Raw genomic sequence first — 144,179 nt, 5'->3', positions numbered from 1 at the left:
GCTTTAGTCTTTGACTAGGGCAATATTACTATTACTAGAGTAATGAACTTCAATACTTTTGTGGTCACTGAGCCAATAAGGCATGCAGTATGTTGTTTGACTGAGATCTAACGGTGCTCGAAGGTTACGACCAGAGATGGAGCTTATTCCTCAAAGGAGATGAGTCAGACCGGCTTAACACGTGTGCGTATGTGTTGTCTTTTATTCATCTATCTGTCTGTCCATCCATTTTCTACCACTTTATCCACCACATGAGGGTCGTGGGGGGACAGCTGACATAGGGCGATAGGCAGTATACACCCTGGACAGATTGCTAGTCCATCACAGGGCCAGTGTCCAATTTACCTAGCCCCAAGTCGAGAATATCAACATTTTAAAACTGCTAATATTGGTATTGAAAAAAAAAAAAAATGTGTTGTAATATTTTTAATCAATACCCAGTTGTGACGTCTTAGGTCAACTTGAAAACAGCTAATACTAACAAGCTGGGGGATATCACCACCTAGTTTAGCTTAGGTACCTCAACTAGTGTACAAGATAGTGCTTGTATACTGAGACAAGGACAGTGGTCCAATTAAACTGTGTGCGTGTCATGCTGACAGGTGAACCTTTAGCCCCCAGCCTCAGTTCACACAAGGTTTTCCCTCAATGGCATACATGATTCACCATAGACATGTCTGGTGTTTACTAAATATAGTTCTTGGAGGATTTATTGCTATGAACTAGGCAGAAAAGTTTTCTTCATGCTCTCAGAATCCACAGAGCCTGAGGGCATAGTGGCTCTACTCTCAAAGAGTCGCACATGCACCACAGGTCCATGAGTCTCATACCATATCGTTCATTGACAGTCTTAGAATACTACTTATTTTCTCCAAGTGCAAGTCATTTTCAGAGATTTTTGCTTGTGCCTGTTTACTTGTCACTGTGCATGAAAATCACCCCCAACTGAGTGAGATCCGTCACCAATGGCAACAACCTCTATCTACTTCCTGTGTACTCTTTTTTTTTTTTAATCAGCTAACACTCTTTACACATTTTATCTGTGAGGATTTCTCATTTGTTTCTCACCCTCTTCTTGTTGACTGTTTTGAGAATGCCAGTCATGCCATATGTGGGTATTCAGCTTTACTCGTCAGGTTGTTGACATTTTTTAATAGAGGATAAATTTCCCACAATGCCAGACTGCAGTGCCCTCATACAATAAACACTGTTTTCATCCAGCTCTACCTGCATATACTGCAAGCTGGTTTTTAAAACACTAGTTTAAATCCCTTCTCATATCATTGCATCCGTTAGTAAAATTGGGGGTATGAAGCCTTTGAAGCTTGTTTCTCATTGGCTGATCAAGTCCTCATTTAAAAGGCTGGGTGCCACACTGTGAAACTCAGCCTTACTTTTCATCAAAATCTAATCACGTTTATTTGTATAATGCCAAATCCCAACATACATCATCTAAAGGCACTTTTCATAGCCATGTCAAGACCCCACACTATAAAGATGGGAAAACAAAGCAAATACTGAGGCAAGCACTTGGCATCAGTGGAAAGAGAATAAACAACATTTTAACAGGAAGAAATCGAGGACAGAACCAGACTCGGAGATGAATATCCCTCTGCCTTAGTCGACTGAGGTGAAAGGGGACAAAAAAAGAAAAGTAACAACTCTTATGGCTCCAATACATGTGGATTGAAGTAGTAAAATACAGTCCACATATTCACTGATGGTTCACCTCCTGGTTTGTGTTATATGTCATATGAAACAATAATTGGCAATATTTATACAGAACCTGAAACCCACCACACAATGATCAGTGAAATATAGAGAAGCAAAAGTGACTTTTTGAATATTCGGGAAACAAAACAGCTGACATGATCCAAAGTGTATAAACAGTAGCTGCTGCAATTATCACCAAGATTTAAGTTTCACTATGCAGTGTGATTTTGGGAGAGAATCATTTCTGTCTGGTCCAGTTTTATTTTTATTTATTTTTTTTGTGCTGTATCTGTATTGATTGTTTATCTGCCAAAGGCCTCACTGCATGAGGATGTAATGAAGTTTGATTCCTGCCCCCGACCTCCTGGGAGTACACCTCTACACACACACACACACATACACAGAGTCTGGTTTCCATACTCTCAGAGGACTTTGTCTTGCATTTATTTCCAGGAGACTTACTCTAACCTTAACCATAACTACTACTGACCTAACCCGAACTCATCCTAAACCACACAACATGTCCTCCTTAAAATGTAATAATTGAATTTAATTTTGACTTTGTAAACAGATCTAGGTCCCCACAACATGTGTAATAGAACGCTAGAACACACACACACAGATAGAGAGAGCGAGACAGTAGGGAACAGAGACTCATTATTTCTTTTGTATACTGTGCCATAGACATGTCACTGTCACTTTTTCTCTCTTTGCTTTTTTTTTGGTTGGCGTTTAATCTTCATTTATCTTCTCTCACTCTTTTCTCTTTCCCCACTTTTGATTCTAACAGCTCTAATAACAGCCTTATCTCTGTTCCTCTGTGCAATTTGTCACCGTCTTACGAACCACCTCCCCCAAATCACACTGTCTGGCATAGCTCTCTGAGACACGTTAATGAAGGTCAGCGGGTCACTCCACACTCAGGGCTTCTTCCACTGGGCTCTCATCCACCTGATACCCTCTTCACTTCCCCTCAACCCCTCACACCTCAAACAGGCCTCCTTGAAAGCTGTGCAATGACACTCTGCCTCACATTATCCTCTCAGGTTCATGTGAGCTGCAGCTGGTGAGGAAGTCCTCAGCGTGATGCTGATGACTTATGACACTGTGATATGAATGAGACGTTTTTATGTCAGCTTTCACTTCACATTTTTCTTGGTCAAGATGTTGAGAGCGCAGATGATCACCGAGCTAATGCTGGAAGAAAAATGTAAAATGAAGGGCCAAAATTAAAAAAAAAGAAATCTCCCAAAATGTGAACATGCTGCAAATGAAACTGAAAGATTTACTTTCAGGAACTTGTAATAATAATTTCAGAAACTAGAAGATATGTCACAATTCTGGGGGAGGAAACAATTTAAAATCATCAAATATCAACATTCAAATAAATGCTGATTCATACTTTCTGTGAGTCTGCAGAGCTCCACTATGGTCTATGTGATGCAAACGTCATTCACCCACGTCAATATTGATGTTTGAGGACCCTAAGCAGTCCTGTGTAGCCAAGCAATTTGAGACCACACATACATTTGGAGCAACTGGAGTTTATACAACTTTGTGTTTTTTTGGAATTTATGTCACACTGTTGATTGTGCATTCTGCATAAGTTTGCAGTGCCTTTAATTTGACCTCTGACATTGATTTTGAAATATACAGTAATATAGAGTAATCTTTCCTTACACATGTCTTTGTCATATTGTGCATTTCTAATGGTGACTGCTCACAGAGCTGCATGACTTGGTTGTACGACTAATGGTTGGTGTTCATTTCATCGGAACCCTGACTATACATTTAGTGAAATGAGATTATCTCGATAGTGTTGTAGTGGCTTAGACGTGGCAGCTTCTCTTTGCTCCCCCAACTTAATGCAGATGCAAAGGGAGATAAGGGTAGTAATGAGTCATCGTGGATTAATGGTGTGTCACTGCTACTAATTTATTATTTTTAGGATTATTGAGTAGGCGATATTCTCTCTAACTGTGTCTGACCTGATAACATCACAATTCTGTCCACCAGCTGATTTAATTTCATTTTAAGGTTTTGAGACAGACATTTGTGAGCTATTAACACAGTCTCTCAAACATCTTTCCCACATTTCATCACCGCAGGGAGCAGGGGTTGACTGTGGTGGGTGTGATATAGCCATGCACTCTTTTGCATTTCTAAATGACTACAGATTGTTCCGAGTTATATCTGTAGCCCCAGGCTAAGGCATGATAGGTGATCCTGTAGCATCACCTCCCCCTCTTCAGCTCACTGGAGACTAAGGTCATATGACATGCTGTGCCTTGATACCTGAGTTACCAGCACCTAGCAGACTCTTATTATGTTGATTTTCACTAGCGCTTCATGTATTTGTCGAAGTGGTTTTGGTTGTTCCCAGGTGTGGCACGCGGCGTCGTCTCAAAAGAAGAAAGACGAGAAAGGAGAAGAATTATATTAGCTAAACAAATCAATAGTGCATTACAGCCTCCAGAAGGCATCCTTAAAAAGAGTAATACTTCGAGGCAGTAAGCGTAGAGTCCCCAGCCAACTCTAAATCGCTCGCAGAAACGCGCGTGGAGGCACAAAAGCAAACACACACACGCACACAAACATAGAAAATCATTCCTTGATGGTCCCACAGTAGCTGGCTGTGGAAGCTACTGGCACAGTAAATCGAATGAAGTAGGGTATGTGCGCATGTGAAATGGAGGTGATCTGTTATTCCAGTGATAGGAAATGTTATTACAAGATCAGGGAGGATGAGAAGCTGACGACTATGTTCAGTTTCCATATAGACTCTTTGCAAAAAAGGGGAGAAGAAAGAGCAGTTTGGAACAAAGATAACTGAACCCTCTGTGATTTCTAATCATATACGACTTATCATGCAGAATTACTGTTATTTGTCTTATTGATGATTGCTGCTGAGAGTGTTTCTTAATTTGAATGCGGCATGAATGTATTATTCATCCAATCATGCATTACAAAAAAAAATCACAAATAATCAGCCTTTAATCAGACAAGTGGAATATGTAACAAGTTCATTTGAATATATCATTTTGCCTCTCACATTTATGTGTTAGTTTTAATACTCCCTGTTCCTCTGTTGCATATTTGCAAAGAAATCCAACCACATGCAGCTGCTGTTGTCGATATACTGTAATGCACTTGCTGAATGTTTTTAAACCAGGCAATTAAAACATCAACAGAAGCAATACCGCATTCCCACATGATGAAACATCAGTGGTCCCCAAACAGGTGAGGATAAACAGTTCATTAGTCTTACTAATGGACTGAACTAATGAACAAATGAACTGTTTGTCCTCATCTTAAATGATTCTACATTTGAAGTGATGTTTTTTTTTTTTAGCTTGTCATGTTCTGATGTCAGCCTGAGGAGGCTGAAATTAACGAGAGTATTGATGTTGGAAGAATCAAATAAATTCAGGATAGCTTTGTCATTAAAATGGGACACTTTGGTAGCACTTTGTTAAGGGAAGTTAAGGGAAGACAGAGTGACTGTATGCAACTCAGTCAAGTGGAATCTGCTCCAGGTGTGTGTTTTTTGCTAAATGTAGATCTACATGGCAGTGCACTTTCGACACATCAGAATTTCTGTCACAGGAAGTTGAATGATGAAAACAAATTAAGAAGCTATTAAATTAAATTCTGTTTTTTGTATGTTGATTCAGTGCCCATGTTTACAGACCACACGGCAGCATAGTGATTAGAGTTTGCATGTTCTTCCTGTGTGTGCATGGGTTTTCTCTGGCTTCTCCGGTTTCCTCCTACAGTCCAAAAACATGCAGAGGTTAAGAGAACTCTCTAAATTGCCCCATAGGTGTGAATGTGTTAGAGTGTGTCAGCTGGGACTGGCTCCAGTGACCTGCGACCCTCATATGGAGGATGAAGCAGTGGGCAATGAATAAATGGATGTTTACAGATTAGAGTGACTTGTTGAAATCTGCACATGAAGATTCAATGACTTTTGGAGAACCGTGACCCAGATAAATGAGAATCTTCACTGTATTCCCTGACTCAGCCTTTAGTTTGTCCCAACATAATAACACAAACATTGTGGGTCCTGAAAATTAAACATTTGTTCCCCCTTTTTGACAAAAATATTCACAGTTTCTTGAAATCCTTATTTACACTACACCGAAAAGATCAGCTGAGTCCTGCCACTAAAAAACAGGACTATTTGTGATGCAGTGTCATGAGCATTGAAATAACAACACACTCATGAGTGGTTGCTTGTTGTTTACCGTGATATGACTCTGATGTTTTGGATGGATGGAATGAGTGGATGAGAGTCTTAAGTAGTGAGTGTTTTCTGTTGCTTTATTCTGCTTCTGTTTAGAGTAAATTTGAGTACTCCGGCACCAGGAATGAAGGCTGAGGATCTAAATTTAGAGCCCACGTTTTCTGGTTAAAACTTGGGTAAGGCTCCTGAGATCCTGGGCGTGCTTTGCTCCTGGAAAAAGTTGCTGCAGTGAGCTAATTGTGCTTTATGGTACATACCTCTGCCAGGCAACTGCATAGAATATTCAGTTTTTCATATCTGCTCTGTGGTTGCGCTCTCAACATAGTTCACCTGAGCCTTGTCATTCAACTTAACTCTGGTATTGTGTACAGTATCGAACCCTCGGGAACAGCAGCAGTATGTCTTCTCATCTAAAAATACCAAGCCCTTGAGTTGACCTCATGATTTGTGTTCAATAACAGTGTCAACACATTTCCACAACACATGATGTCGATGCATGAGTGGGGTTTGATTGTGACAAACAGGCTTAGTTTTTCTGGGCTGCTGCCACTCGTGATTTGCAACAGTCTCCTCAGCACTCCTTTATGTCAACACTTTAATTCTCTCCTGCTCTGCCTCAGGTCGACTCTCTCTATGGCCACTGAGATTCCCACTCCATAGAAAAGTGCTCTACACTTGTGTAATTACCCAGGACTTTTTTCTATGCTCCTCTGTCTCAAGAGGTCTCTTTCTGTAGCAAAAGGAACAATTAATTTTGGGTCACCGCTGTGGGGAATTTGGAAATTAAAACTGACGCGCTTGGATTATTCCTGCTATAATAAAGCAGCTTGATTATTCCCGAAAGATTTATTTTTGCCCTTCTCATTTCCCTCCTCTCTAGTAGCCTTGATAATGGATGACCAACCCTTTGATAAGTACCCTCTGTTTATCTTGGGAATGAACTACAAAAGCCTATAGCACTATTATTTCAAAATAACAACTGCGATTTTTAGGGTTATTCAACAATAAATCACTAACAGACAAGACTGTTGGTGGCTGCAAAGTCATGTGGTAATAAATAACTCCAATAAACTGATTTTTTTGTACACACTCTTATGTAGTACAAGATCTGAGATGCAAAAAAGACCTCACAGAGTTCTTCATTTGATTTTTTTTCAGAATGCACAACCAGAGATTTCACATTTTTATTCCATGCACTCGTTCATGTCAAAACCCAAGGCCTACTTAATGCATAATTGGCCATAGACACTCAAAACTCAGCGACAGTAGTAATGTTTAGTATTGTAAGCACCCTATTGTTGTCCTTCTTTGTTGAATAAATCCAACAAGTAAAGGTGAAATTAAAGTAAATAGGTGCAGGAAAATGTGCCGCCCTACAAAAAGCAAAACAATCTAAGCCATAACAAATTTGTTGGGTCACTTTAGTGCACAACAATACACTCTCTTGTATTTGGTGATGAAATACTCAAAATAGAGGCGCCTCACTTGTAGAATGTGTAATACAAAGCCAAAAGCAGGAGTAAAACTGTGTATGTTGCAGTGTTTTATTGCAGCATATAGATCACTGTCACGCACAAATCACTGCTCTCTCACAGCGCCACGATGAAAGTGATGAGCGACTCTTGGATCATCAATTGAACACAGACCTCAGTGCAGCTGTCTAATAGGTTGAGACACACTGAAAAAAGGATAGACACTTTTGTCCAAATGACCACACTGTGCCATTAGTTGAGGCGATCTTCTTTAACGATTTGCTCGGGGACAAAACAACCTTAAATCTATTTGGATCCTGTGTCCCATCAGTTATCAGACAGGCTCCTCTTTGTCTTTTCCCTTCATCATCTTTGGAAAGTATGTCACCAGGTGAGTGAGCAGAAGTGTACATTACCGCAAGCATCTTCCACCCCCGCCACCTTCTCCCCATTTAATTAGACGTATCCTGATGGAAAAGACATGCTCTGAATTCTATTAACCTCACCAGAGAAGTGGGGAGAAGCTCTGTACAACCCTGATGAAATATTTACTGGTGAGATTTACATGCAGGCGTCAGGAGAAGTGTGAGAGGTGGGAGGATCTGATGGGTTCTGGAGGATCATCTGGGTGGTCATCGTCTTTTGCACACTTCTGAATAATGACGATGGATGGACTGGTGATATGAGAAGGAAAGTTGAGATATGTTCAGATTTATCAGTGTCTTCCTCAGATGCAACACTTCAGTCAGGATCACTGTCATTAGAATTATTAAACCACTTTTTGCAACAAATGCAAACACAGTCAGACTCAGAGCTCATGTTTCCGCTCTTTCGATGCTCCCCGGAGTGTCCAAGTAGCATGCGAAGCCAATGCAAGAAACCCTCATACAAGAGAGAGCCTCAGCCAGACACTGAATAACATTTGAAACTTTTAGGCCTGTTAGACTCTGATCTATAAGGATGGAGGCTGGAGTGGAGGCGACAAAGCTTTGCCCATGGCAAATGTGTAAGGCTCCACTGGTGTAGCAAGAAATTGAAGGAAAGTGAGGATTTCTTTTTTTTGTCTTTCGGCTGCTCCCTCTCTAGGGGTCGCCACAGCGGATAATCCACACATTTGATTCAGCAGAGATTATTTTATGCTGGTTGCCCTCCCTGATGCAACCTTCCCATTTATTCGGGCTTGGGACAGGCACAAGGGTTAACCTAGATGTTGCTGCCTGTAGCCGGTGACATTTTATATTGTCCAATTAACAATTAGCAATGGGAATTGGGTACCTTGTTCAGGGGTACCCCAGCCCTTGACCTGGCATGTGTTTGGCTATGGGCGGATTATTTAAATGGAGATTGCGGTCAGCTGACTGGGACATATGTCACACAAGACCCTATTATTCAACAATACAGACCCCAGTGTGTAGCTATGCTAAAAAAATGTATGTGAAAATTTAAAAATGCTTAATTAAATTGATTTATAAAGGCTAAAGCTTATATCTTGTGATAAAATGAACTATTAAAGGTTATTTATGTTACTGTGATTGAGTCTGTCATCAATCAAGATAATGAGATAGTGGGAAGGTTAAAAAGTATTTTCAGAACAGTTGAGTAATTGTGTCATTATCGACTGAAAGCCAAATTATTCTTGTATGTACCGTCCCAAAAATTCTCAACAGGCATACAGTATATACTGTAGGCACCACATGTTGTGATTACATTGGGCATATTTGAGTGACAAATATGAAGACATATGTAGTTTACTGCACACTTTACACGTGAACATCACTAACATTATCCCCCCTTATTACTAATCGATTACCAAATATTGGAGAATTTGATTTGATTTGAGTAAAACAAGCTCCCTGAATTTTCAGCTTGTTAAATATGTCTATTTTCTGGTTTCTTTGCTCTGTATAACAAAGAAATCATTCAAACGGTTTGTTGTTTGTGGACAAAACAAGACATTGGAGAACATCATTTCAACGACTAATCAATGAATCAGTTATGAAAGGGTTAGGGTTATATAAAGGACAGATGTACAGTAAATAGACCTTGGACTGAACACCCAAATTACATCTTACCAAACGCAACAACATGGAGCCAAGCGTGGTAACATCGTGGAAAATGTTTTCTTTTTTTCTGGTTCGGTGATAACAAACAGTACCTCTTCAAGCACGGAGAGGTGCAGTTTATTTGACTCTTTTGGGATTACAGAGAGATGCTTTGAGCATTTAATTTCCTCATGGTAGCAGCAGGCATCCTCTCTGAAGAGAGTATTAAAGTGCTGTCGCATGAGGTGAAATCTTGATGCGTTGACAGTTGTTGAGACAAAGATAATGGAATTTGAGCTCAGAGGGGAAACTGAGAGAAACCCTGAGATAAGTATTCCAATTTAGCAATCACATTTTAATTAAAACTTCCCTTTTTGATCGTGCAGATGAATTTGTGGCTTAAATGAGGGTAAGGTGCTGAACAAGGTCACTCTCAATGTTGAAGACCCATCAGGAAAATCTCATTATAGAAGCATTCTTATTTGGGGAGGTTGTCTCTTACCCAAAGGAGGTGAACTACATGTTTTGAGTGATAATGATTAGATTCTCTGTGGGGGTTAAGGCTTCAAGTATGTGGATGTGTGTATGAGTGTATTGTCTGACCAGGGTGTTCTGGGATACTCATGTTTGTTTAAAGATTGCCTTATGATGGTTATTTAAACTTGTGACCCACAGTTTAGGACCACAGATATTCCAGGCGGAGTGTGTTTTCTGACTGCATATTTCTGTGACGTAGCTCTCGTAATAAAGTTAGCTGTGGTTGCACTCGTGACTGGGTGCTTTGCATTGACGTGGTATAGGCTAAACTTGAGCTGCATCGGTGGTAAGCAAACTCCTTCTTACACAGAAGGCTTACCACTGTACCTTTATTAATGGCGCCGTTTCATAAAAAAGCAACTCGTATACAGAAACAGTAAAGTTAGAGATTAAAAATGAGATTAACGCGATTAAAAAGCATTAACGCTGGTACTCAAACAAACTGCAAAAATCTGGCAGCATCATTTTTGCAAGGTTCTCCTCCCTGTCCCTATTTACTGAAGTGTCACCCCACTTGGAGACAAACAGATGTGGACGGGACTGTATACTGTGGGAGGGCAGAACTGCTGCACCACTTTCTGCCATCGGTGGGAAAACATCTGTCAACACTGACAGACATTTTGTTCATCCAGCTGTTGGTGTTTCCCTACATCCTCAAATCATTAAAGGGATAGTTAAGGTGTTTTTTTTTTCCAAGTGTGGTTGTTTAAAGTATTGACACATTATCAACACTGACCTTGATGTACATGCTGCTGTTTCTGTTGAGCCGCCCGGGATGTGGATACTCATTCTCACTGATAACCTTGCTGCTGACAGGGAGAGAGGGAAAAACTAATTTTAGCCTCTAGACGAAAGGCTCACCTAATAAAGTCCACACCTGTGTAAGTCTGCGATATTATAAGATTATGTTCACCACTTACTCCCTTCCTATTTCGACAGGAAACTCCTCAGACCAAACTTCACAGGTAGCACACTGCTGCCTCCATCACTATTTAAATACTAGTTCAAATATGTAAACTTTTAATATCCGTGTTTGAAATCCTTTGATTTAGTTAACATGAAGGCAGCAGTAGATCAGCAGCTCTTGTGTTCCTACAAACAAAAATGCTGATTTCATCTATGGATGTTGATGCAAAAAGCAGTCTAATGGTGGGATAAAGCAGCCAACAAATTATCATATCAATCAGATGAGCATTTCGTCAAGTGATTAAAATCAAATGTTCCTTCCATCCTTGTATGTTATCAGTCAAGAGTGTCCAGTTCATGTGGCAAGGACAGCGGTGATCTTCTTTGAATGCCTCATACAGCCACACTTCAAAGAACCTGAACTATCCCTTTAAATGTGTGTATGCGATATGCTCTGTGTTCTCTACTGACATGTGCACATAGATGACTTTAATAATACTTTAATAAAGCCATCATTTAAAAATAAACTGCAAAACACAGGTAAGTCATAAATGCTAATGTGCTGTTCTTTGTTTCCACCCACTGATCATCTGTTGTTCTTTTCAGACCTCAGTCTCGGTAGAAACTATCTGAAACATCTGAATCACCTAATTGTAAATTATATGGTTTCTGTCTTATGTGTCTATGCCCAGGTTAGAAACAACGTAGGCACTTAGACATCTTTGTCTTTGATGAAAAACAGTTGATTTGTATCAGGCAGGGTCAGTATGCAAAATGATTTTCACCAGCTACTACCTCATTTCCATTTGCAGTCCCCAGGAAGGTGAACAGACACAATAAAACACAGAGCATTTGGACACAAAAAATAACACACTGAATAAATGCAGTGTAGTTTCAAATATCACAATGTAAAATATATGTATCCAGAGTTATAAAAACATAGTGTCTAATTAATACTGACATTATTCAAAATCAACTTATTTCATGTCTCTGGAAAGGCTAATGAAGGTGTGAAGGCAGAGTAATTGTGGACAAAGTCATTTTCTGTTACACCGCGCAATCACTGAAACATCATGATGAAAAGTCGGTGAAATTGCATTTTCGCTTTGAATAAAGAACATTAATGGGTCACTGGTTGGCTTCTTGTGCTTTGCACCTGCTGATGCGGCTCACGCATCACAGAGCATTTAGACCCTCATTAGTTCAGAATGGTGAAACAAACAGCAACAAATCACTCCATATGTTGTCACAAAAACAAAGCTGTAATAGTTAAAAATTGATCTCATTATAGCCTCCACCTTCACATATTGCCGCTCTACTTTCTGGCATTCGTGTTACACCCTAATGATTCCTCTCCTCCCAGCAGGCACAGTCCCACTTGTTCAACCACTACTGTCTAATTGACACTGACTGGATGTTGTCACCCAGCAAGGGACCAATAATGAACAAACTGCTGTTAGGCCACTAACTATGCTAAGCTAGTTCACTACTTGGAAGCAGTGAAGGGCAGGCACCTCGAGCTGTTTTTCCCTCCCATCTCTCAGCTCTCCTGGGGCGGAAGCCAGGCCTTTCATCCCCGCCCAGGCCTCCTGCCAACAAAAGAGTGAATAATTCACCACCTTCTGGATGGATCTGCGGTAACATAGTCCCTGCTTTTATCTAGCAGTGATGGCAACATATACGTATATATATATAAAAAAAAAAAATCCAGATTTGTGTTTATTCACTATAAGGAGAAGATATGTCCTCAGAAAAGACTGTACCAATACATGTCAAGTCCAAACTGCATTTAAAGAGCAAATGAGATTTCCCGTGTGCAGCTTTAACCACAAACATGAGTCATCCTACATTCTATGTCACGCTTGAATTTATCACCTTTGCTCCCCAAATAATGTTTACAAGAAAACAAAACAACCCTATATTGAGAATTAGAAATGACAAAATTGTCTCTTGCCTTTTTTATAGGCTTTCTGGAATCAGATCAGTGTTTACTCGTCTCTATTGGCTGCAGCATTTCCTCAAGTCATGTGTCTGAAGGATTTGCAAGTTGTGTAAATGTTTCTGACTTACTTTCAACAGGAATGCCTGTCATGGTGTATTAAATACAAATCATTAGATTAAAAAAAGCCAGCGAGCTGACATAAAATATGGGGATGTAAATATGCATAATTACTATGTCAGCACATAGCCGTATGCTCCTTGGCAGCATAATGAAGACACTCCAGAGGGAGAGAGGGAGCGAGAGAGGGAGAGAGAGAGAGAGAGAGAAGACACCGGGGTAAACATGATGAGCCACAACAGTGTTAAGAATATGTGAGCAATAAAGTCAAGATGTCAGCGTCGCAATACCAACATAGTAATTGTAGAACATGGTGGAAAATGTATTGACTGGTTTCACTACAAATGACTAAACGGTGCAACATTCTGCCTCACAACATATTAGGAAATAAATGTCGTGTCTTGAGCAGGGAGCGACATCACAATCCTCCTTCGAGCCAGTATGGGTGTTGTGTTGAGTACCGCACCAATACAACCTGCTTTCTAATGGAGTTGGTTGCTGTGCTCACAGGATGACACTCCTTTACTCCTTTGGTTCTTTTGAAAGCTTCAGTGTTCAGAATGTCCTGTGACACACAGCAGCAAGGCGAGGTAATCAGGAGGAGCAGAAAGTGGGTCAGTGTGTCCAACAGAAGGTGACTCTCTGGATGAGGCTCAAATAAGAAGAGAAATAAGTGTGGTTAATATTGGTGTGTCATTTCTGCGATGATAACTCAATGAGCTGCAAAATGATTCAGCGCATGAGGCACTTGATGCATGCTTATGTTACATGTCTGTTCTCATTGGTGACGGGCGAGAGCAGGCACAATAGCTTACTGATGTGAAAACACTTGATTGTTGAGTCTCATCATCCCCAGGTCTTTTGGGATTGCAGCTCTCTGTTGTGAGCTCCTCCCACCAGATGAGCACGGACAGACTCATATGCTTCATATGCTCTAAATGATGTGAGGCAATCTCTCCATCTCGAAACTGAAACACTGCTCCGGATTTGATTTCATTCCCTTTATTCGTCCAGCTTTCTTTTAAGACACAGGACACACCGCCCATACGTTTGGCTGTCCATCCATAGCCCTCGTAGGTGTGGTGCATCACTGTTGGCCCTGGTCAGCTTTATAGTCCATTCTGCACGTTGAATCACTGTTACTGTGAGACAGATCATTGTGATTGGCTATTTAGCTCTGGCCAATCAAGGGAAAGAGACAAGGGAGTGATGAAGCAAGCAAAAGACGCCAGACCGACTCCTTATTTAAAGCAGACGTTTTCAAGTCTGGCTTCTCGTTCACCTGAGCTCCCCCTTCAGATTCAAAGTACATATTTTTTTTACAACACCACCATAAATATTTTATGTATATATTTTATATATATATATACATATATATTCATCCATCCACCGTCTGCCGCTTAATCCTCACCGCAACACTCCCCCTTCCTTTCCCTCTCACAAGCCGTGGAGCCATGTCCATGCCAGTCGGATGCCAGCTCCGCCTTGGTCATTGTCTAAAATAACGCTATCACTGCCCTGATCTTAAACCCCGTACCTGGCTATAGGGGTTTTGTGTGTGTATTGTCGAGAAGCAATTTGTGTTTCTCGTGAGACCCGAGACTGCAAGACCTCCTGGTTCTGAGGACTCCATCTTGGCATGCGGTTTTCCACTAACAGGCAGAAGGCGGAGTGGGGACCGCCTCCCAACTTCCCGCAACAAGACATTAATTAGGGTAAACATCCTGCATAGTTCTGCTTTAATGTGGACAACTGGACATGGAGCGTGAGCATCTGTGTGATGACCTCACTGTAGTTTACATATACGCTGCCACCAACAGCTGTAGTTGATGTGCTGTGTGCAACTGCAACTTTATTTCTCCAACACATGGAAGCTGAGGCAGCAACAGTGTGTCCTCAATCTAAGAGTCTTTCCATGTGTTATTTACAGTAGGTTGCTTTGCAGAGTAGCAGTTGCTACACATGTTTTAGTAACGAGTTTTCCACTGAAGGGATGTCTAAATGCCGCTGCGTCATAGAAAAGCCCGAAGAAGAGGCCTCTGTCTGAACTGGCGTATGATGCAAAGTGGATACATTTGTTGTGTAACTCCTGTGGGTGGCATCAGTTATTCAGGAATGCGGATCATTTTAATTATTAAAGAACAGCCACTCGTGTAAATTAGGGAACAATAGTGTAGTAATGTTTGGGTCAGGTCAAAGGAGTATGAGGGGGAGTGAACTTTTATTCAGACCCGCAGAAGGAGTGATTAATGACATACAAAATGAGTTTACGAGCGAGAGACAGTTTGCTCTATGAGAGCAGCTGTGTCTTATTGTGTTTTATTTATTATCCTTTCCCTCTCTGGGGGTCATCACAGCGGATCATCTGTCCACAAATTTCATTTGGCAGAAATTTGTATGGGATGCCCTTCCTGACACAACCCTCCCATTCTATCCGGGCTTGGGACCGGTTTTAGTAGGGAGTACACTGGATGTGGCCCCCCATGGCAGGGGTCACTTTAAAGTGTCCAATTAACTCACTCAATGGGGATTGCCCTTGACCTGTCGGGGGTTCCTGTTACAAGCCCAGTTCCCTTTCCACTAGGCCGTGGGCTTCCCCCTTTATCAAATTTAAAACTAATGAAACTCTTCCTTGCTGTGGAGGGTCTGTGGTCATTCGAGACATGAATCAGTCCTGGAGTTGATTTAAAATGCTTAGTTGATGCACGGTGCAGCAATGTGTGCCCCTTATACAGTATAGCACTTCTCACAGTGCTGCAGTAGGAAGGGTTCAGTGACGTCTCATTTGCCTGTGAACAGTGGTGAAGACCTCATAAACCAAGAGGCAAACTATCAGATGAATCAGCACCTAAATGTTAATATGGCCTTTGGGAGGTTCACTTCTGTGTATCACTCACCCGCACTCACTTTGTCTGTACCGCTCTCTGTCTGTAACTTCCCGCGACACATCATTTGAAATGTGCCCTTAATGCGAGGGCTTTTGGTTTCACAGGCTGCTTGGATTTTAATCCACATGTCCATACAGCTTTGCCTTTCTGTCCATTTTCTTTCTTACTCTTTTTTCCAAATTAAGTGACATTTCACTCTGTAGCTGTGGGTTCTTAAAAAAAAAAAAAAAAGTCAAATCAGTGCTTGTTGAATCTAATATTGCTCCAACTTGTTGAGTGGCAGGAGCACAAATGTATGGCTCCGTCTTCATTTCAAGTTAATATAAAAGATGCCGGCCTTAAGCAGCCTTATATCATTGCTCCATTCTTCAGCTTGGATTAACAATTTCTTGCTTCATCTTTTAGGTCATGGGCTTATACAGTATGTGTATTCAGGGAAGCTTTGACCTTTGCTGCTATATGTAGGTCTTTGCACAAGTTGGTGACACTTAGAGGTTCTTGATATACACTAATGCCCGAGAGCCACACGCTTAGATGTAGTTTTCTGTGGTGAAAGAATGTTTTAACATATTTAGCACAGCCGTCGTAGCTGTGTGATTAATGACATGACAAGCGTTACTTATGATTATGAAGCCTTGTAACATGATAGCTTGTGTTGTCTGCCCTCTTGGCTCATCTTGGGACGTGAATGTGACTTTGTTAATGTGTGGATGTGCCGATGGGATTGAACAGCTGGCTCTGCTCAGATCAGCCTACAGCGCTGGTCCCTTACTGCAAATATATGTAAAGGTTGGTAAAGGTCAGGTCCATGAGGAGCTTTTCTTTGCTGAAAACAAGTGATCTCTTAAAATGATGCCGTGGGTCTACTTTCTAGTTGTTGCTACTTCAAATAAAACCTGTAACGTGTTTGATCTGCGTGGGTACAAGCTTTGGCTGATATAGAAAAATGTAAATGATCAAAGGTGAAACTTGAGGAACCTAGTTTTGTGCACGTGAACGTGTGTTGCATGCAGTTCGAGGACATGGACCCTGTGGTTGTATCTGTGTGCTGGAGGAGTCCTGGCCCATTCAAACAGACTGTTCAGCCAACAGAAGTTTCCCCAGATGGGTTGCCTGAGGCTGGGAGAAGAAAGAGATGCAGCCTTGGCCCAGCTGACTGCAGAACTGAGTGAGGAGAATTTATCATGTTATCAACATGGTAAGTGTAGCAAAGTTGCTTCTAGCTCCTAAAAAGGTTTTTTTCTTCTTTTTTTTTCCATTATCGTATCTGCTTTTTATCTACATGGAACCTGCGTTTTGGGAGCCCTGAAAAGCTATTTATGGAAAAAGGCTGAAAAAGCTCTCTTGCATTATACAACCAATAGCACCAACTCTTTCTTGCGCTTGCATTTGCTGTCGCTATCTTCATCGTCGTCTTCTTCCTCTTGTGTTTGAAGATTGTTTGGTATTTTTAGCTTTATGATAAGTTTTCATTTATCTCCTTATATCGTCTGGCTTGGTTCATTCACTCTCTTTTCTGTGATTGTATACATCGTAATAGGGCTGCACAATTCTGGAGAAACTGTGAATCAGGCTTAGAATTGAGATCACGATTCTCTGGCATGATTTTTTCACAAATCAAAATGTTTATTGCACTCAGCGAAAGATTAGAAACAACAATAAGCTCTGCATAATGGGCGTATTGTTATTATTGTTGTTATTGTTATTGTAGTGGCTTAAGTGACATGACGTGTTTCCACTAGCTCAACTCGTGACGTCATAACCAGGGAAAATGTGTGACGTCATCAGACTGCCGTTCACCGATTGGTCACAGGAAGAGAAACAAGAATCAAATGTAAAAGTTGATGTAAAGGTTGCTTCATTATGAGAGAGAAGGCAGCCAAAGCTGCATTTGCGGGTGGAAAACTAGGATCAATTATTTGTGATGCAGAAGAATCGTTGTCATTTAGAAATTAGATTGGTGTGTGTCTGCAGCAGTGTTACAGGGCCATATACACTGCAGCATTATTGCATGAGGTAGGGGGTTCATGTGGATGCCGTGTTTACAGAAAACCTTTGAAAAATGAAAAAGGAAAGTTTCCTTTTCATGTGATAAGGCTTTAATCTAAATGAATATTCAGTAAAGTGTGTGAAATACTTTATTTTGGGTTCAGTTCTTAATAGAACTTTATTTTGGGTTCAGTTCTTAATAGAACAGTGCAAAAATATATCTTGAAATGTAATGTTAAGAAGGAAAATCATGAATTTTAGTTGAGTTAATGGGCTACAAAAGTCTCTCTGAGAATAATTCAGCCTTTTTTAAAGGAATAAATGAATGCAGAGGGACTTTTGTTGTCGGAGAAACAGTTGCAAATTGCACATGATGCAAAAATACAAAGCCAGAAATCAGTCCTGACCCAAATATGACTTACTTTATAAGCCGTGGACAGAAAAAATAGTCCGACTCATTCATAATGAGAGGAAGTTATACTGCAGTTGAAAAAGAGGATGTAGGATGAAAGAGCAAGTGAGACTTAGCAACAAGAGACACTGAGACAAGAGTGTAAACATTACAAAAAATACATTTCTTATTTTTATTGTCTGAGGACACTTCGTAATGTGATAAACCATTTAAATGCTTGCATTAGTATTCACACAAACAGAGGAGGTTTACTCCATAGTGAAATTGTATTAATATTCATACAAGTGAACGTCTCTGGAAGGAGCCATTTGTTTGTGTTGAAGCTCGGAGCATGTGGTGACACTGGCTCACCGGAGAAGACGCAGGGCGGAAAATTAGCTTTTGTCCAATGACCTGAAGTAATACTTGATGTAATAATGTAAGTGTAATTTATGTCACTTTGAGATTTAAACTGTAAATGAAGGAATTCAATGTCTAATCTTTGCACTTGAAGTGCAGTGGTCATAAATAAACAAGTGCTAAGATCTAATAATAATGATTCATGATACATCTATGTGATGTTGTGGAGGTTCTAATTTGAAACAGAGTTTGAATCAGAGCCCTCTGCACATTAGTATGTCATCACATTAATCACCTCACTTACACACTACTCATTACTGTACACATAAGTTCCTAACCAGCAGTGATTGCTGTTGGCTGTGAAGATTTCTGGAGAATTGAATCCTCCTCTGTGCCTTTCGTCACCCATCCCCCCCCGGTATTATTTGGCCTGCCATTCCTATCTGGCGGTGTTTGCTATTTTTCTCCTGTAATCAGACACACAGATTCATCTCTGTCGTCCTCAGACACCACCTAAATCAATTTCCCAGCACTCTCCCATCTCAGAGGGCCGCTGTCAGGGTTGGCACCTTGCAGTTTGGGCCACACCTCTATGCATGCACACAAACACGCAGACACTTACACGCGCGCGCACCCTCATACCTGTGATTCACCACATCACTGTTCTCTAATGTCTTACTTGCTTCATCTTTGCAACATCCATTTGTCACCGCTGACAGGTCGCGGCAGCAGCATCCATCCATCCTGCCTTTATCCTCACCACATCAGCCCACACTCTGTTTCTCTCAACCCCCGACCCTCTCCCCTCTCCTGCATGGTCTCTCTTTTCAAACTTAAGAGAAAGAAGGCACGATGGCATAGCACTGGTAACCACGCTGATGCGGGGTCATGTCTTGAGATGACACCGAGCCGGCGTTCTCTGTCCTAACATGAGTTTTTGGGTTTAGCAGCTGGACAAGCAGCCAGTCAGCTGTGATCAGTGGTGTCGAGGAGAGCATGTGATGCATTAGCAGCGAGGACACAGTTCAGTCTGACATCTCATGGAGAATCACTTAGACATGGTGTCATGGTTTGTGGCTGATATGGAGCCGTTGTGAAACCACGTTAAATGTGTTTATAGAAAACGTCAGCATGGACGAGTGGTATTAGCATATATTAAATATTAACATCCTCATGCTAACACTATCATAAGCTTGCATAGGTAGACTCTTGTGGTGTAGGGCAGTCATGCTTTAATCATTTATATATGACTTATATATTATTGTTTTTACAGAATTACTAGATCGCAACATATTTTTTGTTAGTCTTTCTGTTTTATGGTGATGTGTACATTTGACAGTCAGAGGGCAGAACTATACATATATATACATATGTATATATATATATATATTTATATATATATATATATATATACGTATATCACTTTTTGATTGTATTTCCAAAATAATAGTGATATAACAGTAATGTAACGTTAATTTTTTATACGAGGTAAAACATTTTTATTACTTTTATAGGCCAAATATAACTTCACATCTTGAGTCCACCAGTGTTTTGAGGAGAGTAAATTAAGAATTCATTCATAGAGTGCATTTACATGCTTCTGGCAGAGGAACTTGTTAAGTTTCTTGCCCTGGGATACATTGGCATCAGAGGTGGGGATTTGAACCCCGACCTCGAACCAAAGCTGCCCCGCGTGTTCTATTATTGTGAAGCTGTAGAAACGAGGACCCTGTGGCAAAAAAACAAGAGTCTCTTAATGAAAACTTACGAAGGTGAAATCACAGAAAAACCAGGCTAAGGCAGGGTAAAAATAAAACGGTCCCAAAAAACCAAAAACAAAAATGACTCAAGGGAAAAATATGTGGAACATGGAGAGACAAAGGACAGGAAACCAAAACAGACAAAGTGACAAAAGCGACAGCACACAGAGAGCACAGAGACAATGAGGAGACATGGATAATTGATAACTGAACACAAGTGAAACACATCAGGGAGGAGCAGGAGGAAAACTAGTTAAAACACACAAAGAAATGATCAATAAAGTAAAACACGAAAAGCAAAAAAAGTATAATGGAGAACACAACATCCCAAATTCATGCAAGTACAAAGTCTGAACCAACAATAGCAACAAAAACAACAGAACACAAAGTCCCAGGAGTCATTAAATGACAGATACATGGAGGTATGATTGTCCGATTAACCAAACCACTTCCACAGGTGGTCAGGAACACATCAGGGAAATGAAAGTGCCTTTTTTGTTCACATATACTCTACTACATTGGTGAAATTAACCATTCTACACAATTGTTCCAAAATGAATATGTAGCAGAAGCCATTAGCCAGTATACAAGACAACAAACACATTAACACTGTTTCACAGATGGCAACCATCACTTATTCATATTCTACATTTTTTTCTGTTTCTCTGCGCCGTGCAAATGAGAGGATGATGTGACAGAGCGTGGACATCCGTGTTTATACCAGAGAAATATTATAATACGAGTAATAAATGGGATCAGTTTTAAACGACACAACCTGGATGTGTTTTAATGGCAGGTGTAAATCAAGTCTAGATGGGATTTTTCAAGTATTATTCTTAGGCGGAGACCCTTCCCTCCCCTCCGCTGACCATGCCCTCTATATTAGTAGCACCTTGGTGAATACATTTGCATCTTAATGAGCATAAAATCATTCTCATAAAATGGCTTGCAGTGCTTTTACAGCGCTGAGTCCACAAGTTACATAAAGTCATTTAAGTTGTGCATTTCTTAATGTATTATATGGCTTTATGAATGATCTTATTAGCATAGCTGGTGAGGGGTCCTATTATACTCATTATACTATTATACTCATAAATTGGCTCACTACTCTACTACACTAATGATTAAATGTTTACATGAGGCACTTGGTCCTGGAGAAAATATCACACAGAGGGATTATGTAAAGTGTTTGATTAAAGCTGCAGTATGTACGTTTTTGATTGTGGCTGTTTGTGACATGATTTGTTTGCTGCACATCTGAAAAACAGGCTCTGTCAAGAAATACTGTCAGACTTGACTGACGGAACACACGTGTGTGTGTGTGTGTGTGCGCATCAGCAGTGCAGAGGTGGTTGGAGTGGAAGAAGCGTTTATCCTGTCAAACTGCTGAAACTTTCTGTGGCTGCCTCCTCCACCTGTTTGCAGCGCCTCACTTTAGCATGATGCTGCTGTTGTCTCCGTCTGTGTCAGCGTAAAGCAAATGACTTCCTGTGTGCAGCAGTAGGGTAATGTCGCGACACATGAACGGAACTGAGAACCACAGCGAGAGTTAAGACTGCTGAACAATGCCCAACTAATCCCCATTTTCTCTCCCTTATCATTAATAGTATTTACTTTTATCTGTCGTTTACACAAAAGATATATTTATCGTTTTTCTCATACTTGTATTATATACAAAAATGTATGTGAACTATATATTATACATTTATTATTGAGGTTTTTTTATATAAATAGTTTTTTTTGCATGCTGCCTCCTTTTTATTCCTGGTGTGCTGTGTGCCATTGCAAAGAAATGTCATTTTGATGTAAATCCAAATGACAAATAAAGTATGTCTAAGTCTAAGTCTGAGAGTTGTGTGGGGCTGATATACTGAATCAGCATTGTGTGAACTCATTGGTTTATATGTAACAGACATTTGTTTATATTTAAACGTCACACACTACAGTTTGGATAATGAAAGATGAATTATCAACAGGGTAAAAGTGCTACTGCTCTGAAAGCTTATCCACCTACCATCCTGGTTCTTCCTCTGTTTGCCCCAAACACTGTTATACAGTGTGAGTTTGTGTGTGTGTGTGTGTGTGAGTGTGTGTTTACCAATCTGGCAAGGCTACAGAAGGCTACTTTTAATCAAATATTGATCTACAAATCAAAGACAGGCATGGAGGTCTAGCTCCCTCTCCGTAGGTCAACAACAAACTATTATCCTTTTCTTTTGTGATTCTTGTTTTTCTTGCCACGGTGTGGCTGGATTGCACCAGTGTGCAGTGTGTGAGCCACATAGTAGTATCATGACCACAAACGTTGCTCCCTGACCGTTAAGTAACTGAGTTATACATGAGTGAGGGATGTGGTTACACCACTGGTCAGCCAGCAGACTCTTGGACGTTCCATGCTGACCTCTTTATGGCCAACTGAGCGTGCTGAATGATGCCAGCACATTTGTAGCTAGATCGATAAATGTTTCAGACGAAATCAGGGACAAGAGTCAACAACAGTCTACTTCTGTCCACTGTTCTTGTGTCTTCACATGTTTTGACCTACTTTTCCATTTGACTTGTTTGTTTCATTCTTTTTTATTTTGGGTTACATGTGCCTGGCTTTGTCATGTGTGCATGTGATGCCGCCTCCTCCCTGCTGTCTCACAGCTACACTAACAAGTGCGTTCACAGATTTGCTCATTAGTTTGTCACCTGGTTCAGATGTTTTGTGTTGTGACTGCTTGCTCATGAGGAAGGTTTGGTTTGTGTGGATCCTCCATTTTCACAGCAAAACGCATACGATACGAAATCAACGCCGGTTCTCTGTACAATAACGATATCACTGTCTTATTTTTCTGGCATTGAAAATGTAAGCAAGGTTAAATTGTGCTCCCAGTGCCTTCTGCTGGATCTTTCAGTAACTTCTTCAGATGGCGCTTCTATGCTTGAATTGGTTCTGACGTTCAAATTTGAATGAATATCCAAATTTCTCATAAAAATTGACAGCCCGAGTGTGCTGAAACTGTTTTTATGTTAAAACCTTTGCTCACACTTTGTTGCATGGGGGCACGCATGCATTTTTATATTGTATTGCTTGAAAATGTAATATTAAGCTATATTTATGCATCTTTTGCCCATGTGGCTAAAAGTAAGGAGCCATAAAAGCTAAGCCATAGCTACACTGAAGTTGTGGAGTAAACATTTGATTGTTGACAGTGAAGACATATTCAAAGATGTTCAAGTAGTACAGGATCTGATTATATAAGCCTGATTATATACATTAACTGTACACTGTTTAAGCATATACCCTTAAACATGGTCTCCTACTGATTTCTGTAATAATATTAACTTTCTAAAACCCTTTGCTGTTTTGTTTAGTACTATGTCAAAGCTCTTGGAAGATATTTTATACATGGGATCAGCGATGTAGTTTCATTTCCAACATCCTTCAAGTGTTCCAGGTATGTGGCGTCAGAATATCCTTCAGTGAGTCATCACTGTTTGCTCAGTGAAATCTGTCAGCTTGACTTTTCAGTTGTGCCCACAGTCACGTTGCATTTGACTCAGAGGCCCTGCTTTCTTCCATCAGCAGAAGAAACAGCATGATAGAATATTGTCTTTCTGAAATACATCACTTAAAAAAGAAAATACAGTGGGATTGTGTTGCTTTGCGATTGATTGTATACCTTTTTAATTTTAAAGAGACAGATTTGATATGAAGGGAGAGAAATGACATGGAAAGCAATGAGCAGTATTTTTATTGACAGTGATCGATAGTGACGTGTTAAAGCACAAAGGATCATAAATCACAAATGACAGCTGTCATGGAGCCATGTGTGCATGTATAAAACATGCACACATGGACACATCTTACATTCTCACATTCTGTTTGTAAAAAACATCACAAAAAAAAAAAGATCCTGTACTCCAGTGAAGCTTCACGTCACCATTCAGCTGGAGATTCATAGATTCCATCTTTGCTTGTGTTAAGTACTGAATGAATGTAATGAAGTCGACCTAATCACAGGCGTGTGCCTGTGTGCACATTGTGCTTTCCACAACACTGTAATACACAGTATAGTTTGTCAAACCACAGAAAAAGTGTTATTAGCTCATTTTAAATGAATAAAAATGAAAAAATGAAATCATCATCAGGTTTACTCTGTTAGGTTTACTGCTGAACAATAGAGCCTGATATACAGTAAGGTTTTAATGTACTATCCTGCCCTTTATGTGTTTTTTAACACATTTATTTTAATATTATTATAATATTAAGAGAGCCTTTGAGCACTTCAGGAGGCATATGGAAACATTTTGATTGGCATATTTACAACCACTGCAGTTCATACTATCAAAATACTAACATGAAAATAGAGTGTGGATGTGTGGATTTTCTCTCATGTCTTACTGTGTGGTTGCCTCGCGAAAGTCGCCCAGTGTGTCATGAGAGAACGACACTGAAAGTGAATTGAAAAAGTCCAAATCTATATTTCAAACAAGATTATTTAATTGACAGTTAGCCTTTAAATGTTAAGTAAATGTGAATTTTGAAACATGGCCTTGGCCAGTTTGAGAAATTGAGTGAAATAGCATGTCAGGTTCAATTTAATGGTTCTCGCTGGTACAAATGCATCTATATGTCCGTCATGCGCCGTCAGGCATGGTGATGTACGTATCTCCACACTCTGCTGGTTTCATTGGCAATTTAAAAAGCATATATTCACCCTTGTTGTTTATATCTGAAAGCTTCAGTTGGTTGAAAGGTGTATTCTTGTGTCTGTGTGTAGGGTGGGTGTGTCGGGCTTCTTGTGTGTAAGACAGATACACTTTTATCCCTGTTCTTAATGTAGCAACAAGATTAAGAAGCACTGTAGTGTACTTAAGGCTCAGCCTTCCAGTGCAGTCTATTTCCCCCTCCTGTGTTTGAAGATAAAAACCTTCACCAAACTACATTCTGGCTTGTGATACTCTCCTCCCCTGTAATGCAGAATTCTGGAACAGTGATCAAGATAAGTATGGCAATTTTACACAGCAACACTCCAGTTGAGCCACGAGGAAAATGCATTTTTACATACTGTTCTGTGGGCCCTGCATTATAGACGCTGTGACCGTGACTCTGCTCAGACCTGGTAACATCCGCCATGTCACAGGCAGATCATGCTAAGTCCAGGTCTGAACACTGTCATGTGTGAACGCTGTCCACACGGAAAGGGGTTTAGGTGAATATGCAAGAAAAAGATTGTTTACATTTCACGCCGTTTCCGTCCGTCAGTCCTGAATGCGAGACCACATTTAGATGTGTCCACATTCCTACATGAATTCACTCCCTCCTTGGAATACGTTAGAAACCTCCTCCGCAGGTTACGTCATCTGATTTCCTGCAGTTTGAGTTTGTTTTTTTACACTAATCAGAGATCGTATATTAATTTACATTCACATAAAATCTTTGTATTCCTTTAATCAGCATGAGTTTGAACTTTAATGTTGTCTCTTTGCTCTTTCTCTCTCTCTCTCTCTCTGTGTCACTTGAAAAACATGATTCTGTACTTGCAAACAGACATGGTGTCAGTGTGTATTTAATTAGGATCCGATCATTTATGGCCACAGGAGACATATCCAGGACACATTTTTATTGCCAGGTGTGACCAGTCCCACTTCGGCGCTATACCTGCATGAGATTGGATCACTGAACACAGATGTTAATACCAGGTCTGAACAAATGTCAGCTGTTGCTTTGATCCTCTTCCACCCTCAAATTGGGATGGATGGATGTTGTCAAGCCTGCTATCAAAGAGCTAATGTTTTATGAAAAAGTTGTCATTTATGAGCAGAACTGCTGTGATTTTGAAGTTTGTTACACCCAACAAAAGGACAGGATAGAGTCACACAGGATTTATTGGTAAAGATATTAAAATGTACAATCAACTTTAGTGGTGTGACTAGCATCTTTTGCAGCTTGTTACACGTTTTCAGAGGTGACCTTGATGGAAAAGTGATGCATCACTATTGTAGCCGCTGTCATTTAAAGGGCTACAAAATGTTTTACTGCCTCAACCTGCAACTGTCTCATGAGACCCCTCACTTCAAAACTGGATGATGTTGAAAAGCTGCTGTTGCTTGGCAATAGTTGTTCATGGGTAATTTCACACCATCATAAAAATGTTAATCTACTATAATAATACTGCAAATGCAGTTCAATAATTTGATGTGGCACAGTAAAATGTCTTTTTCTTTCTCTGTTGTACATTTGCTTCCCCTCTCTGTCTTTTTCCAGCCTTAACATGTGGACTACACATTCATAATAATATAAATTCAGGTGCAGAGACCAGTGTCATGCATGAAATTGCATTAGTTATGGCTTTACCTTACTGGCTGCAGCTACGCTTTAGAGGCTTTTAGGCAGGGAATCTTTCAGGTGGCTGGTTCAGGTCACAGGGTCTGTGGAATTGACTGCTCGGAGAAGCCATTCTCTCAGGTGGCCGAATATGCCCATGTAATCCAGCTTCCATCTGCATTAAATCTACTCAGGCAAGGTTGTTTGCAGGGCAGTCAAGATGTAACCAAGTTCAACATGGGGGTTGGGGTAATAGTCATATCAAGGTCAGTAAATGTGCCACTTAGAGATAAATAAAGGACTGTACTTCTGTTTGATGTTCATGATTATACACCTGTTCACATATTTACAGCACGTGCTCTAAGGCGGTGGTTCTGAAAATGTTTATACCAAGTACCACCAATATTGAGCTCTCGAAGTGACACCATTGTCACAGACGTTAAAATACAGTGGTGAAAATAGCTCGAGCAAAGTCAGCTACAGATTTAATCCCAATAAGATCATTTTCTCATCATCCTCGTCTTCCTCACATACACTTCACACACTGTTATAGTGAAATTAGATTAAGATGGAGCGAGAGATAAGGGTTTTTTTCATTTGTTTCAGGATTCCTCAGCTTCACTCAGTATTTCTGATTTTCCTCCAAGTACCACAAGAGGAACCTCATACCACAGTTTGAGAACCAAGGCTTTGAGGTGTGTCCATAATTCGCACATGTTGAATTCTGAGCCAAAATGAAAGACTGAGGTTGTAGGCTTCTACTTTTGTCGCAGTTTGTGTCTCTTGCGATCAAACTACTGCTCAATCTATGTTCATGACCCCAAGTCTCACCTGTTCACAGCCTTAATCCAAACACCTGTGCTTTGGTGTTTGAATACAAACACTGCGCAAGAGAAATAATTCAGTTTATTCAGCGAAGAAGTTGGTCCATTTGCTAATGTATGAGGTAAAATGCACTATTTTGGTTTGGCTTTGGAGACACAACGTTCACAGTGCATTAGTTGCGGCTTTGGCGAGTTAATTGAATGCGTCTCCCAGGGAGAGGCATCAAGAGAACAAAGTGAACAGCTCCTGTACTGATTTCCACTGGACAGCTTGACAAAACTAAGTTACTTAAGGGAATCAGTCCTCCCACTGCTAGGTATTAGTGAGGAGAGTTGTTTATGGTTAGTGCAGCAGCGGTACAAGCCAGCAACACATTATGTGGCCTAATAGTTATTCAATAGTATCACCAGCCATAGTCATTATTGGCTGCACATGTGTGTGTATGAGGGTCAACACAGTGCTGCAGGGTGGCAGAGAAAAGCCAGATGACCAAATAGAATATCCCATTAAAATCACATTGTTTCTGCTCCCTAAGCAACACAAGGACGCTGTGTTTCCTTAGAGTTACATACACAGCAGTAAAAACATGTTGCTCTTTATGCCACACATTTTCTTAACTTAAGCCTGAATGATAAGCTGTGCTAAACTCTGATGACAGCCGGTCATGGAAACCAGGGGGAGATTGCTCTGTGGTCCATACGTGATAAATGAGCATGCAAACATTCAGAGCTCGCCTCGAGATGAAAAGAAAAGCATCATTGACGAGTTTGACTGGTACATTAGAGCACTGATTCACACTCAGCTCCAGGAATTGTTCCAAGTCATTATCTCACTGACACGTTACCAGTCCTGTGTATTTAGTAATAAAAGACCTAGAGCACAATGTTCATCAATGTTTTCTACTTCTCAACTAAAACTGTACATTCATGTTTTCTCCGATGAAAAATTATGGGAGACACTTAAGATTTTGATTTATGTCGTACTCATAATGTTTGATCACAGAGGAAGATATGTGTTTTAATTAATGACTCTTTTCAGTTCTGGAATCGGAACAGACTGCGTTGAGTCGATTGAACAGAATTTATCATGAAGGAAACTAGAGCACTGCTAAGCAGCAGGTGAGTGGACCAGTGGTTCAGAACACAGAAGATGTTATTAGTGTTAGTAAAAGGCAAAGATGAAAAAAGGCCAATTTGTACCACATAGCTGAGGCTAGTTTGTATTCAGTAGCTCAACACTTTTCCTAACTGTCACCTAAGAATTTCAGTGTAGGGTTTGGTGAACATTTTCAGTAATCTCCATGGTCCCATCCTCCAGCAGCAGACTCCTTTAGTGATACTGTGTCTTCCTGATTGGTATGCCTCTCTGCCTCTTTATATTCATATATTTGGCCATTGAGTGAGGAATGAATGAGTTGAAATGAGTCCATTAAATGAGGAGGAAGTGATTTTAAAATAACTTCAACTGAGAGAACAACATGAGAAAAGGATTCACTTACTCTCACTCACCCTCACTCACCTTCCACCGCTTGATCCTCCCGCACGAGGGTGGCTCGTCAGAATCTCAAAGATTTCCTTGTGATTGTATATGGATTCAGCAAAATCATAATCAAGTGGTCAGTGCATCCATCAAACGATACAACTGCAGGGAGAAAATGCTTTGGACCAACTGTACATTCTGACCGTGTCGATCACACAAGAATATTCTGCAGGTGCATGACATGAGAAGATGTCACATCAAGGCCGACAGGTAAACAAAAACAATGATAAAGATACAGGGGAAACATGATGCCTAAAATCATGACATGCAAACAGTCATGCAGTTCCCTGTGGAACCATTACTTTTCAGAATGTTTTGCTCTACAGTAGGTGTTCAGTAGATTAAATACTGTGAGAAGCTTGGCCACAAAGATTTAGAGACTTGACCGTTGTAATTTTCTCAAAGTTCTCTGCTGTTGTGTGGGTGATTGACTGTAATTGACTGGACTGGAATCGTTCTGAGTGGCCAAAATACTCTATGACAGACTGGCGACGAGTCACCAAGCTGTCTCTCTACCTCAGTCATACTGTGGTCTCTTAATGAAAGCTTCTCCAGGAATCCAGCGGTTTGCGACACTTGAGTACAGAAGACTAATAACTTCTTCTCGATCCTATCGTATTGTCTTAAAGCCAACCTGGAGAAGGATAGAGACAAAGGCATGGGAAATGTTCTGCGTAATATGATTGATGACGGGGTGGGATGAAGGGCAGGACAGGATAAAGTTTGATTTTTCATTTTTTACTTGCAGCTAAATGCCAGAATCATAGAGAAGAGAAGTGAAGCTGCAGGGTTAAAGAGGTGAAAAGTCCCCCATAGTGACAGGAGTGTGGCCATTATCACGCAACAGCCAGTGGTATTAAATTGAGTTATTTCTGCCACATGCAGCTGCCACTTGGAGATAAGCACTGTTTGGCTAAACCTGTGAACTTACCAGCATCTCTTATAACATGTTAAGTTTGATTTAAATTTTAAATGTGTCAAATCACAAGGAATCAGGTTTGCCTTTGTTTGTTGTTGTATTTACGTGGAAAAATGTGAAGAACAACTTAAACTTAAACTGTATATGAACCTTGTTAACCCTAACCCTTAACCTCAGTTTGCATGCCGACAATTTTACCAGCTCTTCCTTTCCCCAAACCTGTCAGAGTGAAGAAAGATGCAATATGCATTATTCTGCCTCACAAGATATCAGGAAGCAAATAGGGTATTGATTTTTCTTAGTTTTCAGCACATGATGATGCCACACTTTTTCCTCTGTGTGTTGTTACTGCGTCCTCTGTTTTGGTTGCAGGACCAGGTGATACATTTGCCTACAGCAGGGAATCGAGACCCTGGATATAAATATGCTCGGGTTGTTTACGAGAAAAGCTTCTTCGAACACTTCCCTGTCATATTTAACACCTGTCAAAGTTTTCTGAAATCCTCCAGTTCAAGGTGTCCTGTACAACACGTGTGTATGTGAACACAGTGATAGAAACAGTGAGTAAGGAGCTGCACTGTGGTGGCAGAAAGTAGGTCAAGGTATTCAGCTGAAGGCGACTTTTTGGATTTACTTGCTAAAAAGGCCTCAGACGAGTGGAGAGCTGAGGCCAGGGTTAATATTATTCTGACATTTTACTACAAATATCTCTACAAGTCCATGAAAGGAACGAGGTCTTTTCCCCTGGACTCATAAGTAACCTGGCGCATGTGTTTCATGTCTGTTCTCACTGGTGATCCTTTAGAACAAGGACATTCAGTCACTGATATTAGCTGTCATGGTCACTTTTGGATTGGTGTGAGTTAAACAACTGTCATGACTAGTTGTACCTTGAAACAAAAACTGCTGATTGTGCTGCATAATTATTGTGATAAATTAAGTAGACTGTTTAAACCTAGCTATATTACAACTGAAGGTAAAACCCCAGCAATAACTGTACTCCCACAGGAGGCCCACGCCCCAGTCTGTAAACCACTGATTTAAGGCCCATTCACAGAACTAAAGCAGTGACAATCCTTCACCTTCCGTTCACCTCCATTCTGAGCCAGCAGGAGAGTGAATAAACATTAGCTTCCTGTAGTGAAGCGAAGCCACAGTGTGCTTTTGCATCATAGTCACTTCTGCTTAACTTTGACTGGTGAAGTCACAACCTCTGTTGGTGTCAATGACATTTGTGAGGTTGATTACACTTGGTTGTGATTGGCTGTTAATAGTGAGCCAAGATAAAGTTAACCTGTGACCCGCTCCGCCTTCACATCTGACCTGAGTGATTCAGTCATGTCCAGATCGTGCTAAGTACATATCTGAGTGCACCCAATATGTCCTATAAATGTGTCTTAAAATCTGCAATAACAAAAAATACATTCAGAAGTGGTTTAAGGACACATGTGGCCACATTGCTGCAATGTGTTCTCAGAATGAATTAAAAAAACACCTCCTCATCTGACGTCCTCTGACACGCTGTCACTGTTTTACACTAATCAGCGCTCAAACTTACATTTATCACTGCAATATTAACACTGATTTTCACATGATTTCAGTGTGAGATGAGCTTTGATTCACTTGATGTTTCTCTCTCTCACACACACCTGCTGACAGTGGACACATCTGTACAGTCAGACATTAACATAATTAATATCATATTTAAATGAAAACATAACTGTGGCTTTGCTCTTGCAAACAGTCCTGAAGTCAGTGTGTATCTGAATAAAGGGCAGGGACAAGCTTTCAGGACAAGTGATGATTCCTAATTTGCTCGGGCAGGTGATCGATAAACCCTCCTCTGAAACCGGAGCAGAAGTTGACGCTTCCTTTTTAGTTAATCCACCAATCTGTTCCTTCAACTGGATCTGCTAAACACACCATGTTTTCTTTGTCATGTAACCTGTCAGTCATTCTCACAATTCCCAGATCCGGTGACCCGAAACAAGCAATTTGGACTGACTCGACCCCGGCACTTTACAGAGATGAATCTATTGTAGACTCCCCACATGTAGGCCACATTAGCAACCAGGGTTTCTGCTGATCCATATGACACAGCCTCAGGGTACGAATGGGAGGAGAGAGATAAGGAAATACAATAGACCACTTAACAGTAATTATGCATGTAATGATATAAGTATTAAGGGGATGGCGACAGCAATAGCAATGATTTGGCTGATGCTGAATATGAAACAGAAATGTTCTGATGTGAACAAAGCATATCTCATAATCAATCACACCTGTTTCAGACTCTGACTCTGTCAAACAAATGCCTCTGGGCTTTGATTTCTTTAAAGGCTGTGCTGCTTCACGATGCAGTGAGGTATTAATCATTTCTGTCCTGGTTCCGTGCTGTAATTCACTGAGTTATGTTGCACTTGATTACAAAGGAGCCTCTTTATTACAAAACGAGGGTTTTTTTGTTTTAACCTTCATTCCTTGTTGTCAGGCTTAGAGGACAGACATCACAGAAACAGTTTTGTTTTTAATTTCCATTACATCAACCACCCCGCTGATAGTCTCTGTGAAACCCGCAATTATAGCCAAGGCTTCAAATGCCATTAACTGATTCATGCTCAGCAGCACAACCAGAGGGAGTGGTTGAGGAGAGGAAACATTTTGGCTTGAAAAATGAAAAATATGATTTGTCACCACAGACATTTTGTCTTTGTGTGCCTTTGAATTAATTCCTTTATTTAGTTTTCATTTCATGTGCTTTCAGTGTCTTAAAGGTGGGGCAAGGTTAGACCATGTGATATATGCCTTTGTAAAGATTGAGCATTTGCTTTGGCGCAGAGGGATGGAGGAGTGGGTGCCTAAAATGAGACTATAATGATCCACATGTTTGTGCAGTAAAAGCCTCAACACAAGCAATATTAAACGTACTCATGGCCTGTCATCAAAAACAGTGCAGGGCTTAATAAGATTCACCGGCGAATTCTAGCCCACAGGCCTCTTTCCTCATCTCCTTCCTCTGCACTCGGATAATATGCCGATAAAGGGCTGTAAGTGTTGCAAAGCACTCTGTTGACCTTGATAAGGCAACCAGCCATGATGGGGGGCGAGGAGGAACATCAACCTATCTTAACAGCAAAATGGCTGATGGTGTGAGGACAGAGGGAAAGAAAAACAATGAAGTAAAGAGATAGGAAAATGAGTAAGGTAGAGTGAGAACAAAGGGGTGGAAACTTGTTTGAGCGATTCTCAGTCATCAAAGCTACATCTTGAAAGGTATTCTCGGTTCTTTATAATAAACTGCACTTCTGTGGGCTTGTTCCGAGCACATTACAAATAACTGCCTTTGAGGAAGGAACCCATTTTAACTTTTTCAAGTGGAACAAATATCACTCGTGTTAATACAATCACACCACACACATTGATCATAATAAAGTGGCTGTACTCATGACCTCATGAACAAGGTGATGCTACAGCAGGGTCATGTCTGGGTTCATGATGGTCCATGCTGGTTTTACCCCCAATAGGTATTTACCCAACCTGGTGGTATATTTAGGAATCAAACCATTGTCGACCGCGCTCCGACTGCCGGTGCCGACATCAGCGAAGCTACTAGATACCGCGTGCAAGGCGGAAGTGGTTGCTGTTATGTATACAACCGCTAGGGGGCGCTGGTTTTGAAAACGTAAACATAGGTGGTAATTCCTGCATACGACCTATATGTACGTTTCAATGGAGGACAGTCTCTATTTACCATATGCCCAAACAGGGATTCTGTCTTACTGGGTCTGACCACACCAAAATGCTTCGAACATGCAATCACTATATGTGCCAACTACATAAACGCAGGGCATTGTGGGTAAAAACAAACTAAACATATGCGCGTGTAGAATGCTCATTGTTGCAGCGTATATGTAGTGTGTGTTCACATAAAACAAAATAAGACCGATTTGATGCAGCTCCATATTTTGCTCTTATGTGGCAGCAAACAGAAGTTATCCTGCATTAACCAACAGATGAGCAAATGTTCTTGTTCTTTGTTGTCTTGTCTTCTCCTTCAGTAATTCTTGATGCAGCGCCATCTCAGGCAAGTAGGGGAATATGTTATTCATATTCCACTATAGTGTTGTGTGACCGGCTGAATGTTGAAACCGCCCAATTGAACCGAGTCTAGCGGACTATTAGGAACACCCATAACCCATAACTGTCACTCCTGGTGCAGCAGTGGCTTGAGCATATAGTGTACATTTGCTGTGCAAGGCCCAGGGAAGTAGCCACATATTAAATGGTTTTACCCCTTAAAAATGAAAGAGGTGGAAAGTCCCTGTGCCTGGGAACCACTGATACACGATAAGAGTGATCTTCAAGTGTATCTGCCAGAGTCTTATGTTCTCCTGTTATTAAAGGGCAGTAGCGAATCATTGTCTCTTTGCAGCAGCACCTACTCAGAACGACAGCACAATGTCCTCATGAAAGTAAATAAAGGACTCCAGAAAGCTAATTTTGTGCTGGAAACAGTAAGGCAGTCAAGCAGTCTGCTTTAGGGGTGAGGCTGGAAGCCCCTGATTTCATTTCCTCCTTCACCATTATTCCCTGTGGATTAAATAATCTCAAGGGGGACTAGAATGAAATGAATTACTGCTGTGCAGTAACTGATGACCCTCTCAAACCAGAGTGGCCAAGTGGAGGAAGGCTGCAAGAAAGAGTGATTACGTCTGTAATACTCCATTCCCACTGGTCAAGAAACCTGTTTAATGACGGGTTTAAAAGGGCTTTTTCCTAAGGGAATGTGTTTAATCGGTATTCACTCACTGGTCAAATGAGTCTGCAATGCACACGTTTTTTTTTTCCGCATTGGCTACCATAGGCATCAGTGGAACCTAAAGTCCCAGGTGTACAAGCTCATTTCTTCTTAGCTGCTGTGTTTACCCAGAGATGCACCATTTCCCACACAATGCAACAACACACCCACAGCGTTCTGCTGTTAGCGTTAGCCATTAGTCTTAATGTTTGTTGCCATCCATCCATCCATCCATCTTCTCCCGCTTTATCCTCCACGTGAGGGTCGGGGCTGTGCCGATCTCAGCTGACATAGGGAGATAAGCATGGTCACAACCTGAACAGATCGCCAGTCCCTTACATTTGAAATCTTGGGACAGCATTCAGTATCATTTACTTCCTCAGTCAAATCATCTGCTGCAAATGATTCATTTAAGGAGAGACCAAATAAAAAGATATTGTTTTATTCCCCCAACTTTTTTTTCTGGTGTGTCCGCGACATCACAATTCATGCAGGGGTGACGCAACACCAAAGGGAAAAGCAACCAATGGCAATAGGAATGGTGTTAATCACCTTTTTAGGCGGCTTCCCTCAGGTTTGAAAATCCCACATTCACCTATGAAATGTGGATGCCACTGCAATTGTGTTTTGTTTTTTTTTACTCTGCATGCATTGTTTTGTGTCTGTTTGTTTAAATATACAATCACTAAACCCTTAACTTAATTACTTTCATACATTTTTCTTTAATAAAGATCATTGCAAGTGATAATGATTGACTCAATCAAAGTAGATACACTAAGGCTGCAGTATGTAATGACAGGATTCCCATTAAGAAATTAATATTCCTGCTTTCAGCCTCATTACTTTCTGTTAGCCAACAAATGATTTAGAGACGCATGCATAATTCATGGGGTTGGAATTTTAAACCATGAGAGCTGAAAACACATGATACAGATAAAATCATGTTTATCCAAAATCCACCAAGGATCCTTTTCACCTCTGCAAAGACCATATTCTGCAGCAACAGAAAACACAGCACTGTGAGATGAACGGAAAGACATTAATCCATGCCTGGATCACCACCAAATTATAATCATTTCTTCCTTGGATAGATGTATATATACAAAATACTGTTTTTCATTAGAATTAAATGCTTTACTTTTTGAGTTATGCTGTTTACAGACACACAGACAAAGATTGCCAAAAACATAACATCCTTTGTGGATGTAATACATTGAATGAATGTGATAGTAACTCTCCAATTCTGTACAATGCTGCAATTTACCTACCACTCTGACATTTTACACCCCACCTGGCATATTAATTTGATAAAAAGAAAAATTGCTTCAGGGCTTTGGGGAAGAAAAGTTGTAATTAAACCATGAATTGCTCAAAATGAATTTGTCACTTCCAAAGATGAACAAGGATAAGGGTATACTGTGTACTACTTAGGTAAATCTATGGGAAATATTTGACATTGCTGCAGCAAACGGCAAGAATCAAAGGCTTTGTAAAAGAAAACATGTGCTGCTGACAATAAATCTTCCCCTGAAAGAAAGCACGTTTTTATCAGTCAGGCCCAAATTACTAGTAAACATTCATCCATCACTGGAGGGGGTGGCCTGCATAATCGCAACACTTGTAGTGGAGGAATGAAAGGAACATAAAAGAATAAGTTTGCAGACAGGCAGTAATAGCAGCGGAATCTATAACATCTGCCCTCACAAACCCACAATAATAACACCTGCTGTGAATTATCATGCAACATACAATGAGATAAACAGTTTTACTGCAGCACAATTGTTCTTATAGCTTCAAGATATACAGTCTGAAACACTGTTGTTGCTGCATAAAGAAAACATGTTTTCTTCAACCACAGGGATTTTCCCCTTATGATTGTGCTTTTCTGTATGTTTGTTTTCATATCACACTCGCACACACTTGCACACACCAGTCAATGCATATTCATTATTCTGTTTTCTATTGTCTCATGTGACAGTGAGCTATGCATTAAATATTTCCATGGAAATATTTAATGTGGCGCTCTTTTTCCCACCCTCTGCTCTCATAACTTCCCCTGGATTATGATGCTTTTCCTCTGAGGCCCAGCTGAGCTTATCCATATCTAATGCTCATCCCAACCATACATGTAGCAGTGGCACCAACCCCCAAGAGAAAAGGTGATAAAACATCCCCACTCAGCAGCTTAAAAGAGAACTGCCGTTTCCATAGGAACAGGTCTGAAAGCAATTAGCTCTGACATGCAGGATGCTGCTTGATGAGCCATCATTCAGGAATGGCCCTCAAAATTCCATCTGTGACGTTCAGAATCCTCTAGACGACAACCTATCTTTAATTTCCCTCTTCTCATTGCTTGTGTTTCCTCTGTCTCTCCTTCCTGCTCTTCACCAGATGCTGGTTTAAAACATGCGTTCTGCAACAAATCTCATCTTTGCATCATGAGGGCCCTATTCATCTTCTGATCAGCCAGTATGTCTTAAGTGGAGATTGATGACACACTGCTGTTTTGTGAAAAGATGAAGGACATACTGAGGATGGGCTTAGGTATGAGGAGATAGGTTGGTCAGGTAAGACCTCAGCAAGATGATTAAAATCGAGAAGGGGAAGGTAAGGACAGACAAATTGGACAACAGGAAAGACAGAAAGAAGGCGGGGAGTGACAAAGAGACAAAAGAGACGGATATAGTGATTGGTGACCCTTCTTAGAAGCTGTTGTCCATGCTCCATTAAGGCTCATCTGCATAATGCTCCTCCTGGCCTCATTAAAGATGAACAGCGATGGCAGACACATCCTGCCAGGTAACACATGTGATAGCACCCCTCACCCCACCTTTCCCTGTTTTTTATCCATTACATGCCATCAGTCTTCACTCTTCAGTCCTCCCACCCTCCTCCTGTCCAACCTTCCCTCAGTCTGCGCATCAAAATCGCATAAGAGGGTTAAAGGGAACATCTGACAGTCTGCAACCTCTCCTCCTCTCATCCATCATACATAAACGCTTCCCTCCCTTCCATTGTCGAGCTGCCGCCCCCTACTCATTTGTTGGTGCATGTGCTGCCTCCCTTTCTCTCCCTCCCGGCACATCTCTGCTTGTTCTGAACTAAAGCATGACTATACGTCAGCAGCAGTTTACGATATTACACATCTTCCCAGGGAGAAATGAATGAATTTCATATCTATTTTTGCTCTATACGTAAGTATCAGACTAAACACAGAGTGACACCAGCTCTGGTGTCAGTGTTAGTCACTGGTAAAACGAAAACATTTGATCCATTTTGCAGTTTTATTTTGTTTAGTTGGTTTTTTTTAGTCCTGCAGAAATTAATATGAGTCATCAACGCGAGCACCAACCAATACAAATCAATAGCCCCCCGAGAAGAAATTCAAAAACAACAAATACAATCCATCACATCCCCCTTCTCTATTCTCTTGACATCGAGAATAATGCCTGCTGTGTCAATCAATAGATTTCCTCACAACTAATGTCACGCTCTGTTCTGCTGTCTCCCACACACCTCCTCACTTGTTGAGAGATAGCACAGTACGCTTTTTTTTCTCATTTTCTGCTCACACACTCCATTTGTTTTTACATCGCTGTACTTCTCTCCATTTCTGATCTCGCTCTGCTCTCCCTTGTTGCTCTCCTCTCCCCCCCATCTCTAACAGCTGTTGTTGCTGTGCTGTGTTTGCAGCCTACGCCTTATCTGGGTATGAATTCATTTAGCTGCCATTAGATGCCTCTCCACAGACCCTGCCCAGAGCTCTTCTACAGCAGTGGACCCATTTAAACAGCATAATTCATAACACAGAGAACAGTGATGCAGTACAGTACAGAGTAATGTGCTTTAATGTTATCAGCTATGAGGAAACAAATGACTGGTCATCAACAGCCATATCAGTGCACATGGGGGAAAAAAAAAGGTCAATCCTTCACTGTTATTATCATTTACACATGTTAACATGTTACAGTATAGCACTGTGTTTTTGACATCAAAGTATTCCCCCGGAAAAAATGAGTTAATTCCATGGGATTTAAGATGAAATGTAGGCTAATATTTTGCTCCCACTGCTGCACATTCTGCTCAACTTTTAAACCTTTTATCCAACTTCCCTGGATTCCCTAGCACCCGTGCTTGCCATCAGCATGTTTCAGCACCTAACCAGCTTTGTGGCACCATATGTCCACAACTCATGCCTCTTTCAGACTTAATCCCACCCCGTTTCTCTCCATACTACTAAACAGACAGAAAATCTAGTTAAAACTGTGGCTAAGTTATAAATAAAAGACAAGGACCACTGTGCACTAATTCTCAGTTTTACATTTGAGTGCACATAAACACAGAGGAGTACCTCAAGGCTCCATTATTGGACCTCTTATGTTCTGCATCCTCCTGTTGGCTAAGATGGTAGAAAACAAGAAATATATTGTATAATATAATTCTTTGGATGGAAAAGATTCAGGGTTATGAAGTTGTTGGCAGAGCTTTCTGCAGAGCTCGTCCTTTCTCCTTTTTCCACCTCTCACTTGCAGAGTGAATTGTGTGTAGTTTGTGTTCTTATAGTGACTCACACCAGCCAGTTTCAATTCGTCCACATGCTTGCCTTCTAATGCATCTCCTGCTCCCTAGTGCAGGAGGTGAGACAGTCAATTTTATTGAACTAATTCCAGTTCTCCTTGACACATATCCCTCTGTCCACGTTGACATTACGCCTCCACAGTTGAAAGCCTGGGGGATGAGGGTGTGTCCTGTCTGGGACCACTCGTACATTGGACATTATAGTTGAGTCGCCTGTGAATGCAACATTTTATTACTGCGATTAGACTTGGTTTTATTATTTATTTTGACTCCTTTTATACCAAGTGGGACCTGTTCCAATTGTGTGCATCTTTACAGGAGAGGAACAGGACGATTAGTTTAAAATCTTATTTATCTTGTTGCTTTTAGCTTTAAGTGATGGTTTTCCCATCTCTTAAAGTGTCCTATTGTCCAGCTTTCTCCTTACACCAAAGCCCTGTGTCAGACAGTGTGGATCTTGCTGCTGCTTCTTTTATTTGATGCATTTTCCACTTGTGTTTCCTCCACTGGTTCTCCTGATTATTAATTGACATGTAACTGGCACTGACATCTTGACACTCAGCTTTTTGTGGGTCATTATTGAACATTTAGAATAAAGCCAAAGTATGAGGACCACTCCAGGGACATTACTGTTTCTCCATACTGCATGATGCACAGAACTAGACTGACTCACTCTTAGAAACTCTCCTCCATTATTCCTATGAGTTTTATTACATTTATTGTCTCCTTTAGACTCCTTTAACAGCAAAGGCAGCAGTCTTTTTACCAAAGGGATGTGTTTAAGATCACTTCATTTATAGTAAGCTGAAAGGTTGTTGCGGAGTTATTGATCACTTATGCCAGTAATAGTCAACTGACTATAATTTGAGAATAACTAATAGTTAATTAATAACGTTGAGTCTTGGGTTATTATTTCTTATTTCATGGGGCAAATCGGAATTGATTGGCTACGGCATTTAACAATAGCCTTCAAATACTGATTTGGACATCAAACACGACAGAGTCTGGCTCAGTCTTATAACAAAACACACTCACATTCCACACAGAACATCAGCTCACACTTATCTGCTAAGATTAAATTATGGATTATACTTAACAATATTGAGTTTAGATTCAGCAAGTCTTTACTCGACAAAGGTTGTGGCCTTACAGTCATTCAATGAAATGATTTTTCACTGTTCCTCAGTCTCACTCGAGTGTTTGTCCTTCTTTGAGCATCAGCTTTAATTTATATAATACGTTTCTCATGTGTTTTAATTGATGGTCTCTACTGAACTCACTTCTGGATTTATTTAGTTTTAGTTTTAGTTTGTAGTTAGTCATTTAGTTTTGAACTTTTATCAATTCCTCTGCGTTAATGTGACCCTATCCATGGTTATTGGCCTTCTATCTCTTTTTTCTTTGGAATTCATCAAAATCCGTCAGATTCATTTAACCCAGTGTCACTCTCCAGGGTCCTTTTTTCACCTCTGATATATGTTTTAATTCCATCCATCCATCCATTTTCTACCACTTTATCCTCCACCAGAGGGTCACGGGGGGTGCTGTGCCAATCTCAGCAAGGGTGATAGGGCGATAGGCAGAGTCACACCCTAGACAAGCAACCATTCACTCTCACATTCACACCTATGGTCAATTTAGTGACCAATTTCCATAATCTCCATATTGCATGTTTTTGGACTGTGGGAGAAAGCCGGAGAAAACCCACGCACACCGGGGCGTGTTCCTTTGTTGAACCCTTGTTCCAACCGGGACTCAAATCCTGGTCTTCTTGCTGCAAAGGCAAGAGTACTAACCACTACACCAACCGTGTGGCCATGTTTTAATTCCAGTGGACAAAATGGCCTCTCTCAGAAGTCGTGCCAGCTTGTCGGTGGCTTCTGACTCTTTAGAGTCCAGCTTCAGTCAGCCCTTTGCAGTGACTGAATGATTATTTATGAAACATAAAAGGAGGATGTAGGACGGCAGGACACAGATACAAAAAGAACAAACACAGTGATTCTGTATAAAAACAAAATAAAATTAAATGCACTTATTAACGTCCAAAAAAGAAGGAAACAGCTATTATACCTGCTCATCTATATCACTGGTGAGATTATGGCCAGTATGACTTTTTATCATCTCCTTCACATAAATCCACTCATAAATATTAATTAGAATTCCCCCACCGCCATCACTTTTACAGAAGTATTAATGTTAATCCATTAACCTGTTAACGACCAGCATATTGTAATGACCAATTAACTCACATTATACATGCATTTATTCAAACGCTGCTGCAGAGTTCAGACATCACAAGAGCATAAAATCTGAGTTTTAAGACATGTAAATAATCACGATAGTGCATATAAAATATATTATTATGTATTTTTTTCACTGTGTGTACACAAATGTGTGTTGTGTTTGTCTGGGGCTTCCCGACATTAAACACTTGACTTTCCGTCCTGTGGGAAAGATAAAAATGATCCTGTTCTCTTGGCTTAGATCTGTCCCTGCTTGCTGTTGTAGTCGTCGCTTCCAACTGCCGGGTCATTACTGCACCACAAGCAGCTTGGCTTAATGTCTTTTGACTTAACACTAATGACTGACTCTGCATCTGTCCCTGCGGGGACGAGAGCGGGGACGAGAGCGCGGCGAGAAGTCACGCTAACTTTTATTTGCTACAATTAACGCAGGGGTTTTTATTTCATAGGTTTTCTTAAAACAATTTCCTGAAAGGATGTTTTTGGCTTTTCATGTTCATGTTTTCATAACACGGAAGAAAGGAAAGTGTAAAGAGGAGATCATCTTGAGGACAAGGCGATGCAAGCGAAACAGAGGAGAAAAACAATAAGAAGCAAAAGGAAACAAATTGAGTCAACATGGAGTGAAAATGAAGCATAGGAGAAGAGATGATGTGAGATGAAAGGAACGACAACCATATGTAGTAAAAGAAAAGGAGGAAATTAAGTGGTAGGAGATTCAGAGAACAAGGATTTCGATGTCTTTTCCTGCACCTCCTTCTTTTCTGTTTCCCTCCTCTTCCTTCCTCTTCCACCATTCTTTCCCCCACTCTGTGTACCATGTTGGATAACCCATGCATATTTAACATAGCTGCATCTTCAAAGCTATGAACTTAGTCATTAGCATTTAGAGTGCTAATGAAAGCACGGAGTGCTAGCACCCTCGCTGCTTGCCTACACCTCTTCTCAACTGCCCTCATCCAATCCCACACCACCCACTTGCACAGCGCGCTATATGCAGCACCTGCCCAAGTCCCCACTGTCTTCCTATCCCTCCACCTTTTAGTGTATTCAGCACAGAATCCAATTACACATGGATGGACTTAAAACTAAAAAGAGAGAAATGTGTGGGAGAGCTGAACCCCACAGGGTTTTTTCTGTCTGTCTTCATCCGCCACCACGACTTCCACTCGGTGTGGCTCTATTCATGTCTGACCCATCTCTATCATTCTCATTTCTCCCTCTCTCCCTGTTGTAGCCCGACTGGGATGGAGGATGAGTTCCCCATAGTCTCAAGGTAAGTTGTTCATTCCTGTAAGTCTAACTTTCTCTTAACCTCTTGCTGCACAGACACAAGGTACATTTACAAGACACCAAAAGTTTTAAAATACATGTAAATTGAATTTCTCAGAGATGGACAGTTATTATTGCGTGTGCATGCATAATCAGATTCAAAATGTCATGGGTGCTCTGCGCGTGCTCCACATTCACCACCCCCGGGCCTTAACCCAGAAGCCAGTACACAGAAGACGAAGACAACAGCGAAGAAAAACGTGGCACACATTTTTGAATATGTAAAAGTTCATGGACGGTAGGAAGACTCGGAATTGGGCTCGAAATGCTAACAATTAGCTGCCAACTAAACTATAAATAAACCTAATACTAACAAGCTGAAAGGGGACATATCATAACCTAGTAAAACAGAGGTGGACAAACTTCATTCAATAAATCAATTCCCTGCCTTGTGTTTGTGAACTGGGACAAGGGCAGCAGTCCAATTAAATGGCACAGCCAAGCTTCAGCCATAGCTCGACTTAACTGTGCATGTAAATGTATGATATTCTCCTCTCTCTCTCTCTCTCTCTCTCTTTCTCACACACATGCACATTGAATGGGCTGGAAGCAGCTGGAAGCCCAGCTAATTGGACAGGGAAGCTTCTCTCCTGTTTACTTCCACACAGTGAATTGCGTGAAAGGTTGCCGCCTTTTGTCACCGTGACCCAGGCTGAAAGAAGTCGACTTCTTTCTCTTTTCTTGTGGCCTCAGTTTCCCTCTGCCCTGTCAGTGTCTCCGTCACAATGGCACTTCCTGGGGAGAGAGAGAAGCCTTTGAAAGAGAAACAACGCACTGGAAAGGGAGGCTGGATCGCTGCACTGTCTCCACAACTACAGATTCATCCCTTCTCCCACACAAGCACACAAATGGACAGGAGCCCATGCAAGTAATCTGACTGACAGACAGCAAGTGAGCGTATATAGGAGGAATACAGAAGTATCTGGAGGGCATAATGAAGGAGGAGGAGGAGGAGGTGGAGGGGGAGGCAGAGGTGGAAGGGAAGAGAGACGATGGAGATAGTGGATGTTTTGGAGGAGCGAGGGGCCTGGAATGAGAGAGTTAATCTGCAGAGGAACAGATTGGCTTCCTATCCCTCCATCCCTGTCCTTCAAAGAAAGCACAACTTCAGCATTCTGACACACACACACACACACAGTTTATCACAGCTATCCTTTTGAGGACATGCAGTGAATTCCATGTATTTGGACAGATTAAGCGTAATCCCTAAACTCAACCATGAACAGTTAATACCTAACCTAACCTAACCTAACCACAATCTGAATCTTAGCCCTAAACTTAACCAGTTCCTCAGAAATAAGGTTCTGCCTCATTAGGGCCAGGTTTTGGTTTCCATGAGTAAGTCAGACCAACACAGCCAGAGAATGTGACTGGAAGTCACCATTACTACTGCATGTGTATATGTGTGTATCTGGCCTATAGGTGCTCTGTGCATCCTCCACAGCTCCCACTCCTGCTCTTTGACCCAGAAATACAAGTAGCACACAATAAGAAGACCACAGCCGGAAAATGGAATAATGCATGTTTGGACTGATGATGATAATCAATTTATGCTTTGGTAATTCTTTTACAAATGAATGGATGGAAGGGAAACTAGGAATAGTCCTTGACTTGCTACCAACTAGATGCCAGATAGTGAAATGAAGGCACATCGCCATCTACCACAGTAGAGTTGGCCACACTTCATTGAATCAATTGACAGTAGTCCAATTAAACTGCATATTCAAGCTACAATGTAGCTAAACCATAGCTTGACTCATCTGTGCATGGAAACATACGTGAATGTACACATGCAAAACCTTCAATGACACTAACAGCCAAAGGAGGTGTTTCAGGTCCACTGCACACACAAACAGGTGAATCCATGTGCAGGCTACACATGGAATGGCCCATTGTCTCTCTTCCATTTTTGGCACTAACACACATGGGGTGACCAGAGAATGGTGTTGGCAATTTAAAAGATATGGGTCAATAAAACACAAGGGACATTTTAGCTCAAAGGGAAATTGATTTCTCAGTGGCCAGAGCAAGCTGTGACCTTCACAAACCTTGGCCGGCCCTTTTCCCGTGACTTTATGAGCAATGAGTAACATTTTGGTGAAATCCCACAGCTGACGCCGCATTCCCCTCAGCACCGGCACATGGGAGCTCAATTCATTTCACTGTAGTTTAAACCATTTCATGAAACACGTTATTGCTGACAACACTTCATTATACTGATAAAATAGCTCAAAGTATCAGGTAATACCAGATTTCTTTTTATTATTTACTATCTTTCTTTTTTCCAATCGACAATCTTTCAATCTTTTATTTCACAAGGCACTCACGCTCAGTTAAAACCTCTTTTACAAGAGAGACCAAGACATGACTGAGTCAGTTAGCAGCATCAAAGATACAGGTGGACAGCCATATAAAGACATAATGCAACAGAAGTGAGGATGTCATTATAATATGTATGCATAGCTTTATTTGTTAATTAGTTGAGTATGGATTTGCACAGACAATTGATTCAGAACAAGGGACATTTTTTAAAAGAATGCATAGATGGGTAGATAAACTGCATATATGTGTGAGTGCGTATGGTTTGCATGCATGTGTGTGTGTGTGTGTGTAGTACTGTGTGCATGTTCTTTTAAACTTCTGCTATGCTGTGTTGAAACGTTTATTCTGCCTGCTGGAGAGTTTTTTGTGCTTTCGTTGTTAATGGACCAGACTGTTGAAAGCGTGTGAATGACTTTAGATTTCACACACGTCAAAATGTCTGTAATTCTCCTGTTGGACTTTCCTTTTGTCTCTTCTGCGTCACTTCCCAGCTCACCCCTCATACCCGCCCCTCCCCCCCATGCTTTTTAGGACTCACCGTCTTCTCTCTGTGGAACCACTGAGTCAGTCGGTCTGAATCAGGCAGCGATTGAGGTCATTAGATCTGCTGATTTAACGAGTTCCCAGCACTCCGTGCAGCTGCTACACTCAAGGTTTGCACTGCTGACATAAACACACACACACACACACACACACACACACACACACGTGCACGCTTAAATGTCTAAATTGATTGGGCCAGCACTGATTTCCCTGGGCAAATATGTGATGCGTGGTTGCGCTCATAGGAAGGAGCTGTCAGCTCCGTCACCTGCAATGAATACTGCAACACATGAGCCGTGATGAGCGCTGCATGTGAGTGTAAAAGAGAGAGAGAGAAAAAAAAAGAGGTTATTCAAACCAGCCACAAAAGGTTTCAGGGGGATTTTATGATTAGAAAATTAATTAATTTGCATTTTTCTTTTATTTTTTAATGATGTTTTTTTTTTACTGAATGGAGGCTTTCCCACTGTCTCAATAAGAATTTCAATACTTTACTTCTACTCTCCCTCCTTCTGGCTACCTGGCAGGATTAGTACGATCATAAGCAGCCAGTTTCACATTTATTTTAAAATGCTTCATGACTAAACACTGGCCAGTAAGATTGGCAGCTCGAGGTCCTGTTAATCATTAATTTTCCTTTGACTGTCTCTGTAAGTGTGTCTGATCTCATTTGGGCCGACCCTGTTAGCCAGGTAGAAAATTAATTAGTTTTGACTGATGCTAAATGCTTGTTAGCATAGGGCAGGACATACGTGACGAGAAATGGCAGCTTGATGTTCAAAATAATGAGATAGTGACACACCTCACAAATTTACCGTTGTCGTAACACATTCGCGTGAAGTATCTCCTCGCCATCATTCCCCCACATGCAAACAAATCTACAGATTTTTGCTTTCACGACTGAAGTGAGATTGAACTCGGAAAAATGTGTGGCCACTTGATGATGTGACAGTGATGATGGGCTGAGAAAGTGAGGTGATTTTAAGTCACCCTGAATATCATTGCACTGTATGATGCACTGGCAGGCGCTTGCATCCAGAGACATGGAACCAGACCTTCTCTTTGTTTTGAACACAGAACACATGGTGTTTTATGGCAGTTGGCATCTATGAGGTTACATTACTGCCTCCTCCTCCTCTTAGGAGGACAATGAAAGCAATTAACTTTGTCAGGTCAACACATTAAACTTGTTTGTTTGGACAACTTTACAGTTCCAGTGCTACACGGCTCGACTCTACTTGACTCTACTCATTTTTGGATTGTTTTGCTTTTCCATTAGGGACACTACATGGTATCTGTTGCTTTTTTGTGGTACTTGCTCTGGTGAGGTTCCAAGCCAGCTGAGCCCATACTAACATTTGACATCAACAGACTGATTGGTCAGAGAGTGTCGTCACTGGAAGGGTCATGAGTGTGACATCTGACACAAGAATCAAACTGAACAATGTGAAACTGTAGATCAGTTAGAAAGAATTAAAATCCTCCAACATTTAGCAAGGTCGTTTCTAAAATTTCAGTATTAACAGAAGAGTGTAGTGTATTTAGCGACCGCCATGCCGAAAGCCGTCGTTGCCCGCCAATAAGTTGTGAATTTGTGTGTTTCGCATAACAAATGACGTCGCCCCCTCTCTCCCTAGAGTAGAACTGAGTAGAGTAGAGCCAAGTAGTGCTAGAACTGTATAATGAAAAAGTCCTGGACATGATTCACTGCTGTATCATCTGAGGTGCAATGGTTCTCTTCTATTTATACATATTTATATATGAACTCAATATTTGGTGTGACCACCCTTTGCCTTTAATGCAGAACTTTTTACAGTATCCATCCATCCATCCATCCATCCATCCATCCCATTATCCTGTTGTAAAAACTCATCACTGACACTCCCCCTTCGCTTCCCCTCTCCTGGCCATGTGCATTTGTTTTCAACATAGCCGACGAACACAAGCTGTGGAGCCATTTGCCATTATTATTTGCCAGCTTTGCCATGATGAACGTCTAAAATTAAGCTATTGCTGTGTTGATCTTATAGCCAGTACCTGGCGTGTGTGTTTGCGAGACCTCCTGATTCTGAGGACTCCAGGTCAGCGGCCCCCTGATCAGCCCCCAATCTCCCCACAACGAGACATTTAACCATCACAATGACTCTGAAGCGGATCAATTTGGGAAAGTTCCACCATAACACAGCATCAATTCTTCTAGGTGCACTTGTACAATGTCAGGGATTGTGTAGGATTATAGTCAGGTGTGTGATTAACCAGTTATACCAAACAGGTGCTAATGATCATCATTTTCGTATGTAGGTTGAAACACAGTCATTAAATGAAAGAGAAACAGCTGTGTAGGAGGCTTAAACAGCTGTGAGGAAGCACCATGTACTGGAGGCCTAGTATTATATTCTTTCCTGGGGCCCAAAATTTTTAGCAGTGCCCCTGAGTGGGTGTTTGAGCTACACAGAGAGACACCAGTTATTGTGTAAAAGAGCTATTTTCCGAAGGGGTTTTTACGGCCAGACAATTTATGTTTAATCTGTGTTTGGATTATGAGACAGGTCTTTGGAAAATGTTCTTCTTGTAAGGTATCCCTCACCTCAATATAGTTTTCTCTCATTTGGTTATTGTAATTAAATTAAAGACCATACATTATGTGCAGTGAAAGCATTAAACTTCTACACACAAAACCTAAAATTACACATTTTAACATAATATTACATCGTCTGAACAGCATAGAAAGATTCACTTGTACTGTTTATGGTTTTAATTTTCACCATCCATGAGTATTTGCTTATGGGGTTGGTACTAATTCAGCCACAGTTGAGGCAAATACAGTCTCTTTGTGTTTTGAGTCTAAGGCAGATGCAGAATGTATCAAAGAACATATATTTAAGCACTGTGCTGTTGTTGGATGTTGTTATTTGGCATCTGCAGTATAGTAACTTGATGCTCATAAGATGTGATGCAGTGCTTCATATTAAATGCCAGCTGTATGAATACATAAGTCAATGGAGCATCATTAAGTGCTTCACAAAAAGAAACATGAATAGAGAATTCAGTGGTGTAAAAACATGAGATACCAACACAGAAAAGAACCCAAAAACACTTTACGAAAAAGTATAATTAAATAAATTATGATGGGAGGAAATTACCAACAGAAAACTAAAACAAGTAAAATCAAAGTTGAAAAGTAATAACAAAATATTATACTCTATGTTGTGACAAGGATGTGGTTTAAGAATGACTTACTGACAACAATAGTTTGCATTACAATAAGTACTTAGCTCGACCCACAACAGTCAGGTGATTGACGCCTGCAGTCTATTCTCATACAAACCTTGACGTCTTGTCACAAACTAGGCAGGAGAAAAATGAGCTGCTGGACGTCCTCCATTGTTGTCTGTTGTGTAGTTGTCTGTTGTGTCACGTTGGATGTTGTACTTTGTTGTTGTTCTCACTCTAAATGAAAGCCTGACCCAGGACTTTACTGCTCCAAAGGGGCTGAGGTACCACTGAGCAAGGTATCCAACCCCCATTGCTCCCTGGGCACTGCTCAGTGGCTGCCTGCTGCTCCTAATTCTAGGAGCGTTTCTAGTAGAGGATGGGTTAAATGCAGAGAAGGAATTTCCCCTGTGCGACTGATAAAGGACTAATTTATTATACAAACATACCTTACTTATACTTATTTTTTGTCTTTCGGCTTTTCCCTCATGGGTCGAATATTTGATCTTCAACACTTGGCTTGGGACCGGCACAAGGAGTACATTATGTGGCTTGGGCCAATTTAGAGTGTCCAATTAACAATGATTGGGTACCTTGCTCAGGGGTACCTCAACCCTTAAAGTGGTGGGGACTCAAACCAGCAACCTTCAATCAAGTTATCGTCCCGCTTGGCTATGAGCTGCCCATACAAACACACCTTACTTATGAGTAGTTCATTCACTTTCTGCCACTAACTGTTCCTTAATGTTACAAACTGTCCCTTTAACATCCATGGTTTTTATAGACCCATCGTTAACTGAGACCTCATCCATGCACAGAGGCACCTGACCTCCTCCTTTGTTCCCTTCAGCATCATGACCACAGCCACCACAGGGCTTTGTTTCTCCAGTATAAACATGTACCGTACTTCTGGGTCATTAAAGGAATGATGTTGTCCCACATGACCTCTATGTCACCGAGCCATAAAACGTGTATGGGTTCGTAATAAGCTGTTGGGGCCATTTGTTACAGGAAGACAAGTTCTTCTGCATTGTCCACACGCCTTTCGTCGTCAGGAAGAAAGTGCCACCTCTAAAGCACCATCTCCTGCAGTTTTAAGCCTGAAGAGAAGAAATGCAAACCCAGACCAGATGACTTCAGAGAACCGCTGATGATAAAGGTCAGCAGTGGCCGTCTGATGATCGTGCAGAGCTAACTGATCACAAGAACCTTGCATTGAATTTGAATTCAGTGAGATGCCATTGAAAGGAAGATCACTGTCCCATCAGCCTTTTGAAAAGACCTCATTAAAACCTCTGCATCTGCACTTTTTTATCGCTTCGAGCTACAGCCTAAAAAAATCCAGCTTAGACACATAAATAATTCATAATGTGTCACTTGGAAAGGGCCAGTTTTTATTGGGAGATTTTTCCTACATTTTAGATTGCAGCAAATTATACAGTGCTGATGTATAACCTGGTTTCATAGCGGTAGAAGTGTATTGTGTGCTTTTACTGAGTCACAAGGTAATACTGCTCCATCTCTGTCAACAGATAATTTAACCCCGTTGACCTAATTAGATTAATTTACCTCAGGTTAATTTATTTATAGTAGAGAAGTGATTGATGGCAGTTTAAATGTGACTCTTTATGTTTTGTCACAGAATGATTTCAAAACATTCCACATCCTGCCAAGTGTTTTGAGTTATCATCATAAAATATAATTGCATATAACCGCCTGTTATAAAAGGTGACCTTTAAGTCTCTCTCGTTCTCATTTCACGTGCTTCATGAGTAAACATGTGCTGCTGGTGACTGTTCCTTCACTCGTGACCAGTCCACCGTTTCCTCAGAGCTTAGAGATTTGTTTCTGTCTCCAAATTGAACGCATTTGAGAGACAGTCGGACAAAAAAAGTATTATTTTGTAACGGTAATTGACTTCCTTTTCATCCATGTAGTAAATCAACTACAGTTATGAATTTCTTCTTTGTCAACCTACGCTTGTGTCTCTACATCTAGACAATGGACACAAACCCCCCTGAGTTAGGTCTTATTGTACAGCTCTAAATCCTCCATGGGTTCATAGGTATTCACAATATTTCCATTTCCCCCACAGGGAATTAATCATGATGCGGCCATTATAATTTGTCCGCTGATATTGGTCATGTTTGTGTGCGGCGATGCTCGATGTTCTGGAACCACACGAGCATCGACTCCATCAATCAGTATTACCACTGTAACATTGTGAGAGCTCCACTTCTCCCGCGGCCAGTGGAGGGGAAAGGCAATTAGGTGATGCAGGTATAACATATGAGGGAGAAGGAGCTAGGAGATAGAGTCAGGAAGAGAAAGAGAGCGCGAGAGAGAGAGAGAGAGCATCTGAAGAGCAGTAAAAGCACATTATTCCCCAAGCCACCTAATGTTATTCTCTTCAAATGGTGTGCGTGTTTGATAATAAACATTGCCTGATTGACTTGTCTCTGAACATAAACAGCTTCCCTGGGTATGAGATGGTGAATGATGCAGATATTTAGTCAAACCATCTGTAACACCTTTTTCAGAATTTGACAACTTAAAAAATACCATATGGTAGGGCGTGGGCTAAAGTACTATATTATGTAATACTATATGTAATGTTTTTCTGAAATTTACATTGTGGCTTTTTGGCATCTTATACTATAGCTTTAAAAATAGATAGATAGATAGATAGATAGATAGATAGATAGATAGATAGACACCTTCTCTTTAAACACATGGAGAGTGAATGCTCAGAAAACTTTACGACTCTTTGCATTTCCGAAAGTACCAATCTCCTCCCACTTCTAAAAGGAGCACTCACTTCCTCTCTGAGCAGACCTGCTTAATCAATTGTGGGGGCATCTTATGAAGCTACATGTCAATACCTCATCCCAATTAAAGTAGACAGCAGAAATCAGGCATGTACTGAGTCCACGGCGGTCTGCTTCCTATCGATTCTATGCTAATGCCAGGCATTTGTCTAAGGCTGCGGCGGCTGCTGTGTCTTTCAGCAGTCAACAAGTGCTGTGATCAAGTCTGCAGACAAAGTGGGTAACAAGCCAAAACTGTCAGAATCCATTACTGATTTCTATGTATGACATTAAGATTGTGCAGTGCTGTACTGCTCGATCACATTGGGAAGGATGGAAGGACAATTTTCACTCTGCTGCTCTATGAATTGTATTTTGCTGTGCTTCTTGTCCTCTCTTGTGTGAGAGTGATGAGAAATAAGAGCTTACTTGATTGGTCTGGTCTGCCTTTTTTGTGAGAGTTTTATGCAGGTGGATTTTTAAGTAAAAATATGACGGGCTTTCGCTTTGTGTTTGACCTTAAATTAATTAAATCTCGGCTATTGTTTTTACTCTTTTTCACCTTTGAAACATTTACATTATAGGTGTAAATAAACTGTATTCTGTCACTCGCTTACTAAATGGTGGTAGTAACTTTGCATCAGGGCAGTATTCATATTAGCTTGCAGTCAGCTTTTGTGAAGGCTCATAAAATATTACGATGATCTCTTTTAAACTGTTAAAATTGAGATGCGTATACTTACTTACAGCTTCTACTGTATGTGGCAGTGTTGGTGCCGGCCAATCAAATCACATTTATGTTTTTAAGCTTAAACACTACACTTTCCACATGTCGCTTTTGCACACGGCTACTCAGGTGTCAGGCATGATGTATCCAGCAGTGGCAACACTGTCTCTTCAACTCTTGCGATGAAATCGGCCATGAGAGACACTGCCCTGTTAGCTGCTGTTAGCTGCCTCCAGCACCACACTTTTGGCCCAGCGTCAAATATTAGAGCGTTAGAGAGTTGATGAAACAGTGAGAATTAAAGGTGACATCGAATGCTTGTATCACACATATATGTTAGTTATGGAGGTCTACTTACATATATGAACTTGTTTTCATGGTTAAAAACCTCCTAGTCGCTGCAAACGAGCCGATCAAAATATCTCCTCACTGACGCTCTCGTCAGCCGCGCTGTTTCAGACCAAAACCACACCCCTAGAATGTGGACTGTGTTGTGATTGGCCAGTCAACGAGAGCTTTCCCACTGTCCTGTGATTGGCCAGGTACCTGGAAGTGACGTAATAGATAGGCCAGCTCTCAGATACACAGCTCCCCCTTCTGGCACGGTGGATGCTCTGCATCTCAGCAGCTACAACGAGAGTAGTTCTTCTTCTTCTGCGGTTGAATGTACGCAACCGGATGTGCCCGGACTAGTTACGGTGGTGAGAGGAGTGGTGAGGATTTTTTTGATGACGACATCAAATTAAGGAAGTGCCGATCCGCTTCGCAGAGCCCAGGAAAACAATACAACACTATTTTCTCAGCAGTGGCTGAACTGTTTGTTCTGAAACTTAAGGGTTTCATAAACGAGGTCATGACGCAGATACACACACAAACGCAGCGTTAATTGGAGCTTCCGGTCTATGCCGCCTTTAAAGCGGAAGTCTGGTTACTTTTTACACTTTTCTCTACAGAGCTCCATCTCCAGTTTAGGAGTACATATTTCTGGAGCTGGTGAACACAAGCCTTGTCAGCATCCTTTTTCCATGCTTCTATGTTTTTCAGTATCTCATGTCTGATGTTTACTGATGTGTGGTCCCGCGCTCAGTCACACAGTCGCTTCCTCCGACAATGTTTTTCTCTGCTTCTTTTTTGCCAGCTCTTCCATGATGAACGTAAATGACAGCATTGCTGCCTTGATCTTATACCTGGCTATAGGGGGTGTGTGTAGTGCCATGAAGCAATTTGAGTTTTGAGACATGAGACTTCGGAAAACCTCCTGATTCTTAGCACTCTGGGTCGGCGGCCCTGATCTTGCAAGGCTGGAAGATATTTAACCATCACACTCACTCCAAGGCTGTTAAATTAGGATGCAAATCCTGCATAGTCCTGCTTTCATGATGAAGATAAACATAGGGACTGTAAAACAAGCACAAGCTTAACAACAAACGCTGTAGAGCTTTACATTTGGTTGTTAGCCTATTAGTAAAATCAACTCTTTTGACATATTTCTGTTTTAATGCATTAAGAGCCAAAACATGACACATTTATTTGATTAAGGAACACAATCAAAAACAATTGGATTGTTAACGTTTTTTCTAACATTTTTTGCCCAACAATCTGAGTGTGTCCATTGTTTTTTCCGCCTCCAGCCAACAGTCTCTGTTGTCCACAGAGAGCACATTATTTTGCACAACCACCTCTGCTCCTATTCGACATGTTTTGTACCGTAGTCACCCCTGCAACAACATACTTTTTTATAGTTCTGCCTCCAGCAGTATGATGTACACAAGTATAATTGACAGCACATATGCGGTGGCCCAAGTACAGGAATAATATGCACGGGATATGTTTCTACCTTTTTTTCTCCTCCAGTCAAACTCAGAGTTAAACGACCAGATTTTGATGGATTAACCTCATTATACATTTCACATCGACTTCTATTAAAAACCTTTAGACAGACACTCACATTATAATCAATGACAGAGACATTTCTGTAACAAAACAACACTACCGCACAGTTCCTTCCCTCTGATACTAAGTCAGTCTGATGGCGATGATATTTTTGTCCTCCAACAACGAGCGATTGCCTGTGTGGTTGTTGTTCTGCACTATAGAATATTTAGCCGTTGTTAATAAGGCTATTCTCGGATCCATTTGCATTAATCATGGATGATTGCATTGTACTCATTACACATGTAACACTGCAGGCAAAGACCAAGCACACCTGAATCCAAACACTGAAATAAGGTGATAAATATCTTAAATCAAAGGTCAACTCACACACAAGAAATACAATGCATTATTGTAATGAGAGCCTGCATGAACTAACCTCTCATCATTTCTAACAAAGGTGTGATAAATTCTATACAATACAATTCTGCCTGTATACATCATTTATAAATTAGATAACCTTTTACCTCCTGCATTTCTATTGCTCAAGACAAACGCTGCAGTCTCAGGTAGTCAGTCTTTTTTTTTTCTATATCAGAAGTGTTTCTGTTTAATTTGAAAAACTGGAAATCTAATTCAGAATAAGCCTCTAATCTTATAAACGCCGTTCTCTTGGAGAAAAGTGTTAATTCCTGCCTTCATATGTTGGAAACAATGAGAGTGTGGAAAGTGATTTTAATGAAAGAAAGTACTCTGCCGTAGTCTGATAAATAAGCTCAACTCTAATCCTAATTGTGTCAAACACAGGATTTACCACTTCATTTTCTAAACAAGCACCGGGGCATCACACCGCAGTGTGGTTTGCTATCAATCTCATGTGAATATCGCCAGTGTTGGTTAATTTTGTAGCGTGTACAATAGCAGGTGTGTGTGTGTGTGTGTGTGTGTGTGTTGTACCGTTCTCTCCAGGAAATAATTGGATGTAGCTGCCAGTAAATACATGGTTTAAATCATAACCTCCCTTATCAGCTGCTCGCCAGTCCTGCCTTGTGTGTGAGGGAGGGAGGAGAGAACGCAAAAGCACTTTCACTTTCTGAATTCTTAAATTTCCTATTAAACTAAGGCAGTTTAAGAAATAAATGTTGGCATTATTAAGCCAATTTTTCACCGTGAGCTTTTTTGTTGCAGTTCCAATTGCTTTGTGCTTTCAGCTCTGTGTGATTGAGAAGAGATTTCTCAGGTGACAAACAAAGAACAGTGAAACCTGGTGAAGATGTTTCCATCCAGCCACTCATTCATCTATTGTGGTTATTTCTTGATGATTTAATACGGGCAAAGGCGAGAGTGACTTTATTTTATATTAAGACATCTAATCATGCTTTGTTGAAACTCCACGACTTAGAACTAAGTGCAGATTTCAAAAACAGGGCACACGTATTGGTTTGTGCTGAAGACTACCAGTACATAATAAATAAGTATTGGTAGTTATTTTCTTAATTGCTGAAAAAACATTGTACAATAACATAACCATCTATTGTGATACAGAGATTGGAGCTATTTCTAAATAGTATAATCAGTAAATGCATTTGTTTCACTGTTTTCAAAACCAAATCTTTTTCCATGATCTTCCATGAAATGACAAGATAGTTGTGTTCATGTTCCTAACATATTGTAGACTTAGGCAGACTATTATGTGAACATTTAGCCAACTTCATAAATATAACTTAGTGTGTAATCTTTAAATGTAAATAAATGTCTCTTACATTCAAGCCATTATCAAATAGGTACAAGGGACGCTGATGAAGCCACGCGACACCCTCCGTGTTTCTCAGCGTAGCAGTGTTTAGAAATCATCTTGCGACATTGCACTGCTGCACACAGGAAGTGATTCACTTTATGTCAAGACCGACAGAGGCAGCAGCAAAATCGCACTCGTAAAGTGAGACAGCTGCAAACGGGGAGTATGACTAAAAACACACAAACACAAGTTCCCACAAAGAAGTCTGGATGTGAATTCTGAGGCTGGCAAAAAAAGCTGGTTGTTCAGCAGTTTGACAGGATAAATGCTGCGCTGATGCTGTAAACACACAAACACTCCCTCAGTCAGGTCTTCATTTCTTTCATTCTCCATTAATCAGATTCCCATTTGCTGCCATTAAGGTTGCAGCTACTCTTCCTCGAGTCCACACACATCAAAACATAGAATAAAACAACAACATATTAAAAAAAAAACATTAAAACATGTCATCATAAAAATTGGTGCTTTTCCATAACAGAGTTTGAGCACTACTCGGCTTTAATCGAGTCTGTTTATGTCACATTTTGGTCTCGGCTCAGCTTGCACCAAACGTACCAGGTACTATCTATAAAAAAAAAAAAACACAAAAAATGAATTGTTGAGTTGAGCCAAATACTGTATTATGGAAAAGCCCATATATTTCTGTTGAAATCTTTTAAAACTTGGCTCACTTGTTGGTTCATTGATCTTAGTGGAGAAGTTATTCCACATTGTGATGCCTCTGTAATTACAGACCTGTACACTGCATCAGTTCTAGATTTTTGTTTGACTAAATATCCTCTTGTAGCCTGGTCTGTTAATATATTATGTCGGTCTAATGTGAGTGCAGACGGCTTGGGTGCTTACTACAACAGCAATTCTTTAAAAGAAAAAAATGAATTAGATTAATTAATGCTAATCTCAGCTCCACTCTGAGCCACGAGAGACTGGCATGCACAACCTCAGCACTCATCCTCACACCCGGCGGACCGGCCAATGCGATGCTTGCAGCTTTATTTTGAGCTAATTGAAACTGGGACAGATGTTCTTTAGCAGCACCAGACCAAATTAGTGAGCAGCGGTCAAGATGCGTCAATATTAGTGTCTAATAGTAGTGGGCAGAATAATGACATCACAACAAATTAAAAATGAATGTGATTCTCAGTTACACACTGCAGCTTTAATGAATGAATTATTATTACGTTATGTTTTCTTTACATAGACTTTAAGGTTAAGGACAACATTACAGTATTTATTAAAAAGTATTGGAAATTGAGAGGAGGACACCAAATCAACAGAAGTTACACACTGCAGCTTTAAATTCTTCTCTCCCTCTCTCTCACACTCACACACACCCACACAGGCACGCAACACACGCCCTTTCTCTTGTAATCACCTGGATCAAATACTTGTCTAAGTTCATAATTGAAGGTAAACTTGTTTTCCAAACATTTTTACCTTGGATTTTGGCAAACAGAAATGTTGTGCAAACATGTGTTCAATTACACGCGGGCGTGTGTGTGTGTGTTGTGTTTAAAATATACAGCACAAATATGTAGTGATGTAGGTTATTGTGCCAGCAGGGCTGTGAATGGGCTCCCATGAAATCCCGTGCGATTTGTGCGGGACCTGTGGGAACGCTGTGAGGGTGCACACTGCAAAAAATACATTTTGTTTGCGTAATGCAATGACTATTATAGTCCACTTCACAGTGTGCAAATGTTTAGTTTCATGTTGGAACAACACTTGTTGTGCAAACCAGTTTTTTTTCCTCCATTTTTCTTCCCTATGGAATATTATCCCTGTCTCAATTTGCCTCTTTTTTTTTCTTCTTTTTTTTTAACTTGTGAGAATTCTGTCTCCGAGCAGCAAACTAGTGACACCACGTCGTCACATTGTGGAAAAATAGATTTTGAAATCGATACTGAGGCTCAACAGCTTGTCAAGAGGTGCGCATTTTTTGCAGCGCGCGCGCGCGCGGTTCCTGCTGAAGTCATTCTCCGTCTCATGCAACAGCAGCCAAGGACAAGGGAGCATCAGCAGAGAGAGAAAGAGAGGGAGAGAGAGAGAGAGAGAGTGAGGGGAAGGAGCCTGCCTCCTCTCGCCATTGCGATAATTGTCTCGCCGCTGCTGAATCGATGTCGGAGTAAATGCTGCTCTAACGGGAGGCGATCGCAGGAGAAGCGGGGGATTTAACTTCACGCACACGGACGCGCGGACAAACCTATGCGTGGATTTCGGCTCTTCTCTTCCCCTTCGCCAATGCAAAAGGAAATATGCAGCGAAGCTTCAGCATCCTCTACACCAGTTTACTGGGGGTGTGCTTGGGTTCAAGCTCAAGTTTCCCAAGTAACATCAATATAGGTGAGAATGACGCGCCGCATCTCCAGCATTTCCTTCCACTTTAACGCGTCGCTTTTTTTTATTATCACCATCCATGTGTGCGTGTGTGTGTGTTTTCCTTTGTCCAACATCAACTCCTGCGTCTCTGCTGCTCAACAGGAGGATTGTTCCCAACCGAATCGCACGAATATGAGGTTTTTCGCTTCGCCCTCTCGCACCACCAGGACATCCCCAAACTGGTGCCGCAGGTGGATATGGTCAAGATGGGGAACAGCTTCTCCATGACATATGCCTGTAAGTGCTACATTTCACAGACAAACACATGATTCTCTCTCTGTGTGTTCCGTGTTGCCATGATCTGTGTGTGTGTGTGTGTGTGTGTCCAGGCTGTTCCACCTCCTCTCAGTCTGTTGATTCACTCATGCGCAAGAGCGCATTGAAACTCTATAGAAGTATAAAGGTATTATTGCTTATACGATGTGCATGATAAGGCCTGACACTGCAAACATATTCATATTTGATTAGATTAGACCATTAACTGTTGCGTGGGACTTATTTCTCTTCCTCTGCATGATTGCAGCGTGATTTTTATTGCGCTCCGATCACGCCACTGGGATTTCGCAGCAGCAGCAGCAGCAGCAGAGGGTAGTCATGTAACAAAAGGTTTAGTTTATTTTTGACTCCAGTGCGTCTTTGCATCTTTAAACCGAGGTAGAAATAACAACAGAGGCAGCTGAGAGCGCAGAGCCAGGATTTCTCTCCAGTGATGTGAACAAAGGCAGAAAATAAATGCACTTGTAATTAGCCGCGGACCACAATCCGATTATCTTTTTTTCCCCTCTGGAAGAACACACACTAATAATGATAATAAATCCTCATCCCAGTCCTCACAGCATCTTCAGACTCGAGCGCGCTCAGTATAAGCTGTGTTTTAACTTTTAGGGCTGAGCTGCCCATTATGACTGTGTGTAACAGACAGATTCTCAGTATAATAATGAATTGCTGTGAGGTGAAATAATGACTTTTCTTTATTATTGTTCTGTTGTTGCACAACATATGGACAGTGAGAAAAGTAGAAATAATCAGAGCAGTGGATCCTCACACCTGAGCTCTAACTTGTTACTTGTTTGTCAGTTCTGCACTCACAGAGGCACAGTCATTCAAAATGAACGGATTTGATCATTGGTTATTCCGATAGAGTGACTACACTGTTTGGCTTTGGTTTGAGGAGTTTTGGGAAACACTGTTCAACATTTGCCACGTTGTTCTGCATGTAATAGACAAAACAACTAGTTGATAAAGTGAGAAAATAATCAACGGATCAACCAACTATGAAAATAATCGACAGACAGCTGCGATCCATCCTTTGAGAATCTTTATCTCGACTACTCTGAGTCTCTCTGTGTCTCGCTCACTCATTTCCGTGAAGTCACACACTTCAAGGAGATTTCCTCTGACAACACTGGCTTCCTGTCTCTCTGCCAGCCGTGTGACGTTTCCTCAGTGGCCGACGTTTACTTACTTCTGTCCGACAGTGATTGTGGCGTCTCCACTTAGAAGCCTGCCCGGAATTCAAATAACTTATCTTTGCTTCATCTGTACTGGCTCGTGTGTGTGTAGTCACAGATTTTAGTCGTGGCTCACTAATTCAATAAAAATAATTGACTAAAAAAACATGATTTGCACAGTGTACAGTGGGTGGAATGGCATTCTGAGTCAGAGCTTTCATATTACGTGGTTGCCGCTGAATATCCAACACTCTCAGTAAAAGAAAATTCAGTCTTCCTTAACCCGTTCATAAAACCAGACTTGGCGAAGGCGATCATGTCCAGAGTTTTGCCTTCATGGTGTGCATTCTTTGCAGAGCTGACTTCATCAATATGTAATAATAGCTGTGAAAATGATTTGGAAACCATTATTTCCACACACCCCCACCTCCATAAGCTATTTGGGCCGGGGGGAGTCAGTCAGAGCTGTGTAATGAAATGTAAACACCCTCATTAATGTGATGGTCCTCTGCTCAGAAGGGAATGTGACATGAATCCCAGTGTCCGGCTGTGGAGGAACGTTTCCGATGGCGTCGCTAGTGGATGAAACCTGGTTAATGTCTCAGTCACAACGTGCGTCCGTGTGGAGAGACAACAGCTTAAACAGCAGGTTGTTAGAGGACAATAGCGACTCATTGGTGCATCTGCTGTTGACGGGCTTCACTTGTTTTGTAATTAATCTGATTCTCAGTTTAAAACTCCATTAAAGTATGAGGTGGAAATCATCTTTCACAAAAGAGATGCTTTAAATGTTCACAAAGATCCATTATCCTGATTATTATTTGATCATAAATGAAAAGCAACAATAGCTGTAGATATGTGATCATGTTTGGTTCATTATTGCAGTAATATTTGCTTCTTGCACTAAGTGGCAGAATGTTGTGCTTCTCCTCATCAGTCCACATATCCACACATTCTCCTCTCACCCACTCTTTTAACCGTTTCCTCTATTTTACCAGTGTAGGGAAATGTGAAAGCAGGAGGGACGTTTCCTCCACTTTTATTTCCTGTTGTAATTGTTTTCATTGTGCTCAAATTTTGCATCCACATTTTATAGATATGATCTTTCCACCTCACTTGAGCGTAAACACTTAAATGCACTATTTTTAAGACTGATTCTGGCAGTTTTGTTTTTTTTACCATCAAAACAGGCTGATGGCTGATGTACTCAATTCCATTGTAAGTCGCTTTGGATAAAAGCGTCTGCTAAATGACATGTAATGTAATGTAATATTGGGGATTTTCCTATGCCATCACATCTGATAAATGTCCTTCATTCTTTCACTCATGTCACTGCAGTCCAAAGGTATATGATGGCAGACCGTGGTGAATGCATGTCAGAAAGATTCACAGCGGAGGGCGAAAACAACACCTCACCCTGCCGCATGTCACTTGCTCAAAGGAGTGTTTGGCTGTGGTGCCCATGGAGACGTATTTGTGAGGAATAAATCAGAGCTCCAGGGCTTGTTTTTAAAGAGGCCGATGAGAAAAGCAGCCTAGATCAGTTTTTTTTATTTAGTCAGCCTCCGTGGCTGTGTGTGTGTGTGTGTGTGTGTGTGCATCTGGGTGCCCACTCTGTCATGTGTGTAGGATGTCAGGAGTGAGTGACAGTTCACCTCTGTAAGCGCGCGTGAGTTTGGCTCTCGGGGTTCACGAGGGTGAAAGGCAGCGGGTGAATGGGGCCCTTGTGCAAAGGGATGAATGGAGCTTCCGGATGAGGGTGATACTCATCAGCTGGCTCTTATGAACCAACCACTTCCTCCTGAAGCAAGGCCTTCCACCCCACACACACACACACACACACACACACACACACACACACACACACACACACACACATCCTGCCCAAAGAGCAAGAGGATAAGGGCAGAGGTGTTAGGTGGGAGGCTGGGAAAAGAAAAAAAAGGGAAAGTTAGATAGATAGATAGATAGATAGATAGATAGATAGATAGTTAGATAGATTGATAGATAGACAGGTTTCTTTCAACCTACGCAAACCAAGTGATACATACCGTAGTAGAACTGCTGTAATAGTATGGAAAATGCTTCTTTTTCTATATGTGCCTGTGATCTCTTGCAGGACTGGCTCTTTTTTTATGTTTTCAGTGGTTAAAAATAACCGCCAGGGATGCTGTGTGTACAAGGAGAATATTAGTCACCGTTCCCCTTAGTTAGATATCACATTACCATAATCTGCTATTGACTGGGTTTATAATAAGGACGTGGTTCAGTCGCTAGCTTCATGTCAAATCCCCTGCAGGCTCACGCCTACAATATCTCCTTTTCTCTTTGATATCCTACACGTGTATGGTGAACTAAACTCACTTCATTTTTAGCTGTTTTCATTTTGTTTTTATTATTTTTTATGATTATTATTTTTAACAATCTGTGTAGGATATTAAACTTGGCAACAAACTTGAACATTTAAGACACGGGGATTTGAAGTTAGATTGCAATTTAACTTTATGATTCCATAACTCACGTTTGATTTCCTGTCCAGTTCAGCCGTTCTGATTATAAATCTTTCATTAGGACTAATTAGTGTTCATGGAAAAGACGATTTGTGTTGTCAGTGTGATGTCGGCGGCAGTATTTCCCTCAGGTCTCTGAGGGTCAGTTAAAGGGAACTAGAAGAGGATCTATGAGGCAGCCGTGATCAATGAAGTAAGCACCGCATGGAGGTCTGCTCAGCTGATCAATACGGCACAGATGAGAGGAGGGTGGAGGTGGGGGCTGCTTCCCTCCAGGCAGACCTGCAGGACAGATATGAATTACTTTCGGATGATGCGATGTATGTAGGTCTATGTCACAGACAGAGTGTGTACGCAGAGGTCAAGTCCAGGGGTGCTCAAATGTTGGAGGTAAATCTAATCCTGCATTGTTGGATTTAAGATGTAAAATCAAAAATGCCAACGGGTGAAAACAAACATTTATAGCTGAGGTATTGAGGTGTGCACTGTAGTCTTTACAGAGACAGTGTGTAGAGTGGTCAGTTAGATCAAACACGTCATGTACTCACTTCTGTGACCTAGCTATATAAGTCTTTAATCTGATTAACATTTAGGTCCAATTGAAGGATGATTTTCTTTGTCCTGCAAGTTTGGTGCTGGGAGTGACAAACTGAATGTGGAACAAATAATCTCATGCTTTCTCAGTCACTTACTAGCAGATGTGACATGAAATAAGGGAGATCAGATTTTTTAAAAATCTTTTAATATGTTTTTCTACTCTCACTTTTCATTCCCTAGTCAACCAAGAATGACTAAAACACTCAAATAGAATTGCGGCAAAGATTCCGTAATTTTTATTAAATATTACAATTTATTTCAGTCATATCACGGCAAGATGTAATATTGGAATGCCATGTTTTTGCAGTGTCATTAATCTTATGGTTTAGAGTTGTGTAGCATAACAACAGCCTCGTAAAGATCTTTAACAGAGAGTTTGCTGTAGAGGCAGGCATGTGGATGCTATGACTTCTTTTCCAAGTTCCTCACAGTGTTGAATTCTTCCCTGACATTCATCAGCAGGATTTTGCAAAAAAAAAAAATACCGCAGCAGTTCACATCAAACAGTGAAGAAATGGGGCATCAGCTTCGAAGCCAATTACTTTGGTGTGGATGTGTTTTCACGTGTTAGTTCAGGGGTCTTCTACAACACTGGGAGATTTAATACAAATAATCTATTAGTTCAAATAATCTGGTGTAAAAATAATCTAAAAATATAGTAAACTAAATGTATGAAGCATATGCTCGACTAAGTGTCACTCTACTTTTATTGAGTAATGCACTTACCGCTCAAATTTGTGATTGCTGTTTCATCCTAAAAGAGAAGACTGACAGGGCAGAAAGCATCGGCAGTCAGGTTGGTTTGAAACACACAACCAGGTTAACCAAACCTGTTTGAAAGCTAGAATGAATTACTAACCAAGCAGACTTCCTGATATGCTGCTTCAGTGTATACACGTTACCTCTCAAATAGGGTAATATGTACTACTTCATCACGGCTGTTTTTATATGGTTAACAAGAGTGATGGACATGTTTTAACAGCCTGAAGAGGTCAAACTCACACAAACGATAAACGGGGGTCGCCACAGCGAATCAACCCCCTCCATCTCACCCTGTTCTCTGTATCCCCCTCTCTCACACCAACTAACTTCATGTCCTCTTTCACTACATCCATAAACCTTCTCTTTGGTCTTCCTCTAGACCTCCTGGCTGGCAGTTCCAACCCCAGCATCCTTCTACCAATATACTGACTATCCCTCCTCTGTACATGACCAAACCATCTCATTCTGGCCTCTTTGACCTTATCTCCAAAACATCTAACATGTGCTGTTCCTCTGATTGACTCATTCCTGATCCTATCCATCTTCGTCACTCCCAAAGAGAACCTCAACATCTTCATCTCTGCTATCTCCAGCTCTGCTTCCTGTCTTCTCCTTAGTGCCACCGTCTCTAGACCATACATCATCGCTGGACTCACCACTGTCTTGTATATCTTTTCTCCACCCATTCCAACCAGCTTGAACACGTTTCTTCACCGCTTTTCCACAATCTCCACTGCTCTGGACTTCTGACCCTAAATACTTAAAGTTTTGGTGTCCAAAACTATATAAAACAAAATCCCCAAATTAGTAATAAACCAAAACCACCATTTCACATGCATGAAAAAAACAACTCCAGCTATATCAGTGTGTCCCAACTTTTCGTCATCAGTCCTGTTTCATGATCTGACTGCTGAATCTAAGTGTGGAGACACACACACACACACACACACACACACACACACAACGCGAAAGGGAGAAAGCTTGAGCTGATGTATTTAATGTATTATTTACTGCACCACATCCAAACCTATCACTCTATGTAGCTGTGAGCATAAATATGTAATAATAACCCCACAGGGGGGGAAAAGAAGAGAGAATTGATCTGGCTCTTCTGAGCCCTGTAATGCATTCAAGTACTCATAAGTACTCATTACTCAGAGACACTATAAGGGAAATCTGTCTGTTTGCTGTCGTGTTTTGCCCACATTTCCATCGCGGTGCTCGAGTTAAAATGGTTGAAGGTGACTGCGTCACTCATTGAAACACAGCTGCGTTGACTGACTTCCACAGGACATGTTCCGAGGGATTACCATGTGCTCCGTGTGTTGTTGAAAAAGTCGGCCTGATAGCAGATCACCACTCCCTCCTGACTGTTTGGGACATGACTGCCATTTGTCAAGGAGAAAACAAAGGGATTCATGTCGAGGAGAAAAACAAGGAAGTCACGGTAGTTCTCTTGGGCTACAGTCTGGCAGGTGCTGGTTTGATGAATTAGAATTTTTTTATTTATTTTTTATTTGGTGCCAGGGATAGAGACTGGCCCACAGCAATCAATGCAGATCAGCCAGAACTGCTCTCCCAGCAGCGGCGAGATAGAGTGTGGAGCAGAAGAGAGACTCTGTGTGTTGTGTGCACACTTGTGTTTTGCCAAGGAAAGAAAGAGGTGACACGGGCATGCAGCAAGGGTGAAGAAAGAGATAAAGGAGATACATGGAAGAGGAAATTAAGCAACCAGTCATTTAATCTCCTATAACCTTCTGATGTGGCCGCCTTTAAGAGCCACTTAAAGGTCCAGTGTGTGACATTTAGGAGGGTTTATTGGCAGAAGTTGACTGTGTGTAATCACAAAAAAAGTTTTTATGACATCATGTTACTATAGCTGCCTTAACTGGACAAACCACCCAGAGCATGTAACTTGCTATGGAAATGAAGAATGATATCCTGTACTGTAGGTACTCGATGCACATGGGAAAGGGGAGGGATGAGCAGGGGAGTCTGCCGTTTGTTACAATCTGCAGCCTCACCATTAGATGTCACTACTTCTTACACACTGAATCTTTAAATGTAACCACAGTAGCCATCCAGCAGCTTGTTGTTGGAGAAATCAGCTGTGAAGACAAGAAAAAAGCCCAAAGCAACACAAACACCTGTAGTTCTCCAAATAATCACACAAACATTACAGGTGGCTGTGTCCACTCTGTTCCCGTTTGTTCTCATTGTATTGCTCAGCCTGCTCTCATTCGTTCTGTATTCATCCAGGCTCTGTGCAAGAACTTAAAAGAAATCTGTCATCTCTGGAGGTAATGACAATTGGGATGTGGAGGTCTGAGCTGAGACGTGTGGGGCTGGCAATTAGAAAACAATGTGTTTGAGAACGAGGCCCAGGATTCGTGCTGCAGGGTGGAGGGACGATTACCAGATGATGGCAGCTGTCATGTTTTTGCAGTAGAGACAGAAGCAGAGTCCCTTTTTTGTCATACAGTACATCTCAGGAGCGTCTGCGTACTTTAATGAGGAACACTGCCTACAAGCATATTAAACACTGTGACATAGTGCAATTGCTCTTACAATGACAACAAAGGCTGCTGTTGTCATCCATACACACACACACACACACAGCAGAGCAGATGCTCACAAAGACAACTGACCTGCAACAGTTACTTGCTAAACAGGACAACAAACAGAAAACAACAACAGCAAAAAGAAAAACATACAACCCTGTTTACAAGTTATTCTAGCTATAGCGCTAACTCTGTGCTCAAAATTGAAACTGATTGTATTATGGCTCTAGATGCAAACGCCGTTTATGTCAAGTTTATATCTATTTGCATCACTCACTCAAGTTCCAATCAGTGGACAGAAGATGGAGTAAACACAAATGATCCTGCAGCCAAAGTTGCTATGCAACGCAACCTAAATTCTCTTCATGTTTGGTGTGACTGCAGCATTAGAGCAGGATGGATATTATTTTGATGTAAATGCAAATGGGGGTGCATTTGCAAACCAATATTCTGCATTTTTGCCAAAAAAACCTGTTGACACAACCTTTCTCCAAGCGAAGACTATTGTCCTGAATAAATTCCACCTTGGAAATAAAAGTAAGCTCGTGTGGACAGATTTTTCCACATCTGTTGCCATAATTTAAGTTGAAACAGCATTTACTCATACTCATGGATTGTAACTCTGGAAACAACTCACGACGGCTTGATGGTTGGCATCTTTGCCTCACAGCAGGGTGGTCACAGATTCACAAGATGGTTCGACCAAACCGAAATGAAGAGTCAAATTCCTACAACTCGTCACCTGTCGGTGTTTTGACTGAGGACCTTTCTTTTGGTATGTTCCCTGTGTTCTCCAGCTTCTCCAGAGTTTGAATGTTTGTGTGTCTCTGTATGTTGGTTCTGTGATGGACTGTGGTGTCCTGCCCATGGTGGAACCCCGCCTTTGGCCAGATGTCAGCTGGAGTTGAGAGTGAATGAATGAATGAAAATGAATGAATAGAATAATTCTGCAGTAAGTATTTTATCTATGGTATTTCCACATGAGCATAGTAATGTACTGCTCTTGCATCAATGTCAGTTTCAGTTTCAAAGTTGTTTATCAAAAGGGATTGCTTTTGCTGTTAGAGCTTCTCTAACAAGACAATATTCTGCTTTTTTTTTTTTTTTAATGACATCATCAGGGTCTTTGATATATTAATGGTCATTTGATAGTTTGGGATTTTCTGCTCGGGTCCCACAAAAACACTTTATGTCCCAGTGGCTCATGAATTAGCATTCAGCTTGCGTGTCCACCTCCTACTCCTCCGCATATCAAGCTCCATCACTTCCTCTGTCAGGGAAAAGAAAGCGAGTGAGCGGGACCGTCCCTCTGCACCTGTCCACACTGATACGCAGATGGGGAGATAATTGCGAAGGGATGATTGTTAAGGAGATAATTGGAGTTTCCATACCCCCTGAAAGGAATTGGTCTGGGCTGGGTTTTTGACCTGTTGCCCAGGTAAGCGTTTATTCAGCATGTGGCTGTGCTCCTTGACAAACCAGATTGAAAGCATGGTGTGAAACAGCGAGGAGGAGGTGTGACAATGGCCTAGTGTGAGAGGGTTAGAGAGTATGACACAGGATGGCAGAGAGAGAGAGATGTTCAGAGCTGAGGGGAGTGCTCTCACACCCTCGATTACCCATTTAATGAGGCGATGCAGTGCCATTGTTTTATTACTTAGAGAAAATAGGAGAAATCTAGATTTCACCGTGTGGTCCCCGTTTCCCACTGCTAGGCTGGCATCTGTTCTCTTTGTGCGCAGCAGTCTTCCTATCATCTCCTCTCACAGGCACTAATGCTCCTGTTTCTTCTACTCAACCGCAACCGGCTTCGCCTTCTGTCTGCCCCCATCTACATTTTCAGGACACACTTGCTATTTGGCTCATCCTTATTAACCTTCCATTACCCCGTGTTTCAGCTAATGTAATCTCTCATGAGTATCCAACACTCTCCAACATTAATCTGGGAACGGTTGGCTGGTCATCTGTTCTCGTCACTGCTGCTCCCAGTGGTGGGATCTTAATATTATACATTCTCCTTTTATCATCTTGTTTCCATCTTTGCCCCAACTATTACTTTTTTCTTTTTATCAGTCTCTTTTCATCCACATTCTCTATGATTGTTTCTCCTCTTCGCCACAGTGACATAAACTCAGTTTTATTGCACATCCACAGGCTCTAAATCTCCTTTGAGCTGGAGGAGCTGAAGCTGTTTATACAGGGGAACAGCGAGCGAGTGCACCTCTCTGGAGCTCATCACTCCATGGGGCATATGGGCACTCAAAAGAAATGGGAAAGCAGTGAGGCAAAACCCAGTCTGCTTCAAGAAAAACTTTTAAAACCTGTTTTGCATCTTTTCCTGAATATGCAACAAGAACAACTTTTATCCATAAAAGCAAGAAACATCTGTCTGTCTGCCTGTTTATTGCATAACTCTCCGATGTGTCACTTACTAAGGGCACCAGTGTGTTCAGTGCTGACTTTGACGTTGTTTGGATAAGAAATGTAAGAAATATCAGTAGAAATGCAGCAGATTTCTCACTCCAGAATATTGAATCAGTTGCTCTGGTATGTGTTTTGGTTAGCCCTCGATTTTTTACCCCATTTCTTTTCAGCATGATGTAGCTATTGGCTCTTCCAGCTGCCAGTCTGTTTTGCCAACCTATCAGCTGCTGAACCTGTTCCTCACCGTGACCCAATCAACTGCAACTTCCTCCTGCTTTGAACTCAGAGAGTCAAACCTCATTCATGACATGTTCTTCTGGAAGGAACAACCTGACACTGAGCTGATCACTGCAAAGAACATTTTGAATCCAAATAAACTCTTCTGTCATTCTGGACTTTTGGTCAATCCCCCGCACTTGGTGAGTGTCATTTCACAACTTGGCTGCAGCATTACTGCCGCTTTAGCAGTTCTAAAGCTAATTGCTAGGCTAATTAGCTATGCTAACAAGCCTGTTGCCACGTGCTGCCCTAATCCTAATTAACAATTCCTCCAAACCAATTTCACAGTCGTACCACTAAATCCACTGGACTACTGCAGATTTGAATCGATTAAAAGGACAGACTTGCAGCAGAGCAGTGGTGAGCAATCATTTGTGAACTTTTAATTATGGAAAAGTATTGAAATTCTCCATGCCTGGCATTAAGTGGGGCATGTTTCTTTTAAAGAGCCCAATAGGATGGTGAGCTGAAAAAAAAATAGACAAAAAATAATTTATCCCATGGCATACAAGCCTCAAGTCTGATTTTACTAAGAATAACTTTTGGTTTGGCTGGTCAGGTTTTTATTTTGGTTTTCCAATTTTTTTGTGACAGATTGAAAGAGAGTAGCTACCAATAATACATGTATTGCACAATTGAATTAGATTTGAAATTGAAATAGATGTATTGAACTTGAGTGTTTGTCACGCTGGCATATAACTTTAAAAGAAGTTGCGCTGAAATAACTTTTTTTTTTAACTCAAAGGATCCATTTTTATTTTCCGTGTATGTATATTTTCTATAATTCCTTGAATACATAAGTATTCTGTTTTTCAAATGTTTAATGTCTCATTGTAACCCCTCACAACATGTGATACTAACCACCTTGCCAAATTTGAATAATGTAAAACAAAAAGTCAGTAAGTCCTAAAAATATGTAAAATTCAGCAACATTTTCTTCTCAGAGTGGTCGATCTCACACACACACACACACACACACACACACACACACACATAGTGGTTTCCTCATTTAAATGAGGACCAAAGCCTGCAAATGTCACTGTGCATCAGTTTTTGTACAGAATGTAAATGTACATGTTCTGTCGGAATTGGACTGCATTAAAGTTCCTTTACAACAAACATGTACAACGTCTCAAAAGAGTTCAAATTAATAAGATAAAGAAAACTTATCATTAGGTCTAGGATATATTTATAGTTCTGTCCACAGGACATTTTTTCCGCACTGCCTCTTTGCTGTTCACTGACCTCTTACCACTGTGCATATTCATTGAATATATTTTCCAGAGCAGATTTTGGGTCATTTTTAAGAGATCCCAGAGAAAACTTTGACTTACTCATGTGTGGAGACATTCATGCAGATCTGTGTTTCAGTCTCCTGGGCTTGTGTCCTCTGCACAGGAGACTGATTGCACTGTGTGCGTCATGTTGTGTTGGAGGACCCATGGAGTGGGCTTCCCACACCCATCACCTGTGGGATTCTTCACAAGCACATGCTGTGTGTGAGACCCACTCTTGTCAAAATCAGTGAGACATTTTTTTGTTGTTGGCTGCATGCGCATGTGTGAGTTATCAATAGCTTTCTCTGCTCATTAACTGATTATAAAGTCGGATGGGACCGGTGGGACCACAACACGCTCTCTGCTTTTATTACACACGTCATCTGACAGTCATTAGCCACGGGTGGCTAAGTGGAGGATCATTGTGTGTCTTCCAGTGTCTGGTGTCACATGTACTGTATATCTCCTTTCAAAGTGCTTTGTGGTTGATTGAGCGACCCTTCACCCTTGCGGAGGTGGTGTATATTACTGCCTGATGTGACAGCAGCCTCACTGCTCCTATCATACCTCTCATCTTTTAGGTTGCCTTAAACTAAATATGTAAAATGCTTTATCCACACTGTTCATTTATACATTTATACACCTCGTGAGTGTACCATAACCATTTCCTGCTTATGAATGTGGTTCACTGACCTGTGAACAGGTTTAGGAGCCACGCAGTGTCGCACGTGGCCAGCACTGGTGCCTCACAGCAAGAAGGTTGCTGGTTCACATCTCAGTCTGGGCCTTTCTGTGTGCAGTTTGCATGTTCTCCCTGTTTGTGTGTAGGTTTTATCCTCCCACAAACAACATGCAGAGGTTAATTGCCCATAAGTGTGAGTCACTGCTTGTTTGTCTCTATGTTTGCCCTGCGATGGAATCGCCATCTTTCACCCTATGTCAGCTGGGATTGACACCAGCAGCCTTGTGACACCCATGTGGAAGCTAAAGTGGTTGACGATGGATGGTAAGGGTTGGGCCCAAAAACCCCCTAGTGAGTGCTGGGATCAGGGTTCTTCCTATAATGGGATCAACATCCTCCCCATGAAAAAACAATGTTGCAGGGTTAAAACATGACAATAACAATGATAGCATTAAACCATGTCATGTCACAGCCTTAAAACACACAGGGTGTCCACATAATAACCAATAAAATCCATATAATTGCCATGACAATTTGGTTTTGAGCTGTTTTCACTCACCACCATCAACCCTCCAGCCCCTAGTGACAATTGTGTTCTTATATACATTAGAACTATGTCACTTTACAAATGCTGATGATGACAATCATACGTTTGCTGGCAGACTGTCATGACGAGTTCCAAGACATGGCAGCAACCTTTCTAGCAGGAGCTAATTCAGTCAGCCATATTGATTTGTATAGCAGCACATTGATGGGTTTTTATGGTGAAATCCTCTCGTATTGTAAGACTCTAATCACCATGAAAGGAGAGAAGAAAAAAAAGAAATTGAGCTGATGCAATTGATTAAATTGAAAGGTTTTTGAAGTCGGTTTGTATAAGGCCTTTTAGTTTAGTTTTAGTTTTTTACTGCCACTCAAATCAGAAGATCAGAATCTGATCTTCCTGACTAACTGTTCACATTGACATTGTTTAGTCTAGTTTTAAACATGAATTTCAATAGTTAGAGGTCTTTCCCCAGGAAAAACAAGTAGTCTAAACAAATAAACAAAATGGGCGACAGAGTTCTCTGTCTGTTTCTGTCCCAAATGGTTATATGGAGCTGTGGCATTTTTTTTTCTGATTTTTAAACTATTGTCTTCTACTGTGCTGATCATTTAACTTCTGTCTCCCTAGATCTACTTCATTGTTGTCGTTGTTCAAGTCGTGCTGCAGGGGGGCGCAGAACTTTGATATGGTATAACACAGGCTTTTATTCTGAAAAAAAACAGAAGCTTGATGTTGTATCGGTGTTTGACTTCCTGTCCTGCTCATGTTGAATTCTGCGTAGTGTTGGTGGAGCCAAAAATGGAACACTTGTGTATTTTCTGCGGGAGCAACAGACTGATGGAACAATGAGGAGCCACTGCACAACGGATATGCATTCAGTGGAACTGCAGGGGAAGACTCTTTGAAATCCTATCTAAGAGACCGAGACGTTTAGATTGAAACAGATCTGTAAAAATCTGATCAGAATCACAAATCAAAACCACCTCTGTACGTGGTTTGGATCAGCTTAAGGCTTAAGATTCTGATACATCGTCAGCATCTGACCTACAGGTGACTGCATAATAATCTACATCAGCATTTCTAAGCTGTTTTAAGCGTATGTTCACATAGACGGCCTTATCTGACAATAAACTGAATGTTTGACAAAAACAGCAGCACACAGGTGTGGTGGTGGGGGGGGGTGGGTTGCTAGTGAACTGTTGCCTTGATCTGTGCGTCTGTGTTACAAGGTTTTCAAACACAGGAGTCACTAAATAACATGACCGAACAAAGACTTGTGGAAAGTGATGAACGACTCCCTGACCAGCTGTTTCTTCCCTGTGATTGACATGTGAGGATTTGCTGTGTTGATCTCTTTTCATATATCGTAGTGATTTTAATTTTTATGGGACAATTTGTTGGAAAGATTTAAGATGTCGCCTTGGGTTTTGTGCAATTGTCATGGGCATTTTCAGTCATTTCTGCTATTTTAATTTACAAAATGATGTATTCAGTAAAAAAAAAAGCTGAGTGTTTCTTAGTGTCAAATTACACAGCAAATGGAGTTTGATTCCCCGGGCATAAGTCTGTGGTCTTGTGTTGATAAGGTGACAGTGGGCAGACATTATGATCCTAGTTGTATGTGTGGAAGTGCATGTGCAGAGAGGTGGTGTGTTGCTCTTGGAATCTGTTTGTCAGGGTCGTGCTGAGGTGGAGGACAGCCACGCTGATGTAGCTGCTCACTGTTCCTTTGTAAAAATCATAAAAATCATTGTTCATCGATGCCAAAAAAGAAAAACAACAGGATTTCATGCTGCTGGAGTTCGATGGTAAAAAATACACAGAAAACAGAATTGTATTGTAGTTGATCAGTGGGTGAAATGAACGGCTTCATAACTGGATATTATTTATTTTGTGAAGGCACTGGACATGCCGGTCCACAGTAGTAGGGCTCTATTAAAGAAAGAGACCTTTATGGATGACTGAACAAAAACCATCCAATCAGTATGCTCCCTCCAGCTGATCCCGGCTTCCTACTGCTGCAAAATTCCCTCTGACCTTAATGTTGCAGGATAATAGCATACGAGTCCCAGAGGACAGAAATAGTAGAACATTTCTATTCCTTCTGTGCGTGTTTGTGCGTATATGTGTGGGGGTACATATTGTGTGCAGAGTCTTTGTAGTGTTCGTGTGATCACATGAGTCCGTGGGTCTGGAATACATGTTTACTGAATGTGTTTGTATTGATTTTGACTCACCTGGTTGTGTATCTCCTCAAAAGAGCATTTGAAAAGATGTCTTGCATCTGCTCGCCGTGCAATTCTGTTCAACTGTATTGATTTTCTTTCTTAACACATACATATATATATATATATATATAGTTTTGGACTTGCCAAGCATCACAGATCTATTGAGAATAGAATCACTGATTCACACAAAAGAGCTGCCTTGTAATATGTCTGTCCTATATGCAGGGTGAGCAGCTCCAGTGGAACAGCAGGGAAGCAGCACAAGGGCACCTTGACAGCTTCCACTTATACATACGTTTGCCAATATGTCGGGCAGATACTGATGATTAATTAAGCAGTCTTACTTTAATATCAAAATGTGTTTTCCAGCCACATGTTTGAAACATCTCTGGTCTCCAGTCAATTTGAAAAATCAAAGAAACATATCCAATTCCAGCTCTATTTTTAATGATGAAGTTGAACTCAGATCTTTTCATTTATTTCATTTTGTAAATTGGGCTTTTTAAACATTCATAGCTGGTAGGAAGCATGCAGAAATGCCTCGCACCCTCTCGCAGCCCTCCCATCATCCACAACTTCAGATTCAGGAGCAGCTGTCATGAAAACACGCTCTGTGCAGCCGGCACAGACAAGTCTGTCATTTGATATTTGGCTCATGCTAAACAGAGGAACAGCTGCAGGGCACAGGAAACACAGAGCAGGGAAGACAGTGGGTGCATGATTTGTTTCTGACAGCTCCTCCTGTTGTGCTAGTTTCGCTCCCTTTAGGATTTGAGTTCTTATTCTCCCTCTTTTCCTGCTGACCAAAAGTTCTGAATGAGTGGATTTGCATTTCACCGACTGCAAATCCACTCATTGTTCAGTCAGAGGATACGTTTTAGATCTCAAAGGACAGTCCCGGTGAGCCTCCGCACGTCGCTATGCTGAAGGGTTTTGTTGACTTTTGGAAATTGATGTGGTTAACTTTTAACGTAAATAAGAACGTGGTGCAGCGGAAGTGCGCCAGCAAATCGTCCCAAATTCCAGAAATTATCTCAGGATTTTGCAAAGCTGAGTCAGTTTAGCAAATTAGCTGATTCCTCAAGGGGGGGAAATAATTGTGACAAAAAAATGTCCAAACACTCGCACAATTCCCACCGCTTTCAAAAGTCGTTTAGCAGCTCTGAGCAACTGTAATCCCTGCTGTTGCCCGGGCAACCTCATTCATGCCGCCAAGAGACACAGAAATCCAGGGTGGACAGGTGTTGCAGAGGTCTTCGAGATCACTTAAGGTGTCTCTGCCCTACCTTGAATGTCGTTACACTTGTGGAGTATCGCTAACAAGCTGCTCATACACACACAAACACACACACACACACACACAACCAACATGCCGCTCTTTGTTTCTGCCGTCTGAGCTGACACTGCTGAGTTACACTAATATTCTGTGTCACGCTCATGTCGAACCAGACGAGCACCAGGTTCTCTTGCCAGCTCGGAGCAGGAGGTCCGTGCCACATGGCTTCTTTTCCTTAGTCGGACAGAGTGAAGGTATGAGAAATGACTCCTTTTCAGTGAAATGTGGTAACCTGCTGTAGGCCGGCATAATGGGACACTGCACACAAAGTCAAACAAGCCATCATTACCTTTTATCCAAGCAGAACACGGGGACCACTGCATGGAAATTGGTGCTAGAAAATGGTTAGGAGAAATGTACTGTGTGCTGGTGGAGAGGAATAGCTGAGAGAGTGTCCATTTACCAGTGAGAGCGTGTGCAGACCATGAAAGCGAGATAGTTCTGTTGCTGAGTCGGTGTGGCAGAGCGCAAAATGTCTATTTCAGTGCTTTTTTTAAGTGGGGTGAGTCACCAGGCTTTTGGAGCATGTGTGTGCGCATGTGTGCGTGTGCACACACACGTATGTGAATGTGATACCGCTCTCACTCTCCATTTGTCTCCGTCACACACACACACACACACACACACACGTGTGCCTGGAGGGTGCAGGTCTGTGACAGGTTAGGCGTTTTGGGTGAGGGCCATTCTCTCGCTCTGTCTTTCCCTCAGCTCCTAGCAGCGAGCTGGCCCGCGCACCAGGGACAAGCAGCGACTTCAATCTGTTTGGAAAATACTGAGGCGTGTAAGGCCCACAGAAAACACAGACAGGCCATACCTCTGACAATAATGCAGCGAGGCTATTTTGAGATATTTGAGGGTGTGACGGAATCGAGAGTGTGAGGAGTGACGGGCGGACAACGACGGGAGGAGAAATGGACAGGCTGGGGGAGAAAAGCTAATGAGAGATGGTAGCTGCCTCCTGCTGCCAGTAAAATGTCAATGGAACCCTGGGGATGCATTGATTAACCTCTCTACTCCTAAGCTGCCTTCACCTCCTCCACCTCTTAGTGAAAGCAAACAAACAGAGTGCTGTTACACACTTTGCATGAATATGTCTGTGAGTCGTTGAGTTCACATCGCCATTAAAGTTATTTTTGGCTGAATTAGTGTATTAGTTTCAACATGGGGTTACAATTAACTTTTTCAATTTGTGTTGCATTAGAGTCAAGTGTTTGTTTGTTACATTAAAACCTTTGTAGAATGAGTAGTTCTCCACATGTGACTCGGTGTTTCTTCTCTGTGTTATAGCAGTATTTAGATCACACGTTGCCCAGCAACCTTATCAAGTGTTTCTGTCAAGACAGACGGAGGCAACGTTACACAAGTAAAACAAGATGGCAGCAAACAGGATACAGTTTGACTGGAAACGCAAAGAACTGCCCCAAATGGGATAAATGCATACAGGTCTGATCATATTACTCAAATATAACGGCAACAAATATCCTTGCACTGTTTCTGTTAATGAAGAGGAAACACAGGCAGAATAATATCAGCAATAAAACAAATCCCCAAGAGTTACTTACTGCAGCTTTATTATGATTAGTTTTTTCTATGTTAACTGATCCAAAATAATTAAAGTTATCATTATGATAAAAGGTGATGTTTTCAAATATTTTTACAGGACAAAGAAGCTCGGCTCAATCAGCTGATTATTGGTCTCATATCAGCTCATATTCCTCTCCCACATGAGGAAATCTATTTAAATCTAATTTAAAGTAAAGCAGCTTCGACTTTTATATTATATTGCAGAAACATAAATTGGCTAATGCTGTGAAATCAACGGCACAATGTTTAAAATTACCATTGTCAACACAATTAATGCTACAATCATGGATTTTAATGAACATAAAATTGGAGTGCACCAGTGGAGCAAGTGTCTATATGAAAACCTGCTTATGTGTTAAAGTAGATAATCACATGTGTAGTAATTGTAATCGCTGTGGCAATATGATTAATACATTCTCACAGCCGCTGCTATGGTATGAAGTCATTCTTAAATGACAATGGATTGTGGTTTCTCGACTTGTATCAGCAGAACAAATGGAAATGGAAGGCTTGAACGTTGGTCGAGCATAAACATGCAACTAAAAACGAAAAACTTTAGTATCCGAAGGCAGCGCTTTATAAAGACACTAATCGTGGTCACTACGAGGAAGATGTCCGCTTAGATCCTGTCGATGTCACAGTCGGAGAAGGAGATTTTGCCATTTTGGTTCCTAAAAATGACTTTCCACTTTTTTGTTCATTTGGATTGAATGTGTTATCATTCTAATGTTTGTTATTATAAATAATAACCCTTACTGTTGAATGTGCTCTGTCATGTGACTTATGCACTCACTGCATTCTGACCACAAGGAATATAAGTGTGGCCATTTTTATATTTTTTAATAGCCATTAAATGTTAAAGGCTTATAATAATAATAATAATATCTGTGTAACAGTTCATGATACGTTTTTTTCTGATTTATTTTTATGCCTCATCAGTGACTCACCTGTCACATCTCGTTCCCCTCACCTGTTGTTCCACGTCTCTTCTCACCTGCAGCTCCATTAATTCCCCTCAATATGTCTTGAATATGTCGACAGATTATTTTTGTGGGGTTTTTTCTCCCTCATTCTTAGAGATCTGGCCTGTTTGGTGTTTTTTGTTTCTTGGATTCCTGCCTGTCGCTTATTGGATGTGATTGTCTTGTTTGGACAGACTGTATTTTTGACCCCTGACTGTTTATTTTCCTGTGAAAACTGAAGATTCCCTTTGAACTGATTTCTGCCCCTGCTGTTCTTTCAGGTTCTTCTCACCCAGTTCACCTCACAATCTGCCTTTTCTAAACTTTTCTAAACAGTTCAGATCCCCAACTGAAAGAGATTATTCACCACACAACTTAATCCCTGCACTTCTGCACCTTCATAACTTGGAACAAACTACACACTTGTACAAAAACTGTTTGTTTATTCTATAATCCTGTGAGGAAAGTCCAGAGAGTAACTTTCCTTCTCGTCTCTTCTCTTGTTCCCAGTTTGCTCCCAGTTCTCTAAAGGTGTGTACGCCATCATTGGCCTATACGACAGAAAGACCGTCAACATGCTCATGTCCTTCTGTGGAGCGCTGCACGTGTGCTTTGTCACGCCTTCCTTCCCGATCGAGACGGCCAACCAGTTTGTCATCCAGCTGAGGCCTGAGCTGCAGGACGCTCTGGTGGGTGTCATCGACCACTATGGATGGACCAAGTTTGTCTACATGTACAGCTCAGACTCAGGTAGGAAATGCATTTTATTATTATTAATGATTGTTGATCCTTGTTGTAGTCATTTATGTTGTGGACATTTTTTTATTATTTTTTTTATCTTCCTTCACAAACACAACAAGGCAATCAGAGATAGCAGTGCGCAAGAACAGACAGGCAGACAGACAGATAAATGCTACAATCAGGGGTATGTTGCGCAAATGTAGAATTAAGATATCCAGGATATCTGAGTGTCCTACTGAGTTCATCCTGGTTTAGTCCATTACACAAACCCCAAACCAGGAGTAAGAAGGTGTGGCTTGATCAAGCCAGGAGTAACTCAGTACACATTCACAACTTTTTGAAGAAGACCCTGAGGTTGATCGCAGGTTTACTGATGAATGAAACACTATTAACCGCTGTTCAAGATCAGAGAAAAAGCCTGGTAGACAAAAGCAGACAGACTTAAGTCGCCGAACATTACGGCGCTCATTTGAGTTGTTGTCACACTGTTGGTAATGAGGTGAGAACAATAGAATTTCATATAACAAGATAAAAAATCTTTCTCCTCAGTTGTGCTTATTTGTTTTTGCAAATGAGCTCCCCACTTACCAACTGCCGCTCCACTGAAATCATCATATTTGCAATTCAATGAGTTCTCAGAGTTGTACATTCTCCAGTGGAAAAATCTCATTCATGTTTCCCTGAGGGACGTTTGATGCAGATCTGTGTGCAGTCCAGTCACCAATCACACGGGGGAAAGCTGTGATGCTTTTTCCTACTGCGACTGTAAACGGAAAGTCTTTTGTGGAATCTGGAATGTTTGCTACCGGCAACATTGTCAAATTTTTAATGTTGTGCGATCTTCTCGGGGCAGAGACGGTGATGAAGATGTGAGTCACTGACATTATCAGCAAATATACAGTTGAGATAGAGTGTCAAATTGTGCCTTTTATTCAAATTTTCCACATCTCCGATCTAAGAAAATGCATCTAAATCGTAGACCCGTGCAGATCATCTGTGGTGTGGTGAGTGCACGGCTTTGTGCTGTGTGATGCTGACATTTGGGATCAAGCAGTCAGCACAGGTCATTGATACTATCACCAAAAATCAATACCTCTCGTGCAGGTACTTGTCCGGAAGAGCCAAAGGGTCCGACCTCAAAGGTCAAAAGTAAGCATATTATTGACATAAATCTTAGTATTGTTTGCATTTCTAATCCTCTCAACTGCAATAATATTGCATAAAAAAAACATGTTTTTAATCCTTTGACAGCAATACGAACACCAGTCTTCACAAAATCCATATAAGGATAATAAAGACTATTACAATTAAATAACATTGACTGACTCACAGTTTGTCTGTTTTAACGAGTGCTAATAAAAGTGAGGAACACAGCCAGAGGATTATGAATAATTGTAACTCGCATTTATTTCCAATCGGAGTGACAGCTGACTGAGCGGATTGAGCAGCAGGATTAACAAATCCCTAACTACACACAACAAATCTCCGTGCTAATTTATGCGTCTCTGCTTTCCTGCAACCGACTTGAGGCTCGGTTCAGCCAAGGTTAATTGACATATCCCGACTTAATCCCTTATCTGGGTTTTGTTTAACAGCCGCCTGATTGGAGGAGCTTTGTTGATTCATGACTACTGAAACCAGTGAATTGCAGCTTTAAAAAACATTTCTGGACAGTAGGGCTGAAACTTTTACTCTTTTAATCGATTACTAGTTGGGTTTGAAACTGATTTTTGGATTTTTCAACTTCTTAAATGTGGATATTTTCTGGTTTTCTTGCTCCTAACAAAGAAATCCTTAAAACTGAATATTTTTGGTTTATGGACCAAAAACAAGACATTTGAGAACATCGTCAATTACAGTTTTTATGGACTAAACGATTATTCGATTAATTGAGAAAATAAATGACAGGTGAATCAATTATGAAAATAATACTTAGTTGCAGCCCAATGGACAGATCCAATTTCATTTTGTGTTCATAGTGTTTGCACAGTGCATAAACATAATATCGTAATACATTAAAACTTTATTAATTTGATATTAAAGAAACGTACATCGTCATCTGTATTGTTATTGGATGATTGCCCAGCCCTTTCAGGACATGGAGAGGATTTTAACAAGTAAGATAAAAAAGTGTTTTAGAAACCAATTACAGGTTAGAGCTTCACATGTCGTCATCTTTTTTGGTCTTTCAGCGTTTCATCAATTCTTTTTAAATGTGTATTTCTTCAGTACAAGCACAACGTGTAGTTCCACAAAATCTGTGTGAAGAACCAGCCGTTAAACCGACCATTAGTGGTCTTCAGATTGCCATGGCGACAGCAATGGGGTCAATTGTAGCCATTGTGCAGAAATGAGCTGCCATCAGAACATTTCTTGTCGACTGCCGACTGCGCCTACAGACAACGGACAACAGAAAAGATGTATTGACCTGCAGAGACTAGCAGATAGGGCTCACAATGGAACAGAAGATTAAGCCTTCCGTCGAGCACTCCTTCATAGTAACTCATGTCACAACAGTTCTCTTTATAGCAGAATGTCCAAATAAAGTGCTGCGGTGTCTAATTTAAACATCTTCATCTGCAGAGGCAGACAGAAATAAAGTAGCGCACCTGTCAGCCTCCTGCTTCCTCCGCACACTCCCCCATGTAGCCAATCAGCTGTAACTTTGCCATAATTCCATGCCATCTGTACCAGGTGCTCTGATTTTTGAAGCTTGACCGTGTACGTGTGTGTGTGTGTGTGTGCAGGTGAGTGTTGCCTCAGGGCAAAGTGATGTGTGTGCTTTTCAAATTTTAAATATGCAGCTGCAGCACAAGGGCTTTTTACAACTTTTATCTGCTGATGTCTGTGACTTGTGTTTGATAAATAAGCCGCTTAGGTCTAACTTCTGAAGATGGACGCCGGTCATGTGACTTTCCTCAGCACACTATGAAGAGTTGGCTTGGACGATTTCACAGTGGTCTTTAGCCCTGTTGATGTATGATTGCAGTGGTGCCACACATGTTCCACAGACTTTTTTAATCTCTTCTGATCCCTTCGTTATCCAAACTGTTGGATTTGTGTGTGTGTGTGTGTGTGTGTGCAGGGTCACCCCTGTGTGACTGAGTGGTAGGATGGAGCCAGTGGAATCCATATCAGTACTCTTTGGTTGCCTGGATACTATGCGGCAGTCACCTCTCCGACAGGGTTATTTTAAGCCTTTAAGAAACGTCATATTGAGTTGTGCAGAATTATAGTTGTGCGCATGTGTGTGTGTTTGTGTGGGTGTGTGTACACGTGTTAAATAGGCTGTGTGGACCAATGGTCAAACAGACAAGATAGGTGTGTGAGAACATTTTGACCTTGTCATTGTGAGGACATTTTGCCTGGTCCACACAACTTTAATGGGCTTTTTGAGGATTAAGACCTGGTTTTAGGGTTAAAATTAGATTAGGCATTTAGATGTGATGGTTAATAATTTAGTCATTTTGCACATACACCAATTCTACACTACACACCAGTAGTGAACACACACGAGCAGTGGGCAGCACTTATCAGTGCCCAATGAGCAATGGTGAATTTGGTGCCTTGCTCAGGGGATCCCAGGATTGAACCAGCAACCTTCCGGTTACAAGCCCAATTCCTTTCCTCAGGCTTCCAAAATTTAGTTTTAAGTTAGGTTAGTTAAGGTTACAGTAAGGGGCTAGGGAATGCATTATGCCTATGAGTGTCCACACAAAGATTACCAAACAAAGAGGTGACAAATTTTTTGACAAAAATCGAATTTCTGCTCTAATATATTTTGATATTCATATTGTTTGAAGTGTTTATCCAATTATCTGATTGAGGATAAAGACGTAGACATACCTTATGCCGCTTCATCACTTTATCAACATCTGTCTTGCTGTCTTATTGCGTAGCATCTGCTAATAAATGTGCCTCTTGTTTTTATTTTCAAAAGACAAGAACAGGAAAAAAATTTGGTAAGCCATTAAACCCATCATTAACAATATTCAGGTAATGGCTTCCCCAAGTGTTATTTTCGCTTGTCTTGATTGCCTGGTTTCTAGGTTCTCAGTGTAGTGCCTCTGGCCAAAAAGGTGTTTATGACAGCCAGATACTATTATGATTTTATTCTCTTCCAGGATGCCTTTGGAGGACCATTTTTACCTTGGCTAGTTCTGCGAGCCTCCCTGTCAGACTGGCTCTGATTTATAGGGCAGCATTAGGGCACATGGCTACATTTAAAGAAGCGAGAGGATATTTAATGCACACACAGCCAACCAAAAAAAGGAAGGAAGGAGGGAGGAATGAAAAAAAACAGATGGAGGTTTTGAAGAGATATGAATTGTAGTCATTCAGCAACACCGAAAACATTGAAGGATAGTGCACTCCAGCTCTGTGTAATGCATTATGCACAAAACAGCTTCATTACTAAGTACTAATGAGATTCGAGCACTAATTTTAGTGCACGTTGACTGCTGCCCAGCTGTAAACTCAGGTGCTGGAACATGATGCACATAATGCACAAGCAGTCTCTCAAACAAAGGAACACACACACAGATGGTGGGAGAGTTGAAAGATGATTAAAGGGAAGGAGCAAGAGATTTGAAAGATAACAAAAAAGACATGGTGTGCTTTCTAAAACGGCGCTGTCCATGGTGCTGAAACCACAACACATGACCCCATTCAGTCCGTGATGTTTGTAACTAGAGTGCATTCATGGTGGTGATTAACTGGCTCCTGTGTTTCCGTGTCTATCATCATTTTCACAGTGACTATTACGACTGTCGGTGCCGAGGATTACAGTCATTCACTTATGAGCAACATTGAAATGAAGGAAACACCATGGAAGGAGTTATATGTCTCTTTGCACCTTTCTCTTCAGCATCGTGGCATATTTTTCTGGTTGTCTCATTTATTTACCTGTACTGTATTGTGGTCATATGTGGAGGTGAAACACCATCCGTCTTTCTATTTCGTAATGACCTGGTGTCAAACAGGCAGCGTGAATTGCCTTGAGAGCAGCTGGTGTGCATTCTAATAAAGCCCGGCAATCATCTTTCACAGGTTGTGACTGCATTTCTCATCCTTCTTTTGACGGGCCCTGGGTTGTGTTTGTTGTTGTCGTGGAATAAGCCATTTTCACATTTGCTCAACACGCACAAAGTGCCTTTATGTATGTGAACACACGAGCATGGAGGATATGTAAAGCACATAGTGTTTAGGCCCACAGTGGCTTTAGCAGTGTTTGCACGCTTAGTGCTAGAAAAAAAAAACAAATGCAGCTTCATCATGTATTAGTTTACATTTCTAAATTTTGTAATTGCTGTAATTCATTTGGGTAATGGCTGACAGTCTGCTGCGGGTGAAATGACTTTATTTACTCTCTGGAACAACCGCGGCTGCCAGCTCCAGCGGAATCTGATTGGTCTGCTGCCAGCAGCGAAGCAGTACAGCAGTGAGTCAGATTGTAAATCAGAGCTCAAGATCAATGTACTCTCTAATCGCCTTTTATTTCCTGCCTTAGCATGAGCCCCTAGCTCATTGGCTGCTCTAACGCTTTCTCTATGATGCCCAACCGTCTCAGCAGTGTATTGGTGACAGTGTTATTGAGTAGCGGCACCTGTAATTGGTGCGAGGAGGGCGTGATGCTGGCTGAGTGTGGAGCCAGCGATGACGCACGGGCTGATTTGTTAGTGTGAAAGTGATTATTTAGCCCCAGCACTGTATGAGCTGGAATAACACACCTGTACATGTCAGTATGTTTAATGGACCGTCCCACTTATTAAATTTAATCACTGAAGCCCCAGGTATAGATTATGATGGATAAGCAAACAACAAATAGTTTGGTTTTCTGCCCAGCCGTTTTGTTCTCAAGTTATTTCAATTTCTTTTTGCTCCTATTATGACTATACGAATACTGTGGCAGCTTAGCGCGCCAGAGCGGGTCGTCCTCCAACTGGAATGTTAGGGTTTGATCACCTGCTATATATTCTACATGCCAATGTAGACACTTAACCCTAAATTGCTCCTGTCAGCGTGTGAATGAGTATGATGGAAAGAGAAATGTTGCATGTAGGTGTAGTGTAAAGCACTTAGTGCTCATCAAAACTAGAAAAGCTCTTACATAGTGTTGCCTTCAGTAAATTATTACCAGACTATCATTCATCACTTAATTAACCACGTGGTTCTGTCGTAAATGTGATGATGTCACTCCTCTCACAATGACCAAGAGAAGTGAAAACAAAGAGAAGTGAGGAAAAATTGGGGAGTTGCATAGTTTCAACAGAATGTTTACAGATTTTAATAAATGATAATAAAGAAACACAAAATGCATACTGAATTTGACAAACAAATGCAAACATGGTGCTAGAGGTTGGATGATGAGGGAGTGTGATGAGTGTCCCTGTCAGATCTTAAACACAACAGGGAGACTGGTCAGATGCTCCCAGTTGCACTAATGATCTCCACCCACCGGGTACCTGCCAGACAAACAACAGGCAAAACTCACAAACACAGCAGGCCCTGATAGAGCTGGAGGGCCATTACATCTTCTTTTTTGCACCTTTTTTTGCTGTAAATGTCCACACAGGTGGCTCCCAGAGTTCGTTTCCTGCACAGTTTCCACAGAGTGTCAGCTCTTTCCTTTTCTTCTCTCTGCCAGGACTGTCAGTGCTGCAAAAGGTCCTGGACACGGCAGCAGAGAGGAACTGGCTGGTGACCTCGGTTAATGTGGAGACGATGACGGAGGCTTCTTTTCTGAAAGTGTTCCAGGATTTGGACAAGAGGAAGGAGGGCCAGATTATCATCGACTGCGAGACTGAGCGACTCACGGGCATCCTGAAAAAGGTAGAGAGCGTTCTTTGTCTATTTATTTATTTTATTTTTCAAAATGTTTGCATTAATATTGTATAATATGATCATCTAGGAATAAAAATACTTCTACTTCAGAACAAGACTTTGTATGTTTCAAACGGATGAGAAAAAGAGACACAGTGTAGACGAGAAGTTGGGTTTGGTTGGCGGTCTGCTGCCGCGTTTGGTCTCCTGGAGCATTGAGGACAGGAGCGATAAATAACGCAGCGTTGGCATTTGAAATCAGCAGTTCTTCTGTGATAACATCATCACTCACTCACCGCTGAACTGTTGAAAGGAAAAGAGAATCTGGTGTCCTCCCCTGAACACACTTTGTCCAATCCCAGCCTGGCAACTGTAACTAGGCACGTCAGCTCTGGTTTGGATGTCGCTGCGTGTTAAAAGGTGTAGCTGTAGTAATACTATTTGTGTTGCCTTTAAAAAAAAAAACAAATAAATGAATGAATGAAGCAAAAAATGACAATTTGACATTTTGTATCTCTTTAATTGTGACTGCATTACTTCCAAAGACATTGAGAAACTGTTTACTTGTTATCATCATGGATGCCAATTAAAAAAGCAAAGTAATCATAATGGCTGTTTAATCCCACTTAACAAAGGCTACAAGGACTAATTAGATGTATACTGCTTTACATATGTATATATCTGTAAGCTTTAGCCTCAGTCTTTTAGAATAATGATTCTGCATGCATGTGCACTTGTTTTAAGATAAGTATTTAGAAAAAAGCCAGCCCGAGACCGTTTAACTTTTACGTATTAGCTCACCTTCACAAAATCGACAAAAAAAACTAAAACCAGAAGTGTAACTTAATAAATTATCATGTGGACCGTCTGGTTGTAGGGTTGGCTCTTTACACATTTACATGGGTATTAAATAAATCCTGGATGGACTCGCATGATAATGACATTAACTTAAAATGGGAAACTGTTTTCTTTGCATTTCTGATGTTTCAGCTCAGTAAAACCCACACACATTATCTGCCAGAACTGCTTTGATCGCCGTAGCTCCCATGAAAACAGTGGTCTGCCTGAGTCTGGTCGCCATAGCAACCATTTGAGCTTTCATTACACGGATGATGACATTTACTCTGATTGTCTTTTGCTGCATTTGATAACAGCATATACAACTGGTGAAATAGTACATTCTCCACCACTAAGGAGATCATTTACACTTGAATTTAGGTTGTTTTGTGTTTTTCTGTGAACATCTGATTGCATAGAAAGCTACTTAACTCTATGCAGGGTGTGGGAGTTGCATGAAATAGATGGAATTTTGACCATTCTTTAGACGAATAATCAGAAATGCAACAAAAAATCGAGAATATGATCAGTCAACATGTCGAGTGTAAACTACCATTGTAACAGTGTCCATATCCGTCTTTTGATTGATGGCACTTTTATAATCAGTGTAATAATGTGATTAATAATGTATTGTTAATAATAAATGTACTAACAATACAAATAATAATAATAAGGTCCTTGCTTTTGGACACTATAAAGAACACGGTAAACCCCAAGATGTTGTGAATAAATAGAACACACACACACACCACACCACACACAGACGGTCCCCATCTGTATGTGCAGCCTGTGTCTGCGCTGTGTGAATGTTATTGATGACCCGGTGTCTACAGTTAAGGTTATTGCATGAGTTCTTACCAGTTTACAGGAGCTGGAGAAGTTCTCCATTCAGACGACCGCCATCAATCACCCACACATCTGCTTCCCCCTCTCTTCTGCCTCTTTTTTGCCCTTTAAACTCACTCCTGTGTCGGTCTCATACAGTACACAGATTCCCTCACGATAAAGTCACTGACAGTATCCTGAGGGTGACTTCTCGTGGAGGCTGAATGTTGACGTAGTCTCCTCAGAGAACATTTATTGTACATTAGTGTGTGTTTTGCTACATCGAGAATAAAAAGCGACCCCTCCACCTCTTTTTCTCTCTCTCAGGGCTGAAATGTGAAACACTCTTCAGATCTGCATGTGTAATTTAAGGGTCACTCACATTCTAAACATTTCCATTTGACAGTCAACTCTCGCAGTAGTGTGTGTGTGTGTGTTTCTTCTTCTCCCTGGTATCAGCTGTATAAGTGGCACCGCTGGTGTGTGCGTGTCTCTCCTCCTTCCCTCTAGATTTTCCCTGCCCGGGGCTCAGCCGCTGGGCTCGTCTTGCACTGGGGTCACCATTAATAACAAATGCCACCTTCTGTCATGACCTACAGCGTCATTACACACACACACACACACACACACACACGACAAACAAATAAGCACACTCCATAAAATGTACACAGGGGAAGGTGCTCACTGAGAGGAAGAGGAGTGAGGTTATGAATATAATGCCTGAGCAGGGACAGTGAAAGTCTTTATTCTCTGTGTTAGGGCTATTAATTGAATGATGCATGGCTTTAAATTAGTGTTACCCACTTGGCCTTATTTTATGTGACTGCCCAGTGTGATGACACTCATAAACGTTTGTTGTACAGCACAGCATCTCTTCATTTAAGCTTCGCATGCTCCGTACGGTGATAGAAATATCATTTAAAGATATGATCGGTAACCCTCATGAAACCACAGAGTGAGGAATGAAACCTTTGTTATTACTAGTTAGTCTGTGTGTTTTCTGTAGTTTTTCTTCCATTTTATTGTGTATATGTGTCATTATTGGATAACAATGACTCACTGGTGTTTGCTGTTCTGCCATCGAAGCGCCCACACTTTACAGGGAAAACTCCTACTGCCGTACAACAATTCCCGTGATCATGTGCTGCTTCCCAACACCATCAAACTACACTTTTGTCTTTTGTTATTGTTTTGATTCAGACCTCAATGGCACACACAGTATTTTCCCTTTGTCAAGTATTGACCAGTAAAGGCTCACACTGTCAGCCCCTGTGGACAATCCTGGCTATTTGACAGTTGTCAAAGATTTCTCTTAAAGCACACACACAAACCAGATGGATAGTTTGGTGAACCAGAATTTAAAAAGGTATATTGCCAGACAGCTGAGAGCATCGTCTGTGTTCTGCCAGTGTCTCTTGTTTATATCTGTTGTAATAGTAGAAGTCAGAACTTCGTCACCGTGCATATGCACAGGGAGGATAGAGCATCTAAAGTCGGGTGAATTGAATCATGGCTGTACTTCAACAGTGCAAGAGCCTAATATTGGTCGTCCAAAATCTCTTGCGTCAGAAATTCATTTGACTGCCAAACTGCTGTATAGAGGCAGATAATCAGTCCCATCTGTGCACTGCATGAGAAATGATGCCCGATCAAGTTGAAACTCAACATTGGGTCAAAAATGGTTCACTGAATGACGAGCTTTAGACACAGACTATGTAGATATTGGTGCTGACTTTTTTTTTCTGTATGTCGATTGGAAATGTTATCGGTCAAAAATATGTCTGGTTTATGTGGATAAACCAGTTCTGGCACAAAACTATTCAGCTCTCAGTCAGTGTGACCTTAGGTGCTTAGTTGACCTGTATCTCCCACAGTTAGGGAGTGATAGCAGTGCAGGCGGAGGACAGATGGATTGTATAGGCTGTATAGAAAACTCAGGCCTGACTGAGTGCATTATTTGATGGTATTGTCAGAAGTGAAAAAAGCAGATTATTGCAAGTTTGTTAAGTATCACAAAGATGAAATAAAAACCGTCAGAGGATACAGAAATTAATAGTAGAGGGAGGGGAGAATGGTGTGTAAAGCATTATATTTATTAATCTCTTAAAGAGAGAAAAAGCAAGAAATATTAATTGTGTATTCTTTCATTAGTTGGGTATGGAGTTAATTAACTGTACTTAAAAAACTCTTTAAGAGTCAGCTCTTTCAAAAAAAACAACAACAATGCATAACAATGTTATGCATTGATAACAAAGGAGTTCATCAGGGGCAAGAAGTAGAAGGTTTTTAGAGGGGCCAAGTCAATCGCCACAGAGCACACATTTTACCTGCTCAAGAGGAGACAAACTGAAAGAGGCTGCGGTGAAAGCCTGGAAAAGCATGACGGCAGAAGAATGCAAAAGTTTGGTGATGTCAGTGGGTCACAGGCTTGATGCAGTGATTGAAAGCAAAGGATTTGCAACGACATGTTTAGTCCTATTCACTTCAATCCTTTTTAAATCTATCTGTTCCAATACTTTTGCTCACATGAAAAATGGGTGGGTTCAAACAAAAGGTGCTATATTCTATGTTGATAGAATAAATACCTGGAAGTAAAGTTTTTTGATGTCAAAACCAAATGTTTTCAATCTATGGCAAAAGTAAAGGAATTGGCCTCACTGAGGGCACTGTATATGTAATATGGTTGCGTTTTAGTTTTATTTACGCTGGAGAGTGGATTTCTGGCCAAAGAAACAAAGCAGTCGTTGTCAGAGGAGCAGAGGCGATGAGTGGAGGAAAGGAGAAAATGAGACAGCAAAGGAGAGAAGAGCCGTAAAACACCAAAGTAGACGATGTAGGTAAAGGTTAAAGGAGGCGGTAATGCAACATTACGGATGCAAACTGTCATAGATCACCAAAGAGGGAGAGGAGAAGTGCTGATGTAAGAGAGGAGAAGAGGAGGGGAGGCAGTTATTAGGAGCATAGGAAATGAGAGGTAGAGAGGAACAAGCCAAGTAAGGAGCACAGGAGGAAATTGTAGAGTGACAAAAGTGACAAAAGAGTAGAAGTTTCTAACTGCCTCCAGAACCTTCCTTTTCTTTAAGACATACTTTGACTAAATGGAGCAGGTAATGTCTTAAAATGCTGCTCAGAGATCGAAGCTGACATTTGTGAAGTCATCCTCTCTCTTTCTTACAGTAGAATGTTCATTGTTCAGTCCCTCTGCTCTGATTTCCTCTGAATCCGTTTCTGTCTGTTGTGCACAAGGTCAAATACTGTACACTTTACCAGACACACAGCTGAGACCTCCTCTCGCTTACACACACACACACCAACACCCACAAACAGACTTTGTGTTTTTCTAACACTGTATCACAGGCATTTTATTCTCTGTTTGTCCTTGTCTTCCAGATTGTTGAACAAGGCAAGAATGCCAAGAGCTATCACTACATCCTGGCTAACCTGGTAAGGAAACACTGCATTTTGTCTGTGCAGGGTGTTTTTCAAAGATTTTCCACATACATTTATGTGTTGAGTGAATTTGTATTCATGAATGTGTCTTTGTATATATATATATATATATGTATATATATATATATATATATGTGTACACACATTATAATTGTAAGGTTTTTTTTGATCACACAACCTTGCTATGTGTAGTACAAAATGTATTGTGTGGTCATGAGCAATGTTATATTACAGCTATATAACATTTGCACAGTAAATGTATTTAAATGTAGTATATGGCAAACTCAAACGCTTTGAAAATTGCTTGAATTAGCTCAAGCAAACATGGTCTTTTTCCATGTCTTTATGTTCTAATATTCACTTTCCTCCTTCAACTAAACCATATGCTCTTTCTCTGCTCCGTCAATCCTGCTGACATAACCGAAGTTGACTTGCAGTGAAGCACGAGTAGCAAACCTGTGATAGACAGAGACAGAAATCTCACCATGAAAGGAAAAAAGTCTCTGCAGCCAATGTATGCAAACCTCTATGCATTAGCTTTCTCCTTCTCTCTCTGTACATGGTTTGTCGACCCCTACAGCACTGCTCCCGCTCACTAAATGCAACCAAATGAAGAGAAAATTGACATCAACTAAAGCCGTAGTAATAAGAGCATTAATATGCAGCTGCTGGCTTGAACAATTTCTCACTGCTGGGGTTTTAGATTAGCTCAATCGCTCTTGTCTGGCCAGTTTGCCAGATTTAATTTTAAATGATAAGACTCACAGGGTAATAACAGCTGATAGGCAAAGTGGCTACTGTCATTTATAATGGGCCCATTAAAAGGTCTGCGCATCATAAAAAACTGTTACTGTTGCATGTTTTCATACATTTACCAATTTACTTTCTTGCAGCTGTGTGTCTACTAAGCGTAATATGATAGAGACAATACTTTTGCAGTATATTTAGTGCCTTGAGGCGTTAAGCAAATTGGACCAAAATAAATGCTTTGTGGCCTCCACCTCGTTGGACTTCAGGTGACGCAAAGGCCATCATGCAACCTGAAGCACAACTAAGAGCTATGCTATATTCAGTGGCATCAACAATTAAACAAGATTTAGATAACATTTGGCCAGTTTTATGATAAGCATGACAAGCATTGTAAGAATAATCTAAATTCTTACATAATATTACCTGCTGCACACATTTAGTAGCATGAACTGACTGATGACATAAAAGTGGTGCCTTCAAATCGCACTTGTAAAGTTGTGCTTATGACATTGGAAGTTTTAAACACAATATGCATAGCATTCCAATTGTTATGTCATGAGAACACTGTTTTAGGCCAGGGCTCTCAAACTCAAATGACTCATGAGTTTCAAGACCGGTAAGGAGAGGCCAGTGTCAGGAAAAACAACGCTTTTGTATGGGTGACCGATATTAGCAATTATTGTGACAATCATTTAAATAATTTCAAAATAAAGGTGTTTGTTTTGATACATAATGATATGGTTCACAATAGAAAAAAGATATTTATCATGGAAAATGAATCAATACATATCACAAACGAACATTTAAGTTTGAGAGCTCTGTTTTAGGCAGTGTTAGCTAGCCTGTGAGGAATTTGAGTTTGTTTTCACACCTAATAGTCCGTTCCGCTTTAGTGAAATGAACTGAACCGTTTGAATAAAATATTCCCCTCCTCGCCTGAGGCGGCACTGCATCAAGAATTACTGAATGAGAAGACAAGCAATGAACAAGAATCAAATCTGCATCAAATCAGTCTTGGGTTTTTTGTTTTGTCTTATGTGAACATGTGACACATACAAGGGGCTCAGCCATATCGCTTGGCTATCATTCTACACGCACACATGTTTTGTTTGTTTACCCACAATGCCCTGCATTGTAGTCCACATTTGGTTCACTTGAAGCAAACCAGAGCAAACCAGGCGGACCAGAGTTTGCTTCTTTGATGCGCATTAGACTTTCCGAGCAAATGGACTATGGTTAGATTAAGAAGGGCTGGTGTGAATGCACCCTTATTGTACTTTAAGGAATAAAAAAAATCCATTTATTTCTAATGACAACCTACAAAATGATTTTCTCCATCCTACTAAAATATATTGATTATAACAAATAAGCTTCCATGGGATCCACTATTTTTGAAAATGTAACTCAGGGTTTTCAGAAGCTTTCCACTTATATTGTTGTGACTACAATACGAGTGTTGTTTTAAACAAGTTAAACGTGATCCCCCTTGAAGGCACCAGATGAACAGAGGAGAGAAGCTTGGATCAGAAAACCCACTGAGCGTGACGTGACTCCCTGCTCAGGACACCATGACTCCACTTGACTTCACATGGTGAATAGGTGTTGCCAAACTAATGTTGAAAATGTCTTTCATATAACCTTTAAATGCCATTAAAATATCTGTCTGAAATGCCCCAACTACGTCCAGAGTAGGAAAGGCTCGTTTCTATAGTAACCTCTTCGTCTCACTGCACTACGTTAGCTCGTACATGGAGCAGAACTAAAGACTACTCTGTCCGTTCAGCTGAGAAATATGGACACCTGGCAACACACAGCCACATTAAAGGACTCTGAACACTGTTCCTTTTCCGTGTTCCCAATTTGTTCATCCATGAAGAGCATTAAAAAAACATTTGAACGTTGCTCTACGTAACAGCCAGACACCTCTGCTTGGCCTAATTTCTCTGGTTAAGTGATCTGAATATAAACAAGTGAGATTTTGACACATGATGATTGTTTCCTCAATTCATGGATTAATCTTGTTTTTGGCCACAAACCAAAATGATTCAGTTAAAATATGAATATTTAAGCTCAACAATCTGATAACTTATTTTATTTAAAACACTCAATGATCAAATAGTTTTTGATTGATTTAGTAATCAATAAATAAGATTACTTGATTCCAGCCACTGCAGCCCTAATCTAGAGAGCGGGAGACAAAGGCATGACAAGAATAGCATCAGAACAGAGGAGAAGAAACAAAGATGGAGAAGTGTGTGTTGTCAGACAGATGCCTGGTGAGCAGGAACGACCCAGTGAGGCATCATTTCTCCTCACCTGTCAAAACCTTTGCTCTTAAATCTTAGACAAATCTTCTCTCCCCCTTTACTCCCTCACCCATTCCCTCTTGTCTGATTTTCCTTCTCCCCAAACTAAGAGACTGGCTGCTGAAAGACTCTCACACTGCCGCCTTTCTCCCTCTCTTAAAAAAAAAAACAGTCTTCTTCACATAATAGTCAGGGGAAAAAGTACAAGTCGGAGATGCCATTACAGCAAATCGCTCCCTTTTCCATTCTCCTCTGCCTGAGGTATCCTTTATATTGTTCACAGTTGCCCATATGGGTTTGATCCTGCCATTGATAACTGTAGCCTTTGAAGACTCTGACTCTATCAGAGATTAACGGTGGACTGCTCCCACCATGAAATTAGGTTTTCTATTTTCTTTCTCACTACTCTTGTCCCTCGGGAGAGACGGGGATGGAGTCTGCTCAATTGGATAAACTCTCTAAGTGAAAAAGACAAATTTGTCATTTTCATTATGCAATTAACCCTTGCGCTCTTGATGGGAGGAGGGGTTAAAAACGATAGCCAGAATACAGTTGTTTAAATGACACATTGGGTTCCAACACTTTCAGCTTGTCAATTGTCCCTTGTTAATTGTCCAGCACAGTTGTCCCCAACCTGAGGTTTGGAACCCCCTAAAATGGTCCATGTGTAGAAATGGATACAAAAATCTCTCTGTAAGTGCAAGGAACATCTGTCCACCTGACTCAATCCCATAATTGTCCTAAGGGTGACCGGCTTCAAACTTGGCAGGTGAATTACCAACAGCACCTGTGTGTGCAGAGTCGACTTTGGTGGTGTTTGGGTCAGAAATACAAGAGATACCACTTAAAAACAGATAGATATTGAATGGGTATTGCACTGATAAAATAGGACGGAAAGAACTTTTGATCTTGTAGGGTTTTTGAATATCCTTCAGATTAAAGAATCTGTTAAGATTTTTGAATACAGAATATAACTTAAGTGATTTCTTTGTTTTAATTCATTCTCGACTGGTGATGCGGGCGGATGGGTGTACGGCACTGTCAGTCTGGAAGCTGGCAACCTTCATAGGTGGTCGCAAAGGCCCCCTATGGGGCTGGGGGGTGCGCGTGAGTGTTCTCCCAGGTATCCGGCTCCTGCTCGGTCCTCAGTTGGGTTGGGGCTGGCTGTCTGGGTGGGGACAGCTGTGATGGCCCTGGGGCATTGCTGCCTGCGGGTAGACTTGGCCCCCTTCACCCTGCCTTCACTGCGCATTGTCGCAAGTGCAGTGTGGGGTGGGGACCAACCCTGGACATCAGGGCTCCTGGGTGTTTGGTGGGTCCCTTGTGCCAGGGAACCACGGGTTCGGTCATGGCAGGTCCTTGGACCGCTGGCCACTACCTATGCCTGGATGATCTGCTCCTGGCCGGCTCGGTATTCCTCACCACATCTCATGACGACCTCTGCACATACACACACATCATGAAATAAACTCATACTGATGCAGTTGCTTTATGCTTGGTAACCCTTTATGTGGTTGTTTACGATTACTGTATTTGTTGTACATGTAAATATCAGTACCATTACTGTTATTGTACTATGTTGTAACTGTACCTGTACTGTGTCTGGTGTCCTCTTTCTTCTGTCTCTCTCTCTCTGTCTGTCTGTCTGTCTCGCCCTCTCTTACCCACTCTCTCCACCCACCATTCCTCTGTCCAGTCTTGTTATCCTACATCACACAGTCAAAAACTTTAGTGCATCACCAGTAACTATTAATTAGTGCAGTTTTAATATGGGCCTGTTTTTCTGGCATTTTATTTGTTTTGTTTTTTTGGTATTATATGGTATATTATTGGTGTTTGGATGGTCACTTACAGACAGACGTGTGAGTTAGTACGTATTTTAGCAATATTCTGTGGCATTTTATCTGATATTGCTTGCATTACTTATCCAAATGACATCACAGTATAAGCACTTGACACACTGGTGCCCTTTGTAAGTTAATTGTCATGTTTAAGTGACCCGTTAGATAGTTATGCAGTTAACAGACAGACATTTATAGATAGATAGATGAGATGTGGCACGTTGATAGTGATTTTCAGGGATCAGTAAGTGTGTACGCACAGGCTTAGCAGCCCCCAACTCCTTAAATGTGAATGGCTTTTTGTTTTTCTCTGCCTTGTCTAGTTGTCTACTCCACTTTCCTCACAATAACCATTCCACACATGAATATAAATATCACTTTTACTAAGTCTCCCTGCCTGTTCTTCTCCTCGTCTCAGGGTTTCCTGGACATTGACCTGACAGACCTGAGGAAAGGTGGCGCCAACATCACCGGCTTCCAGCTCGTCAACAACTCGGAGCCGAGCGTCAGCCGTGTCGTCCAGCAGTGGATGGAGTTTGACAATAAAGACTCCAAATTGCCCAAGAGTGGACTCAAAGTAAGAAACTTTCATCCTTGCATTTATTCTCCCTTTGTTCTTTTATCTTGCATTATCTGTTTTTTTTGGGGGTTTTTTTTTAAGAAGGGAATATACTCATTCTTTTCTGTCGTTTTGTCACACTTTGGATCAATGAGTTTCTGTGTGAGGCTGCCTTTACCATGCTTGAAAGGGTGTTGTTTATGCCCTTCAGCCACATTTTGGTAAAAGTCATGAAAAGATTTTCATTAAAATACATTGGCAGATTAACTGCAATCTTATCTCAGTTTGTTGATTCAGATTGTGGGATTTCTGCCGTTAAATGATTATTGATTTTTAGCTCTAACAACTGTCCAACCAGCTGAGGTAGAGGATTAATTCCAAATCTAAACATTTGTGTTCACACCGAGTCAAAACGAAATGCCTCGCCTCCCCTCAGCTAAGACCGCTATCCGTTTTTTATCAGCGTTGCTTCTGTTGAAACTGTCTGCTCTCTTTTTTGCAGTACACCGGCGCTCTAACGTACGACGGGGTGAAAGTCATGTCCACGGCCTTTCAAAACCTAAGGAGACAGAGGATAGACATTTCTCGCAGGGGCAACGCTGGAGAGTGTCTTGCCAACCCGCCAGCTCCCTGGGGACAAGGCATAGACATCCAGAGAGCCCTGCAGCAGGTCTGCACACGTACATAAGAATACACTAGCACATGCACATATATACATGCACATACATGGACCGGTGCACACAAATTCTTGAGTGACACATTAGCTAACAGCTCCTGAGTTGGTGCTGGCTGAACAAATTAGGTCTCATTCTGTCGTGTAAAGTTCACATTAAGTCGTAGGAGCGCTCTCCAGTATCAAATGTGACATCATGGCTAGTAAACAAAACCTGCGGGCAATAACACTCAGCTGTGATCATCATGGAATATGACATCAGCAATTGGGTTTAGAGATGTAATATTTGGCAGTGGAAATGGAAATGCAGGGCTGGCTCTGAGACTTGTTGGTCTCGTGCACACGCAGACGCACACGCGCGCATCTGAATCTGTGTATGTTGAGGAATAAGGGCAGTTATTTCACATTTAAAACTCTGCTAAACTAATTAAAAAGACAAATCTCGTATTTTAATTATTTACTCGGGAACCCTATCCACATTGTGTATGATAAATTCAAGATGTTTGCAAGGCCATGCGCGCGTTTGCACGTGTGTGTGTGTGTGTGTGTGCATGCACACAGAGCAGCTCGAGGCTCAGTCTGGAGAGTGGCTGTGCAGCGGCCTGCTCAGAGTCATTCCAGCCATCTGCCTGAGGATAGACTGGAGATTGAAGCCACGTTCGCTCAATTAACTCCATCACACTGCCAAGACAAACACTCTGCACTGTACACATGCACGCACACCATCTGTCATTCACCTCTGTAGGAACTCCGGCACTGTGGGCTCTCACAAATGAATACTACACAAGCACATGAAAACCACACTTAACATGCATGGCATGTGAGCACAACATGCAAATGCCTGCCGCCAGTGCTGACGTGAAGGAAACGAATGTTATTACCTGAGGTGAGTTCAAGTCTGCAAGACACTTGTTTAATATTTGTAACTGCGTCGTAGGTTCGTATAGATGGATTGACTGGACACATTCAGTTCAACGAGAAAGGTCGCAGAACTAACTACACCGTGAGTGTCATGGAGCTGGCCCCATCTGGACCCAAGAAGGTAAACCTGAAGCTCTGAATTCACTATTTTTATTTTTTTTTTTCTTCTTGTTGTTAATGTATTTATGAGCTTTAAAGAGACAAAAACGGTACCAAAATGAACAAAGGATTGTGAGACTTGCATTTTATAACAGCCCTGAAGTGATGTTATGATTATTCATAAATATAAGCTTTAAGTGGGGAAAAAGTGCAGAGAATTTTTTTTGATAATGTTGTAGTTTTCATGACAAAAAGTGTTAGCTCAACAATGGTAGAACATCTTGTAATGTTTAAGATCAAATGTAGATACAGATGATAATCTCTGAACATTTGTGTAAATGATGATGTGACAAGTGACAGTTATTGTTGTTGTTTTTGTTATTATTCAGAATTGTGACATGTTCTGCTTGTTTCAGGTTGGCTACTGGAATGAAGACGAGAAGTATGTGACTACCGCCAGCTTCATGAGAGGCAGCAACGAGACGTACGGACTCCAGAACAGAACTTACATTGTCACCACTATCTTGGTGAGTCAGTGTCAAACAGAGAGGTTTGACGGATTGTGTGAGATGAGACAGAGATTAAGACAGTCGACAGCGTATTACTCTGTCAATTTCTTTTTAAAACAGTTTTTCTATAGTCGAGGCTCTCCAAAGAATTCAGCAGACATGATGTGACTGTATCTTCCTCGTCTCATTCCTTTCTTAACTCTGCTATAACTTCTCTCCATCTGTCTGACGCCTGCTCAGAGTTGCAGTCAGAGACAGAATCGCTTTCTGCTGTAGGTTCAGTACAAGTCCAGAAATGTGTCTTAACTTCTTTAAATTACTGGAATATTAATGCATTGCATTATGTATTTATGTCAGTTCTACATCTCAATCTCACAGTACAAGTTTGGAAAGGGTTTAGTTATCTCCCACTTTCAAGAGCATGAGCAGCAGATGTAGATGTAAAGGCCTCTGTATGCAGTTGGATGGAGCTACAACCTGTCAGACCAACGATCCGTATTTGTCCAGGGAAACTCGGTGGAGCAAGTCACATAAAATGGAAGCAACAGCCGTAACGAAAGACAGCTGCTCTTCAGTGGCCACCGAGTTAGACGTATACATACGCTGATAGACGTTGCTTCTCAGTTGTCATCACGATAAGCTCTTCTCCAACACACGGAGATTCGGAATTTGGCCGAAGTCGTGTGTGCAGAGCAGTGGGAAACCGGGGAAGCTCATTTCAGGCCCAGTTATCTATCCATAAATTCTGCAAAGATACAACGAGAAAACACAACATTTACAATGTGTATGTACAAACAAAAATGGACTGTATTGCCAAGGAAATGATAAACAACGACCAGCTCTTCGTCTACAGACTTTCCTCACAAAATCCACACACGACTGAGGCAGAAAAGGCTCTGCTGTTGTGTATGATTCTGCAATGCTGTCAATCAAAAACCGGTCCGCCTTTCAGAAAGTTCCTCCAATCATCATGCAGAAGCCCAGCGTCCGCAACTGTCCCATAGGGAGTTTTAATACGGAGGCTACTACAGGAATACAAAAATCGCTCAAGACGATCCGATCAGCTGATTCTGAACAAACTAGTGACACGTTCTAATCGCGTTCCAGCGCACGTTTTGTATTGAACTGTAAATACATACATACAAATTCTTACTGTACATCGTAAGTTATAAAGATACATTATGAGCTCTTACCTCTGAGGCTGTGCAGTGTCAGTGTGTCCTTCACGTCTCTCTCCTGCCACGTTCTTTATTTGGCTCAAATGTCACCATTGGGCTGTTCAACAAGACGTGGCCAGGTTGTGCGAAGTGTTCTGGCCTATATATCAGAGATGGAGCTTGCAAGGGCTGCGAGGGAGTCTGGGATTGAGAAAAGGAAAGAAGATTCAATCTGACAAACTCTCAAAAGAAAGTACATACTGAATGATATACAGCAGAGGATAATACTGAAGGTAGTTTACACGTCTGTACATGTACAGGATGTTCCAGAGCAGGGTTTGGTTGTTTTGCTGTACTTTTCAAGTGGAAATGCCTTTTATCTCTGGGCATTTCGTCCTCCATGTAATCTTGTTGGAATGAGAACAAGCATAGCTCTTTATTGTGTGGTTGAAATGGGTGTTTAAAAAAAAAACAAAAAACAGATGATTTTAGATATTCTGCTGGCGACTTCAGATCGTGCAAGGCAGTGGGTGTGCAGCTGATCGTCACCGTGAGAGGGTGAAAGATTTCAACTGTTTGCTTCGTTTGAACTCATTTTGCAAGCTTTCACTCTGGGCCCACGTCGCATCAGCCAAACACAAAATACAGTTTTATTATCATCGTATCCTGTGACATTAGCAATAAGAATCATCTGGTAATGCTGCTTTCCTGTCATACATACTTGTTATTAAGATATAGTGAATTTCTGTGAACAGTGTGTGCCACAATGATTGTCACATTGAGTAGCTGAATCAAAATAAACCCCAGCATTAACGTTAACACAGCTAACTCACTAAATAATATATAATAAGAGTGCCAGCAGGTCCAAACAACCAAAAGTAAGGTTACGTTTTCCCTTATAAATTCATGTGAAGAGGAGCTTTCTTTTGAAGTAAAATCAGCTGGATGCTCTCGACCACTTTCTGCCACAACTAAGTAGCTCATAATTTATCGATGTTGAAGATTACACTGAGGGAAGTTGTTTACAGGACATTCAGAACTCTTGGCTTTCAGAAAACCTAAAGTGAACAGGTTATGAATATGACATGAGTGATGTAACTGTTCCAATTGACTCTTCGTGTGAAGAACGTAAAACAACCACATTTGAATGCAGTACGTTTATCTACAGCATTCGGTACATTCAATAAATGCAGCAATAATCAATAATAACACAGACCGCACATGTGTGACATCATTGTATTCTTAAGACATCAGCACTATGTTTAAACATAACACATTATATATGTTAGAAAACAGTGGCTGTGAACATGTGAAACAACATTACAACAGTACAGAAGCAAAGACTGTTCCTCTTCATGATGCTCACGTGCCATAGTTAACATATTTCTCCTCACACTGTAATGATATAAATATAATGATATGTTTGTTAAACGAGTGGTTTAATACCAGATAATTCACGTAATAATAATAATATTCTGTACAAATGTTTGCAGACTTTGGTCCCCAACAAAGTGGTTGTGTGTTTGGCTAAATTTCACATTTGAAACCTAATTTTTAAACACTTTTTGGTAAAGTTACTCGTTACTAGTGAAGTGACAATTTCATCGCTTCACAGGGTCTTATTCAAAATAAGAATAAATACATTAAACACCACCCCAAAATAGAATGGGTTCATCACTGGTTCATGTCCCACTCCATGACAAATTGGGATTGGTTTTATTGTTTTTGAAAAATTGTTCTAAACCAGTAATAATCACAACCTTTGTTCATACTTGATTTAACTGGATTTTAGTTAAACAATGTAGGCTGCTTTGAGATTAGTTGTTGTGTGTACTGAAATGCTGATGAAATCATTTTCAAAGTATTTTCATTTTGACATGCAGTGCAGTAAAAGGAAGTGAGAAGTGTGAAAGAAATTTGAGATTTTCTGTCTCACACACACTTCTTTTGGCTTCATCCATGCGTATGGAATCTTAATTAATATTTTTTTTGTAAAAAAAAAAAGTTTTTTCTAAGTTTTGGTTGGAGTTTTAGTTGTGACTCTTGTGTAGAAACTGGCATCTAATTGAAATAACATGAATATCCTGTTTTAAAAGCATACGGTTTTCCAAGAGAATGGACCTAAAAATACTGTCTCTGACATAATCTGCTATCAGTGTCCCCACTCTGGGAAAATAAATTGGTTTTCTGTCTGGAAACCTTAGGAAAAGATAAGGTGTAGTTACTGGGCTGCAAGCGTAGCCGTGGACTTTTTGCACCTTGAAACTTTTGTGCATACTGAGTCGTTGCTTGAGGGAGCATGTTGTTTTCCCAAGGTCTCTGTTATCACCTCATGTTTCCTCCCCCTCAATCCCTTTTGTTCCAGCCTGATACACTCAGACCAAGTCTGGGTTAACACCAAATCTGAAGGAGTCAAGCGGAAATATATTTAATGGAACACACAAGCTTCACAATTGTGGCTTTACAGCAAGACCAGGCGATCACTGGATTTACTTTCAGTTTTTACTTTATATTATGTGCTTTCACCAAGAAAGTGACATTCAAGAGCAAATTGTTTCTCTTTTGACTTTTCTAACTGAAGAAAACACCCATGTTCTTTAATTGGGTACACTTTAATTCTGTGTTTATGTTATTTTGCACATACTGACCTTTGTGTTTGTGTGGTTTATCATATAATACTGTCTTATAGCTCCTTGTTCATTTGCATTCAGCAGCAGTTTGTGCCCTTGGCTTTATGCACTGAGATTTCCCTTTTTCACAATGTTATGTACTGCAGACAGTGACCTAAATACTTTGCAATCTTACATTGTCTTTGAACTGACTGACTGAACTCTCTTGCACAAAATGGCACAAAATGGTGAGCCAGTTCTTGCTTGCAAATGTTAAGCCATTGTTAAATGTTCCCTTTATACTCAGTCTCAATGCCCTCACCTGTAATAACTGGCTAATAATGGAACGTGTTTAACCTTTTACCGTTTTGTGTCCCAACTTTCTTTGAGTGTCTTTGTCAGTGTCATGTTTTCAAAACTTTTCTGGAAATTGAGATTATAATGTTGTAGTTTTCCCGAAAAAAGGAAGCCAGGACAAAAATGGATATTATTCTGGAGTATAATAAACACATAGACGAGTACAAACAGTGTAAAGCAAGTTCAGCTTTAACATGAGAGATGGGACAATACCACTTTATTTTTATTTTGTTTATCTGTCCGATATCTGATCCAGTGATTTTGACCAGTCTTGGACCGATACTGATTGATACCGTTTTCCATCCTTATTTAACAGCAAAGTTGGTAGAACATTCTATAGGGAATATTGACTATGTAACTTAAAAACAGGTTGATTCTACATATCAGTCATAACTAATATAGTGTTTTGTTTGATTCAGTATACTTCATATGTATGTTCATATTTTCCCCCACGTACTGTGTGCGTGTTCTTGCATGTGTATGTGTGTAGTACTTTTTACATGGTTGAGTAGCTGTGGATCTCAGTGGAGCAGTTTGAGGTCAGTGAGACTAAGTCCTCTAGGACGTTCTGTATGCCATGTCGTATCTCTACATAAACACGCGTGTGTGTGTGTGTTCAACTGTCGGTTCAGTATGGTTGTGTGTGTACGTGCATCTGTCTGCTTCAGTGTTGTTTTTTTTTTATTTCTCTTACTGCAAGTGTGAGTGTGAAAAGCCTGTCAAAGCGCTGTGTACCAGACCTTTCCCTCCACTGTCTCCCTGGGGTTCTCTGTATCTACCAGTGGGCTTTTGGTTCCCATGTACAACAATGATTACCTTCACCTCAACCATAAAGTGCAGAAGAACCCAGATAATTGTAACACACAGAGGAAACCCCAACCCTGTCTCCAGACCCTGATGAAATATGGTGTCAGGATTTGCTCAGCTCAGCACAGCCTTTGCTAGAAGCCGGCACACATAACAACGTGCGGGAATTGAGGCCCAGCTCGTGCCGGCGAACAATACAAACTCATGGGAATTCTACGTGAGATGCATTTTTCTGAAAAAGAAAGGGAGGCCCCAGATGTCATGTCAGCTGTAATTTCTCAGGATACCCAATCAGTGTGAGATGTACAAATGTCAGTGTGATATCACAAGAACAGCCTGGCCCTGGAGCAGAGGTTAGCAGCGTATGCTTCACCCTCCACATGGCTCACACACACACACACACGCTCACACTCCTCTCGAGCAGATTCACCGTCTTCTCAGCTTTAATAACCCAATTCCTCTGCTTCCTCGCAGTCTGCTCCATTTTATCACCCTTCCTTTCAGTGATGATACTTCTTATACACCTTTTGTGTTTAAATTACACACCATACCTTCAAGGAACAAAGCCCAAATAATACCTTGTAATTTCATAGAATTTAATTAGAAACCTTTTATATAGTTATACAGTATGCTGGACCCAGTAAGAAGTTTTTTTTTAAAACCTTGTATGTATCCACGTCTTCAAAATTAAAAAGAGTGTTATTGTTCAACTAAGCTACACACAGAAAAATGTTAGTCGTAATAATGCTTACCCTTAAAAACATGTTACATGGTTTTTAAATCAATTCTTTGACAAGAAACAAATGTGCTTCCTCTCATCTGACAGGAGTCTCCGTATGTGATGCTGAAGAAGAACCACGAGCAGTTTGTGGGAAATGACAAATACGAGGGCTACATAGTGGAGCTGGCTGCAGAGATAGCCAAACATGTGGGATACCAGTACAAACTGAAGATAGTTTCAGACGGCAAGTACGGAGCCAGAGATACTGAGTCCAAGATGTGGAACGGCATGGTGGGCGAACTTGTGTATGGGGTGAGTCGACATAGATTTGATGTTGATTGTCTTTTATTCTGGAACCTGTAATTAAAACGATCATTCAAAGGTTGACAAAGTAGCAGCACTGTGAGGTCTCACGCTGTGTTTTCATCATGGTTTGGTACGGTACGGTACAGTTTGGAATGATCGGGTGTGGGCTCTGCCTGATGCCCGCGTCAGCAAGATACATAGCGTAATGTCGTGCCGATGCAACGACGACAAACAACAACACGACAACAATGGAGGACCTCCAGCAGCTCGCTTTGTATCCTGCTTGTTTTGTTTGCTGTGCGTCAAGACATCAGGCTTTGTGGACATTGAAGAAACACTGAAGAAACTGATGTGACCGTACCATACCATTAACTCTGGTACTCCAAGGGTGAAGGGTGACAAAAATGGAACCATTTGTTTTGTTATTATTTCTAATGGAAATGCAAAAAAATGCATGCCCTACCATTCCACTCAGTGGGAACACAGCTGTAGTCAGGCCCAGTGTTAGAACATCCCTGTTTTCTGGAGGACACTCCCCAGTTTTTTTTATCAAATTGTCCTCATTCATTAAAGTCATTGTCTGGAGATGGTTTTTGTTTCGTTAAAGATTATTATTTTATATAAGGATATATGTGTCAATGTAGAACTCTACGGCATCTTACTCATGGTGGTGAAAAAAGTAACTTTAACTTTTAACTTTTTCTAACTAACACTTATTAGTATCAAACATGTAGTTACCATGGCAACAATATTTTTCCCCCTTTCATTTAGCTTAATACATCTAATAACACTTATTGAGTTCAGCTAATGATTGGCTCAGATTCAAATACAAGCCTCTATGTGCAGTTCTACTGAAACACAGCAGAGGAAAGGTAAGGTAAGGCAGATGGAAATGGACATTACTATACGAAAAATAATTTCAACAATATTTAATCATCTTCCTCATGTATGTTCTTTTTGTGAGTACTCCGACTGATGTGTATATAACTTTGAAACAGTAGGGCTATATTGATATTTTGCCCTTATTATATGGAGGATATTCCATTGGTAAATCGATTGACATTATAAAAAAGCAACGCAATGGCGTTCACTTTATGTATCTTAACATGACACAATTTGATTTGTCCTAGTTTGGACCTGGACGCAGTTTTTAATTCTGTGTTTTATTTACACTAATATCATTTCATGTTTATAACATAAAATGGCAAACTCAACACACTCATCACTCCAGCACTATTGAAACTTAATATCTCCGTTGCTCTAAATTACTCACTCTTCTGTTTTCTCACGCCTATAAAACTTTTAAGTATGAATTGGAATTATTAAATGTTCAATTTATTTAAGATTTTTTTATTTCGCCTTTATTTAACCAGGTTATTCCCATTGAGATCAAGAACCTATTTAAGCAGGGAGACGTGGCCCAGACAGCAGCAGCAGCACAGTTACAGTAAAAGAACACAGATTAACAGGATTATTCATTGTAAAACACATGCAGCCAAACATCCTGGACTTCAGAATCTTCACCAGAGCTTTAAACGAGGTTTTGACGCTGAAGAACAGACTGTAAATTGTTCCAGGTATCAGGTGCTGAAAACTCAAAAAGTGTCTTTCCCACGTCAGTTTGAGCTGTAGGAACAGCAAATCACATCTCTGTCGTCAATAGCGACAGAAACAAAAGCAGCAACTGTTTGTTCCAGTGTAATAGTTGTCACACTACAGGAAACGAAGAGCATCACACCTTTTTTTGTTTGATGGGTAACACAAATATTTTTTTTAATGATATATTAATAGCTGTACCATAAATGGCCCCAGTTTTTATTTCATAAATCTGGTTCTTACTTTGATGTCAACATGCTAACAAGCATATAGGTATAGGTAAGTCTTCAGGTGTTTGTTAAAACTCTGTGTTGCAAAAAACCTATTTTACCTTCAACAAACACATCTGGAGGCCTTTGCACACCAGATATATTAATTATTGGCACATTTATCGTAGTTTTTTTAAACCTGTATCCAGTTAATGTGAGCTGTACGTCAGAAATAGAATATTGCAGCTTTTATTTTTACAGACTGAGGTCAGTATTTTCACAGTTTGGGCTTCTAACATCTAACCACTCATATGTGAATGAATACTGTTGACAATACGACATTCAAAATATTCAAACAAGCAAAAAGTGCACAGCTGAGACAACTCTTCCTTAACTTTCCAAAGTGTCAGTGAAGTGCAGTGTATTCTCCTCTTTTGCTCACTGTTGTCTGTGTCTCAGTATTTTACTTTTCTTTCACTTTTTAATAAGTAAAACATGCATTTTTGTGCCATTTAGTTGTTTTGCCCTTGATGGTGCAAAGGCTTTAAGAATATAACAAATTGCTGGTGGTGTTCAGTTCTATTGGACTGACGATTGTCTCTTTCATTAGAAAGCGGATGTGGCTGTGGCTCCTTTGACCATCACGCTGGTCCGAGAAGAGGTCATCGACTTTTCCAAGCCCTTCATGTCCCTGGGTATCTCCATCATGATTAAGAAACCCACCAAATCCAAACCGGGTGTGTTTTCATTCCTCGACCCCCTGGCTTATGAGATCTGGATGTGCATTGTGTTTGCCTACATCGGCGTGAGCGTCGTCCTCTTCCTCGTCAGCCGGTTCAGCCCGTACGAGTGGCACGCCGAGGACTACGAGGAGGGAGGTGAGCCGCAGACTCCCACCCAAGCTTCAGCTTCTAATGGAGTGCAGCAGGGCCAGACCCCAACACAGCAGAACACAAACCAGCAGAGCCAAGAGCAAACCAACGAGTTTGGCATCTTCAACTCCCTCTGGTTTTCACTGGGCGCCTTCATGCAGCAGGGATGTGACATCTCCCCACGGTAAGCAACCAAGGCCAAAACTGTTCATACATTTTCATGCACTCCATCCCGTTGAATCCTTTCCTTTTGCTTGTTGATACACAAAGAGAAGACACTCAGCGCCACCTACGTACAGTATGTTTCTGTCTGCGACACCAACGCTTCAAAAATAATGCATTGCTTTTTTTGTTCAACTCAGTTGGGGTTTGTTTGTTGAGATTTCGTTTTTGTCAGTCACTTGTCAAGCAGAACATTGATAAAAGTTGCATGAAGAGCAGCAAAGGGAGTTTATGATGTGGCCAAGTTGCACAGCGTTGCCTTTTTATTCTCATTCTTTTCAGACATTTTGTGCCATGTTTCAAATCTGTAATTACCTGCGGGACTAGAAAAACATGTTCATTTTTATTTAAAATCTCAATTTATCCGTCTGTCATGCCTCTCTGTCTGCACACCACTCAGGCGGTGGGTAAAGGCAAATATTAGATTGAAAGGCTTAGGACCCTGGTGTGAATCGAATATTGCGTGGTTAGGTTTAGCTCCCCTCGAGTGCTCTCCTGCGCTGTGCTATGAAATCATCCTCCAAAGGTCACCAATTAAAAATCTCATTAAGTGTCTGAAATTAGAGACACTGAGGTCGACTTTCTGAGCTTTCCAGAGGGACCAACGCGAGGAGACGGGAAGATAATGTCAGTATGAGCACTGTGGGCTCTGAACCAGCAGAGACAGGTTAGGTCAGACCTGGAGCTTCTTGTCTTTTTAAATATTAAGCTGCATATACATTATGTATAGTAAGTGTGGAAGTTATGGATGTCACAATGCCAGAAATGTAGTAGATACGAAGACCAGTCACACAATTCAACCTACTCTATTTGACAGCAATGCAAAAAGAATCAAATCCCTTGTTAAAGCATTTTATAAAATGATATTGTTGTACTTAGAAACAGTACAAAGCAGAATTATGTGCTTGGAGTAAGTTGGAACACATAGTGTTAGAAGTAGTGACGATTTCAGTTTTGTCTCGTCAAAACACAATTAAAGATATGGATTTATTTTATGGATGAAAGGATGATTTTATTGATATCTAATGTCATAAACTGTGTTTCCAGCATAGTACTATTTGGTTTGGTACAGTATGGTTTGGAATGGTAGAGCAATGGTTAGGCGTGCGTTTCGACTGAGAATATATGTCGTACCGGTGCGACGACAAAGAAGTTCTAGCTGTTGGGTTTTTGGCTTTGACTGTGAAACAAACACAATCGCTCTCTGTGCTCTCTTCATTCAGCCTATAGCTCTCTTGAGCACTGCTGCGTATTCTCTCCCTTTACGAGCATATTTAGAATTTTTGGCATCGGATAATATCTGAGGTAACGGTTGTGGTGACATAGCTAGTGGTTGTGTAAGTTTAATGTCTACACCATGTCGTCAATAGACTGTGAGAATGGAGACATAGTTGGACATTTTCTCTCTTCCTGAGTGTTAAAAGATTATCGCTCATGTTTGAATAGTAAATGAATCCTGAGCCAAGTGATGATTTGTTGAAGTTAAACAGCTAATCTCACTTGGTCCAAAGGTAAACATGTTCACCCATGAGCACATCTAAAAGCTTATAACGCAACACGTTTAATCGTATTTACTTAAACTGTACATGAATCACAGTGGGAAAATAAACAAGGTCTGGTTTAGATGGGGTTTTGTGCAGATTAAACCAAACAACAAAGCATTAGTAAGGCAACTCTCATCTTGTCCTGGCACTAACCCTATATTGGACAAACAGATAAAGAGAAGTGCAGCATTATCTGCCTCATGTCAGTGCCAAACTATTGCCTTGCATCTCCCCAAATAGAGACGTCCGTGGTTTTTTTTATCTTTTTAACTGTCACTGTGCCAAAACAATCCATTCTGAATCGTACTGAAATCAGCAAATAAAATAAATAAATGAAACAAATGCATGGCTGGATAGCACATTAAGTTTTTTTGATGGGGTGGGTGAACTGACTCCTGCATCAGTGTCCAACAAAAGGGAAACATGTTGTGCTGCAAAGCCGCCCGTTCTGACTGTATTTATTTATAAGTGTGTTGCTGAGGAGCGTCAGCGGTGTTGACTCAGCCTTCTCCTGATTGAGTGGATGAAGGTTAAAAAAAAAAAAACCTTTTTCTTTTTTATCTTGCCTTCCATTGTGTGACATTTACAGAGTGTATTTCCACTTTGCTCTTAAGGTGTACAAATATCAGAGGGGAGAGAAGGCACATGGGTGCTGCTGCCTTAACAGTACATGATGAAGGTTCTGGATCTCTACTCCCACAGGCCTTGTCCTGATATTTACTTACTTTTTTAATCGGAGACGCCACCGCTTTCCATGCAGGACGATGCCTTTTGTCTCATTTTTCTTCTCTTATGAGCTGAAAATACAGATCGAATAACTATTGATTTTCTTGTACACATTATCGAGGGAGGAAGGAAGGATATGTAAACACGCTTCTATAAATCGTCTGATCCCTGCGGTTTCTCTTCACATGCGTACACTTTATTTTTTATATGTGCATGCAGATTTGTGTTACTATACATGTGCATGACCACACATGGATTAATGCTGATTAGTATGACATAGAGTATGCATCTGTTTTTGCTTGAGGGGAGCAATCTCCCCTGATGCCAGACCCCTGACTGTTTAAACAGGACAAAACAGATCATTCCTTGCAGCAAATCCTGGTGATGCTACATGTGACTGCAAATCTGCCCGGCTGCAACGCACAGTTAATCATAGTTCGTATAATTACTGTAACAAGGCTGTTGGCCCATTTACCTACTATCAAGACAAATGTGACAAAACTCATTACAAATTTTCTCTCCCCAGTAACAGCAACAGCTTAGGGTTCAAGTATTTTGGGATCTGCTCCCAGACATGCACTGGTACTTGTGAATGTAGGTTTCAGGTAGTCATGAGGGTGGCAGCTCCAAGGGCTCATATTAAGAATCCAAGTCGGATAGTTTTCTCTACCTACCGCGTTCTTCCAAGGTGATCCTCATCGTCAGTGTGCTTTTGTCAAACAAAAAGATGAAGAACACGAGCAGCTGCAGAGCACTGTAGCGATCAGAATGCTGTCGTCTACGCTGTGTCTTAAAAAACCGACACAGCAAATGTTTCACCCCACTGAATTCTGCCCTGAAGGAAACATCTTCCCTCTGAAAATGTGGGTGACCTAGTTGCTCCAGTTAGCACAGCAGATATTCACAGAGGGAGCTGCATGTTGATGTAACTCCTAAAGCACTGCCAGTTCCTCCACTAGGACACGTTCATGTCATTGTTCATGTGTTGTCAGATGAAAGCAGTGAGCTAACATCATTCAAAACCAGTATTTAAGCAATGTTTACATGTGTAATTAGATTTGGGATATTTGCTTTTACTGATCAGTTTCATCATGTGTGTCAAAAATATGTGTCTGCTCCTTTTATGTTGCTTTTGTGTTCAGCTGTGTTTGTATAGTTCCTATAAGAAGCTGCAGTCTTGGGTCATTTCTGTTGTCTCCGTCTTCTTCACACTGGATTCTAAAAATGTGTTAGTGTGCCATGGCTTTCAAACACATGATTTATGGTGTTAGAGTCAAAGTCATGCGTGAATATAGTACTGGGACATAAATATTGCAGCAATTGTTACCTGATCATCATATATTTATAGGACTGGGCTACACTGGATGCCTACAGAAACTCCAGTGTGCTTTTATTTTGAAATGGGTACAGGACATGTTGTGTTCATGTTGAAACTACACTCCAAAATCATTTGAGCTGTCTATTTTAGGACTACTTGCAACGTCTCATGCAGGTGGTGTGACCTCTCTGTTCTGTGACATGGGGCTTAATTATAAAGCGAGACCTTCCATGAATCAGTTGTGCCACTTATCGTCTCAAAGGTGACTAAGTGCACTTTCGATCCGAAGCATTTTTCACAGCAGACATTCTTGACATGTCTGGGAACAGACCAGATGTTGCTGATGACATTATTTCATTTCAATTCAGCCATTATTCATTTTCATGGAAACACCTGTGCTTTTCCCTGTCACATGTCAAAAACGTCCGCTGTGACAGAGGCCTGTAGGTGGAAACAGAATGTTCTGGAAGCGCACATCCCGCATCATGCTCCTCCGATGATAGGAGACGAAAGGTCATTGAAAAGCACTGATGATCCACTATGTCCTGGATTAATCACGAGGTATTTCATTTCCCCTCTGCCGTTGGATCTGATTGGACCACTCGAAAAGGCATCTGTGTGTCAAGGCTTACAGGCAGCTCATACATTAACGTGTACGGTACATTAACACGTGTGTGTCTCCTCTCCTCTTGCTATTTGTCTCTGTGAGACCTTTGTTTACTGTGCTTTTTCTAAATGTCAGCACTGTCAGTCAGGCCTTCCCATAAAGCCCCAGTCCGTGCAGTCGGACCCTTCCCGTGTTTATCTCGGCAGACAGGTGCACTCTGAGAGTCACGCCCCCACCCACCATCACAAGCACCACCACTATCATCCCATCCCTGCGCTCATTTACTCCCTCTCTCTTCACCTCGGTCTTCTCTGCTCTCTATGCTGTCCAGATTTCTCCTCCAATGCTTTTATTGTTGACATTTTCTGTTTCCACATTTCATGTCATGGTTTCAAGAGAGAAGGACCCACACGCTTGTTCTCTGCCAGACTTTCAGAATGTCTGGTCGTATGTCTTATATACACTCAGGAGAACAGGAAAGTCTTGGTGTATATCAGTGTTAATAGCCTTTTAATGTCACAGAATAAGTGATCACCAGCTGACTATCACCTGCAGTCACACAACAGAGAGATCTGACCAGTGGCCCGAAACTCTTTATATATCTATCATTTGACATAATCCTCTTTCACACTGAAATGAGCGGATATACACAGGATTTTAAAACCTGGGTTTAAAAATCACTGCAATCATTAATGCTAATGGATAATTGCTATGCCAATGGCCAGGGGATGAGTGCACATCACAGTATTGGACCATAAATGGTGAAAATCTTTTGAAAATAGAGAAGCCAAGAAGAAAATTAATGTTTTCACCTGGGTCTTACATTGCAGAGTCATTTGACTCTTGAGTATTTGCCGATTAAACACATTCCCACTGGTAAAAAATGCTTAAACCAGGGATTTAACAAGTTTTTGACCTGTGGAAAATGGTTAATGGACGACACCAAAATCTCAATTTCCTTCTAAAAACTCAAAATTCAGCTACTGTGGGAAATTAAATTTGTAGTTTCAGTTCCATCCGCAGGTTGTTAAAAATGTTGTGGGAAATGCAGCAATGCAATGACAGACGCACTTGAATCAGAAGTGATAGATGACCTGAGGCAATCTATCTCCGCTGATGATGACACGTGTGGGTTTTTTTTATGCATTTATTGTCCCGCTCTCACTGAGAGTCTTTCCATTGTTTAGGATTCAGAGCAGCATCGGCAGCTGCTGCCAGTGCTTGAAGAAATCTTTTTCATCTCAGTCACCTTTTATGCAGAGTAGTTGTACAACAGCCAGTGAAGCTGCCCTGTCACTCTCTGAACAGCTTTTTTTCCCTGGCAGAGCCTGGAGACAAGTCTCATTCTCAGATTAGTTGATTTAAATTACCCTAAAAGGTATGGAATTATTGATCAATACTGTCAAAACACATCCTGCCTGCTGTGCCTTCAAGAGTGTTTTTATCTCTTTCACAGTAACATAATATGTGGGGGGGGGGTTTTTAGTATCTTGTCACAATCAGAGTTGTTAAATGCAGCCTGACTCGTTGTTCCACCCTGGGCACAGCAGTGACACTCGAATGAAAAAAAGCTGGCGTGAGTCCGTGAGCATCACTGCAATGTAACTGCCTTCATATATTACCGTAGCAACCACCTGGATCAAACATGACCTTGTGGATTTTGACTTGACTCTGAGTTTCCATACAAAGTTTGTCAGGTGGGAGCTCACAGCAGGAAGAGAAATCGAGTAAAAAGGCGTGGGTTCATGATGGTCCTCCAGTGGATGTGTTTTCAGATGAGTATATTTCTGTGTGTGTGTGTGTGTGTGTGTGTGAACTGCATGGCCCCGTGGACTTGTCTCCTCTCCTCAGTGCCTGTGTTGCTCCTGTTACATGACTGTAGCCTGAAATAAATCAGCTCTGTCACTCACACCCTGCCTGCCACACCAGCAATTTCTCAGTCTGGCGGTCAGAATCATTCAATAATGGATTGTGTATGTGGTCTATGATGGTAACCTGGGGAAGGTCCTTTTTTTTTGTCATGAGTCGTGTTTGTTTTCCTTTTTGAAGTGCTAAACATGAGAAAACAAAAACAATTCACCATATTTACATACACATGTGCTTTATTATTTTATTAAAGGTCCGGTGTGCAACTTTAGGCAGGTTTATTGGCAGAAATTGAGTGCAAGTATATTTGTATAAGTGGATGATCGCCACAATGAATGACACTTAAACCCATGTTGCCCCTGATGCCTGCCAACAGTAGGCTCAATAGCCTGCCACCTCCTTGACTTTTATGCTATTGCATTATTTATTTATTTTGCTCAATGAAGAAAATGTATATCTACAGCTGCTATAAAATGAGTACATGCAAAATATTATTTTAATTTCCCTACAGAAGATACTAAATGACCTCTGCAGGCCTAATAACATAGTTTTACCACATGACGATTTACCATACCCACATGTTTTGAGTTAATATTGGTTTATCGTAAATTCCATACCATAGCTAATGCTTTTCTACTTGGCTGCAGTGTGTCCTTGAACGCCTCTCCATGGTGTGCTTACAGAGTGGTCCCTGCTTGCAGCTTCATTAGCACTGGACGGTAATGAAATTAAGGCAAATAATGACAACATAACTTTCTCTGTGGGACGAGGTCAATCTGGTTTTTAACTCTTTTCAACTGAGTCTTAATGAGAGTGGTATGCAGAGGAAGAGGAAATGATTCTCTTCTTAGTGTTCGATTAAAACAAAAAACTGGAGTTATGGTAGTTGATTAAACATAAAATGAAATTGAAGACCTAAAAAGGTTTTGTTGTCTTCTAAGACTTGGCAGTGTTTTTATCATCAGTTGCTGTTACGTGTCCATGTTAATTATAAAATACTCCTCTTCTTTGTATTCAGCTTTTACACTCTGTACTTTGCATATCTGTGGAAAATACTCCCTTGCTCCCAGACAAACATGGCATTATGGAGTTCATGAAATCATAAATGTGTTTTTTTTTTTTGTTATCTGATTGGATGCAAGTGGCTGTGTGGTTGCTAATCAAGCCCACAGGGACGAAACCAAGCGGATTCTTGTAATCATTATTGATTTTGCACAGGAATCAATTAGGTGTAACGCGGTTGTTATTTATCTTAACAACAATAAATTAGATTGTGTGACACACCACGGAGTTACATAATTATAGAGTGAGAAAGTTGCTGTCAAAGCAGTTGGGGAAGACTTGATAGGAGAGAATGATTTATTTATGAAGAGATGGTTCATTTTAGTTCACAGCATCACTTATGTTTTATTTATCTGGAAATGGCATGAAGGCAACTTTTGATCATACATGCATGCGCATTCTCTCACACACACACACACACATGCAGGCCCTCAGGATTTCACAGGGACATCACACTTTGTACAGAGACATGGACACCATCCCCTCAGAGGCGTATGATCTGTCAAATCTGCATTTAAAACACAGTCACAAAGAGGAGCGCATACTGTATGTTTCCAGAGCACCAAGGGATTTCCTTTTCTTTGCTTGCTGTAATCAAGCTGTGATGGTATGTGAATGTCTTCTCTGCAACCATGAATTAAACACCAGGCTACAAGCCTTATGGGAAATCTGCCTGGAACCGGATGAAACACTGGCAATAGTTTGGAAACATGGCAGGCCTGTGTCTTTGAGCTGATAAGTTGAAACGAGAGCTTTCCCGTGGTAATGGCACTTGGGTCCTACTATAGAGGTGCTCGCCCTTATAGACACAAACACAGAGAGAGGGAGATGAGGAGGAGTGCGATGACTAAAGTCTCTCTCAGCTCAGCTGTACTGTTTGGAGTGCAGAGTGTGCTGCCATGGCAACGATAAAGAGACAGATTTTTTTTCCTTCATAGCAGTGCAGCTTCACATCAAGTGTCTCCGGTCTGTGGAACGGCACTCGAGCCCCAACACATGTCACCTCTCTGTTATTATACAGCCGGATTTAATACCCTATAAGTCACTTCATGTGTCTGCTGATGGTATTGATCTTCCCTGAGCAGCAGTGATGTATCTGCGTCTGCATGCGGGAGTGACTAAGAGGTTGTGCGTATGTGTGTGGGCGCCTCACAGCTCAACCAGCACTGACTTATCTCAGGTTCCTTGAGGCTAAGAGAGCATCCATGATATCACTCGGCGAGCGTGCAGAGAGACACAGATATGAAGGTTTGAGTCATATCTCAAACATACCGATTCCTTTGCACCAGCGCGGAAATGGGAGAGCCATTGTTTTGTGTTCATGCTCCACGACTCCACTGCATGATCAAGTAGGAATGAAATTAAATGCATTAAAGCATTACAGGGCATTTAAGATAATAACAACAGAAATGAGTACCCATTAGTATGTTTGTATTACAATGCCTTTTTAAAAAAAAAAAAGATTTTTAAAAAGAAATACAATTGCAGCCTGAGAGTGAGCCTATGTGCTTAAGGAGCTTGCTTTACTCAGCCTGTCATCTGTCGTCTGACATTTTCCTACTTTAGAACGAGTGGACTCGCGTTCCGAAGTGGCAGCTTACCATGCATGATAGACGGCAAACATCTTTGTCTACATAAACCTGATGCATAACCCAACATGGAAGTAAGAGAAAATGGGAGAGTGGAGAGAGTTGTGAAATAATTTAAAAGTCCTTTCTGGTATACAACAGCCACCATAGTTCCCTTGGGAAAGGTGGGGTTGAGCAGAGGAGTCCAACATTTGTTGCACTCCACAGTCTCACCATTAGATGTCACTAAGTCTTATACACTGGACCTCTACGTTAGTGTCGTCACATAGTAGCCTGGTAAAAGTTGGATCATAGTATGAACCTGGAACACATCCACATCCAGAGCCTCATTTAGCCGCGTCACGACACAGAATGGAAACACACGATGAGCATCAGATCAGTGCATTTTCATACCTTGTCCGTTGTTTCCTGTGGCCCAGCGTTCACCAAACACATCATGCGTTGCCTCTGAAGCTCATTCTCTGCATCTCCTTTATGTTTAGTTGAGGACCAGAGTAGGTCTCTCGCGTGTGGTTCCTGCAACCGCAGTGACCTATATGGAATTACATTAAAAGGTAATTACATTTATATGAATACTTCTACTACTATCCGGATAATTACCCTGACATGAGCACATTATAATGCATGTTTTTAAACATGCTGTTTTTTAGCTGAGGAGACTGTAGGGAATCCAGAGGCTTAATAACTCTCTATTTGTAACATTTACATGCAGCAGAGGTGGAGTTGAGGTTGCGTTAATTAACACTGTGATATAAGCCCAGCATATACAGACTGGGGGAAACCAAGTGTTTGTGTGCACACAACTGAGGAAGAAGACTGTGAGATGCGCTGCCTTTATTTTGGAGGGGGGCGAAAAAAAACAATGAAATCAGGTGTGAGATGGGTTATTCACTTTAGACACTGTTTGTGTTATGTGGTATTTGTGTCTCTGTGATCTGCTGTTGATACAGATGATGCTCTGCTGTTATCATTGCTTTTTCCCTCACAGTTCTGTCATGTTTTTTTTTGTTTTTTTTAGTAAGCTGTGGTTGCTAAGGGCATTTCTGGCACTTCACCACAGCAGGGGCCTATTAGTCAGCACATACTAACACCTAAGACTTGTTTTAACACCGACGTTTACGTGTACTGTATGCGTGTGTATACAGTATATTCACTGTATCTGCTTTTCACGCTCAGATTGTCTTCCCTGATTGACTGTCACAAAGCCAATCTTGTCTGATCTGATTTACTGACAAACGTACAGCTGTCTCGCTGATTTTTAAGACACAGAAAAAGCAGTGTAGCAGAAAACTGACCAAATTTGTCTTAGAATCACACCACAATTGGGGACCATTTTCTCTCTCATTGAAATCTCTGTAATTCCTAATCCATTGTAATGTGACCATTATGGCTCATTTTTTACACTTGCTAAAGTCATTAGTCATTGCTAATTACCATATTGAATAGAGGAGGCCAGCCAGGGGAATTCTAATGAGAGTTTAGTGCTCCAGCAGAATCTCTGGTAGCTGTGGGTGGAGATTATGGGATAAAGATATGAATCTGACAGAAACGCTGTCCTGTTTACTTTGTTCTCCATCATTACTAAATATGCACATGTGGAGAAAAAAGGCCTGGGCACAAAAGCATGTGCTACTAGTATTAAATTCTACACAGTGTTGTAATGGAACAGTTACTGTAGATAAGTTCAAAATGTACTTTTTTACTTATATTTCTATTTACTCCACTACATGTCCTCTAGAAAACTGCTGCTCGCTGTAAACCATGGAGATGGTCTTGCGTACATGGCACAAACAACCACATTCAAAGTCGCTTAAATCACCTCTTCCCTGTTCTGATGCTCGGTTTGAACTTCAGGTTCTCTTTATCATGTCATTTGGATTCACCGGCAGTTGAACAGATTGAGTGTATACCTCGGCTACTATATTTACAACACAGTTTGTGGGAGAGAAGGAGGCAGCGTCTCTGTAGTTTGGCTGTTTCGCTGTCCGTCAGCTCATTGTTGCGGTTCAGTCTCACCACTGTCGTAACCTCTGGTTTCCAGACGCAACAGCAGCTGTTTCCTTCCATCTTACTCATTTTGATGACTCACTGTGGGACATAAACCCAACACCATGCAGTGGAACTGAGGTGTTCAGCAAAAAGCAAAGGTCAGAGATGTTGCTGGGGAACAGAGTTAGAGGTTGGAGTCGGTGCAGGAGCAGATTATTTCTCTCTCGGGTCAACGGGGAACAAAGCCTGTACGAGACTCAACCACAGGCAAATGGAGGAGTTTCCATTGTTTCGTAGTAGTTTCTTCTACGCTGGTGTCACTGTTTTACCATCAGATTATTAAGTGTTTTAAAGCCTTCTAAAATGAGTCATTTTCTAACGTGTGACCTGTGAACAGCTAAATTGAAATGGATTGAACAAGAAATTTCAAATTCAAACTTTTCAGCACTATTGATACACACCAGGCTTCTGTACATATGCAGCTGTTTGTGTATATGCGCATCACTGCTGTTGAGCTCATGCCTTTGCTGCTCCCATTCCTTTTCATGGTAATGCAATAAAAAAAAAGGCAGAATGAATAATTGATTAATCACTGCCTTAACAAGATTATGACATCACAGTTCTACTTGAACGATTCCCCTTACTGTTTAAGACGGCTTTAGTTAATGTTTTACCAAAGCACCGGAGTCGGCGGCTCCGTGATAATGTAGGAGGAACGGGAATCAGACTGAGAGGAAGTGACAGTTCTGGGTTTGTTGGTCGCTCTTTTCAGCAAAGGCAGTAGAACCACCAACACACACAGAACTAAAGTTTCTGCATCTTTGCATCCACTGCATTGCTGTTGAAACAAAAACAAACAAACCCGTGTCAACCTTTGAGCGCATGGAGAGGAAGACAGAGCGCACAGCAGGGGCGTAGGGGACGGATGGAGGGAGAAGGAAAGGAGAAAGGGGCGACCGAGAGAAAAGGGTTAGACAGCTGTTTACTGTCACATCTGCAGGCAAACAGCAGTCAGAGCCGAGGAGTTTATCAGCCTCTGGTGGTACTATCCACTTCTCACCCCTCCATCTCTCCCTGCGTCTCACTCACTTATTCCACTTACATACTATGAATATTCAATAAAAAAGAAACAATTGCAACATAAAGTAAGAGCTTTAGATAAATTGATATTGTTTCCACATGAACCCTGTGGAACGTGCCCTCTCACAGGTTGTAGAGCACTGTCTTTAAAAGTAAATCCTGAAGTTGGACATGTTGACATATTTTCTGCATCTATTGCTGCATTCATGTGAACTTGTAATCATACAGTTTGTCCCCCTTTGAAGGGCTGAGCACTTGCTGTATGATTTTCAGTTGAATGTTTACATTTTCACAGATGTTTCATTGACCCTGTTGACATATTTTCACACTGTGGAACGTTCAGGGTCAAACGATGTGCTGTGCTCAGTCAGTTAACACCTGTGTGCCTGAGCTGGTACATGTGGGGACAGACGTGACCAGTTTGTCAAGAGAACATACACTACATGTAGTTTTATTAGGCACACTTAGCTAAAAACCCATGTTGTGTATTACAAGTAATCCACGATAAATCCCCTGTTATGAAGATTTCAATCTCTGCCAAGGAGGTTACATTTTTGGCTGTCTGTCTGTCTCATTGTTTGTGAGCAGCTTAACTCAAAATATAAAGGATAGACTTTATGGTGATAAAGGTTATGGCCCAAGGAGGAAATGATATGTCGTTATACAGGACTTGTAATTGTAATTTATCTTTTGTAACTCAGGAAGGTTTGCTTGAACACACGTTGATTGTTGTTGGTGTATTTTTACAGGAACATGATATAAATATTCAGTATTTTTAAGTTCTGATTGCCACCTGCTAATGAAGAGTTTGCTGAAGTATTAAATATTCACAACGATGTCTGGAAATACATGGTGATTTTCTCACTTCACTGTCAGAGCTTAACCTGACCCACACGCATTTGTGCAGTGATCAGTGAAGAAGTGGAAATACACACACACACTCGCACACTGCAGACAGCTACTGCTGTCTCCCGGCTGATTTTCAAAGGCTCGGCATCCATTCTGTGTTTGCTTTCTACTTGCTCCCCGACGGCTCTTTCATCATCCACCCGTCATCTGAAAAGCATCTTAAGTGATTATGTTTTGCTTCTCTCCCCACAAACCATAGGCACCCACCCACCCCGCACTTAATCTTGCCTTCATGTTCATGCTCCATTTGGCTTGACGGTGCAAAGGTGAATCATGAAAGCCTTTCTCTTTTTTTTTTGTTTTGTTTCAGATTTGTGTCATTTTCATTGTGTAAGCTCCACCACTCTGTGTCGAGGCCCTGATACGTAATGCAACACGATTTCAGCTGTTTCTGATCTGGCTGACTTCTCCTAAGTTGCAGAGACGTGCAGAGATGAAAGACAGGGATTTTACTCAGGGGATTTTGCACCAAAAACATAGCTTTTTCATTTTTTTTTTATTTTTTTTTTTTTTATCAAGTGCAATTAGAGCAGTGGCTACGAGTTCCCCTCTGTTAATCCACAACAATTAATGTGCATGGTTCCATGCAACATATTGGCACATTTCTTAAAGTGAGATTAATTTGGCAGGCAAGAAGCTGAGTGGGTCTTTGTGGAACTGGTTATCTTTCCTGAGCACATTGGACTATAAGCTCTGCCAGCCCAGTGGAATGATGAGCGTGTGTGTGTGAGTGCAGGGCACGTGTGATGCAATGTATGTTATGTGGACATCACGAGGTTTTGAGATCGATTTTCTTGATAGTGTGGAAAATGTGTTGAGTCAGAAAAACGACCACATCTGTTCATTTTCCAAGTCACCTCACACTGACGCAGAATTGACTCTGTTTGTTAGAATAACAAGAGAAAGTCTTTTTGAATTAAAGTGTACATGGTCATGTAAAATTGCAGTCTTGGCCTTTCATGTTTCTATTTCCATTCGACCAAATGTTCTGTCCTTCTGTTGTTAGTTCTCTGTCAGGCCGCATTGTGGGAGGCGTGTGGTGGTTCTTCACCCTTATCATCATCTCATCCTATACTGCCAACTTGGCTGCCTTCCTGACAGTGGAGAGGATGGTGTCTCCTATAGAAAGTGCTGAGGATTTGGCCAAGCAGACAGAAATCGCCTATGGAACACTGGATGCCGGCTCCACCAAAGAATTCTTCAGGGTAAGAACAAAAGCGATTTGAGCATTTATTGAAATTGAGACCTCTGTGACAAGTACACTGTGTTGTTCAGCCAGCTTGGGTTTTGGCACGTGAACACTTAAAATGTGAGGAAGGAGCAGTTGGAAATGTTTGGTTGTTAGTCACAGCGATCAGTGTTCATGAAATTGAACCTTGAGACTAATAACAGTAAAATAAAATGACAAGCAATAACGCTGGATCACATCATTTACTGTGACTGCTTTGTGTGTTGAATGCAGTGTTCGGAAAGACGGACTCTACCAACTATGAATCCTACTACACGCTATTACAGAGGGAAAAAAACAAAAAATATATATACATTTCATATTATATTATTTCTAACCGAAATAGCATGGTATAAATAATATTATTTATCCAGCAGAGCTGTCAATACTGTGGTGGCACTGTAGGTTGCAGTGACTCACTGCTGCTGCTGCTTCTGATGTACATAATTAATGATGATAATAATGTTGCTGACATGTTGAAACAGGTCAGAAAATGGGAACCTTTTCAGTATTTATTATATTAAAACTGTTTTTTGTGGGTTTATGGTTATTGATATAAATAACTATGCCACTTAGTTTTCCAACTGTAACCTTGTTTTCCAGTTAATAATTATGATGATTAGGGGTGCACTTTCTTCACTTGCACACTGACTGTAGTGACTGTAGCTTATTAACATAACAAATCAAGAGTTTAATGTTGAAAAGTTATTTTAAAACATTTTTGATCTCGTCTCTCCCAAAGAAACTGCGTAAAGTTGTGTTTTATCTCTGTGTCTGAAGCAGCCGAGAATGGCAGCAGTTCTCAAAAGTATCTGTCTTGACATTGTATTTCGCATTCACCTGCTGGAGATGCCGTCTTAGAAATGGAAGCTTGCTTACTGCCAGCACATCACCAGATTCATATTGTCAACTCACACTGACACTGTTGTTTTTTCTCTGTCTTGCCATCATTCTGTCCTTTCCACTTTGGCGTGTCAGAGGTCAAAGATCGCCGTGTTTGAGAAGATGTGGTCCTACATGAAGGCGGCCGACCCATCCGTGTTTGTCAAGACCACGGACGAGGGCGTAATGCGAGTCAGGAAGTCCAAGGGCAAGTATGCGTACCTGCTGGAGTCCACCATGAACGAGTATATAGAGCAGAGAAAACCCTGTGACACAATGAAGGTGGGAGGAAACCTGGACTCTAAGGGTTACGGCATCGCCACGCCGAAGGGCTCCCCTCTCAGGTAAAGCCCTGCCACTGCATTGTGGCCGGATCATGCTCTTACACTGGAGCTTATGCATGACTCATCGTTTTTCATCTTCTTATATGTCCATGATCAGTTCTAACACGTGCTCATGCATGAACACATACATGAAGTTAGTTATTATGTGTTTTCATTTCATTATTTGTCTGTTTTATCATCATAACTCAAGTTTGAATTCATCCTAGTCTGACATTTAAGGCATGTGTTTACTTTTATTCCATCTTAGTTTTTTCTTCTTTTGTTCATAGTTTGCACACGTGTCACAGACATGTACGTCTCCATCATGTCCATTCCTTCTACTGAAGGCCGTCTTCGTGTGTGTCTGCACATGTATGTATGCTGTTTGCCTCATCATAGCTGACTTGTGAGCATGAGCACAAGTGTGAAGTAGGACTATGTGATTGTCCCACACTTGTTTTCCTGCTGCCCTCTAGCCTTCATGAATATTTGGGTGGCGTCTTTAAAGCCAAAGCATAAACACACACACAACATGTAAATGTCCCTCTCACGCCAGAAACAGATTGCAGCTACATGGACCAGAATCCCATCTGGCTACTTTCCCACTTGTGCCAGGCTCACACCTTGAGAGTGAAGTCAGCAGACCTGAATTTAAATTTGCAACATTCAATGTGATAATTGATGTAATGACTGATAATTCATACTTGATGAACCTCTATCGCCAACGTCCAGTAGCAAGCAGCAGCTGTCATTTCCCATCCCATTTACATCCTAACCAAAATCCCATTCAAATTTCTCCTACAACTACAGAGAGAGGCCAGGAGCTGGTGGCATCTGAAGCTTTTAATCTACCTCTAATAGGCCTCATTCATTTTAATGAAAGGAGCCATATGGGGAGATTTCATTCAAAGTCGCTGAGAATTCATTTGGCATTTCACCTTGGTTTGCAGCCAAAGGTCATAACACGGCGACAAGAAATGCTTCCCATGTTTGCTCAGGGGCTTCTTATTAGATTCATGCGGTACAGCAAGTGAGTGCTCTGTTAGCAATATGATAAATGGTGAAATGAATCTGCTCCCAGGTCATATCATCCAATCACTGAAAACCTCCAGTGTAACAATCGGATAAGTTGTATAAGTGCAGGGGATTGCCACCATCATCTCCCTCTCTTTGTGTTAATTATTAACCGAGTGATGTGTGTTATTGTCGGGGAACCACTCGGTCCATTCACTGATGTCTGGTTCTGGGCGTCACTGGCGGATGACACGTATTGATTAAGGATCAGTTTGTGTGTTAAAGGATGGGAATACGAATGATCCAGATGTTTTCTTTTATGGTTGACAAGTCGTGCCGCTCACTCTCAATCAGACATGAGTGAATGTCTTGTGAATTCAAAGAGTTGAGTTCAGTTAAGCCTGCGATGCACTTTACATACTGTGAGTATAATGGATGCTCTGATCCGACAGAAACTCGCAGAAGTAATTCTTGTGCTTAAGTAAACTCCCGTCACATAAAAGTAATTTGAAGTGGAAGAAAAACACGAGTAAGAGAATATATGAAAAACACACATACACAGTAGAGTGTAGTAGGTCAGAGTATTACCGTCTTTGCTGTGCAGGCCTAACTGAAATGTGCACTTTGAAAACAACGATAATCCAATGACATAACGGTGCATTTTAATTTCACAGGACTGTCTTCACGGAACACTTCCTGATCAGTCTATGCTCCTGACCTCATTTCTTAAGCCTGATTTGCACGCCGTCACTCGACGCGTTTGATAATGGTCGCCAGACAAAACTTAATGAGTTAGTGTAGAAAGGTAACGAAGGCTCTTTCGGTTGCCAGTTTGCATTCTGTCATCCTTGATCAGCACTGTCAGCTCGTTTATTTGAATCCATGTCTGTGCTAATTTTGTCTCATGTTGACAATGGATGGATTTGATGATGTTGTGGATATAATTGAGGAGGGAGAGATTTGGAATTCACTTTTACCGAGAGGACCTGTCGCGCATGGTGAAGACGGCGTTTTGGTCCAACAGGTGAAAGATGAAACGTCAAAAGGAGACATGTAGTACCAATCAAACTGTGACAGTCTCGACGACACAAGACAATTCTACACCACATGAGGAAAATGGCTTTTTCTGATCATTTCTGTCGCGCATTCAAAAGTGTCGCGTGACGGAGTATAAATCAGGCTTTACATGAGCGATGTCCATCCAACCCCCATGCCTGCCTGACTATTTTCTCCATCTCACCTAACACGCAGTAGCCCTCCTGACATCTGCTCCCCCGACACCAACTAACCAAACTAACCAATGACCTGCAGGTCTCCAGATCATTCATGTCCACTCACTTTGACTTCTTTCTTTCCATCTGAGTTCACTGAGCCAAGAAAGAATTCCGAGGTTTTACCAGCTCTGAGGATACCTGTGTTCCCTACAGCTGTGTTGTGCACTTCACATTCAGGGTAAAGACTCTTCTCTCGTCGGCTGCTGCGAAAGGCACAATCTCACCAAACTAAACTGTTGCTGCACACAGTGACTTACGTAACCTCTACTTCTTTTGTTTGCAAATCAGATCTCAGATTGTGCCTTTGGGTGAGTGGTGGATGGGGGAAAGTCTTTGTTCCTGGTCAGTCAGCTATAGGAAATGCATGCACGCACTCACCAAAGGGAGAGAGAGCAGCTTTTGAGGAGCTGCTTTGGATGAGTTGGTTTTAGGACTCCATACAGTTGGTCCCACAGTTTCCTTTTGGCTGTGAAAGTGAACCTGACATTAATTAATCAACATGGGTTTACAGTACACCATTTAGGAGTTGAATATCGAGAGATTGGTTACCATAGCAACCTGCATGCTGGTGCAACTGAAAGGAAATTACCATCTGTAGACAGACTTTCTTTATCCAAATCATCTCCTTTTACAGTGTCTGCTCTGCCTCCCTCTGAGGCCCCTGCTTGGTAAAACCTTACTCTGCTCCTGTGTGGGTGCTCAGCATTTCAGCCCCAACTAACATATATCAGACATGTGCATCTGAAGCCAGTGCTTCTGCTTCATACCAGTAGTTAAAATGCAGGAGAGACTGAAGTAGAAAGTTAGTGTTGTCATAATCACCGCCACCACCACCATGCGACCAATCTTTTTATATCTGTCCCATAGAGTGTCTCCTAATGGCTATCGTTTGATATTATTTTCAAGAAACCCAGTAAACCTGGCAGTGTTAAAACTGAACGAGCAGGGACTCTTGGACAAATTGAAAAACAAGTGGTGGTACGACAAGGGAGAATGCGGCAGCGGGGGCGGGGACTCCAAGGTCAGAGCCAGTTTGATAAACCCTGCGGGTAACCCCCCCCCCACCACTGGACGTGGGGGGGCTGTGGGTAGATGGGTAACCGGCATGCCCACGCTGCTCTTCCACTCGGGCAACATTCATCTCTCTGTGGTGCAGTGAAAGCAGAGTAAAGTGGCAGGAGCGGGTTGAATATGAAAACCACAGAGAGAGATTTTGTATCATCGACCCTGGTTTAATCAACAATTTAAAAAGAAAATGTAATAATTAAACTAGCTGGTTCCTCCATTTGGATTAATATCCTTCAGCTATAATTATCAAATGTGGCCATTTGTGCCCTTTTTTTATTGAACAAATGATACAACTGTTGCATAATTGAGGGTAAGCAGTGTGCCGGTTACCCAAAGTGATATAGTAATACACATCTACTGCCTTAGGGAGCAAGACAACCAAGCTAGATGGAGTATTAATGCATATCACTTTGTCTCTGATGTTTCTAATGTTTTTATGCTTTTATATACTGTGGGTGTGTGTGTGTATGTATGTGAGTGTGTGTGTGTGTGGTGTTTGTGACAAGTGGTTGTTCTTTTTTTACCTCTACGTAAGCTCAAGCATTAACGTGTGTATGTATTTGCTGCTCCATGTTTCTGAATCAATAACATAAAATAACATGGTATAATATGTTATTTATGTTATTTCCTTATGGTTGGAAGAATCCCAGTAAACCTAGCGGTGTTGAAACTCAATGAGCAAGCCGTCTTAGACAAACTGAAAAACAAATGGTGGTACGATAAAGGGGAGTGTGGCAGCAAGGACTCCGGAAGAAAGGTTAGTCTCCAACCCAAGTCTGTCACCTCACAGCACAACCCTGCCCTGGTCCTAGATTAGCCATAAAATCCTGTCCTCAGCCTCTGTTAAAGTGAGCAATGCTCCACGTGTGGATGACAAGTATGACAATACTGGCCCGAACATAAGACCGTCCCAAGATTAGAGACATTAAATACAGCAGAGAATGTACAGATAATCTAAGTGAAATAACTTGTGGGTAAATAGAGTACAGTATCAATTCCACTTCCAATCGAGTCTGATTTTGAAATTCATCCACGTACCTGCATGTAGATGAGCACAATTCAACAGTTGCAGAAAGAATATCTGAACCTTTTCTCATTATAACGTGATAGTACTCTCGGTATAATGAGTTTTTACTTCAAAGTCGGGATGTTTACATCAGGGATGGATGAGCTTGATGGTGGAGAGGCTCTGTTTGCTCTGAGGTTGACGGCCACAACAGGAACTCTGTTGCAGCTGGAACGCACACAGAGCGTCTCCACTGACGACACGCGGCGTCCTCCCGCACACTGGTGTGAGTGAGATCATGACAAATCATGACTGCGAGTTTAATTCTGTGCCCTTCGCAACAAGCGATGAAGCGCTGTCCCGCACAGCTGAAGGACTCAGACGAAATCTGCCTGCTGAAGACACTAAAAACACAGATGACAGATGAGAAGGAGAGACTTTTACCATGGAAAAAAAAATAATAATCCAGAGCAGAGACGTTTAGCATCCTCAGCACGCAGATGTAGTTAGTAGAACCTTCAGCTGTGTGCGTAATCGCTGCCGCAAAGTGCTTGAAATGAATTAAATTAAACTGTAACATGACGACAAGTCATGTGTGTAATGTACAGCGACCTGACAGGGCCTGACAGTGTACTGAATAAAAGTGTATATTTTACTACCACTAATAAATTCAACATGTAATTTGGAAGCAGTTTGACAGATGTAGATGTAAAACATCACTAACACACACCAGCAAAGTGTTTTAAATAACAAGATCTGCTGTTATGAATAAAATGCCATGTGCTGTTATATGAATCAACCTAAGTTAAAACTTAAAAATGTCATTTTAAAGGAGAACAACACGTCTTATATTCGGGCCAGTATGCGAGTGGTACTCTGGTGTCTGTTTCTTCCCACTGATGAGCTTGTGTTTTCACAGATTTAATGTTTATTGCTAAAGTGTAAATAAATACTGTGTGGTGGATGAGATTGGACTGTTATTTACACTGTTATGCACATGCCATCAAGGTAGATTAAATCCTCTGAAAAATAGATTTTTACGACCGCCCAAGCAGGCAGATGCATATACACACGCACATCAGGTGTTTGGGTGACCTTGAGTGTGTACTGTAGATTAAATACAAGTCACTGTGAAAGCAATATGTCAGTATAGATCTCCTTCCTAAGAAGGGAAAAAAGTGACATAAAAACAACTTTGCTGGACATGAGGGAGACAGATGATGACACGAGGTCAACAGACTTTTCCAACATGTTGCGCCACAACCTTTGCACTCTGGCTCTTACAAAACATCTGCCTTAACTAACACTGTAGACTTTGTACACAGTATATAAATCTGTCTGCTGGATGGACTCTCAGGTCACACTGAGCCACTGTCTGATGGAGCAGTTCTCACCAACAGAGAAGACTTTGCTTTTCATCCTTCTCATATTTTTTACTTTAGAACAACAAGTGTCAAACTATGTGCTATGATGGGCCTTATCTCTGAGGGAGCATTAGCTTGGCTAATGCCAGACTGCAGCTCCGTCTCACTTTAGGTTCAGTATGAGTTTGGAGAGGGTGCATTCACCTCCCAAAAATGTCTCTGTACACAATTGGACAGACCGCCAACCAATCAGACTACTACAGATCCAGATAATGTACGCAGGGCGACAGGCTCGAGTATCAACAAACATGCTTGTTGTAGTTTTCTAGGAGTGCTGGCTGTCCATAAATGGCGTCTAACAACGCACTTAAAAAGGAAGGAACATCCGAATATAAACTATGTATACTAAAGCTGCTAAACATCACTCCTCTTTTGTCATCGCGTTAATCTTATCAGAACGCAAGGCTCAGTGTAAGATGATTGATAGTTTACTAGAATATACTGTATTGTCAACTTTAACAACACATCTGTGACCTACAGTACAGATAGTCTGATTGTTTTCATGCTTTTATGCTGAATCAGGTTAGTTAGATTGGAATAAGTGTAACATGCAGGTGCAAGCACACTGCAAGAAAATGAATAAGTAGGAGTATCAACATTTATACTTTATATAAGGGCTGTGTGGTATATTGGGTTGGTGTAAAAATGATGATTGTTGTGTGGCACATGCAACTAAGAAAAGTGGAATTCAATGTGAGCACAGATCAATCACTTAGTCTGGAAGTGAAATAAGTAAATTAATAAATGAAGCTGCTTCTCTGCTGAAAGGCAGTGAGAGATAATGCTGCTCTTTCTCTGTGTAACAGAATTGCCAGCCTGGTTCATTCATCAACCCAACACTAATACAGAGCTCTGTATATAAAACAGAGAAGGCACTTACACAGGAACTCCTGCGAACTTTTTAAAGTAGACACTGAGTTACTTCAGGCTTATTGCACTTCATTCGATTAGAAATATTCAAATAAATATAAAAGGCCAGTTCGTAAAGTCACTTGTTTGCATTCATTTGATTTCCAATCAAGATACACTGCTGAAAATTGGTTTATATTTTTCTTATGGACTTGTTTGAACGTGTGATTGAACCTCCTCCTTAAAAACATGTGACTCCAATTATAAGTTGTGTGAAAAAATATGTAATTCAAAACCAAAATGTAACTTAAGAGGAGAATAGACTGAGTCTCTCCGCCCCATAGCACATAGATTAACACTCATGGCCTCAAATGAAAACCTTACATCCATCACATAGTAACGCTTCATGTGGCAGAGTTGATCTAAATAATACTCAATTTACCCAAAGATGGAATAAATATATCCAAATGCAAATACGTTCAAATCCCTTAATCTAATCTAAATGGATAAATATCAACTAGAGATGAATGAGGCTGATATTCCGTGTCCACTGTAAGCTCCGGTGCATACTAACGCAGACAGAATAGCTCTCCATGTGACAGTGATCACTGTATGTGACCAAAGGTATTCCCCAAATGGACGTACTGAAGGAAACATCCCCATTAGTCGTCATTGCTCCATGAACGCCTGTTAGCTTGACTGACTCCAGTCTTAATGAATCCATTTGGACTATAAATAGACATAAATGTAAGTCAGAGCCATCGCAGTAAAGAATAATGATCTACAACGCGAAGCAAAGTCCAACTACCTGTTTGTGCTGCAGCTGCATGTGAATGCATGTGATGCGAGGGCTGTATGCACTTTCCTGTACCTCCCTGTCCCCTCACATAATAATAATTATCAGGAAAAATAGTTGTGTACGAGAAGTGTGACTTAATATGATAATGGAGTGAAATGTTTTTGCAAATGTAAAACATGTAGGTCAGTGTCTGTTGTTTTGATATGTGGGGCCTGTCTCATAAAGCAACGTCAGTGAGGCGCAGCGCGTCTAGTTCTACCAAATCTAATTGGAAAATGGCGATTGTGGACAACAGCGAGCTGGTAAACACATGCAGCCGTGAGTGTGTACACAGGGACGAGACTACAATAGGTTCTCCACTGGAGAAGGAGCAGAGACGATCACTGCAGCAGCTTTCGTTAAATTCAGATTGATTTGATGACGGTCTGTGCGATTAAATAAATCACTGGGAGCTCATTTTCTTTCCTTTTGTCTCTTTTTTTTTTTTTTTTTTAATTTAAATGCGCTGAACATTCTCCAGCCCTGACTGAATACTGTTAAACTGCCTTTGAATCCATTTACAGCATTTTTATGACCCACTGTTTTGTAGCAAGAGCAGAAACCTGCCCATTTCCCAAACCCCTGATATACTTCTATAGAAATAAATAAGCTGAGGAGTAGTGAAAGAAAAGTCATAGCGTATTTATATTTCTAGAACCTCTGTAGTCTGGAGTACCTGTTATTTTAACTTGAATTTATACAGTATTTTTGTCCATACTTCTGGATTCTGCCGGGTTGTTTTAAAACTGAACCTCAAACCTTTTACCAGTTGTGATCGTGCGTTGTGAATTTCAACAACTGCGTCTCTACTTAGTGTCGTGACATCAAGTTATTCAATCAAACTTTGTGTGACAGGCCTCCTTTTGCTTTTTGTATGTGTGTGTTGTGTGTGTGTGTGTGTGTGTGTGTGTCTTGTCCTCTATTCTTGTACCTTGACTGTAAAGCTCTGTGTACTGTGTGTATTTGTTGTTTTGCTGTGTCCGTGTGTATCACGTGTACGTATTTATTGTCTTTGTTCCACCCCACGACTGCGTCTCAACACTCGCCCCTGCCTCTCTCCTCCTCCCCGCCCCCTCCTCCCTCCAGGACAAGACGAGCGCTCTGAGCCTCAGTAATGTGGCAGGAGTCTTCTACATCCTGATCGGCGGCCTGGGCCTGGCCATGCTGGTGGCGCTGGTGGAGTTCTGCTACAAGTCCAGGACCGAGTCGCGCCGAATGAAGGTGTCCACAGCGCGAGCCGCTGCCGCCTCAGCCGCTCAGGCCTTTCACTGCTCAGCCTTAGACAGTGGTGCTAGTGCCCCCTACACAGAGTTGCAGAGCTACGGCCTGTACGCCAACAACACTGTTAAGATATAAGAGCAGAGCACAGCCATGGGGTAGGAAACGCTGTGATGAAGCCTTGATGATGATGATGATGATGATGATGACATCCGCCTCTTCACACTTCCGCCCATCTAACCCGTGATCACAGTAGGGCCTCTCAAGGCTTCCACCGCAGTGCAAACGCTCTCCTGTGCCTCTCTCTACCTCTGCCACTCCCTCGCTCAGTCTCTGTCACTGATCTCCTGTAGTGTTGTTCAATCACTTGATTTAAAATTGCCCTTCTGCCTGTTGTTTATTTTTTAACTTTTTTTTTAACTTTTTGCTTTTGTGAATTCAATCAGTAGTTCCTGTGTTAGTTCTTCAGAGTTGTTAACTTACACCACATTTGCTTAATTTGCCTTAACGATCACGCTTAAATGTCGTAAAAGAGAAGACTCTATCATTAGCTTTGCATTACATCATCTGTATCCACATTTAACCCTGTAACCCCTGAGCCTCAAAATGTCCGTCTGGAATTTGTTTGCTTATTTTAACCATAAAGGAGACATAAAATGTCCTGTGAGTAAGTGCTTTTGCCATTTTTCCACAGTAACTTTCAATATCGGGCAGTTATTTACAATTTATAGCATGTTAAAATAGTGTATTAACAATTTGAAATGAAGAAAAAAGTTTTATTTAGAAAAACACTGTAGTTCTACACTTACACATATGTAAACTTTTTCCATCTCTCTACTCTCTGGTGACAAAGACACTGATTTGCCGGCTTCCTGCAACAGCACGAGTGAAATTACCGTAATAACCACATTGTTGTTGGAAAACCGTTGTAATGCAAAGTGTCTTATTCGATATGCTCGGTGTTATAGGGTTAAAAACAATAGAGAATTAAAATGTTCTTAAAGTGCACATAGCTTTTAATGTCAGGCCTCTAGTTAAATACCATTTCAACACTCATTAGAACAATTCAAGTGAAGGACTTTCACTTTACAGCTCAGGTATAAAGGCAATTTGAATCAGAGTGGTACATCTCTCTGTCACTCCCTTGCTCCTTCCTCTCTTTTCGCTGACTGTCTCGCAAATGCAGGGCCCATTGTGGTGAACATCCTTTATATGTATCTCATCAGGCGGGTCTGGTGCGGCTCACATGTGTTCCATCATTGTTTTAACCCAGAACGGTTGAACTCAAAATGTTGTGTTGTGTCAGAACATGTTAAACAGTACGGACGTGTTGCTCTGTCCTTCTTATTTTGGAGATGTGAGGTTTCTCCTCCTCCTCCTCCTCCTCCTCTGCCTCATGGATAAGCTTACAACAAATAACCTTTGAGTCATTCACCCAACATCAAAGCCATTCTTGTAATCAGCAAAGAGCAAGGGAGAGCCGAGACAAGGAGTGATCTTCTACATGAGTATGTTTTAATCAGCCCACGAAGACGCACCTGATCAGTATGCAGATGAGATTGGCGAGGAGCCTGTTAGTGCAGGGGTTGCTTTATGCTGTTTGGCTGCAGAGAAACAACAACGCTGTTCCAATTAGAGCGCGCTGTAATTTTCCAGTCCCCATGCAGCACTCACCGGTTGCTCCAGGTTGCGCTTGCTTTGCCCAGTTTAATCAGCTATAGAGTATTGGAGGCAGGCTGACACACACACACACACACACACACGCACACACATCATTAGATGTTTTTTTTTGGGCTCAGTGGCTTTTACTGGAGAATGAACTTATTAAACCAATGCAAGAAGACTCTGCTCCATTCTTACTACCCACACTTTGCTCTGCTCCTCCTCCTTTTGCAAATTAGGACACTGGTGCATATCAGCCACCACCACCAGTTACCACCCTTGCAATGCTTCTCTTAATTGTCTTGGTGCACCAGCACCACATTCAGACAGTGATGTCAAACTTGAAAGTGTCTGTACACCGCTAGTTGTGTTGCGTAGGCTTTAACATGTAGTGCATGTTGGTGAGACGCACGGAGACGTGACGCGCAGACTGACTGTGAACTGTTTGTTTCCACAGCAATCCATCAACGACGCCATGCGCTGCTCCACCCTGACCAGGATGAGCGGCAACGGGAGCGGCGGAGAGAACGGACGAATCCTCACCCATGACTTCCCCAAAACCGTTCAGACGCTGCCCTGTATGAGCCACACCGCCAGCATGGGACTGGGTGCCTCCGGCATGTGATCATCACATGACTGTGCTGGCGGTGAGGAATTGGCAGGGTGGGGCAAAAGAAGAGCACAAGACTCTCAAGGACCTCAACAATCATGGTTGTCCAGTTTGACCCATCTATTCTCTCGGCTGTCAGCTCTTTCAAGACTTGTCTTACTGCCAAAATGCACACGCAACAGTGTTTTTTTTTGTTTGTTTTTTTTGTTTTTTTAAACAAGTGGACATTTGAAGAAGAGACGCTGAAAACAAAAGAAGAGAAATGTGCTGCAATAAAGAAGCCGTCAAGGGGGGAAGGGGGGGGGTGTTTTTGAATTTTTTACAGTGTTCAACTATATGTGTGGGGGAAAAAAAAAGAACTTTATTCAATGTAACGCCTGCGCTGTGTCATTTTGATGGAGCTGTTGACGTTCGACTGCGTGTGCAATATCTTCACCTCCACTGCTGACCTTGTACTACCTATAGATGCTTTGTGATGGCCAGATGTGGCAGAGGAGGACATAAACATTTGTGACTGTGGGGATGATTTGATACAGTTTTGGCACATTCAAGCTCTCTTTCACTCTCACATTTACGTGCCAATTTGGAAGGACAAAGTGCTCTGTGTAGCATAGCCAGTTTTTAATGGTATAGTATCTGGTTTACACTGTTTGTAATCTGATTTGAGTTTTCCTCGATGGAAGGTCAATGCTGTTTATCAGTGGTTGGCCTGGCTACAATGAACATGCAACACCTCATCCAGCACATCATGCCTTGTCTTTGTTTCGTACAGTATGACAGATGCATTGCAAACGTGTTGCTACTCGGGTCATTTATTTGGCCATAGATTAGAGTTTATGCTCTCGGAGATTCAGATATCCTCACTTTGATTTGTGTGAGAAAGATTAGAGAGAAGAGGAAAACATTACTGACACATTACTCTGTGGTTATGTACAGTACTGAGTGACCTTGCACTGTATTCTACTGTTGTGACATTCATACCATATCCACTTATATACTCTGGAGAGAGTTTGCAGCAAATCTAAGGACAACGATTGACAAATCTAAATGTAATCTGGAGAAAACACTCCTCAACCTGTTGTTGGAGCCGTTGCTGCATCGTTCACACTTTCCTGCGATTTACTTTCAGCTGTATTCAGTTTAGATGAAATGCGCTGCACAGCTATTCACTCCCAGTTTATTGAGAGTGGCATATCCTCGTCAGATTGTGTGTGTGACCCATAAAAGGAAAAGGTTCCGTCCTCTAACTCTTGCTCGCCAGCATAGGAAGCATGGGTTCAGAGTCGCTCATTATCCGTGTTCATAGGAAGCTGTGCAGCTTTATCTTTCAGAGCATGTGACGTTAACAGAAATCACAGCGACAGGCCCCAGACCACAGAGGGCAGTGAGGACAAGATGCATGCAGCTGGGTTTGACTTGAAGGTCTTAAAGAAAAATCTCACCCACTTCAATCTGTAAACAAAACGACACGTGATGATGTCATTTGCATTTCCAGGCCCGACTCGCCCACAGCAGGAAACAAAATAAAAGATGAATTCTGAGGCAGTCGTATCGTCGAAAGGCTTCATTAAAGCATGTGACAACATAATGTTGACTCCCAAGATTTTCAGTCAGATCTCAGTATCTTTATCTTGCCTTAGCTCATATATCCATGAAGCAATGAGGAACTAAGGAACAAGAACTAAAGCAGACAAACACCATCTTTTCCCTAAAGCTCAACAGTCGCACAGGTGACAACTGTCAAAGTGTGAGAGAAACCAACAGTTATTCATATCACAGCTAGAAGCTGTGTAAAGGTGACCTTTTTATGTCTTTAGTTTGGAAACTTCTGTTCCCTGGCTTCATATTTTGATTTCCCCACCCACATAAAAGGTCCCACGGCGAAATGCAATAAGTACATTGCATTGTCGTCTCATTGGATAGAAATGAGCTAATCCCAGCGTTGGGATTAATCCAAAATAATTAGATTGGAAAAATGAAAATCTGATATAACTCATGAACCCTAAATATGCACTAAGCACGGGCAACATGCTGAGAAACAGGCTGCACCACCATGATGTCTCGTGGTTGTACTGTCCTGGCCACCAGGGGGAGGACTGAAGAAGACGCCAGTCTCATGTCTTCACCAGTTGCATGTGGCGTTAGTTTCGTAAATTATTTTTCCCATTTTAGAATAAATGTCGTAAAGCAGGTGCTGAGCTGCAGGTGACGCTTGTGAACTTCCGGTTGCAAATCTCGTATCTTCAAAATTGGACGTCAGACGCTTGATAAAGAGAAGCAGCAGCAGCAGAAATTTACTGTATCGTGTCATTACTGTTGATTTCTTCCTTTAAGGGAATGCAATATGTGTTACACAGCTGGAGCATCATGCATTTTAAAATGGCTGGCGTTGGCTATCAGTGGTAAATGGATCTGCATGTCTTCATCAGACTGGTTGTTTAAAAATGCATAAAAAGACTGTATCTGAACAGTATTGGAACCGTTAGTTGAGGTTGCTGATCGTATCCGGCGTGAAAAAGTGCTAACAAATGTGAAATCCTTCAGATGTGGGCGAGCTGAAGTCAGTAACGTATTGTCCTTTTTGTCACAGCAGCCATTTTGTCATGTTTTAGCCGGTAAATCACAGGTGTTACTGATCACATTATGGTCGGTGAAACTGAGGAAGCTAAATGGAACTCAGCCACCATTAACGGATTTATACCTGGGCTTTTTTTGTTGTGACCGGTCAAAATGGCTTTCGTGCGAAGGGCTTATTATATTAAAAATACAGTACGTCCTGAAATGCACTGAGTGTCATCATCCTCACACGTGTGTGTTTGTACAGTGTGTGTGTGTGTGTGAGTGTTCACAGTGTTCAGAGGTGTGATTTTTCTTGAAGGTCACCGGAAGGTTGTCACTGCTGTCTGATGCCGGCGTTCAGCTTTATATTATGTACTGCACACTCGCGCTGACCCCTCGCCTCACAGCAGAGGCTGCACTCTGTACAAAGACAGTGCTCATCCTCTGCCTCCACAACTGCTCATCTATTATTTTCACTCTCCTCTAAGTCTCCTCTGAGTTCCTCCTTGAAAAAGAACCAAATCTAATGTGAGGCTCCTTTTGTTTCCTTACAGCATCAGAGAAGCAAGACAAATGGGCAGTCAGAGTTCACTGAACTCTCACATATCTCCACCTATTATGTATATAAAAGGCTTTATCTCTTCCCCAGTGAACATGTTCTCCTATGAATCATGCCTCAGTGTACCTGGATTAGTTACCTAATGTGTGAGTACTTTTCCTTTCCTCCTCCATCTATACGTCTTCTTTTGCTGGTGTTGTTTAAATTAGGACACAGCACAGCGTCATTCAGTGGAGGCTTTACCTTCAGAAAGATGTTTTATATGCCATAAAAAGATTTGTTTAAAAAAAAACAAGATAAATAATTTAAAAAAAAACACTCAATGTTTGTATTGTACAGGAGAGTTAGGGTGCCAGGAAAGTTTGAGGTGTGTAAAAAAAAAAAGACACACACATGATGTTGAATAATATGTAAATGCTGATGTTGTTCAAAACCAGTTTTGATTTGATTTAATTTAATTTGTTGGTGTATTTTTTAAATGCTTGAAATGAAATTTAACACCATTTGAATAATTCTTTGTCCTTTTTTCCACAGTATTTTACTGGACTCTAATCACAGTTTGTTCACCAGAAACATCGTTATGGTTGTTTTTTTTCTTTCTTTTTTTAACTTTGGTTTTAAAATGAAAACTATGGTCAATGAGTGGGTTCACACAGTTTAAAGCAAAAACAAATAAAACAATGAATACAGCTACTAGAAATTTAACTTTTGAGAAATAAACTTTTTTTTTCTAACCAAAGTGTCCTGAAAGGAAGTCATCACGCTTTTGTAACTGAATAAAAGAGGGGGAAAAAATACATTTTTGTTCAGTTTTGATTCCACAGGAGTCCTATATTTCACTCCATGCCTTGGGCAAATGCTATATGGCTTTAGATATTACAAGCAGAAAGGGATTAAGTGGTGTCTGGGTCTGAAAGGCGTGCAGTGGTGCAAAAAATGATCTCGGGCTGCAGGAGAGGAAGAAGAAGACAGTGTTACATGAGCTGCAAAAGAAATAAAAAGAACCAATTTGTGTCGACTTAATGGTCCTCGTCAGGGTCGTACAAATTAGTGAGTTAAGACAACATTTAATTAAGCAACTCAAACTAATTTGCATCTGTGGGCATGCGTGTCTTTATCAGATACAGTAGCATGGACAGATCTAAAGTTAAAAAAAAGAGTGGCGGAGCCTCTCATCGTGTGGGCTCGGGTAATTACCTTAACACCATTAACTGGTGTTTTGTTATCTCGCATGTTGGCTCTGAACTCATTACTCTGCACAGTGATCAGCAGCACAGGTGATCTCACGTGCGGAAGAGTGTGGACCCCAGCAGGTGGATGCCCTGTGGGAGTGTAGCATGTGAAATACTCCTAAGAAATAAAACAAATCATTGTGTAAGTCCGACTAAACTAAAACTTAAAAGCAGAATTTTGCAATCTGGTTGTTTTTTGGAGTACATATTTCTATGACACCACCGTAAACATCCATCCATCCATTGTCCTCACCGTCGTAAAAACTCAAAGACCAAAGACCTCCTGATTCTGAGGACTCCAGGTCCTCCATTTTCTACCTCTTTATCCTCCCAGTGAGGGTCGCTGGGGTTGCTGTGCCAATCTCAGCTGATATAGGGTGATAAGTGGGGTACACCCTGGAGAGGTCACCAGTCCATCACATGGGCCACATATAGAGACAAACAACCATCCACTCTCACGCCTACCATCAATTTAGAGTGTCCAATTTGCCTAATCCTCAAATCTGCATGTTTTTGGACTGTGGGAGGAAGCCAGAGAACCCATGCACAAAGGCCCTTGTTCCGGCTGGGTCATGACCGCGGGTAAGAGTGCTGACCACTGCACCAATCCTGCAGAGTTCTGCTTTAGAATATATTTAAACGTGTTGTTCTGACCGAAATGTTACTAAATCAGAATAATAGAAGAAGCTGGTACGAAGACGAACAAGACGACAACAGCGAGACACAAATGGTGAAACCCAGCGCTGATGAGGAGGCTGAATCAATGCTCTGTCAGCTTACAAAATATTATATTAGTAATATTTCGAAGTAAGTGCATGGTAGAAAGACACACAATGTAGCAGAGCAGCTACTAAATTGATTCCCCGCTACAAGTAGAGCGAGTCGTCTTGCAACTGGAAGGTCGAGGGTTTGATTTCCAGCTCTGCTCTGTCTACATGCCGATGTGTCCCTGGGCAAGACACTTATACATGTGTGAGTGAATAGAGTAAAGCAGCTTTGAGTGGTCATCGAGACTAGAACATTTTTGATTACAGTGTCTGCATCATCCAGGGCATATCTTAATCCTTAAAGGAAAGAACAATTAAAATATTAATAATATTGTAATAAAAACGGGATTAAGGAATGAAAAAAGGTAGGACACTTGCATATACATATAAATATCCAAAACACTGAGTCATCATCAAGGCAGCTGTTGACTGGATCAACACTGATGATGTCTGACTGAGAAAACAGAGTTTGAAGTACACCATTGATGACTTGATGAAAGAAATGTTGATTTCAGATCATTTAGGTTTAGTCAGTCCTTCAAGTTTTTTTTCATTATTAAGAAACATCCTTGGCTGGATTTATGTGTTTATATTGATTCACCTGAATGATAGCATTCATACACACTATCTGCCTGTGACATGTCAGTGAATCTGCTGCCGACTGACAAATGTGCAGCTCATCGTCTACGCGCTCACGTTAAGCTTTATTTATTCGTTTGCTTGTATTAACTTCCCTGCCGTCGTCATTTAAATTCTGCTTTTGCAAATTCCGTCTCTTAGAAGACAGGCTGAAAACAAGAAACATAACTTTCATTACCTGGAAGAAACATATCCTGCAACAGCCGCCTCCTATATTATTGTTCAGCCCAGAGGAAGGAATTATCATAATGATGAAGAAACAAATATAGAATGTGCCGTTGTGTGCTGAGCTGCGTCTTGTGTACGTGTGTGTGTGTGTGTGTGTGTTGCACGGAGATAGCGGGGTGTCATGCTCTGTCACACCCCATGATTAGTGACATCAACAGAGAGAGAAGCCCCCACTCTCTCTCGGCCTGACAGCTAAAGGCCTAATGTATAATTAATGTCTCTTTTCTCTCCCTTTCTGTTCGCTGTGTGTCTTCTGTGTTTCCATGCGAGGTGTTTCAAGAGTCACAGGATTATTAGCATTTGCTTCTCACCCTCATCTGTGATCTTCAAACAAGGTGTTTGAGCCGAGTTGTCAAACGCTTAAATGTGTTTTCCAGAATCACATTTCAATGTGATTCGTCAGATTTACAGGTCCGACGTCCATAAATTCCTGCAAACTCACCAAAGTGAAGTAACTCATGTTTCATGTCATTTCAGTTTGTAGTCCGAGATCAGACATACAGCATAGGCAACATGAGCGGCCGAGGTTTGGTGTCGTTTACCTGCACTGTGACAGCGCAGCACTATCCAACCTCACTCATAAAATTGTCGTAAAGGTGCATCTGATGTTAAGGTGTCACAGATATGATAATATGAACCATCAAATCAGGTCTGTGGTGATCAGATATGAATCAGATTTGAACGATGAGGTAATCGGAATGGAGCCTAAATGTCCCGGGGCTTGTTTCATGAAACTAGAATAAGAGAGTAAGTCAGTTATCCTGGCTGAACTTGATCCTTGAGTCAGGCGCATAAGTTACCATGACGATCAATATACAACATCATTTCAGAATAAAAGTGTTAGTTTACTGGTTGGGGGGATGATGAAGCTCTGACGGGCTTTGGACGGGAGAGAGTGTGTCAGATCCTCTGGTGTTTCAAGCACCTGAGTGAGATGTTTTGATGCAGTGATTATATAAAATTCATCATCACACAGCAGAGAGCCACAGATGATCTTGGAGGGACTATGTTTTTTTTAAATGATTATAATTATTATTACTTTTTGCTGCGCTATCTGACCTCTATGTGATAAAGTCAGTGGCTCGTGTATTAGCGATATCTTTAGATATCAATAAATGGGTACAGGAACTTTATCTTCATCTCAGCTGCCTTTAATTCAGGCAACAACTCTTCAATAACTGTATGCAGGGTACCCTATAGCGCCTTCTACTGGACATAGACATGGACACTTACAGTCACAGTAAGAAAAACCCATGGAAACATGAAGGAGATTTTCCACTTTTAAGTTTTATTTTTAGGACACCTCTGTTTTGTTCCATGAAATTCCAATGCATTCAAAAGCACCAACCTCAGTTGAAATCAGTATAAAAACAGTTATTTATGTTGGTCTACTTATGACTTTTTCTCTGATCTTATTAACTTTAGTGCCTTTTTCTCGTGTCAGGGTTTCTTCTCTTCATAAATTCCTATTACAAGCTGTTGTTCGCTTGGCGACACGCGTCTTTCCATTTCTGCATCGGTAAACCTGTGATCGATCTCAGGGTCCTCTTCAAAAAGCCGTGAATGAAGCGCCTTCTCCTTCTGGTTTGATGTCTTTGCAATGGACGTAAGCCAGGATGAACTTATTAGCATAGGTTAAGGCTCACTTTCTCACATATCCTTGATTTCTTAATTCTACTTTCATGCGTCGGGCCCCCGGATGGCACACTGGACTTAAACACTCAACACCCACTGACTCTAATCTCACACCTTGGATGAAATGTATCTTCAGAGAATGAAATCATGTCCCCAGGTCTGAGCCTGAGTAATTAGTCCTTATCTAAAATTAAATCTGGATGCCTCACCTGTCCTGGAGCATGAGAGGACCGGTGTGAAGATTCTCTGAAACACTGGCAGTGGGTGAAGCACTGATGGTGACCGCAGCAGAAATAAGTCCGTGGAAGACAAAAGAACATATTTTGATGAGAAAACAGAGAGTAGAGAGAAATAAAAGGACAGAAAAAAGTGCAAACTGCCTCCTTTTGTTACAGCCTGTGGAATCATTGCTGGTTAATTGTGTCCAGGTGCAGATTTCTCATCAGATAACTGTTAATGAGCTGCTGCAGCATCAAGTGGTCACACACACGTACAGTGAACATTACACTCACACTAACAAGCACAGGTTTTCTACTAAGGTGTCCTTAGTAGAAAACCTGTGCTTGTTAGTGATTAGCAACATGAATGAAATGGAAACTCTGGCTCTTATAATTGAGCCCGATCATTTGGCTCAGCTCCTGAACATCTCCTCATTTAGTATCACTTGTGGCTTTTATAATGCACCCAAATTTAGCATATTATGACGCATGAGTGGTGTGTGTGTGTGTGTGTGTGTATGTCACCTAAATTAATCAGTGTAATGATGCTGAACCATATTATTTCCAGAAAATGTTGAGGGTAAAACACTTCTAATGTCGTGACTCCTATACCCTGATCCCTATTATATATAATGATTTAATGATTTATTTAGTTTGGACTTTACTTATTTGGAAATAGTTAATTAGCTATTTGTTTTTTGCTCTTGTTAGTTGAACTTTCTGTTGTTTTTTTCATGGTCTTTATTTGCTCTGCAGTTTGTTCCCTTTATCTGTATCTTGTTACTTCCCGGTTTAGTTTTTTTTTTTAACTAGTGTGTACTTGTCTCTGTGCGGTTCCCCTCCGTTGTAACTGTGTGCCCTACAAGCCTTGGTTCATTCATTCATTCATTCTATCCACATGGCCACATAGGAAAGGAAAGGAAATCATCTTTATTGTCATTATACAACCCGAAATTTCAAGGTCAGATGGAGGGTTGATCAGAGCCGCTGCAACTGAGCACACCTCCACAAGGGACCAACCTTACCGGAGAGCCTGGAGGAAACCCACGCAGACATGGGGAGAACATGCAAACTCCACACAGAAAGGTCCCAGACTGGGAATTGAACAGAGTTTCTTGCTGTGAGGCAACAGTGCCTCACAACCACTACTTACCACTGTGCCACCGTGCTGCCCACAAGAACACAGAGACAAACAATCATCTACTCTCACTCTCAAAAGGTCAATTTAGAGTGTCCAATATGTCTAATCCCCAAATCTGTCTTTAATTGTCATAGGTGGAGTAAATTCTGTCATCTGTAGCTCAAGCTGGTTAAAGCTTGTGGTACACTTCCGTGGTATACTCGGCCGCCAGGGTCCTGCAGTATCCCACTTCACCATTCGGTGGCTGTACAAATCTGGACGCAGGGAATTGGACGCATTCCTACCCTCAGACACGTCTAGATCAAGCAGCTCATAGCCGATCATAGTCAGGGAGTCAACCAGTTCGAAGACGAAGATCCTTGGCGACGACTTCTTCTTCTGTTGTCGAAATGTTTTTTCTGCTTGGTGAGCGGGGCTCATACTCCACCTACTGGTGGGGCGGAAGTTCAGTTTGCTGTCCATGTGCACCCAACACACTCAACAATATGCCAGGGCCTTTACTAATGTAATGGAAATGAGTTAATAATAGTTTTGCTGACTTTTGCTGTTCGTTCCTCTTTTTAACCAGATACTATAATCATGAATCAATGTAAGATGTTTTTACTATTTAAGGCACATGATGGCATGCTAAAGGTTGAGGTTAAACTGCATCTTTATCTGACGATCACCACAGAAGACGACGCCGTGGAGCTGGTGACTCTACATTTGATGAGAAAATGACATGTGTTGTATAGCCGCACAGTGGATGTGTTATCATGAAGGGCTTTATTTTTACATAAGCTGTTAAAGCCACAAAATAATCTCCTCCTTGGCCGCACTCACTGTCTCACTAAGCTACCGTGTTAGCCTGTCAGTGTTTATAACTTACATTTGTGCAGATTTAAACCAGAGAGACTGCGAATGAGGTGCTTATGATAAACCGACTGCGTGTACGAATAGTTATGGGGCAGTAAATCATGAAGGTGGATCATGATAATATTTTTCTTTCTTTATATGCTCCCAAACCTAATTGAAGTGTCCAGATGTTGGTTTTTTTTATTTATTTATCTATTTTTGTTATTATTTCCAGACTCTCCCTCTCTCTTACTTAGCATTTCAATAATGCTGTTATGAAGTGAGGTTGTTGAACTTTATTGCCCCGTCTCCCTGCTGCACGTGAGCCATGCTTTTCCAAACAGAGGAGGAAAGAAAATCAATAGTGGTGAAGACACTGCTGCCAGCTCCTGTTGAGGGGGAGCAGAGTCTCACAGCCATCAGGGAGGAAACGCTTGCTCCTCACTGGAATAGCTTGAGTGAACTGCCTCAGTCTGTGGCTTAATGGAGGACCACACACACACACACACACACAAAGGACCTCCACAGCTTCAGGGATATTGACTCTCACTCATTTTTGTCTTTTATGTCACTTTTTATTCACCTGTCACCCTTCCTGTCGTCTCCTGTGCCTTCCCCTTATTACTCAACATGTGTTTCTGACACACATACACACACACGCACACACACACCAACACTGAAAGACACTGTCTTACTGCGTCTCTGTAGGCTGGAGGCCGTGTTCAATACCATGTCGCACCTCACGTCTCTCATCCATCCAGCCCTCAGGCCGTTTCTGGCAGTCTGAGTGACAGACACTCACAGCAGGATGAAATCTAAAGACAGCATCTAACGATGCAATGACATCACACAGACGTGTCCCCAGGACACTCTTGGTTCTCGCTTGATATCACACATACTGTATGTGTGTGAGTGTCTTAATGCTACACTTTTTAATAGATTTTGGCTTCATGCTCCTGCACATCAATTTGAAATCAAACAATAGCTACGAAAACTCTCAGACGAGGAGTCTTTCTGTTATTGTGGTCCTCCTGAGAGCAGCAGAGAATAAACTTAAAGACCCACCTTTTTAACGGATTTTACCTGAGATTTATTATTTATTTGTACTTTAATTTTAGGGTCTGAGATATATTATTCTACCCTTTAATGTCCTTAGTGTTTTCCCTCGCAGGGAGAGTTGTGTGTTCCATGATAGTGTTTCTTCACTTCCTTTGCTCTCTTCTTTTCCTTGCTTCCTTCTCTCCCTTACTTCTTACTTCTCCTTTTCCTCAGTGTGGAGGCCGGAGAGTTTCTTTCTTTGATTATGTTTTTCTCCTGT

The 144,179-nt window shown here is 41.2% G+C and overlaps 1 protein-coding gene across 11 annotated transcripts; it reads left to right on the top strand.

Annotated features, from left to right (window-relative positions):
* The first annotated feature begins 58,238 nt into the window (after nt 1-58,238).
* On the top strand, nt 58,239-133,213 carry gria1a (glutamate receptor, ionotropic, AMPA 1a). Of its 11 annotated transcripts, none has more exons than XM_044039939.1 (16): nt 58,239-58,538; nt 58,677-58,811; nt 78,285-78,524; nt 85,162-85,346; nt 90,390-90,443; nt 95,765-95,923; nt 96,408-96,575; nt 97,516-97,620; nt 98,015-98,125; nt 103,864-104,070; nt 106,480-106,925; nt 120,660-120,858; nt 121,860-122,107; nt 126,085-126,199; nt 130,646-130,780; nt 132,897-133,213. In XM_044039939.1, the coding sequence occupies exons 1-16, from the start codon at nt 58,451-58,453 to the stop codon at nt 133,062-133,064; spliced, it is 2,763 nt and encodes a 920-aa protein (XP_043895874.1). In that variant the 5' UTR covers nt 58,239-58,450; the 3' UTR covers nt 133,065-133,213. The 11 variants fall into 11 exon arrangements, with proteins under 11 accessions (XP_043895874.1, XP_043895884.1, XP_043895873.1 ...); XM_044039949.1 differs by having other exon boundaries at nt 130,646-130,782; nt 132,869-133,213; XM_044039938.1 differs by lacking the exon at nt 126,085-126,199 and adding an exon at nt 125,281-125,395.
* The last annotated feature ends 10,966 nt before the right edge of the window (nt 133,214-144,179 follow it).

The sequence above is a fragment of the Solea senegalensis genome, linkage group LG12 (assembly GCF_019176455.1).
Source record: "Solea senegalensis isolate Sse05_10M linkage group LG12, IFAPA_SoseM_1, whole genome shotgun sequence".
NCBI lineage: Eukaryota > Metazoa > Chordata > Actinopteri > Pleuronectiformes > Soleidae > Solea > Solea senegalensis.
The sequence above is the reverse complement of the archived record's forward strand: the minus strand, read 5'-3'. Positions and strand labels throughout refer to the sequence as shown.

Bases quoted from the DNA above. Each gene is read 5' to 3' on its own strand.
- gria1a (XM_044039949.1), top strand. From the start codon at position 58,451: ATGCAGCGAAGCTTCAGCATCCTCTACACCAGTTTACTGGGGGTGTGC. The intron at 58,812-78,284 runs GTAAGTGCTACA...TCTTGTTCCCAG, and splicing joins CTTCTCCATGACATATGCCT to TTTGCTCCCAGTTCTCTAAA. The intron at 104,071-106,479 runs GTGAGTCGACAT...CTCTTTCATTAG, and splicing joins TGGGCGAACTTGTGTATGGG to AAAGCGGATGTGGCTGTGGC.